The following is a 144,179-nucleotide window of genomic DNA, read 5'->3' as shown; positions in this document are numbered from 1 at the left end:
GTTTCATGGTAAATGTAAAGGTCCAGGGGATACAGTAAGCCAGCACTGGTGTATCGGAATCTAATACTGGACTCCCAGGAGTGGCTCAAACCTCAAAATCTTAGAAGATTCTCTCTTCTTGTACCTAAGTCGGCATTGTCCCTTTTGTATTCATTCCCGATGCAATTTCTGTGTATCTTGGTCAATGTGAAGGTCCAAGGGATACAGTGAACCTGCACTGGTGTATCGGATTCTAGTACTGGTCTCCCAAAAGCCGCTCAAACGACAACCTCTTAGAGGATTCACTCTTCTTGTACTTAAGTCGGCATTGTCACTTTTGTATTTGGAACCGATGCAATTTCTGTGTTTCATGGTGAATGTGAAGGTCCAAGGGATACAGTAAAACTGCACTGGTGCATCGGAATTAAATACTGGTTTCCCAGGAGCCGCTCGAATCACAAACTCTTAGAAGATTCACTCTTCTTCTACTTAAGTAGACATTGTCCCTTTTGTATTCAATCCCGATGCAATTTCTGTGTATCTTGGTCAATTCGAAGATCAAGGGATGCAGTAAACCTGCACTGGTGCATCGAAATCTAATCCTGGCCTCCCACGAGCCGCTCAAAACAGAAACACTTAGAAGATTCACTCTTCATTTACTCAAGTCGGCATTGTCCCATTTGTATTCAATCCCGATCCAATATCTGTGTCTCATGGTTAATGTGATGGTCCAAGGGATACAGAAAACCTGCACTGGTTCATCGGAATCTAATACTGGTCACCCAGGAGTAGCTCAAACCACAAACTCTTAGAAGATTCAGTCTTCTTTGACTTAAGTTGGGATTGTCCTTTTTGTATTCAGTCCCGATGCAATTTCTGTGTTTCATGGTGAATGTGAAGGTCCAGGGGATACAGTAAACCAGCATTGGTGTATCGGAACCTAATACTGATCTAACAGGAGCCGCTCAAACCACAAACTCTTAGAAGATTCACTCTTCTTGTACTTAAGTCAGCATTGTCCTTCTTGTATTCAATCCCGAAGCAGATTCTGTGTTTCATGGTCAATGTGATGGTCCAAGGGATACAGTAAACATGCACTGGTGGATGGGAATCCAATACTGGTCACCCAGGAGCCGCTCAAAGCACAAACTCTTAGAAGATTCCCTCCTCCTGTACTTAAGTAGGCATTGTCCCTTTTGTATTCAATCCCGATGCATTTTCTGTGTAACTTGGTCAATGTGAAGGTCAAAGGGATACAGTAAAACGGCACTGGTGTATCGGAATCTAAAACTGGTCTCCCAGGAGCCGCTCAAACCACAATCTCTTTGAAGATTCACTCCTCTTGTACTTAAGCCGTCATTGTCCATTTTGTAGCCAAATACGATGCAATTTTTGTGCTTCATGGTCAATGTGATGGTCCAAGGGATACAGTAAACCTGCACTGGTGCATCGGAATCTAATGCAGGTCTCTCAGGAGACCCTCAAACCACAAACTCTCGGAAGATTCACACTTCGTGTACTTAATTGGGCATTGTCCATTGTGTATTTAATCCCGGTTCAATTTCGGTGTTTCATGGTCAATGTGAAGGTCCAAGGGATATAGTAAACCTGCACTGGTGCATCGGAATCTAATACTGGTCTCCGAGGAGCCGCTCAAATAAGAAACTCTTAGAAGATTCACTCTTCTTGTACTTAAGTCAGCATTGTAAATTTGTATTCAATTCGATGTAATTTCTGTGTTTCATGGTCAATGCAAAGGTCAAGGGATACAGTAAACCTGCACTGGTGCATCGAAATCTAATACTGGCCTCCCAGGAGCCACTCAAAACACAAATACTTAGAAGATTCACTCTTCTTTTACTTAAGTCGGCATTGTAACTTTTGTATTCAATCCCGATCTAATATCTGTGTCTCCTGGTCAAAGTGATGGTCCATGGGATACAGTAAACCTGCACTGGTGGATCGGAATCTAATACTGGTCACCAAGGAGCCGCTCAAAGCACAAACTCTTAGAAGATTCACTCTTCTTGTACTTAAGTCGGCATTGTCCCTTATGTATCCAATCCCGTTGCGATTTCTGTGTTTCATGGTCAACGGGAAGGTCAAAGGGATACGGTAAACCTGCACTGTTGCACCGAAATCTGATACTGGTCTCCCAGGAGCCGAACAAAGCCACAAAATCTTAGAAGATTCACTCTTCCTGTACTTAAGTTGCCATTGTCTCATTTGTATTCAATCCCAATGCAATTTTTGTGTTTCATGTTCAATGTTTAGGTTCAATGGATAAAGGAAACCTCCACTGGTGCATCGGAATCTGATACAGGTCTCCCAGAAGCCGCTCAATGCACAAACTCTTAGAAGATTCACTCTTCTTGTACTTAAGCCAGCATTGTAAATATGTATTCAACAAGATGTAATTTCAGTTTTTATGGTCAATGCGAAGGTCAAGGGATACAGTAAACCTGCAAAGGTGCATCGGGATCTAATACTGGTATCCCAGGAGTCGCTCAAACCACAAACACTTCGTAGATTCACTCTTCTTGTACATAATTCGGCATTGCCCCTTTTGTATTCAATCCCGATGCAATTTCTCTGTTTCATGGTCAATGTGAAGGTCCAAGGGATACAGTTAACATGCACTGGTGGATGACAATCTAATACTGGTCACCCAGGAGCCGCTCAATGCACAAACTCTTAGAAGATTCACTCCTCTTGTACTTACGCCGGCATTGTCCCTTTTGTATTCAATCCCAATCCAATTTTTGTGTTTCATGGTCAATGTGAAGTTCCAAGGGATACAGTAAACCTGCACTGGTGCATCGGAATCTAATACTGGTCTCTCAGGTGCCGCTCAAAGCACAAACTCTTAGAAGATTCACGCTTCTTGAACTTGAGTAGGCATTGTCCCTTTTGTATTCAATCCCGATGCAATTTCTGTGTATCTTGGTCAATGTGAAGGTCCAAGGGATACAGTAAACCTGCACTGGTGTATGGGAATCTAGTACTGGTCTCCCAAGAGCCGCTCAAACGACAACCTCTTAGAAGATTCACTCTTCTTGTACTTAAGTCGGCATTGTCACTTTTGTATTTGGTACCGATGCAGTTTCTGTGTTTCATGGTGAATGTGAAGGTCAAAGGGATACAGTAAACCGGCACTGGTGTATCGAAATCTAAAACTGGTCTCCCAGGAACCGCTCAAACCACAAACTCCTAGAAGATTCACTCCTCTTGTACTTAAGTCGGCATTGTCCCTTTTGTATTCAATCCCGATGCATTTTCTGTGTAACTTGGTGAATGTGAAGGTCAAACGGATACAGTAAACCTGCACTGGTGCATCGGAATCTAATACTGGTATCCCAGGAGCCGCTAAAACCACAACTTCTTAGAAGATTCACTCTTGTTGTTCCTAAGTCGGCATTCTGCCGTTTGTATTCTATCCCGTTGTGATTTCTGTGTTTCATGGTCAATGGGAAGGTCAAAGGGATACAGCAAACCTGCACTGGTGCATCGGAATCTAATACTGGTATCCCAGGAGCCGCTCAAACCACAACTTCTTAGAAGATTCACTCTTGTTGTTCCTAAGTCGGCATTCTGCCGTTTGTATTCTATCCCGTTGCGATTTCTGTGTTTCATGGTCAATGGGAAGGTCAAAGGGATACAGCAAACCTGCACTGGTGCATCGGAATCTAATACTGGCCTCCCAGGAGCCACTCAAAACACAAACTCTTAGAAGATTCACTCTTCTTTTACTTATGTCGGCATTGTCCCTTTTGTATTCAATACCAATTCAATATCTGTGTCTCATTGTCAATGTGATGGTCCAAGGGATACGGTAAACCAGCACTGGTGCATCAGAATCTAATACTGATCACCCAGGAGATGTTCAAACCACAAACTCTTAGAAGATTCTCTCTTCTTGTACTTAAGTCTTCATTGTCACTTTTGTATTTGGTACCGATGTAATTTCTGTGTTTCATGGTGGATGTGAAGATCGAAGGGATACAGTAAACCTGCACTGATGTATCGGAATCTAAAACTGTTCACCCAGGAGTAGCTCAAACCACAAACTCTTAGAGGATTTACTCCTCTTGTACTTAAGTCGGCAATGTCCCTTATGTATTCAATCCCGTTGCGATTTCTGTGTTTCATGGGCAATGGGAAGGTCAAAGGGATACGGTAAACCTGCACTGCTGCACCGGAATCTAATACTGGTCTAACAGGAGCCGCTCAAATATACAAATTCTTAGAAGATTCACTCTTCCTGTACTTAAGTCGCCATTGTCTCTTTTGTTTTCAATCCAAATCCAATTTTTGTGTTTCATGGTCAATGTGAAGTTCCAAGGGATACAGTAAAGCTGCACTGGTGCATCGGAATCGAATACTGGTCTCTCAGGTGCCGCTCAAAGCACAACTCTTAGAAGATTCACTCTTCTTGTACTTGAGTAGGCATTGTCCCTCTTGTATTCAATCCCGATGCAATTTCTGTGTATCTTGGTCAATGTGAAGGTCCAAGGGATACAGTAAACCTGCACAGGTGTATGGGAATCTAGTACTGGTCTCCCAAGAGCCGCTCAAACGACAACCTCTTAGAAGATTCACTCTTCTTGTACTTAAGTCGGCATTGTCACTTTTGTATTTGGTACCGATGCAATTTCTGTGTTTCATGGTGAATGTGATGGTCAAAGGGATACAGTAAACCGGCACTGGTGTATCGAAATCTAAAACTGGTCTCCCAGAAGCCGCTCAAATCACAAACTGTTAAGAGATTCACTCTCTTCTACTTAGGTAGGCACTGTCCCCTTTGTATTCATTCCCGATGCAATTTCTGTGCATCTTGGTCAATGTGAAGGTCCAAGGGAAACAGTAAACCTGCACTGGTGTATGGGAATCTAGTACTGGTCTCCCAAGAGCCGCTCAAACGACAACCTCTTAGAAGATTCACACTTCTTGTACTTAAGTCGGCATTGTCACTTTTCTATTTGGTACCGATGCAATTTCTGTGTTTCATGGTGAATGTGAAGGTCAAAGGGATACAGTAAACCGGCACTGGTGTATCGAAATCTAAAACTGGTCTCCCAGGAGCCGCTCAAACCACAAACTTCTAGAAGATTCACTCCTCTTGTACTTAAGTCGGCATTGTCCCTTTTGTATTCAATCCCGATGCATTTTCTGTGTAACTTGGTCAATGTGAAGGTCAAAGGGATACAGTAAACCGGCACTGGTGTATTGGAATCGAAAACTGGTCTCCCAGGAGCCGCTCAAAACACAAACTATTAGAAGATTCACTCTTCTTTTATTTAAGTCGGCATTGACCCTTTTGTATTCAATCCCGATCCAATATCTGTGTCTCCTGGTCAATTTGATGGTCCAAGGGGTACAGTAAACCTGCACTGGTGGATCGGAATCTAATATTGGTCACCCAGGAGCCGCTCAAACCAGAAACTCCTAGAAGATTCACTCTCCTTTTACTTAAGTCGGCATTGTCCCTTTGAATTCAATTCCGAAGCAATTTCTCTGTTTCATGGTCAATGTGGTGGTTCAAGGGATACAGTAAACCTGCACTGGTACATTGGAATCTAATACTGGCCTCTCAGGAGCCACTCAAAACACAAACTCTTAGATGATTCACTCTTCTTTTACTTAAGTCGGCATTGTCCCATTTGTATTCAATACCAATACAATATCTGTGTCTCATAGTCAATGTGATGGTCCAAGGGATACAGTAAACCAGTGCTGGTGCATCAGAAGCTAATACTGGTCACCCAGGAGCCGCTCAAACCACAAAATCTTAGAAGATTCACTCTTCTTGTACTTAAGTCTGCATTGTCACTTTTGTATTTGGTACCGATGTAATTTCTGTATTTCATGGTGGATGTGAAGATCGAAGGGATACAGTAAATCCGCACTGCTGCATCGGAATCTAATACTGGTATCCCAGGAGCCGCTCAAACCACAACTTCTTAGAAGATTCACTCTTGTTGTTCCTAAGTCGGCATTCTGCCGTTTGTATTCTATCCCGTTGCAATTTCTGTGCATCTTGGTCAATGTGAAGGTCCAAGGGATACAGTAAATCTGCTCTGGTGCATCGGAATCTAATACTGGTATCCCAGGAGCCGCTCAAATCACAACCTCTTAGAGGATTCTCTCTTCTTGTACTTAGTTGGCACTATCCCTTTTGTATTCAATCCCGACGCAATTTCTGTTTTTCTTGGTCATAGTGGTGGTTCAAGGGATACATTAAACCTGCACTGATGTATCGGAATCTAATACTGGTCTCCCAAGAGCCGCTCAGACCTCAAACTCTAAGAAGATTCACTCTTCTTGTACTTATGTCGGCATAGTCACTTTTGTATTTGGTACCGATGCAATTTCTGTGTTTCATGGTGAATGTGAAGGTCAAAGGGATACAGCAAACCTGCACTAGTGTATCGGATTCTAAAACTGGTCTCCCAATAGCCGCTCAAACCACAAACTCTTAGAAGATTCACTCCTCTTGTACTAAAGTCGGCATTGTCCATTTTTTATCCAATACCGATACAATTTCTGTGTTTCATGGTCAATGTGAAGGTCGAAGGGATACAGTAAACCAGCACTGGTGCATGGGAATCTAATTCTGGTCTCCCAGGAGCTGCTCAAAGCACAAACTCTTAGAAGATTCACTCTTCTTGTACTTACGTCGGCATTGTCCCTCTTGTATTCAATCTCGTTGCGATTTCTGTGTTTCATGGTCAATGGGAAGGTCAAAGTGATACGGTAAACCTGCACTGCTGCACCGGAATCTAATACTGGTCTCCCAGGAGCCACTCAAACCACAAATTCTTAGAAGATTCACTCTTCCTGTACTTAAGTCGCCATTGTCTCTTTTGTATTCAATCCCGATGCAATTTTTGTGCTTCATGGTCAATGTGAAGTTCCAAGGGATACAGTAAACCAGCACTGGTGCACCGGAATCTAATACTGGTCTCTCAGGTGCCGCTCAGAGCACAAACTCCTAGAAGATTCCCTCCTCTTGTACTTAAGCCGGCATTGTCCATTTTGTAGTCAATCCCGATGCAATTTCTGTGTTTCATGGACAATGTGCAGGTCCAAGGGATACAGTAAACCTGCACTGGTGCATCGGAATCTAATACTGGTCTCCGAGGAGCCGCTCAAACCACAAACTCTTGGAAGAATCACTCTTCTTGTATATAAGTCGGCATTGTCAATTGTGTATTTAATCCCGATTCAATTTAGGTGTTTCATGGCCATTGTGGAGGTCCAAGGGATACAGTAAACCTGCACTGGTGCATCGGAATCTAAAACTGGTCTCCGAGGAGCCGCTCAAACCACAAACTCTTAGAAGATTCACTCTTCTTGTACTTAAGTCGGCATTGTGCCGTTCTATCCCATTGCGATTTCTGTGTTTCACGGTCAATGGGAAGGTCAAAGGGATACAACAAACCTGCACTGCAGCATCGGAATTTAACACTGGTCTCCCAGGAGACCCTCAAAGCACAAACGCTTAGAAGATTCACTCTTCTTGTCATTATGTCAGCATTGTCCCATTTGTATTCAATCCCGATGTAATTTTTGTGCTTCATGGTCAATGTGAAGTTCCAAGGGACACAGTAAACCTGCACTGGTGCATCGGAATCTAATACTGGTCTCTCAGGTGCCGCTCAAAGCACAAACTCTTAGAAGATTCCCTCTTCGTGTACTTACGTAGGCATTGTCCATTTTGTATTCAATCCCGATGCAATGTCTGTGTAACATGGTCAATGTGAAGGTCAAAGGGATACAGTAAACTGGCACTGGTGTATCGGAATCTAAAACTGGTCTCCCAGGAGCCACTCAAACCACAAACTCTTAGAAGAATCACTCCTCTTGTACTTAAGCCGGCATTGTCCATTTTGTAGTCAATCCCGATGCAATTCCTGTGTTTCATGGTCAATGTGAAGGTCCAAGGGATACAGTAAACCTGCACTGGTGCATCGGAATCTACTGCTGGTCTCTCAGGAGCCGCTCAAACCACAAACTCTAGGAAGATTCACTCTTCTTGTACTTAAGACCTCATTGTCCATTGTGTATTTAATCCCTATTCAATTTCGGTGTTTCATGGTCAATGTGAAGGTCCAATGGATACAGTAAACCTGCACTGGTGCATCGGAACATAATACTGGTCTCCGAGGAGCCGCTCAAATCACAAACTCATAGAAGATTCACTCTTCTTGTACTTAAGTCAGCATTGTAAATTTGTATTCAATTCGATGTAATTTCTGTGTTTCATGGTCAATGCGAAGGTCAAGGGATACAGTAAACCTGCACTGGTACATTGGAATCTATTACTGGCCTCCCAGGAGCCACTAAAAACACAAACTCTTAGAAGATTCACTCTTCTTTTACTTAAGTCGGCATTGTCCCTTTTGTATTCAATCCCGATACAATATCTGTGTCTCATGGTCAATGTGATGGACTAAGGGATACAGTAAACCTGCACTGGTGCATCGGAATCTAATACTGGTCTCCCAGGAGCCGCTCAAACCCCAAATTCTTAGAGGATTCATTCTTCTTGTACTTAAGTCTTCATTGTCACTTTTGTATAAGGCACCGATGTTATCTCTGTGTTTCATGGTGAATGTGAAGGTCCAAGGGATACAGTAAACCTGCACTGGTACATCGGAATCTGATACTGGTCTCCCAGGAGCCGCTCAAACCACAACTTCTTAGAAGATTCACTCTTGTTGTACTTAAGTCGGCATTGTGCCGTTGGTATTCTATGCCGTTGCGATTTCTGTGTTTCACGGTCATTGGGAAGGTCAAAGGGATACAGCAAACCTGCACCGGTGCATCGGAATATAACATTGGTCTCCCAGGAGCCGCTCAAAGCACAAACTCTTAGAAGATTCACTCTTCTTGTACTTAAGTCAGCATTGTCCCTTTTGTATTCAATCCCGATGCAAATTTTGTGTTTCATCGTCAATGTGAGGGTCCAAGGGATACAGTAAACCAGCACTGGTGTATCGGAATCTAGTACTGGTCTAGCGAGAGCCGCTCAAACCACAAAATCTTAGAAGATTCACTCTTCTTGTACTTAAGTCGGCATTGTCACTTTTGTATTTGGTACCAATGCAATTTCAGTGTTTTATGGTGAATGTGAAGGTCAAAGGGATACAGTAAACCGGCACTGGTGTATCGGAATCTAAAACTGGTCTACCAGGAGCCGCTCAAACCACAAACTCTTAGAAGATACACTCTTCTTGTACTTAAGTCGGCATTGTCCGTTTTGCATTCAATCCCGATGCAGTTTCTGTGTTTCATTGTCAATGTAATGTTCCAAGGGATACAGTAAACCTGCACTGGTGCATCGGAATCTAATACTGGTCTCCCAGGAGCCGCTCAAATCACAAACTCTTATAAGATTCACTCTTCTTCTACTTAAGTAGGCATTGTCCTTTTGTATTAAATGTCGATGCAGTTTTTGTGTATCTTGGTCAATGCGAAGATCCAATGGATGCAGCAAACATGCACTGGTGCATCGGAATCTAATAATGGTCTCCCGGGAGCCGTTCAAAGCACAAACCCTTAGAAGATTCACTCTTCTTGTACTGATGTCTGCATTTTCCCTTTTGTATTCAATCCCGAAAACAGTTTTGTGTTCCATGGTCAATGTGAGAATCCAAGGGATACAGTAAAACTGCACTGGTGCATCGGAATCTAATACTGGTCTCCCAGGAGCCGCACAAATCACAAACTCTTAGAAGATTCACTCTTCATCCACTTAAGTAGGCATTGTCTTTTGTATTAAATCCCGATGCAATTTTTGTGTATCTTGGTCAATGTGAAGGTCCAAGGGATACAGTAAACCTGCACTGGTGCATCGGAATCTAATACTGGTCTCCCAGGAGCCGCTCAAAACACAAACTCTTAGATGATTCACTCTTCTTGCACTTACGTCGGCATTGTCCCTTTTGTATTCAATCCCGTTGCGATTTCTGTGTTTCATGGTCAATGGGAAGGTCAAAGGGACACGGTAAACCTGCACTGCTGCACCGGAATCTAATACTAGTCTCGCAGGAGCCGCACAAACCACAAATTCTTAGATGATTCACTCTTCCTGAACTTAGGTCGCCATTGTCACTTTTGTATTCAATCCCGAAGCAATGTCTGTGTAACTTGGTCAATGTGAAGGTCAAAGGGATACAGTCATCTGGCACTGGTGTAACGGAATCTAAAACTGGTCTCCCAGGAGCCGCTGAAACCACAAACTCTTAGAAGATTCACTCCTCTTGTACTTAAGCCGGCATTGTCCATTTTGTAGTCAATCCCAATGCAATTCCTGTGTTTCATGGTCAATGTGAAGGTCCAAGGGATACAGTAAACCTGCACTGGTGCATCGGAATCTACTGCTGGTCTCTCAGGAGCCGCTCAAACCACAAACTCTAGGAAGATTCACTCTTCTTGTACTTAAGTCCTCATTGTCCATTGTGTATTTAATCCCAATTCAATTTCGGTGTTTCATGCTCAATGTGAAGGTCCAAGGGATACTGTAAAACTGCACTGGTGCATCGGAATCTAATACTGGTCTCCGAGGAGCCGCTCAAACCAAAAACTCTTAGAAGATTCACTCTTCTTGTACTTAAGTCAGCATTGTCCCATTTGTATTCAATCCCGATGCAATTTCTGTGTTTCATGGTCAATGTGAGGTTCCAAGGGATACAGTCAACCTGCGCTGTTGCATCGGAATCTAATACTGGTCTCCCAGGAGCCGTTCAAATCACAAACTCTTAGAAGATTCACTCTTATTTTACTTAAGTCGGCATTGTCCCTTTTGTGCTCAATCCCGATCGAATATCTGTGTCTCCTGGTCAATGTGATGGTCCAAGGGATACAGTAAACCTGCACTGGTGGATCGGAATCTAATACTGGTCACCCAGGAGCCGCTCAAACCAGAAACTCCTAGAAGATTTATACTACTTTTACTTAAGTCGGCAATGTCCCTTTTGTATTCAGTCCCGATGCAATATCTGTGTTTCATGGTGAATGTGAATGTCCAGGGGATACAGTAAACCAGCACTGATGTATCGGAATCTAATACCGGTCTCCCAGGAGTGGCTCAAACCACAAACTCTCAGAGGATTCTCTCTTCTTGTACCTAAGTCGGCATTGTCCGTTTTGTATTCAATCCCGAAGCAATTTCTGTGTTTCATGGTCAATGTGGTGGTTCAAGGGATACAGTAAACCTGCACTGGTACATTGGAATCTAATACTGGCCTCCCAGGAGCCACTCAAAACACAAACTCTTAGAAGATTCACTCTTCTTTAACTTAAGTCGGCATTGTCCCTTTTGTATTCAATCCCGATACAATATCTGTGTCTCATGGTCAATGTGATGGTCCAAGGGATACAGTAAACCAGCACTGGTGCATCGGAATCTAATACTGGTCTCCCAGGAGCCGCTCAAACCCCAAATTCTTAGAGGATTCATTCTTCTTGTACTTAAGTCTTCATTCTCACTTGTGTATGTGGTACCGATGTTATCTCTGTGTTTCATGGTGAATGTGAAGGTCCAAGGGATACAGTAAGCCTGCACTGGTGCATCGGAATCTGATACTGGTCTCCCAGGAGCCGCTCAAACCACAACTTCTTAGAAGATTCACTCTTGTTGTACTAAAGTCGGCACTGTGCCGTTGGTATTCTATGCCGTTGCGATTTCTGTGTTTCACGGTCAATGGGAAGGTCGAAGGGATACAGCAAACCTGCACTGGTGCATCGGAATGTAACACTGGCCTCCCAGGAGCCGCTCAAAGCACAAACTCTTAGAAGATTCACTCTTCTTCTACTTAAGTCAGCATTGTCCCTTTTGTATTCAATCCCGATGCAAATTTTGTGTTTCATCGTCAATGTGAGGGTTCAAGGGATACAGTAAACCTGCACTGGTGCATCGGAATCTACTGCTGGTCTCTCAATAGCCGCTCAAACCACAAACTCTAGGAAGATTCACTCTTCTTGTACTTAAGTCAGCATTGTGCCTTTTGTATTCAATCCCGATGCGATTTCTGTGTTTCATGGTCAATGCGAAGATCCAATGGATGCAGCAAACATGCACTGGTGCATCGGAATCTAATAATGGTCTCCCGGGAGCCGTTCAAAGCACAAACCCTTAGAAGATTCACTCTTCTTGTACTTAAGTCTGCATTTTCCCTTTTGTATTCAATCCCGAAAACATTTTTGTGTTTTATGGTCAATGTGAGGATCGAAGGAATACACTAAACCTGCACTGAAGCACCGGAATTTAATACTGGTTTCCCAGGTGCCGCCAAAACGACAAACTCTTAGAAGATTAACCCTCGTTGTACTTAAAACGGCGTTGTGTCTTTTGTATTTATTCCTGATGCGATTATCTGTGTTTCATGGTCAATGTGAAGGTCCAAGTGATACAGTAAAGCTGCACTGGTACATCGGAATCTAATACTGGTCTCCCAGGAGAAACTCAAACCACAAACTCTTTGAAATTTCACTCTTCTTGTTCTTAAGTCAGCATTGTAAATTTGTATTCAATTCGATGTATTTTCTGTGTTTCATGGTCAATTCGAAGGTCAAGGGATACAGTAAACCCGCATTGGTGCATCGAAATCTAATGCTGGTCTCCCAGGAGCCACTCAAAACACAAACTCTTAGAAGATTCACTCTTATTTTACTTAAGTCGGCATTGTCCTTTTTGTATTCAATCCCGATCCAATATCTGTGTCTCCTGGTCAATGTGATGGTCCAAGGGATACAGTAAACCAGCACTGGCGCATCGGAATCTAATACTGGTCTCCCAGGAGCCGCTCAAACCCCAAATTCTTAGAGGATTCATTCTTCTTGTACTTAAGTCTTCATTGTCACTTTTGTATGTGGTACCGATGTTATCTCTGTGTTTCATGGTGAATGTGAAGGTCCAAGGGATGCAGTAAACCTGCACTGGTGCATCGGAATCTGATACTGGTCTCCCAGGAGCCGCTCAAACCACAACTTCTTAGAAGATTCACTCTTGTTGTACTTACGTCGGCATTGTGCCGTTGGTATTCTATGCCGTTGCGATTTCTGTGTTTCACGGTCAATTGGAAGGTCAAAGGGATACAGCAAACCTGCACTGGTGAATCGCAATGTAACACTGGACTCTCAGGAGCCGCTCAAAGCACAAACTATTAGAAGATTAACTCTTCTTGTACTTAAGTCAAAATTGTCCCTTTTGTATTCAATCCCGATGCAAATTTTGTGTTTCATCGTCAATGTGAGGGTCCAAGGGATACAGTAAACCAGCACTGGTGTATCGGAATCTAGTACTGGTCTAGCGAGAGCCGCTCAAACGACAAACACTTAGAAGATTCACTCTTCTTGTACTTAAGTCGGCATTGTCACTTTTGTATTTGGTACCAATGCAATTTCTATGTTTCATGGTCAATGTGAAGGTCGAAGGGATACAGTAAACCTGCACTGGTGCATCAGAATCTTATACTGGTCTCCCAGGAGCACCTGAAACCACAAACTCTTAGAAGATTCACTCCTCATGTACTTAAGTCGCCATTGTCCATTTTGTATTCAATCCCGATGCAATTTCTGTATTTCATGGTCAATGTCAATGTCCAAGTGATACAGTAAACCTGCACTGTTGCATCAGAATCTAATACCGGTCTCGGAGGAGTCGCTCAAAGCACAAACTCTTAGAAGATTCTTTCTTTTTGTACTTAAGTCGGCATTGTGCATTTTGTATTCAATACCGAAACAATTTCTGTGTTTCATGGTCAATGTAAAGGTCCAAGGGATACAGTACATCGTCACTGGGGAATCGGAATCTTATACTGGGCTCCCAGGAGCCGTTCAAAGCACAAACTCTTAGAAGGTTCACTCTTCTTGTACTTAAGTCGGCATTGTCCCTTTTGTATTCAATACCGAAACAATTTCTGTGTTTCATGGTCAATGTGAGGTTCCATGGGATACAGTAAATTCTGCACTGTTGCATCGGAATCTAATACTGGTCTCCCAGGAGCCGCTCAACAGACAAACCCTTAGAAGATTCACTCTTCTTGTACTTCAGTCGGCAATGTGCTTTTTCTATTCTTTCCCGTTGTGATTTCTGTGTTTCATGTTCAATGTGAAGGTCCAAGGGATACAGTAAACCTGCACTGGTGCATCGGAATCTAATACTGCTCTCCCAGGAGCCGCTCAAATCACAAACTCTTCGAAGATTCACTCTTCTTCTACTTAAGTAGGCATTGTCCTTTTGTATTAAATCCCGACGCAATTTTTGTGTATCTTGGTCAATGTGAAGGTCCAAGGGATACAGTAAACCGGCACTGGTGCATCGGAATCTAATACTGGTCTCCGAGGAGCCGCTCAAACCACAAACTCTTAGAAGTTTCCCTCTTCTTGTACTTAGGTCAGCATTGTCCCATTTGTGTTCAATCCCTTTGCAATTTCTGTGTTTCATGGTCAATGTGAGGGTCCAAGGGATACAGTCAACCTGCACTCGTGCATCGGAATCTAATACTGGTCTCCCAGGAACCGTTCAAATCACAATCTCTTAGATGATTCACTCTTCTTGTACTTAAGTCGGCATTGTCCCTTTTGTATTCAGTCCCGATGTAATTTCCGTGATTCATCGTGAATGTGATGGTCCAGGGGATACAGTGAACCAGCACTCGTGTATCGGAATTTAATACTGGTCTCCCAGGACCCGTTCAAACCACAAACTCATAGATGACTCACTCATCTTGTACTTAAGTCGGCATTGTGCCTTTTGTATTCCATCCCGTTGCGATATCTGTGTTACATGGAGAATGAGAAGGTGCAAGGGATACAGTAGTCCTGCACTGGTGCATCGAATCTAATACTGGTCTCCCAGGATCCGCTCAAACCACAAACTCTAAGAAAATTCACTCTTCCTGTACTTAATTCGGCATTGTCCTTTTCAATTCAATCCCGATGCAATTTCTGTGTTTCGTGGTCAATGTGAAGATCCGAGGGATACAGTAAACCTGCACTGAAGCATCAGAATTTAATACTGGTTTCCCAGGTGCCGCTAAAACGACAAACTCTTAGAAGATTAACCCTCCTTGTACTTAAAACGACGTTGTGTCCTTTGTATTTACTCCTGATGCGATTATCTGTGTTTCATGGTCAATGTGAAGGTCTAAGTGATACAGTAAACGAGCACTGGTGCATCGGAATCTAATACTGGTCTCCCAGGACCCGCACAAACCACAAACTCTTAGAAGATTCACTCTTCTTGTACTTAAGTCGGCATTGTCCCTATTGTATTCAATCCCGATGCAATTTCTGTGTTTCATGGTCAATGTGAAGGTCCAAGAGATACAGTAAATTCAGCACTGGTGCGTCGGAATCTAATACTGGTCTCCCAGGAGCCGCTCAATCCACAAACTCTTAGAAGATTCACTCATCGCTTACTTCAGTCGGCTGTGTGTCTTTTGTATTCCACCGTGATGCGATTTCTGTGGTTCATGGTCAATGTGGAGGTCCAAGGAATACAGCAAACGTGCACTGGTGCATCGGAATCTAATACTGGTCTCCCAGGAGCCGCTCAAAGCACAAACTCTTAGAAGATTCTTTCCTCTTGTACTTAAGTCGGCATTGTGCCCTTTGTAATCAATCCCGATGCAATTTCTGTGTTTCATGGTTAATGTGACGGTCCAAGGGATATAGTAAACCTGCACTGGTGCATTGGAATCTAATACTGGTCTCCCAGGAGAAGCTCAAACCGCAACCTCTTTGAAAATTCACTCTTCTTGTACTTAAGTCGGCATTGTCCCTTTTGAATAATATCAAGATGCAATTTCTGTGTTTCATGGTCAATCTGAAGGTCCTAGGGATACAGTAAACCTGCTCTGGTGCATCGGAATGTTATACTGGTCGCCCAGGAGCTGCTCAGAGCACAATATCTTTGAAGATTCATTCTTCATGTCCTTAGGTCGGCATTGTCCCATTTTCATTCAATCCTAAAGCAATGTCTGTGTTTCATGGTCAATGTGAAGGTTCAAGGGACACAGTAAACCTGCACTGGGGAATCGGAATCTACTACTGGTCTCCCAGGAACCGCTCTAACCACAAACTCTTTGAAGATTCACTCTTCTTGTACTTAAGTCGGCATTGTCATTTTTGTATTATGTCCCGATGCAAATTCTGTGTTCCCTGGTGAATGTGAAGGTCCAAGGGATTCAGTAAACCTGCACTGGTGCGTCGCAATCTAATACTGGTCTCCCAAAAGCCGCTCAAACCACAAACTCTTAGAAGGCTCCTTCTTCTTGTACTTAAGTCAGCGTTGTGCCTTTTCTATTCAATCCCGATACATATTCTGAGTTTCATGCTCAATATGAAGGTACAAGGGATACAGTAGACCTGCACTGGGGCATCGGAATCTAATACTGGTGTCCCAGGAGCCGCTCAAAATTCATGCTCTTAGAAAATTCACTCTTCTTGTACTTCAGTCGACAGTGTGCCTTTTGTATTCCTTCCCGCTGCGATATCTATGTTTCATGGTCAATGTGAAGGTCCAAGGGATACAGTAAACGTGCAATGGTGCATCGGAATCTATTACTGGTCTCCCAGGAGCCGCTCAAAATACAAACTCTCAGAGGATTCACTGTTCTTGTACTTAAGCCGTCATTCTCCCTTTTGTATTCAATCCTGATGTAATGTGGGTGCTTCGTTGTCAATGTGAAGGTCTAAGGGATACAGTAATCCTGCACTGGTGCATCGGAATCTAATTCTGGTCTCCCTGGAGCCACACAAACGACATACTCATAGAATATTCACTTTTCCTGTGCTTAAGTCGGCATTGTCCATTGTGTATTAAATCCCGATGTAAATTCTGTGTTTCCTGGTGAATGTGAAGGTCCAAGGGATACAGTAAACCTGCACTGGTGCATCGGAATCTAATACTGGTCTCCCAGGAGCCGCTAAAACCACAAACTTTTAGATGATTCACTCATCTTGTACTTATTTCGGCATTGTCCCATTTGTATTCAAACCCGATGACATTTCTGTGTTTCATGGTCAATGTGAGGGTCCAAGGGATACAGTAAACCTGCACTGGTCCATCGGCATCAGATACTGGTCTCCCAGGAGCCGCACAAAAAACAAACTCTTAGAAGATTCACTCTTCTAGTACTTACGTCGGCATTGTGCCTTTTGTATTCAATCACGATGCGATTTCTGCTTTCCATGGTCACTGTGGAGGTCCAATTGATACGGTAAACCTGCACTGGCGCATCGGAATCTAATACTGGTCTCCCAAGAGCCGCTCAAAGCACAAACTTTTATAAGATTCACTCTTCATGTACTTAAGTCGGCATTGTGAATTTTGTATTCTACCCATTGCGATTCCTGTGTTTCATGGTCAATGTGAAGGTCCAAGCGATACAGTAAACCTGCACTAGTGCATCGGAATCTAATACTGGTCTCCCAGGAGCCGCTCTAAATACAAACTCTTTGAAAATTCACTCTTCTTGTACTTAAGTCGGCATTGTCACTTTTGTATTCAATCCCGATGCAATTTCCTTGTTTCAAGGTCAAGTAAAGGTCCAAAAGATGCAGCAAACCTCCACTGTTGCATGGGAATCTAATACTGGTCTCCCAGGAGCTGCTCAAAGCACAAACTCTTAGAACTTTCACTCTTCTTGTCCTTAAGTCGGCATTGTGCCTTTTGCATTCAATCCCAATGCGATATCTGTGTTTCATGGTCAATGCGAAGATCCAGGGATACAGTGAACCTGCACTGGTGCATCGGAATCTAATACTGGTCTCCCAGGAGCCCCTCAAACCACAAACTCTTAGAAGACTCTTACTTCTTGTACTTAAGTCGGCGTTGTGCCCTTTGTATTCAATCCCGATGCAGTTTCTGTGTTTCACGGTCAATGTGAAGAACCAAGTGATTCAGTAAATTCTGCACTGGTGCATCGGAATCTAATACTGGTCTCCCAGGAGAAGCTCAATCCACAATCTCTCAGAAGTTTCACTCTTCTTGTCCTTAAGTCGGCATTGCGCCTTTTGCATTCAATCCCAATGCGGTTTCTGTCTTTCATGGTATTTTCGAAGATCCAAGGGATACAGTAAACCTGCACTGTTGCATCGGAATCTAATACTGGTCTCCCAGGACCCGCTCAAACCACTATCTCTTAGAAGATTTTTTCTTCTTGTACTTAAGTCTGTGTTGTGCCTTTTGTATTCAATCCCGATGCAGTTTCTGTGTTTCACGGTCAATGTGAAGGTCCAAGGGATACAGTATACGTGCACTGGTGCATCGGAATCTAATACTGGTCTCCCAGGAGCTGCTCAAACAACAAACTCTTTGAAGATTCACTCTTCTTGTACTTCAGTCGGCATTGTCCATTTTGTATTATATCCAGATGCAAATTCAGAGTTTCATATTCAATGTGAAGGCCCAAGGAATACAGCAAACCTGCACTGGTGCATCGGAAGCTAATACTGGTCTCCCAGGAGCCGCTCAAAATACAAACCCTTAGAAAATTCGCTGTTCTTGTACTTAGGTCGGCATGGTCCCTTTTGTATTCAATCCCGATGCAATTTCTTTGTTCCATGGTCAATGTGAAGATCCAAGGGATGCAGTTAACCTGCACTGTTGCATCGGAATCTAATACTGGTCTCCCAGGAGCCGCTCAAAGCACAAACTCTTAGAAGTTTCACTCTTCTTGTCCTTAAGTCGGCATTGCGCCTTTTTCATTCAATCCCAATGCGATTTCTGTGTTTCATGGTATTTGCGAAGATCCAAGGGATACAGTAAACCTGCATTGGTGCATGGAAATCTAGTACTGGTGTCGCGGGAGCTGTTGAGAGCACAAATCCTTAGAAGATTCACTCTTCTTGTCCTTAAGTCGGCATTGTGCCTTTTGTATTCAATCCCAATGCGATTTCTGTGTTTGATGGTCAATGTGAGGGTCCAAGGGATGCAGTAAATTCTGCACTGGTGCAACAGAATCTAATACAGGTCTCCCAGGAGCCGCTCAACAGATAAACTCTTAGAAGATTCACTCTTCTTGTAGTTCAGTCGGCATTGTGACTTTTGTATTCTAACCTGTTTCGATTTCTGTGTTTCATGGTCAGTGTGAAGGTCCAAGGGTTACAGTAAAGCTGCACTGGTGCATCGCAATCTAATACTGGTCTCCTAGGAGCCGCTCAAACCACAAACTCTAAGAAAACTCTTTCTTCTTGTACTTAAGTATGCGTTGTGCCTTTTGTATTCAATTTTGATGCAAGATCTGTGTTTCACGGTCAATGTGAAGGTCCAAGGGATACAGTATACCTGCACTGGTGAATCGGAATCTAATACTGGTCTCTCAGGAGTCGCTCAAAGCGAAAACTCTTTGAAGATTCACTCTTTTTGTACGTAAGTAGGCTTTGTCCTTTTTGGATCCAATCCCTATGCTATTTCTGTGTTTCCTGGTGAATGTGAAGGTCCAAGGGATACAGTAAACCAGCACTGGTGCAACGGAATCTTATACTGGTCTCCCAGGGGCTGCTAAAATCATATACTTTTAGATGATTCACTCATCTTGTACTTTTGTCGGCATTGTCCCTTTTGAATTCAAACCCGATGTAATTTCGGTGCTTCATGGTCAATGTGAAGGTGCAAGGGCTACTTTGAACCTGCAGTGGTGCATCGGAATCTAATACTGGTCACCCTGGAGCCGCTCCAACGACAAACTCCTAGAAAATTCACTCTTCTTGTACTTAAGTCGGCATTGTCCATTTTATATTCAATCCCGATGCAATTTCTGTGTTTCGTGGTCAATGTGAAGAACCAAGTGATTCAGTAAATTCTGCACTGGTGCATCGGAATCTAATACTGGTCTCCCAGGAGCCGCTCAATGCACAAACTCGTAAAAGTTTCACTCTTCTTGTCCTTAAGTCGGCATTGCGCCTTTTGCATTCAATCCCAATGCGGTTTCTGTCTTTCATGGTATTTTCGAAGATCCAAGGGATACAGTAAACCTGCACTGTTGCATCTGAATCTAATACAGGTCTCCCAGGAGCCGCTCAACAGACAATCTCTTAGAAGATTCACTCTTCTTGTAGTTCAGTCGGCATTGTGACTTTTGTATTCTAACCCGTTGCGATTTCTGTGTTTCACAGTCAGTGTGAAGGTCCAAGGGTTACAGTAAAGCTGCACTGGTGCATCGCAATCTAATACTGGTCTCCTAGGAGCCGCTCAAACCACCAACCCTTAGAAAAATCTTTCTTCTTGTACTTAAGTATGCGTTGTGCCTTTTTTATTCAATTTTGATGCAAGTTCTGTGTTTCACGGTCAATGTGAAGGTCCAAGGGATACAGTATACCTTCACTGGTGAATCGGAATCTTATGCTGGTCTCCCAGGAGCCACTCAAAATACAAACACTTAGAAAATGCGCTCTTCTTGTACTTAAGTCGGCATTGTCCCTTTTGTAGTCAATCCCGGTGCAATTTCTTTGTTTCATGGTCAATGTGAAGGTCCAAGGGATACAGTAAACCAGCACTGGTGGAACGGAATCTTATACTGGTCTCCCAAGAGCCGCTAGAACCATAAACTTTTCGATGATTCACTCATCTTGTTTTTATGTCGGCATTGTCCCTTTTGAATACAAACCCGAAGCAATTTCTGTGACTCATGGTCAATGTGAAGGTCCAACGGGTACAGTAAACTGGCACTGGTGCATCGGATCCTAATACTGGTCTCCCAGGAGACGCTCAAACCACAAACTCTTAGAAGATTCACTCTTCTTGTACTTAAGTAGGCATTGTGCATTTTATATTAAACCCCGATGCGATATCTGTGTTTCATTGTCACTGTGAAGGTCCAATTGATACAGTAAACCTGCACTGGTGCACCGGAATCTAATACTGGTCTCCCGGGAGCTGCTCAAGGCACAAAATTCTAGAAAATTCACTCTTCTTGAACTTCAGTCTGCATTGTGCCTTTTGTATTCCATCCCGATGCAATTTCTGTGTTTCATTGTCAATGTTAAGGTCCAGGGGTACAGTAAACCTGCACTGGTCCATCGGAATCTAATACTGGTCTCCCAGGAGCCGCTCAAACCACAAACTCTTGGCAGATTCACTCTTCTAGTACTTAAGTCGGCATTGTGCCTTTTGTATTCAATCGCGATGAGATTTCTGTTTTCCATGGTCAATGTGGAGGTCCAATTGATACAGAAAACCTGCACTGGTGCATCGGAATCTAATACTGGTCTCCCAGAAGCCGCTCAAACAACAAACTCGTATAAGATTCACTCTTCTTGTACTTAAGTCGGCATTGTGAATTTTGTATTCTATCCCATTGCGATTCCTGTGTATCAAGGTCAATGTGAAGGTCCAAGGGATACAGTAAACCGGCACTGGTGCATCGGAATCTAATACTGTTCTCCCAGGAGCTGCTCAAACCACAAACTCTTAGAAGATTCAATCTTCTTGTACTTAAGTCGGCATTGTGAATTTTATATTAAACCCTGATGCGATATCTGTGTTTCATTGCCACTGTGATGGTCCTATTGATACAATAATCATGCACTGGTGCATCGGAATCTAATACTGTTCTCCCAGGAGCCGCTAAAACCACAAACTCTTAGAAGATTCACTCTTCTAGTACTTCAGTCGGCATTGTGCCTTTTGTATTCAATCGCGATGCAATTTTTGTTTTCCATGGTCAATGTCGAGGTCCAATTGATACAGTATACCTGCACTGGTACAACGGAATCTAATACTGGTCTCCCAGAAGCCGCTCATAGCACAAACTCTTATAAGATTCACTCAACTTGTACTTAAGTCGGCATAGTGAATTTTGTATTCGATCCCATTGCGATTCCTGTGTTTCATGGTCAATGTGAAGTTCCAAGGGATTCAGTAATTCTGCACTGGTGCATCGGAATCTAATACTGGTCATCTAGGAGCCGCTCAACGCACAAACTCTTAGAAGATTCACTCTTCTTGTATTTAACTCGGCATTGTGCCTTTTGTATTCAATCCCGAAGCAGTTTCTGTGTTTCATGGTTAATGTTAGGGTCCAAGGGATACAGTAAACCAGCACTGGTGCATCGGAATCCATTACTGGTCTCCCAGGAGCCGCTCAAAGCACAAATTCTTTGAAGATTCACTCTTCTTGTACTTAAGTCGGCATTGTCCCTTCTGTATTACATCCCGATGCAATTTCTGGGTTTCATGGTCAATGTCAAGGTCGAAGGGTTACAGTAAACCTGCACTGCTGCATCGGAATTTAATACTGGCCTCCCAGGATCCGCTCAAATCACAAACTCTTAGAAGACTCTTTCTTCTTGCACTTAGGTCGGCGTTGTGCCTTTTGTATTCTATCCCGTTGCGATTTCTGTATTTCATGGTCAATGTGAAGGTCCAAGGGATACAGTAAACCTGCACTGGTGCATCGGAATCTAATACTGGTCTCCCAGGGGCCATTCAAAATACATACTCTTAGAAAATTACCTCTTCTTGTACTTAAGTCGGCATTGTCCCGTTTGCATTCAATCCCAATGCGATTTCTGTGTTTCATGGTCAATGCGGAGATCCAAGGGATACAGTAAACCTACACTGGTGCATCGGAATCTAATACTGGTCTCCTAGGAGCCGCTCAAACTACAAACTCTTAGATGCTTCACTGTTCTTGTACTTAAGCCGTCATTGTCCCTTTTGTATTAAATCCCGATGTAATTTCGGTACCTTATGGTCAATGTGAAGGTCCAATGGATACAGGAAACCTGCACTGGTGCATTGGAATCTAATACTGGCCTCCCAGGAGCCGCTGAAACGACAAACTCATAGAATGTTCACTTTTCTTGTACTTATGTCGGCATTGTCCATTTTGAATTCAATCCCGATGCAATTTCTATGTTTCATGTTCAATGTGAAGGTCCAAGGGATACAGTAAACCTGTACTGGTGCATCGGAATCTAATACTGGTCTCCCAGGAGCCGCTTAAAGCACAAACTCTTAGAAGATTCATTCATCTTGTACTTATGTCGGCATTGTCCCTTTTGTATTCAAACCCGATGCGATTTCTTTGTTTCATGGTCAATGTGAAGGTCCAAGGAATGCAGTAAACCTGCACTGTGGCATCGGAATCTTAAACTGGTCTCCCAGGAGCCGCTCAAAGCACAAAATCTGAGAAGTTTCACTCTTCTTGTCCTTAAGTCGGCATTGTGCCATTTGCATTCAATCCCAATGCGATTTCTGTGCGTCATGGTCAATGGGAAGGTCCAAGGGATACAGTAAACCAGCACTGGTGCATCGGAATCTGATACTGGTCTCCCAGGAGCCGCTAAAACCACGAACTCTTAGAAGATTCACTCTTCTAGTACTTAAGTCGGCATTGTGCCTTTTGTATTCAATCGCGATGCGATTTCTGTTTTCCATGGTCAATGTGAAAGTCCAAGGGATACAGTATATCGTCACTGGGGAATCGGAATCTTATACTGGTCTCCCAGGAGCTGTTCAAAGCACAAACTCTTAGAAGGTTCACTCTTCTTGTGCTTAAGTCGGCATTGTCCCTTTTGTATTCAATCCCGATGCAATTTCTGTGTTTCATGGTCAATGTGAGGTTCCAAGGGATACAGTAAATTTTGCACTGGTGCATCGGAATCTAATACTGCTCTCCCAGGAGCAGCTCAACAGACAAACCCTTAGAAGATTCACTCTTCTTGTACTTCAGTCGGCATTGTGCTTTTTGTATTCTATCCCATTGCGATTCCTGTGTTTCATGGTCAATGTGAAGGTCCAAGGGATACAGTAAGCCTGCACTGGTGCATCGGAATCTAATACTGGTATCCCAGGAGCCGCTCAAATCACAAACTCTCAGACAATTCACTCTTCTTTTACTTAAGTCGGCATTGTGCCTTTTGTATTCAATCCCGATGGAATTTCGGAGTTCCATGGTTAAATAGAAGGTCCAAGGAATACTTAAAATCTGTACTGGTGCATCGGAATCTATTACTGGTCTCCCAAGAGCCGCTCAAAGCCCGAAGTCTTAGAAGATTCACTCTTCTTGTATTCAAGTCGGCACTGTGCCGTTTGAACTATTCCCGATGCAATTTCTGTGTTTCATGGACAATGTGAAGTTCCAAGGGATTGAGTAAACCTGCACTGGTGCATCGGAATCTAATACTGGTCACCCAGGAGCCACTCAACGCACAAACTCTTAGAAGATTCACTCTTCTTGTATTTAACTCGGCATTGTGCCTTTTGTATTCAATCCGATGCTATTTCTGTGTTTCATGGTTAATGTTAGGGTCCAAGGGATATAGTAAACCAGCACTGGTGCATCGGAATCTAATACTGGTCTCCCAGGAGCCGCTCACAGCACAAATTCTTTGAAGATTCACTCTTCTTGTACTTAAGTTGGCATTGTCCCATTTGTATTACATCCCGATGCGATTTCTGTGTTTCATGGTCAATGTGAAGGACCAAGGGATACAGTAAATTCTGCACTGGTGCATCGGAATCTAATACTGGTCTCCCAGGAGCCGCTCATTGCACAAACTCCTAGAAGGTTCAGTCTTCTTGTACTTAAGTCGGCATTGTGCCTTTTGGATTGAATCTCAATGCAATTTCTGAGATTCATAGTCAATGTGAAGGTCCCAGGGATACAGTAAACCTGCACTGGTGCACCGGAATCTAATACTGGTCTCCTAGGAGTCGCTCAAACTACAAACTCTCAGATGATTCACTGTTCTTGTACTTAAGCCGTCATTGTCCCTTTTGTATTTAATCCCGATGTAATTTCGGTGCTTCATGGTCAATGTGAAGGTCCAATAGATACAGTAAACCTGCACTGGTGCATCGGAGTCTAATACTGGCCTCCCAGGAGCCGCTCAAACGACAAACTCCTAGAATGTTCACTTTTCATGTACTTAGGTCGGCATTGTCCATTTTGTATTCAATCCCGATGCAATATCTGTTTTTCATGGTCAATGTGAAGGTCCAAGGGAAACAGTAAAACTGCACTGGTGCATCAGAATCTAATACTGGTCTCCCGGGAGCCATTCAAAGCACAAGCCCTTAGAAGATTCACTTTTATTGTCCTTAAGTCGGCATTGTGCCTTTTGTACTCAATCCCGATGCGATTTCTGCGTTTCATGGTCAATGTGAAGGACCAAGTGATTCAGTAAATTCTGCACTGGTTCATCTGAATCTAATACTGGTCTCCCAGGAGCCGCTCAATGCACAAACTCCTAGAAGATTCAGTCTTCTTGTACTTAAGTCGGCATTGTGCTTATTGGATTCAATCCCAATGAAATTTCTCAGTTTCATGGTCAATGTGAAGGTCCAATGGATGCAGTAAACCTGCACTGTAGCTTCGGAATCTTATACTGGTCTCCCAGGAGCCGCTCAAAGCACAAACTCTTAGAAGTTTCACTCTTCTTGTCCTTAAGTCGGCATTGTGATTTTTGCATTCAATCCCAATGCGATTTCTGTGTTTCATGGTCAATGTGAAGGACCAAGTGATTCAGTAAATTCTGCACTGGTTCATCGGAATCTAATACTGGTCTCCCAGGAGCCGCTCAATGCACAAACTCCTAGAAGATTCAGTCTTCTTGTACTTAAGTCGGCATTGTTTCTTTTATTTATTTATTTATTGATTTATTTAACCTGGCAAGATTAGGGCCATCAGGCCCTCTCTTGCATCTAACCAGGCATTCTACTTATTTTACATTCATATGTTTTAGTAGGCATGTTAAACTACATCTAGTACAAAAAGTGAAATAAACAATTTGAAAGGTACACCTGGAAAAATACATAGATATAGAGTTTATATTCTTAGGTCACAAGTACTGTTATAATTAGACGTTATTGAAGAGACAGATTTTAGATAGGAGTGCCGGCAGCACGGAGTATGAGGGAGACTCATGGTGAAGGGAGGAGAAGAATAGAGACATGATGAAACGTAATTAAGGAAATATAAAGGAAAAGAAGATTGCGTGGCTAATAGAGAAAGATGAAGAGGAAGGCATCTCAGGAGCAAGATAGGAGACGCTAGCTTTGCTATTTGACAGATGAGGGGATTGTCCTTGTACATTAATTTTGTGGAGAACTTTGTGAGGATGATAGTAGGAAATGCTTCAACTTCTCCTTAAAAGCAGCAGGAGATCGAATTTTGCGCAAGGTAAGGGGCAGTTTGTTCCATAGGCGGACAGCGGCAACTGAGAAGGAGTTTGCAAAAGTTTTTGTTTTGTGAGTGGGCACAGTTAGGATACCAAATAAGAGTGACCTCGTGTTTCGATTATGATGACATGACAGGTTTTTAATCTCTGAAGCAAGGTACTGGGGTGCTTGCGCGATGAGCTGGCGTTTCAAGTCCTGTGGAAATATGTTCCGAAACTTTTTGAGAGCATAGAGACAAGCAGACGTCTTTCGGCACACTGCGACTGTATTCTCCGCCCAGTTGAGATGCTCATCCAAAGTTACACCCAAGTTCTTCACTGTTTTCTGATATGGTATTGGAGTACCGTCGAGCAGAATAGGAGGTAGCCGTTCGCGGAAATCTGAACTTATTAATTTCTGATGGGCTATTAAGATTACTTGCGTCTTTTTTGCATTTAGTTTAAGCCCCAGGTTTTTCGCCCATCTCACTACTGAAGACAGATCATCATTCATCTGAGCGATTGCAGTGTTTACATCTTCAGGTCTGACGCTTAGGTAGAGCTGGAGGTCGTCGGCATAGAAATGATATTTACAGGAGGACAGAACCGACGAAATATCGTTGACATATAAAGAAAACAAAAGTGGTCCTAAGACTGATCCTTGTGGCACTCCCGAGGAAACATGTTTCCAGGAAGATTTTTCATTTACGCAGACAACACATTGCTGTCTGTCTTTTAAGTAGCTTTCAAACCATCTCATTGCACTATCAGAGAAATTAAGCTGTTGCATTTTTCTGAGCAATATGTCAAAGTTTACAGTGTCAAAAGCTTTGCTGAAGTCCAGTAGCGTCAATATTGTTGCCTTTCGATTGTCGATGGCATATTTCAGGTCATCAGTTACTTTAATTAGAGCAGTGTTTGTGCTGTGATGTTTACGGAAACCGGATTGAAATTTGTCATAGAGGCTGAATTCATGCAAGTGTTCAGTGATTTGGTCATGAACAATATATTCAAGTGCTTTGGAAACAGCAGGCAGTATGCTAATTGGTCGGTAATCACTAGGCAGTTGCGGGTTTTCGATCTTAGGGATGGGTCGAATTAGGCTTCTTTTCCACGCAGTAGGATATATTAGGAAAAATTAAATATGTCAGTTAAGACAGGTACTAAGATATCGGCAACATTCTTAATCATGGTTATACCGATACTGTCGTTGTCTATTGCATCAGAAGAGATTCTCATTATTGCTTTTCTTGCCGTATTTGTTGTTACATGTTTTAGATGGAAGGTATCGTTGTTAGTTATCCTGTTTGGGGATTCTTGTGGACGGTAATTATCAGCTGTGCTGGTATTCAGAGGTGCAGAGAAGAATTCACTTAATTCGTTAGCAGACACATGAAAAGTAGTTTCCGATTTTGCCTTTCCGACCCCCAAGCTACGGAGATTCTTCCATAGAGCCGTGGGCGTCAGATCGCTGCATACAAGGGAGCGAGCGTGCCTGATTTTAGCATTGCGAATGCATTGTTTCACTCTGTTCCGTAGCTTTCTATATTCTTCGAAACGCTCGGGTTTCGGATCTGCCTTGAAACGCCTGTGGGCAGCATCCCTATTAGTCATCATTTGACGTAATTCAGCTGTCAGCCATGGAGCAGGAGATTTTCTTACACGGATTGTGCGCACAGGTGCATGTTTGTCATAGAGGGCAGTGAGTTTATCACCAAGGTCATTAATTTTGCCGTCGATTGTGGGTTTTCTGATTATTTGATGCCATAGGATTTCTGAGCAATCGGCTGTTAGAGCGTCAAGGTCAATACGTTTCATGTTCCTACAAGTTATGTAACGCGATTTGATCCTTGGGGGCTGCACAGAGTAGGCCAGGAATATTACATCATGTGCTGAGAGGCCAGGGGCCGATGTTTGACCAACATCTCTTACTTTGTCAGTCTGTTTCGTTGCGATTACGTCTATAAGAGTATGACTGTGCGCCGTATGGTGTGTAGGTTGTAATGGAAGAATGTTCATGCTATTGCAACTAAACAGTCTTCTTAGGTTTATTGCGGAGGGAGTGTCTCTTAGCAGGTCTATGTTCAAGTCACCCATTACGATGACATGTTCGTATTGACACTGAAGTGAATGTAATTCCGACTGGAAAGAACTCATTGAGCTTATTTTTGGCGGCTTGTACACGACGCCAGTCAAGAATTTCCGACTTTGTATATTTATTTCAATGAACATGAATTCAGCCTCTTTTTCTTCAGCAGGATTTGACGTACATAAGACTTTTGCTTTGAGATCTGTTCGTATGTACGCGCCGACCCCGCCACCTCGCTTTTTTGATCTGTCTGCCCTAAGAAATGTGTACCCTGGGAGATGAAAAGATGCAGAGGATATGTGTGGTTTCAACCACGTTTCGGATAAGAGGATTACGTGGTAGTTTAGTTGGTTGAAGAGGAGGCTAAGTTCTTCATAATGCGCAGGTAAAGACTGGACGTTGCAAGCTGCTAAAAGCTCTGACGCGTTCCGCCGAGCAGCCTGGAGTAGGGTGGCAGACTGGTTTGTCCCTTTGTTAGGCACTACCTGCCGCGAGGGGCACTGGCCGCTGCTTCCGCCAAGTGACATACCACAGGGGTGACCGAGATTTTGCACGCCCTGTTTGTGACACCGCGAGTGCCGAAAGAAAGGCGCCTGCTAAAGATTTCCTGAGGTTGCGGGAGTATAGAAAATGGATTAGTGGTATTCTGTGCAAGGAGAATATGACCAAAATAGTGACGGCTGTGTGTCACTGTGTATCCTCTGTCGTACGAGGAGAAATGTAATTAGCTTATTTGAAACAGCTTAGGGTGGAAATAAGGGAGAAGGGAGTGATTTACGAGGCCGATGCTGCCAGCAGAGAGAAGTAAGCTTAGTAATTAATAGATTATCGTAGGAAGCTAGAATTAAATTGAAATTTACTAAAGTGATACTGGTAGTGATTATCGTAGGAAGCTACAATTAGATTGAAATTTGCTAAAGTGATACTGATAGTGATTTTTGTTATGAACAATTTAAACCGAAGAGATGGGTGATTAATGAACTAAAGGAGAGACTAATAATTGCAATAGAACTATTTCAGAATGGAAGAGAATAAACTGAGAAAATGAAAAAAGAATTAGCAGTAACCAAAATTAAGTAATGGTTAGAGCTACAGACACAAAAAAATAGTGAAAAGTTAATACAGTTACAAAAACAATTAGTTGAAGGTACAAATATGGGTATAATTAAAAAATTAATACAATTACAAGACTACATCTGAGTATTGGGGCTGTTACGATTGCAAATGGTGTTAAGTTTGCACTTTTGGCTCGAGTAGCTTCACTTAATACTATTCAGTTCTGTCATGTTTGTGACTGTCTTCTTTCCAGCTGCTGTCTTAATGATTACTCTGCCATCCTGAGTCCACACATTCTGAAGACCGAAATGGGATATGGCACTGTTTAAAATCTTTAGCCGTTCATGTGTCAGAACTTCCCTTATTGTAAGCCCTGTCCTTGCTAACTTCTTCTTCTGGGTAAAGATCTCTGCCCTTTTTCGGTACGAAACAAATTTAATTATTATTGGACGAGGTTTGGTGGCACCTGGTAATTTTCGTACCACCCGATGGCTCCTGTCAATGTCTGCCTTGGTCACTTCAACGCCTAATTTTTCACGTGCAACTTGTATAAGCAGGTTGTCCATGTCTTCTTCCTTATTTTCTACTACTCCAAACAGTCGTAGACTATTTCGCCTTTGGTACTGTTCTAGTTCGTCAGTTGCGGCAGATAGTTTGACTTCCAACTCTCGTGCCTTTTTCTCGTATTCAGACACAGACTTTTTTAGTGCTGTAATTTCGGCAGTATTGGCCTCAACAGTTTCACGCATTTTGGCCAATACTGCTACCGTTACAGTATCTGATATAGAGCCTGCTATCAGATCGAGATTGTTTTTATCGCTATTGGATTCAATGCCAATGCAATTTCTCAGTTTCATGGTCAATGTGAAGGTCCCAGGGATAAAGTAAACCTGCACTGGTGCGACGGAATCTAATACTGGTCTCCCAGGAGCCGCTCAAACTACAAACTCCTAGAGGATTCACTGTTCTTGTACTTAAGCCGTCATTGTCGATTTTGTATTCAAACCCCATGCAATTTCTGTGTTTCATGGTCAATGTGAAGGTCCAAGGGATACAGTAAACCGGCACTGGTGCATCGGAATCTAATACTGGCCTCCCAGGAGCCGCTCAAACGACAAACTCCTAGAATGTTCACTTTTCCTGTGCTTCAGTCGGCATTGTCCTCTTTGTAGTCAATCCTGATGCAAATTCTGTGTTTCCTGGTGAATGTGAAGGTCCAAGTGATACAGTAAACCTGCACTGGTGCATCGCAATCTAATACTGGTCTCCCAGGAGCCGCTAAAACCACAAACTCTCAGAAGATTCATTCATCTTTAACTTATGTTGGCATTGTCCCTTTTGTATTCAAACCCGATGCAATTTCTGTGTTTCATGGTCAATGTGAAGGTCCAAGGGATACAGTAAACTGGCACTGGTGCATCGGAATCTTATACCTGTCTCCCAGAATCCGCTCAAACCACAAACTCTTAGATGACTCACTCTTCTTGTACTTAAATCGGCATTGTGCCTTTTATATTAAACCCTGATGCAATATCTGTGTTTCAATGTCCCTGTAAAGGTTCAATTGATACAGTAAACCTGCACTGGTGCATCGGAATCTAATACTGGTCTCCCAGGAGCCGCTCAACGCACAAACTCTTAGAAGATTCACTCTTCTTATATTTAACTCGGCATTGTGCCTTTTGTATTCAATCCCGATGGCATTTCTGTTTTTCATGGTTAATGTTAGCGTCCAAGGGATACAGTAAACCAGCACTGGTGCATCGGAATCTAATACTGGTCTCCCACAAGCCGCTCAAACAACAAACTCTTTGAAGATTCACTCTTCTTGTACTTAAGTCGGCATTGTCCTTTTTGTATTACATCCTGATGCGATTTCTATGTTTCATGGTCAATGTGAAGGTCGAAGGGATACAGTAAACCTGCACTGGTGCATCAGAATCTTATACTGGTCTCCCAGGAGCACCTGAAACCACAAACTCTTAGAAGATTCACTCCTCATGTACTTAAGTCGCCATTGTCCCTTTTGTATTCAATCCCGATGCAATTTCTGTATTTCATGGTCAATGTCAATGTCCAAGGGATACAGTAAACCTGCACTGTTGCATCAGAATCTAATACCGGTCTCGGAGGAGCCGCTCAAAGCACAAACTCTTAGAAGATTCTTTCTTTTTGTACTTAAGTCGGCATTGTGCATTTTGTATTCAATACCGAAACAATTTCTGTGTTTCATGGTCAATGTAAAGGTCCAAGGGATACAGTACATCGTCACTGGGGAATCGGAATCTTATACTGGGCTCCCAGGAGCCGTTCAAAGCACAAACTCTTAGAAGGTTCACTCTTCTTGTACTTAAGTCGGCATTGTCCCTTTTGTATTCAATACCGAAACAATTTCTGTGTTTCATGGTCAATGTGAGGTTCCATGGGATACAGTAAATTCTGCACTGTTGCATCGGAATCTAATACTGGTCTCCCAGGAGCCGCTCAACAGACAAACCCTTAGAAGATTCACTCTTCTTGTACTTCAGTCGGCAATGTGCTTTTTCTATTCTTTCCCGTTGCGATTTCTGTGTTTCATGTTCAATGTGAAGGTCCAAGGGATACAGTTTTCCTGCACTGGTGCATCGGAATCTAATACTGGTCTCCCAGGAGCCGCTCAAACCACAAACTCTTAGAAGATTCTTTCTTTTTGTACTTAAGTCGGCATTGTGCATTTTGTATTCACCCCAATGCAATTTCCGTGTTTCATGGTCAATGTGAGGGTCCACGGGATTCACTAAACCTGCACTGGTGCATCGGAATCTAATACTGGACCCCAGGAGCCGCTCAAAGCACAAACTCTTAGAAGATTAACTCTCATTGTACTTAAGTCGGCATTGTGCAGTTTGTTTTCAATACCAACGAAATTTCTGTGTTTCATGGTCAATGTGAAGGTCCAAGGGATTCAATAAACCTGCACTGGTGCATCGGAATCTAATACTGGTCTCCCAGCAGCCGCTCAAAGCACAAACTCGTAGAGGATTCACTCTTCTTGTACGTAAGTCATCATTGTGCCTTTTGTGTTTAATCCTGATGTAATATCTGTGTCTCATGGCCAAAGTGAAAGTCCAAGGGATTTACTTAATCTGCACTGGTGCATCGGAATCCAACACTGGTCTCCCAGGAGCCGCTCAAAATACAAACTCTTACACGATTCACTCATCTTGAACTAAAGTTGGCATTCTACCTTTTGTATTCAATCGCGATGCAATTTCTGTGTTTCATTGTCAGTGTGAAGGCCCAAGCGATACAGTTAACCTAAACTGGTGCATTGGAATCTAATACTGGTCTCCCAGGAGCCGCTCAAAGCACAAACTCTTAGAAGATTCACTCTTCTTGAACTTAAGTCGTCATAGTGCCTTTTGTATTCATCCCCAATGCAATTTCCGTGTTTCACGGTCACTGTAAAAGTCCAAGGGATACAGTAATCCTGCACTGGTGCATTGGAATACAATTCTGGTCTGCCAGGAGCAGGTCAGAACACAAACCTTTAGAAGATTCACTTTTCTTGTACTTAAGTCGGCATTGTGACTTTTGTATTCAATCCCAATGAAATTTCTGTGCTTCATGGTCAATGTGAAAGTCCAAGAGATGCAGTAAACCTGCACTAGTGCATCGGAATCTAATACTGGTCTGCCAGGAGCAGCTCAAAACACAAACTCTTAGAAGATTCACTCTTCTTGTACTTAAGTCGGCTTTGTGCCATTTGTATTCAATCCCGATGCATTTTCTGTGTCTCATGGTCAATGTGAAGGTCCAAGGTTTACAGTAAACCTGCACTGGTGCATCGGAATCTAATACTTAACCCCCAGGTGCCGCTCAAAGCACAAACTCTTAGGAGATTCACTCTTCTTGTATTGAAGTCGGCATTGTGCCTTTTGTATTCAATCGCGATGCAGTTTGTGTGTTTCAAGGTCAATGTGAAGGTCCAAGGGATACAGTAAAGCTGGAATAGTGCATTGGAATCTAATATTGGTCTCCCAGGAACCGCTCAAAGCACAAACTTGTAGAGGATTCACTCTTCTTGAAATTAAGTTGCCATTCTGTGTTTTGTATTCAATCCCGAAGCAATTTCTGTGTTTCATGGTCAAAGTTAAGGTCCAAGGGATTCAGTAAAACTGCACTGGTATATCAGAATCTAAAACTGGTCTCCCAGGAGCCGCTCAAAGCACAAATTCTTAGAAGATTCACTCTTCTTGTACTTAAATAGGCATTGTGCCTTTTGTATTCAATCCCGATGTAATTTCTGTGGCTCATGGTCAATGTGAAGGTCCAAGGGATTCAGTAAACCTGCACTGGTGCATGGGAATCTAATACAGGTCTCCCAGTTGCCACTCAAAGAACAAACTCTTGGAAGATTCACACTTCTTGTACTTAAGTCGGCATTGTGCCTTATGTATTCAATCCATATGCAATTTCTGTGTATCATGGTCAATGCGAAAGTAAAAGGGATACAGTAAACCAGCACTGGTGCATGGGAATCTAATACAGGTCTCTCAGGTGCCACTCAAAGAACAAACACTTGGAAGATTCACACTTCTTGTACTTAAGTCGGCATTGTGCCTTACGTATTCAATCCAGATGCAATTTCTGTGTTTATGGTCAATGCGAAAGTCGAAGGGATACAGTAAACCAGCACTGGTGCATCGGAATGTAATACTGGTCTCCCAGGAGCCGCTCTAAGCACAAACTCTTAGGAGATTCATTCCTCTTGTACTTAAGTCGGCGTTCTGTGTTTTGTATTCAATCCTGATGCAATTTCTGTGTTTCATGGTCAATCTTAAGGTCCACGGGACACAGTAAAATTCCACTGGTGCATCGGAATCCGATACTGGTCTCCCAGGAGCCGCACAAATCTCAAATTCCTAGTTGATTCACTCTTCTTGTACCTAGGTCGGCATTGTGCCTTTTGTATTCAATCCAGATGCATTTTCTGTGTTTGATGGTCAATGTGACGGTCCAAGAGATACAGTAAATCTGCACTGGTGTATCGGAATCTAATACTGGTCTCCCAGGTGCCGCTCAAAGCAGAAACTTTTAGAAGTTTCACTCTTCTTGTACTTAAATCGGCATTGTGCATTTTGTTTTCAATCCCGATGCTTTTTCTGTGTTTCATGGTCAATGTGAAAGTCTAAGGGATACAGAAAATCTGCACTGGTGCATTGGAATCTAATACTGATTTCCAAGGAGCCGCTCAAAGCACAAACTCTTAGAAGATTCACTATTCTTGTATTTAAGTCAGCAGTGTGCCTTTTGTATCAATAACGATCCAATTTCTGTGTTTCTTGGTCAATGTGAAGGTCCAAGCGATACAGTAAACCTGCACTGGTGCATCGGAATCTAATACTGGTCTAACAGGAGCCGCTCAAAGCACAAACACTTAGAAGATTCACTCTTCTTGTACTTAAGTCGGCATTGATCCAATTGTATTCAATCCCGATTCAATTTCTCTGTTTCATGGTTAATGTGAAGGTCCAACAAATGCTTTAAACCGGCACTTGTGGATGGGAATTTAATTCTGGTCTCCCAGGAGCAGCTCAAAACACAAATCCTTAGAAGATTAAAACTTCTTGTACTTAAGTCGGGATTGTGCCTTTTGTATTCAATCCCGATGCATTTTCAGTGTTTCATGGTCAATGTGAAGGTCCAAGGTATACAGTAACATGCACTGGTGCATCGTAATCTAATACTGGTCTCTCAGGAGACGCTCAAAGCACAATCTTTAGAAGATTCAATCTTCTTGCACTTAAGTCGGCTTTGTGCCTTTTGTATTCAATCACGATGCAGTTACTGTGACTCATGGTGAATGTGTAGGTCCAAGGGATTCAGTTAACCAGCACTGGTGCTTCGGAATCTAATACTGATCTCCCAGGAGCCGCTCAAAGCACAAACTCTTAGAAGGTTAACTCTTCTTGTACTTAGGTCGACATTAAGCGTTTTGTATTCAATCCCGATGCAACTTCTGTGTTTCGCGGTCAATATGAATGTCCAAGGGATACAGTAAAACTGCACTGGTGCAGCGGAATCTAATACTGATCTCCCAGGAGCCGCTCAAAGCACAAACTCGTCGAAGATTCACTCTTCTTGTACATATGTCAGCATTGTGCCTTTTGTATTAAATTGCAATGCCATTTGTGTGTTTCATGGTCAATGTGAAGGTCCAAGGGATACAGTAAAGCTTGAATAGTGCTCGGAATCTAATACTGGTCTCCCAGGAGCCGCTCAAAGCACAAACTCTTAGAAGATTCACTCCACTTGTACTTAAGTCGGCATTTTGCCTTTTGTAATCTCTCCCGATGCAATTTCTTTGCTTCATGGTCAATGTGAAGGTCCAAGGGATTCAGTAAACCTGCACTGGTGCATCGGAATCTCATACCACTCTCCCAGGAGGCGCTCAAACCACAAACTCATTGAAGATTCACTCTTCTTGTACTTAAGTCGTCTTTGTGCCTTTTGTATTCAATCCCAATGCAATTTCTGTGTTTCACAGTCACTGTGAAAGTCCAAGGGATGCAGTAATCCTGCACTGGTGCATTTGTTTCTAATACTGGTCTGATAGGAGCAGCTCAAAACACAAACTCTTAGAAGATTCACTCTTCTTGTACTTAAGTGGGCATTGTGCCTTTTGTATTCAATCCCGATGCATTATTTTGTGTTTCATGGTCAATGTGAAGTTCCAAGGTATACAGTATAACTGCACTGGCGCATCGAAAGCTAATACTTTACCCATCAGGAGTCGCTCAAAGCACAAACTCTTAGAATGTTCACTCTTCTTGTACATAAGTCGCCATAGAGACGATTGTAGTCAATCACGATGCAATTTCAGAGTTCAAGGTCAATGTGAACGTCCAAGGGATTCGGCAAACCCGCACTGGTGCATCGGAATCTAATACTGGTCTCCCAGGAGCTGCACAAAGCAGACACTCTTAGAAGATTCACTCTTCTTGTACTTACGTCGTCTTTGTGCCTTTTGTATTCATTCCCGATGCAATTTCTGTGTTTCATGGTCAATGTGAAGGTCCAAGGGATACAGTAAAGCTGGAATATTCCATCGGAATATAATACTGGTCTCCTAGGAGCCGCTCAAAGCACAAATTCTTAGAAGATTCACTCTTCTTGTACTTAAGTCGGCATTGTGCCTTTTGTATTCAATCCCCATGCAATTTCTGTGCTTCATGGTCAATGTGAAAGTCCAAGGGTTACTGTAAACCTTCACTGGTGCATCGGAATCTAATACTGGTCTGCCAGGAGCCGCTCAAATCACGAACACTTAGCAGATTCACTATTGTTGTACTTAAGTCGGCATTGTGCCTTTTGTATTCAATCCCGATGCAACTTCTGTGCTTAATGGTCAATGTTAAGGTCCAAGGGATGAAGTAAACCTACACTTGTGCATCGGAATTTAATTCTGGTCCCCTAGGAGACGCTCAAAGCACAAACTCATCGAGGATTCACTCTTCTTGTACTTAAGTCGTCATTGTGCCTTTTGTATTCAATCCCGATGCATTTTCTGTGTTTCATGGTCAATGTGAATGTCCAAGGTTTACAGTAAACCAGCAATGGTGCATTGGAATCTAATACTTAACCCCCAGGAGCTGGTCAAAGCACCAACTCTTAGAAGATTCACTCTTCTTGTACTTAAGTTGGCATTGTGCCTTTTGTATTCTATCACGATGAATTTTTGTGTTTCATGATCAATGTGAAGGTCCAAGGGATACAGTAAACCGGGACTGGTGCATCAGAATCTAATACTGGTCTCCCAGGAGCCGCTCGAAGTACAAACTCTTAGAACATTCCCTCTTCATGTACTTAAGTTGGCATTGAGCCTTTGTATTCAATCCTAATGCTATTCCTGTGTTTCATGGTCAATGTGGGGTCCAAGGGATTCAGTAAACCTGCACTGGTGCATCAGATTCCAATACTGGTCTCCCAGGAGCCGCTCAAAACACAAACTCTTAGAAGATTCACTCTTCTTCTACTTAAGTCGGCATTGTGACTTTTGTATACAATCCCGATGCAATTTCTGTGTTTCACGATCAATATGAAAGTCCAAGGGATACAGTAAACATGCACTGGTGCAGCAGAATCTAATACTGGTCTCCCTGGAACTACTCAAAGCACAAACTCCTAGAAGATTCACTCCTCTTGTACTTATGTCGGCATTGTGCCTTTTGTATTCATTCCCGATGCAATTTCTGTGTCTCATGGTCAATGTGAAGTTCCAAGGGAATCAGCAAACCTGCACTGGTGCAACGGAATCTAATACTGGTCTCCCAAAAGCCGCTCAAAGCCCAAAGTCTTAGAAGATTGACTCTTCTTGTACTAAAGCTGGCATAGTGCCTATTTAATTAATCCCGATCCAATTTCTGCGTTTCATGGTCAATGTGAAGGTACAAGTGATACAGTAAACCTGCACTGGTGCGTTGGAATCTAATACTGGTCTCCCAGGAGCCGCTCAAAGCACAAATACTTAGAAGATTCACTATTCTTGTACTTAAGTCGGCATTGTGCCTTTTGTATTCGATCCCGATGCAATTTCTGTGCAACATTGTCAAAGCGAAGGTGAAAGGGATACAGTAAACCTGCATTGGTGCATCGGAATCTAATACAGGTCTCCCAAGATCCACTGAAAGCAAAAACTCTAAGAAGATTCACTCTTCTTGTACTTAAGTCGGCATTGTGCATTTTGTATTTAATCCCGATGCAATTTCTGTGTCTCATGGTCAATGTGAAGGTCCTAGGGAGACAGTAAACCCGCATTGGTGCATCAGAATCTGATACTGGTCTCCCAGCTGCCGCTCAAAGCACAAACTCTTAGAAGATTCACTCTTCTTGTACTTAAGTCGGCATTCTGTCTCTTGTATTCGATCCCAATGCAATTTGTGTGCTTCATGGTCAATGTGAAGGTCCAAGGGATTCAGTAAAGCTGCACTGGTGCATGGGAATCTAATACCGGTCTCCCAGTAGCCACTCAAACCGCAAACACTTAGAAGATTAATACTTCTTGTACTTAAGTCGGCATTGTGCATTTTGTATTCAATCCCGATGCAGTTTCTGTGTCTCATGGTCAATGTGAAGGTCCAAGGGAACCAGTAAACCTGCACTGGTGCATCGGAATCTAATACTGGTCTCCCAGGAGCCGCTCAAAACACAAACTCTTAGAAGATTCACTCTTCTTGCCCTTAAGTCGGAATTGTGCCATTTGTATTCAATCGCGTTGCCATTTGCTAAGTTTCATGGTCAATGTGAGGGTTAAAGGGATACAGTTAACCTGATCTGGTGCATCGGAATCTAATACTGGTCTACCAGTTGACGCTCAAAGCACAAACTCTTAGACGATTCACTCTTCTTGTACTTAAGTCGGCATTGTGGCATTTGTATTCAATCCCGATGCAATTTCTGTGGTTCATGGTCAATGTGAAGGTACAACGGATACAGTAAACCTGCACTGGTGCATCGAAATCTAATACTGGTCTCCCAGGAGCCGCTGAAAGCACAAACCCTTAGAAGATTCTCTCTTCTTGTACTTAAGTTGACATTGTGTGTTTTGAATTCAATCACGATGCAATCTCTGTGTTTCACGGTCAATGTCCTGCAAAGTAGTGTTCCTCGGCCCGCACAATATAGAGAACATCCTTGTCCGCCCCTAATCCTGTGAGTGACCCAGGTGCAAGACCTGTTCCACAAATCCCCCCACCACCTCCTACAGCAGTCCAGTCGCAGGCATCTCCCACCATATAAAAGGCACGATCATGTGCAAAAGCAACCTGTTAAAAATCAGTAATGCTGCAATTACCATACAATTTTCCATGTAGGGATGACAAGTAACCAACTGTTCACTCGCAGTAATGTCTAGCACCAAACTGTGGCAAACCAGAGACTTGACATTCCAGTTGCCAAGAGGCTGTACACCACTTCAACAACTGCTTCACTAGACATACCATTTGGATATTCCCTTCCAGTGCAAGTTTTTCTGAACTATGCAGGTGGAAATTGTCTGTCCTGCACATCTAATGCCATCCACCTGACCTAAACCTCTGCTAATTTTTACCCCACTGTATCACTTTACCTTTCCCCTTCTCTCTTCTGTACCCACCAATCTTTTCCCATTCAGACCATGTACTGTCTTCTCCAACCACTCTGCCCCCCCCCCCCCACCTTCAGCTACTGCACGTGTGTACATTTGGGTGTTTGTGTGGTTTCCAAACTAAACCATGTGCATTTTAGATATGTTAGATCCATATACTTTACCTGAAACTAATTCTCTGAGGTACTGAGACTACTGCTTCCTGGCTCAGGGTTTCTACTTTCAGCTAACACAGAAGTATTGTCTACAAACAAATGTGTATGGGACAGGATATTTACCAGTGAATCATTCACACTGGACACCAAAAAGACTGTTGTGGGGCATGTAGACAACCCCAGAGATGGTGCACCAAGGCAGTGTGACTGCAGGAGCAGACAGCAAAAACTCTACACAAAAGATGGTCCAGCACTTCTCAGAGCTTACAGTCAAAAATTATCAGGCAAGGTGTCCATATTATGCAAATTAACGTAGGATTAACAAGTGACAAATGCAGTTACCAAAGCAAATTAGATGATGAGCATGCCATCAGTACTAAAGCTCTATAGGAAATGCATTTAGGTGATAATTCAGCAGCTACATGCAAGATTACGCAATATAAAGCAATATCAATACTCCTCTCAATTGTTAGGTGCTACCACAATAAATGAAAAAAGAAACAGCTCTTGGATTATGCTGGCTTAAGCTGTCAGAAAATTAGTGATGTAGAAGTAATTAGGATAAAACCCAAAGGCCTGGTTATTACATCAGTCCACAAATCACCTAACAGAAAGTGTCTGACACTAGTCTTACACACAGCAACTAGACAGTATGTATATGTTTAAGATTTTAATTCCAAAACACAACCCGGAGATACATAAATAGAGACAAAAATAGAGAACCATTGTTCGAATGGATCAACACACAAGAAATTATCTAAGTTTGATGCCAAGGAATTTAAAACGTTTTGGGCAGGCAGATGGAAACTGATACAAAACCTGACCCATCCATCTTTTCCACTGATGAGAACGAATTACCACTGAATCACTCAGTAGTAGTACTGAAACATTTTTCAAGGAGTGTACATTGGTTCACAAAAGTTATCATTGGTGCTGAAATATCAGTTACAAAATACATTGATAAACCCTCATGGAAATTTGAAAAAGCTAACTCAATACAATACACCCAGGAAGTGGAGAGCAACCCACACTGGACACCTCAAAAGGCAGAACATTGAGAATTATTGTAGATGTAGCTACATGGAATATCTGAAGGGAAGTAACAAAATAATGTGTACTAGGATGGGACAAACCTACCCAAGTCCTCTACAAAGGATACCAAGTGTCTAAATAATGTTTTGATAACATTTTGTATTTAAAAATATGTGTGTGTATAAATTATTCATGTTGATGTAAATTTGACAATGTAAGAAATGGTCATGCTTAGGAACAATGTAAGAAATAGGTGTTATGTAAAAGCCAGTGTGCTTTTGTTTGAAACGAAAATGGCTGTCGCGAGTGGAAAAGGTGCGAAAGGCGAATTGGCGTGCTACCTTGAGCAAGTTCGGGAAGTAAGTCACACAGTCTGAAGGCAGCAGTGATTGAGGTAACTCCTTTGTGGAGCAGAAGCTTTGCCTGCAAATTTTCATAAAAATGCCTCGGTTGAAGACTGCAAACAGCTTACAGCATAGCTGCGAGTTGTTGAGCTGCTGTATGTAAAACTGAATGAAGCCAAGAAGAGAAATTGAGCCCATACAGCAAGAAACTTGCAGGCCGTAGTGTGGGTAGTGTAGCTGTCATAACTGTTCGCCACACCCAAGCCTACAGCCACCAGATAAGATTTTTTTCTATTTTTACCTTTGTAGGGCATGAACCATTAATTTAAACTGTGTTTTAATAATCATTCTTGAACTTTACGGAAACTGACTCACCCTGTTATTTCATCCTAATCATACATCTGTATAGGGTTCCTTCCTGGTGTTTGATTGATCCGAGTGTCCTGTTTTACAGACTTATGAAGTGCCAAGTTAATATAAAGAGGAACCGTTTAAATTGCTTTAGTGTAAATAATAAAAATGTTTTCTTAACTATTGCAAAGTGTTATGCTTTGCTTACATAAAATTCAATCAGAGTGAAGCCAAGTTACTAGAACCTGTTAGATGGCTATACAGAATTAGTTCAAAGAATAATAGCTTTTGAAAGTAAATTCCACCAAGAAAGAGGTTTTCGTTAAGTGAAATGTTCAGTTAAAAAGTGTGTGCTTTAGTGTCTAAGTATTTAAGTTTCTTGATTATGGAAAGTGCTTTTCTAAAGGTTGTCCCCCCCACCCCGGCTAAATTTTTTTACCTTCCTTGAAGTTATCTACTGGACTTTTTCTTTTTTAAAAACATAATGTTTAAAGATGTAGCCCAAAATTGTTTAAGTGGGGTAATTTATTTGAAGAGCCAAACTAAACAGTAGCAAGAAAGTAGGCAAAATTCACATTTCTGCTACTCCAATACTTCACTATTTCATTGCCAGGATAGGTTGGTGAGCATTAAGTACATGTTTTAAACCACTAAATGAACTTGGAAATGAGTTGTCCTAGCTTCAGTATATTATTATTCATACTGTGTTCCTATCTAGCCACTGGATAAGATCTTAGGAAAAGAAGTGAATAGTCCAATTTATTTGTCCATTAGACGCAACACACGGTAAATCCTGTAAGAAGGATAACTCTATTGATTATCTTTTCCTATAAACAGGACTACCCTTCCATAGTATATTTTATTTGTAAACTAAACTAAATTTTAGTAAGAGGGTTATACGTGGCAACATAGAGACAGGGTTTCTGTTATTTACATAAAAGCATACTAATATCATAATGGTAGTGTTATAAGGTCCTATTAATGTGTGGTCATGACATTTGTTAAATGTCTCACCACATTCCTATTGAAACTATTTACTCTTCTTGTAAATAACACCTATGACAATTTTATACAAATGTCCACTAAGACTTTGCTCGTCAACTTTCATTTAGGTAACAGCAATCTTTTAGATGTATTTAAATCAGTACTGTTAAGAAATACTGACTAGCTTTATTTTCAAGAATCTCAAGTTTAAGTTATACATACTGTTATCCTCCAATAAGAATCATTGGCCGATTCTTCATCTTTGACAGGTTCATCATGCCTGCAATGCAAAACATTATCTTTTGTATTAACAGATGAAATCCAACTTTTTTAATTTAATAAATGCTTATACAAACATAAAGTTTCTTCAAAAAATGTATTTCTGACAACTTCCTGTCACAGATAATTTTCACTGAATGTTGCAACCCAGTTATATTGCTGATGAGAAGCAAATGTTGATCTTTTCCCTCTCTTCCTTCACCATCTCCTGTTTTATTCACCTTGACATATTTCTACCAAAAAGACTACCCCAATGGACCCACTGCTTATATTTAACACACAGTAAATTCAGTGCAAATATTTCCTTAAAACAGGATGTGCAGTGACGAGCTTGAATTAATCAGAAAAATATAAACAGATACTATCCGTTCCACAGCTCTTACAAAATACTTGCATTAAGTAATCATCAAAGCTACTTTTTGTACAGCAAGAGGACTAACAGTCAAAATGGTGCTACATGCTACAGGCAGTGCAATACAATTTATTTTACTCATTGCTACAGCAATAAATGTACTTATAAAAATATTCAGACTTAGACTATAATCAAATACAGAGAGAGAAAATATTCTAACTAAAGAGATATAGCAGCCATTGGCAGAAACAAATAAAAAAACTGATACTAATCTTAGCTTTGAGGACCAAAAGTTTCTTCATCTGGAAAACGTAAAAAGAGAAATGAGACTGTTCAAGAATTAAGGATGAAAATTCAGGATCTTGAGTCAAGGAAGATGGACATGATGAAATTCAGTTGCGAAAGAGCAGCAGATGACGTAATTTTAAATGCTGAGAAATAAGATCTCTTCAAGAGGAGCCACCAAAAGGTCAAATAAGTGAAGAACAAGCTGAAAATACCAGTAAATGGGCTAAAATGGCGGCAAATAGATAAAGGAAACAGAAAGAAAGTGCTGAAGAACAGGCAACTAAACAACAACAACAACAATAATAATAACAGCACATTGTAGCAATATATAATAGCAGTCCCACAACATCTGGAGGAAGATTTTCCACTAACAGAGCAATAAATTCATGAAGCCATCAAATCTTCCAAAACTTCAAAGCAACAAATGAAGACTCCACTACAGCAAAATTATTGAAATAATCAGAACACACAAATGATCCACAACTGCTGTTTGAGAACATTTGGAAAGCTGAAGAGATTATGGAAAGCATTAATCCACAGCTATGAAAAAAAGGGGACACACAAAATGTCAACAATTGCAGAGATGCCTCACTTCTGCCAGTGGTATACAAAATATTATCAAAAATTCTCTGGACAGAGTTGTAGAAACTTTAGACAAAAAACTGGGAGAATCTCAAGGAGCTCTAGAAAGGGAAGACCCTGCACAGAGCAGATGTTTATTAGAAATTCGATAATCCTCCACAGACTGCTAATCACCAAACCTATAATAGTATCATGTATTGGTTTCAAGAAAACATTTGATTTGGTAGGCAGAGAAATTATAGGTAAAATCATCAAAGAATTTTGTGTTAAAGCAAACATAATCCTCAAAACACTAGCAAATAGGATGACTGAAGCTAATTTTATGGGAGAAGTATCTCAACCATTTGAAATAAAAACTGGTGTTAGACAAGGGGACAGTTTATCACCTTTACTGTAACACTGCATTCTAGAAAAAATAGAAAGTATCTGGAATTTGGAGAAAAAAAAATCACAAAATTGAACCAATAATTTTAGGATGAATAACAAATGGAATTAAGGTAAACTGTCTGGCTTCTGCAGATGATTCCGATATACTTTCAAAAAATCTGACAGACAGTAATTGAAAGAAATCTTTTGGAAGAAATAGCAAAGAGAGCTGGTCCCAAAATTTCAGCCCAGAAAACAACATTGATGACAATTTCAAACAATGCATCAACATTCTTAGAAAACCAAAAATGTAAAATAGCATTAGGAAGTAAATTTAAATATATTGGACAAACTGTACAACAAAATGGACTAGAAGAATTAACAGTAGATGCAAGAGTCAACCAACTGGACAGAGCAAATCGTTTGACAAAGGATATTTACAACAAGAAATGTACAACTAAAAAAACAAAACTAAAACACTATCCCACAGTGGTATGACCAGGATGTTTATATGGATGAGGATGCCTAATGATGAGCTATAAGCTGGTCAGAACAGAGGATCCTCAAAGGAGCATTATTAGAAAATAATGGTTGCAATACAAGCTACAGATGGCTGGAAAATGAGAAGTAATGAGGAGATCTACAAAAATTTTGAGAAAATATCAGAAGTAATGGCTAAAAGAAGATTGATCTTTTTTTAGAGACCTCTACTGAATGAGTAGTTCTGGAAGAAGGAATCAATGATAGCATGGATTACAGAAATAAGAAAGAAACAACATCAAACAATCAGAAATAATAGAAAGAAACCTTTTTACAGATAAAATACTGAATTTAAAAGGATCATCACCTCTCCAAGATCAAAATTAATTTCATCCCTCTCAATAAGACCGTGAAAACCGGAAATAAAATTCATAAATATGATATTGCGAAGCTCAAAATCAGTCAAAACGTATTGGAACAATGCCACCAGTAACTGACAGTTGAATCCCATAAATGGGCAGACATTGCCTCCATGATCCAACACGCAGCTAACACTACAATCCTGACAGCTAAACAGAGGAATCATACATGGTGGAATGACGTTTGTGGTGAGCTGCTGGCCCAAACAGCAAGTGCATGGAAAAAGTGGAACTCTACCAGGAGACCTGATGATTTTGATGTATTCCATGAAGTTCGAAAATATGCAGCCAGAACTCTACGAAGGGCTGAGCAACTGCATGAGAAACAGCAGTTAGAACAGATCGATCAGTGTTTCCAGATAAACAAAGTCAGAGACTTCTATCAGACGTTCAAATCAAATTTGAAAGGATACCAAGCCCATAGTTTTTGTATTAGAGACGAAAATTGAAAGCTCAGTGTTGTGTACATAGTTCCGCATATTCAGCGCGTACACAAATTTCCCACTAGAGTGCGCCCCGCTAAGCACAACAGCGCAGGCGCAGCGCTCGTCCATCTCCGCACTATGAGATGGCGCTGCCATAGAGACGGACCAAATTCTGCTTCCGCCGATCCGCGTATTAATATGTAACGCAGCCAATGAGATTGCTGCTAACATAGAACATTTTCTCCTCGCGCATCACACTCGCGCAGTGATACATGAACTTGAGAGGTATTATAACGAGTGTAAAGATCTTTGATCAGTCAGTCTGCATTAGTCTGCACCAGTCTGTACCAGTCTGCATTAGTCTGTACCAGTCTGCATTAGTCTGTACCAGTCTGTCGAGTTCTACAATTGTCTGTACCAGTCCATAGTCAAGATTCAGTCTGCGCCTAATAAGATTACCATATTCCTGTACATAGCCATGAAGATTAATGTATAGACACTTTTGTCAAGTATCTGAGATATATGTGAGATTAAGATTAACATACCAATCCCAAAGAACTTCAGATTGTCAATTGTAAATAGCATCCAGAACCAAGTTAAGTAATTTTTATATTTCTTATTATTTTAATAAATGTGTGTGAAAATTAATCAAGGTCTGTTTAAAGTTGGTCACCGTCAATCTGCTACTCTAAGCGTGCAAGTGGCATTTCTATCATCTGACCTAATGGCAGAAGATAAACACACCATGATAAGACCACGAGACATATTGCTGACACTCGCTTACTTCGTTAGAGCAACAAGTCAAATAATCTGATGGTGTGTGTACTGAAGGTCTTACAGTACGCACACCTCACTCGGCCTGACCAACAAAGAAAACTGCAAGATCATGTCTCGTTACTTTGAAAACCTGCTTAATTGTGATGAACCGAAAGAAAGATTCCCTGTATGTGCCCCAATCCACAAACTACCCCTCATCTCCATCTAGTAAAGAGGAGACCAAAGAGATCATCAACAACCTTAAGAATAATAAGGCAGCTGGAGAGGATTCAATAGTGGTGGAACTACTAGAGCTGGCAAATAATGAAACTCTAGATATACTAGTCCAACTTTTTGAGGAGATCTGGAGAGCTGGGATGATACCAACTGAATGGCAGTCAGCTTTAATCCATCGTCTACACAAAAAAAGTGATAAATAGAATGTCAATAAGTATAGGGGTACCTCATTAGTATCTGTTCCATATAAGATTCTCTCCAAAGTGATACAGAATAGAATAGAAGATCATTGTAACCAACTGATTGGGGACTATCAAGCTGGTTTCCGAAAGGGCGATTCTTGCGCAGAACAGATCTTTAGCCTGAAGAACATCATAAGGTCCAAAAAACTGGAAGAAATAACTATGTGGTCATGTTTGTTGATTTTCAAAAAGTATATGACTCCATCGACCGACAGGCATTAATGAATATTTTGGAAAAGTTTCGGATGTATAATACATCAAGAAAGCTGATCAAACAAACTCTTACTAACACAGTGTCAAAAATTAAATTAATGGGTGAGGTATCTGAACCCTTTACAATCAGAATGGACATAAGACGAGGAGATGGACTATCCCTCTCCTTTTCAATTGTGTCTTGGAAAACGTCATTCGAGAGTGGAGAAAGTTATTAGCCCAAGAAGAAACAAATGAAGAGTGGTTCAGACTTGGTCCTACGAACAAAGGGGTGTGCATTGACTGCTTAGATTTTGCGGCTGACCTGGCCATTTTTGCTAACAACATAGAGTCAGCAGTCAACAAGATAAATAGGCTGTCAGAAATTGCTGAAAAAAGTTAGACTCCAGATCTCTATTCAAAAGACAAAATATATGACGAACATCTGTAACGGACCTGAATGGATGATAACCAACCTGGAAAAAAATCAGATGAGTTAAGAATTTAAGGTATCTCGGTGAAGTCATCCACCAGGAGAATGGATTAAAAGAAGAAGCAATTGTCGGGATGAGGAAGTTAGACCAAGCATACCAACTGACAAAGAATACTTTTAACAAAAAGTCTATGAGTATATGGGCCAAGTTCCAACATTATAATACAGTTGTAAAACCTGAGGGCTTATAAGCATCCAAAACTTTGACCACGAATAGACAAGGTCAAGCTGAGCGGCTGGAAAAGTGTGAGTGTAGGATATTAAGGAAAATCCTAAGGTAATATATGGGTCGATGGACAATGGTGAATGAGAGCAAATGAGGACTCGTGCAGCAAGACAGAACCTATCACAGCATCCATTACGAAGAAATGATTGTTATTTTATGGTCATCTCATGAAAATGGATGGTGATCAACTAACAAAAAGAATACGGACTTTCATCCTATCTAAGAAAACGAGGCTGAGATGGTTCAAAGAATGTAAAAAAGATCTTAAGCAGATTGGTATCTCAGAGAGAAATTCCTGAAAGGAACAAATTTAGAAGATTGGTGACCAACTACCAAGGTTTTAACATGGCATCAACATCCGAAAGACAGCGAGGACCATTATCTGAAGGGCATAAAAAGGCACTTCTTGGAGGGGCTCAGAAGATACTGGCAGGAAGTCAAAGCTGGAGCAAGAACAAGACCTGGACACTAGAGTGAAGTCGGTTGTTACCACGCAGTCCGTAGAGACTCACCTCGATAAAAAAAAAATAAAATAAAAATAAAAGGCTTTCGATGCAGAAGAAATATGGGATTGAGAACAACACGAATAGAATAAAGGGGGAAAACATGAGGAGGAGATGAACGAGTACTGGAAAAACAGGAGACGACAAGAAAAGAAGAAGAAGTGAAGTTATTACATGACGAGAGATGGTGATTGGATTTGATTTGATTCAGTTTTCGTTACATACACCGAAAAAATGAGATGATTCTCGAGGGTGTGGAACATGTCAGAATGTATAACACAAAACATTTTAATATAATGAATACTACCTGTTGTGGCATAACGAGCTAGTTACGCCACACTGAGAAGGGAGCCGAAAGGCACGCGTACACACACGCCGACTGGCGTCAAGTCTGGAACAAGATACATTATGACTGCTATCAAGAAAATACGTAGCTTTGGAATATACTTAACTCTATTCTTTGTTGGTTTACACGTTCTTCTTGAGACATTTATACGATAACTCCCAAACTAGGTAAGGCTAATGGCGCCTTGCTAGGTCGTAGCCATGGACTTAGCAGAAGGCTATTCTAACTATCTCTCGGCAAATGAGAGGAAAGGCTTCATCCGTATAGTCGCTAGCAATGTCGTCCGTACAACTGGGGCGAGTGCTCGTCCGTATCTCGAGACCTGCCTTGTGGTGGCGCTAGGTCTGCGATCACACAGTGGCGACACGTGGGTCCGACATGTACTAAATGGACCGCAGCCGATTTAAGCTACCACCTAGCAAGTGTGGAGTCTGGCGGTGACACCACATTCCTCCCCCGCAAATCGGCGAACGATCGTGTGATAAGGCTTCCGCCCGCCGTGGGGAGGACCCCATGTTGACGTATTCGATGAAGTGGGGAGCCTAACAACAGGCGAGGCTGTGCCACCAGCACCCGGCCATTCGGTCCGAGGGGAGCTAGGAAACGCCTGAAAACCTAGTCCAGGGTGCACGTCAACATGCGGTGTATGCGCCCGTAAAGAGACAGGAGGGGCCGAAGGGTCGACCTCCATTGCGTCGGGGTACCCAACGCGCGAAGACGCCATGTGGTTCGGAGCGGGCAATAGTTCCATGGCGGACAACAGCTGGTCACGGGAAGCGATCGGCGGCGCGTGACCCAGGGAGGCGCTTGGCGGCTGCAGCGAAGCGTCCACTGCGGGCGGCGCCGGCGGGAGAACAGGCGGCGGCGGCGGCGGTGACTGCGGCGGCACGTCGCCATGGGGCAAAATGGAAGGCATCGTCGGTAACACCTGGAAATGAGGCGAGCCAGTAGATGGGTCCCCAGGGCGCTGACCGGACGGCACCGTCGCTGAAAGCAGACGGGGAGTGGCAGAACCCGTGCGATGACAGAGGCGCAGCTGATTGAGATGCCGACGCACCTCACCAGAAGCCCCCAAAACCAAATACATCGCGCGGCTGAGGCAGCGAAGAATGCACCCTGCGAGCCAACGCCGTGAACCGCGATAGTTGCGATAGTCTGGAGCAAAAGCAGGAGTCTGCCGCTGCACAGGAACCTGATGCGGTGGATGCAGCAAAGACATCAAGGTTCGATGAGGACGCCCGTGGAGCAACTCAGCCGGCGAGCGACCATCTCGGGGCTGAGAGCGATACGAGGACAAAAAGAGCAACAACGCGTCCTCCCGAGAATGCGACTCTTTCAACTTCAACATCTGTGACTTGAAAGTCCGGACCAATCGTTCAGCGGCACCGTTTGACTGAGGTGAAAACGGCGCGGATGTCAGATGTTGAATACCATTGGCCTGGCAGAATGACTGAAATTCTGCGGACATGAATTGTGGGCCATTGTCGGAAACAATAGTCTACGGAAGACCTTCAATGCAAAAGATAGCAGACAACGCTTGGATGGTGGCAGTTGACGTTGTGGAAGACATCTGGACAACAAAAGGAAAATTACTGAAGGCATCGACCAGAACCAACCATCGAGCATTCCAGAATGGACCAGCAAAATCAATGTGCAAGCGTTGCCAAGGGGAAGTGGCTTTTGGCCATGCAAAGGCTTTCCGCGGCGGCGCGGATTGTTGTTCGGCACACGTCATGCAAGAAGAACACATATTCGTAATCGCAGCATCGATTCCGAACCAAGTACAGTGCTGACGAGCAAGTTGTTTCGTTCGCACTATAGCCCAATGTCCTTGGTGAAGAAGCCGTAAAACAGAGGACTGTAACGAACGTGGGACCACGACTCTGGACTGATCATTATCAGAACGCAACAACAAAACACCACGTCGAACAAAAAGTCTCTCCCTGTGAGCAAAAAATCGGCGAACCAACGGATCCTCGATCCGAGACTTTGACAAGGGCCATTGCGTAGCAACAAAACGCAAAATGGTAGCAAGGACAGGGTCAGCAGCTGTGGCGGTAGCTACACGACGAAAATCAATCGGAAACGATTCGACCACTTCATCGGTTTCCGAATCAATGAACAGGCAAGCAAGTTCGGAAGAATCGAATGCTTTATCCTCAACAACAGGCAAACGGGACAACGCATCGGCGTTTCCGTGCTTAGCAGTGGACCAATACAAGATATCGTAGTGGTACTGCGAGAGGAAAATAGACCAGCGAATGAATTTCTGTGCTGTACGTGGAGGTACAGGCTTGGTCGGATGAAAAAGCGATGTCAAAGGTTTGTGGCCTGTGATGATGGTAAAGTGACGACCATACAAGAAATCATGGAACTTAGTAACACCAAACACGAGAGCCAAAGCTTCTTTCTCTATCTGGGAATAATTTCTTTGCGCAGACGAGAGCAATTTGGACGCAAAGGCAATAGGGCGATCATGCGAGCCAACTTTGTGCGCAAGCACAGCACCGATCCCGAAATCCGATGCATCTACCATCAACAAAAGGGGTTTCTGGGGATCGAATGGCGTAAGGCAAGTAGTTGAAAGCAACGCCGATTTCAACTGGCGAAAGGCGCGTTCGCATTCCGTCGTCCAGACGAACGGAACACCTATACGGCGTAAGCGATGAAGCGGAGCTGAAAGAGAAAAGGCATTGCGCTCATGCACCCACACCTTGTGATTCTAATTCAGTTAATGTTCTTGCGACCTTATCACGCAATGCGTGGGGAACATTGCGCGCTCTGAAAAATTTCGGTTGCGCGTTTACTTTCAGTTCCAAATGTGCTTCATAGTTTTTAGCGCAACCTAAGCCCGGTGCAAAAATGTCTGCAAATTCGTCACACAGACGAGAAACACTGTCTGAAGGCACAGTTTGATTCACTGATAGGACCTTATTTACGATAGACATGTTAAACAACTGAAATAAATCGAAACCAAACAAGTTCACTGCAGAAGAAGAACGAAGAACGTAAAATGACACAAGTTTTGTTTGTCCCTTGTATGTCGCATGAAGAGTGCACTGTCCTAACACAGGGATGAGCTGTCCTGAATAACTTTTTAGCGTAACATTTGCGGCACGCAACGGAGGTGTGCCCAGTTGTTTGTACGTGTCGTGATTGAGCAATGAAACTGCAGCTCCGGTATCGAGCTGGAATGGTATGACCTTGCCATTAAAGTCCAAATTTACAAAAAATTTATTGTCCTGCTGACGACAAGAGCGACTGTCTCGTGCAATTTGAACTGATACAGGTACAGCATCACTTGCTAATTGACGTGATTTCCGGCGACGTCGACGCACACTTTGTGTGGGACGAACACCGTCACTGTTAGAGAAATTGGCACTGGACGAAGCGGAATTAACTACATGAATGTCCATGGGCGAAGATCCACGATCCTGAGTGTTCTTGGTTCGATTCCGGTGCGAAGCAAAGGGCCTGGAATGATTGTGATTGTCTGATCTGAGCTTTTTCTGGCAAACACTTTGAACATGTCCTTTCCTACTGCAGAAAAAGCAAATAGCTTGGCGTGGCGGGCAATGTTCACGCGAATGTCGAGTAGCACACCGCGGGCATGATTTCACTGCATTTGTGGGCTGGCGCGGCACACCTGGTTTAGAGCGCGGCGGCAGCTGCGTCGAAGTGCGCGAGGGCAGGTTACCGGGCCGCGCAGCTCGCCCGGCAGGCCGGTTAATGTTACACACGGCTGGCGAAGTTACAAAAGATTCCTGAGCACAGTCAAGTGTGTCTTGTCTATCCAATATGTCTATCACTTGTAGAAGGGAGGGATTAACTAGTTTCAAAATTTGCTCCCTTATGCGAACATCAGAAACGTTCTGTGCAATTGCATCACGTACCATTGTATCTGAATAAGAAAGGCCACAGTCACAGTGAAAGGCACAGTCCCTAGTAAGTCCTTGCAATGTTGCTACCCACTTCCTATTAGTTTGACCGGCCGTACGTTTTGCACGAAAGAAAGTATACCTTTTTGCAACGACATTGACTGTTTCCTTGAAATAGGTATCTAAAGCAGACAAAATTTCTTCGTAGGACAGAGTTGCTACGTCGCGTCGGGGAAACAATTTCACTATCACACGGTAGGTGGACACACCGACACAAGAAAGCAAAAACGGCTGCCGCTCATTACCTTGAATTCTGTAGGCGGCTAGATGAAAACCAAACTGTCGGGACCATTCTGGCCACGATTCGTGCGCTGAATCGTAGTGCCTAAAAGGCGGTGCAACTGCGAGTTGTGGCTGCGGTAGCGGTGAAGCGGCAGCTGCCGCATCGGTTTGAATGGCACGTTGACCCTGGACGAGCTGTCCAAGGGCATCCAATAACGCCTGTGTCTGCTGATTCTGCAAGCGATAAAATTTGGACAGTACATCTGGCGAAGCCATGACACAAGTAAATGTAAGCAATCAGAAAGAACACTTCTCTCGTCGCCAATCTGTTGTGGCGTAACAAGCTTGCTACGCCACACTGGGAAGGGAGCCGAAAGGCACGCGTACACACTCGCCGACTGGCGTCAAGTCTGGAACAAGATACGTTATGACTGCTATCAAGAAAATACGTAGCTTTGGAATATACTTAACTTTATTCTTTGTTGGTTTACACGTTCTTCTTGAGACATTTATACGATAACTCTCAAACTAGGTAAGGCTAATGGCGCCTTGCTAGGTCGTAGCCATGGACTTAGCAGAAGGCTATTCTAACTATCTCTCGGCAAATGAGAGAAAAGGCTTCGTCCGTATAGTCGCTAGCAATGTCGTCCGTACAACTGGGGCGAGTGCTCGTCCGTATCTCGAGACCTGCCTTGTGGTGTCGCTAGGTCTGCGATCACACAGTGGCGACACGCGGGTCCGACATGTACTAAATGGACCGCGGCCAATTTAAGCTACCACCTAGCAAGTGTGGTGTCTGGCGGTGACACCACACTACCCTGATCATTTGTCACGAGATTGTCAAAATAGGTGAATACAATACAGTAAACTGGAAAAGCTAATATTTACAGAATTAATACACTGTCAGAATGAAACATTGTTATGCACTATTAATAAATTTAGCATACACAAAATACCTAATATTGACTGTTGCAACCAAGTGCTGTCAAAACTTAAATTTAACATATTTTTACTTACGCTGGCCTAACAGTCTCTGTTAGGATATTCATCTATAGAGTAGAAGGCATTGCCTATCAAAATGTCATTCAAACTCTGTTTAAACTGTGCTTTATCTGAACCCAAGTTTTTAATGGTTGCTGGTAATTTATTGAAAATGTGTGTTCCTGAATATTGGACCCCCTTTTGGACCAACATAAGTGATTTTAGGTCTTTATGTAGATTGTTCTTATTCCTAGTATTGATAATATGTATTGAGCTATTTGTTGGAAATATAGATATATAACTTGCAACAAATTTCATTAAGGGGTAAGTATACTGAGAAGCAATGGTTGGAATTCAAAGTTCCTCGAATAGGTTCTACACGATGTTCTTCAAAGACTGGTCCCAGATACTCCATTGCACCATTCACCGAACCTGATAATCCCGAGCCATCAGTAACAAAAATTAAGTCTTGCTTAAGAGATTTACAACACTACATGCACTTGTTACCAAAGTCTCGTTTACTTTTAGAGCTATCTGTTCCACTTCCTTTTTGGTCCCACTTCTCTCTGTCTTCACTATATCCCATACAGTTCTTATTTTGTTGCCCGATACAATTATCTTTTTCTTTTAATAAAGCTACTTCGATTTCTGGATTACTTGATTCAATATTTTGCAGTATTCTTTGTAATGCATTACAATTCTAATATCAGAAATGTTCCTAGATAGTAGATACAGTCTCCTTTTTGCCCCACGTGATATCTTTATTCCTTGTGTAATCCATGGTTTATCTTTTGACTTCTGTGTGATTTGAGTTACCTTTAGGGGAAAACAATTTTCAAAAGAGGAGGTAACTTTATTAATAAATGCTTTGTATTTTCCATTTGAGTCAGGTAAACATCTCTACAGTTCATGTCTTTGAGCAATTTCGTCAATTCCTCAATTTCTGGCTTATTTATTATCCTCCTGTACTCAGATTTAATATTTTTTTTTCCTGACAAGTTTCAACATTTAACACAAGGTGCTGCACGTCGTGATCAGATAGTCCATTTACTATTGGTTTTGTGATATGACTTTTTTCCCCTAGATTTGTTCATAAAGATATTATCAATAGCAGTCTCAGAGCATTTACATATCCTAGCTGCAAAGTTCACAGTAGGAACTAAATTGAATGATAGTGTTAAAAACACCAGCAACCACTATTTCCTCTTCCTTTTTTTTTTTACACAAGCTATTCCTTTCGCTTTGTGAAATGAAGCACTGCCTAGTTCCAAAACACAGGACTACTATGACAAGGTGAAATGTTCTCAGAGTGCTACATGTATGATAGTAAATGTAATCCGCACTATAGTTCTTTTCTGAGTAGTTATGCTGTGTGTGTTTCATTCAATCAGATGAAATGAAATAAAATCATCAATTTATTTATTTTGGCTCTTTATCACCAAGATACATTCAATGTTGGTTGAGGTTTATCTTTTGAATTCACTCCAGTGTAGATTGTCAAAATTTTATCAGTTGTCAAAGTACTTGTAACACAGTTTCCGAATTTACTGCCATCCAGGAAAGTCTCCCACTCAAATTATTCTCAGAGACTGAGAGCTGGCTGAAACCCAGAGTAGAAAGCTCTGACATATTTATGATTAATGGAATATATATCGGAAAGGCAGGTTAGACACTGTAGGAGAGGGAGTGTCCATTGTCTCTATTGAGGTCAAAGCTGATTGTGACAGTGAGGTTATCTGGTTGCGTATAACAAGTCTATGTGAAATCACGTTAATTAATGGATGTTTTAATAGGCCACCCAGTTCTGCTATGACAGTTTTGGAGCCATTCAAAGAAAGTCTACAGACAGTAGCACGTAAATACCTAGATCATGCAATGCTAGTTGGAGGTTAATTTAGCCTACTGAGTATAGATGGTAGCCTATGGCTTCATTGCAGGGGGTGCAGTCAATCTTGTGAAGCACTTTTGAATGTGGTTTTCGAAAATTGTCTTGAGCACCTAGTTTGGCACGCCACATGCAATGGAAATATCTTAGACCTTGTAGTTACAAACAGCCCAGATATCATCAATGACTTCAGCATAGAGATGGGGATTAATAATCATGATAACATCATAACAACTAACATTACAAAAATTAATAAATCAGTCAAGAAGGCTAGGAAAATGTTCATGCCAGAAAGAGCAGATAAGCAGATGTTAGCATCTCACTTAGACAGAACTGACATCACTTAGTTCCATTAAGATGGACGTAGAGAGATTATGGTCAAAGCTTAAATAGATCGAGAATTGCACTCTCAACAAGTCTGTACCTAGTAAACGAATTAAGGATGCAAAAGAGCCACTGTGGTTTAACAATGAAATTCGGAAAATACTGAGGAAGGAAAAGCTACTGCACTCTTGGTTCAAAAGAGAATGCCAAATGGCAACAAGGAAAGGTTACTACCACTGTCATACCTCAGCAAAAGATCTGGCTGAGAAGCAGGGGAAATTATTGTCCTATGTAAAATCACTAAGTGAGTCAAAGTTTTCCATCAAGTCACTTGACCAGTCTGGTGTGGCAGTAGGACATAGTTTTAAATTTTGCATTTAAGAAATCATTCATGCAAGAGAATCATATAAACATACCGTCATTTGACAATAGCACAAAGACACCTAACAACAATCACCACAAGAGGCCAGCACTAGCACAAGTTGTTCACATGATATTCGTTGGACTGTTGCCTGTAAACACGTACCATGTCAGTGCTCTTGGAAGAGAGCTGTGGCAGTGACACGGCTCTGTTGTTGTTCCTGTGTAGTGATCTGCAAAGACGGGATGGTACAGGGGGGGGGGGGGGGGGGGGGGGGGGAGGGGTCGAGATTCAAGCAGTGATTAAATACTTCATAAAGAAAGGTATGAAAGCGAAGGACATTCATGCCGATTTCCAGAATACACCAGGGGACTCTGCTCCTTTGTCTTCAACTGTTGCCAAGTGGATAAATGAATTTAAATTTGGTCAGGAGAGCTTAGATGATGATCAACCATGAATAGGTCAGCCAAGATGTGTCACTACTCTAGAAATCATTGCAAAAGTCCGCATAATGATCAAGGAGGATCACCAATTTAGAGGGCATGAAATTGCTCATGCTTGCCAGATGTCATCTGAAAGGTATTCACAAGATGGGTCAAAAACGCATGAGAATGGACATATCACAACAATGTTTGGTCTGTTTTAGGAGAAACAAACAAGATCTTTTGTGCTGCTTTGTGACCACGAAGAAACTTTGGTTTACTACTATACCCCAGAAACAAAGCAACAGTCAAAGCCATGGAAACATGCTGAATCTCCGCCGCCAAACTCCTTCAGCGGGGAAGGACATAGCATCAGTGTTCTGGGATGCGCCACCAAATTCCTTCAGCAGGGAAGATCATGGCATCAGTGTTCTGGGATGAGAAGAGGATTCTGTTTGTACATTGTCTCCCCACTGGGCAAACAATTACTGGAGAATACTATGCTAACCTTCTGGACAAATTACAACAAAAGATATGCGAAAAAGGCCAGGTTTAATAAGGAAGAAAGTCATCTAGCATCAAGCCAATGCACGCTCGCACGCATGTGTTATCGCCATGGTAAAATTACACAAACTAAGGTATGAATTGTTGCCACACGTGCCTCTTCCCTAAACTGAAAATTTTTCTTTGTGGATGAAGATTCACTTAAATGAAGAATTGGTAGCCTGAGTTGACAACTATTTTGTAGGCCTGGAGGAAAATCATTGTCGAGATGGGATCAAGGTACTGGAACACTGTTGGACCAAGTGAATTAATCTACAAGCAGGGTACATTGGAAAACAAAAAAGTTTCAGTGACATAAGTATTTTTTTTCTATTCTGTTTCAAGAACTTTTCAAACCACCCTCGTAAGCATCCCTGACACCTGAAATAATTAAAAACAAATAAGTCGCCAGTTGCAGATGGAATCTCAATTTGGTTTTACAAAGAGTGCTATGTGGCACTGGACCCTTACTTAGCTTGTATTTATTGTGAATCTCTCACCCAGCAGAAAGACCTAAGCAACTGGGGAAAAAAATACAGAGGCGTCTCCTGTATACACGAAGGGCGAAAGAACAGACCCACGAAATTGCAGACCAATACCCGTAACATCAGTTTGCTGCAGGATTCTTGAACATATTCTGGGTTTGAATCTAATCAGTTTCATAGAGACCAATAAGTTTATGTCCACAAATCAGTACAAAGCATCGCTCATGGGCAACTCAGCATGCTCTTTTGTCATACGACGTCTGTTCAAAAAATTCCAGAACTTTGTCCACAAAATTTTCTATGCTTATCTTTTAGTTACTATGGATTGTCTCCTTCGAAATACTCTCCTCCACAATTGATACACTGCTCCCAATAACATTTCCACTTCCAGGAGCAGTCTTGACACACCTCTTGCTGGGTCGCATAAAGTGCCGTCTGCGAATTTTCTTTTATCTCATCTACCATTGCAAAACTTCATCCTTTTCAACTTTGGAAATAAAAAGAAGTCTGCAGGGGTCATACTATTCTCGCAAGGAACATCTCATTCTCATTTGTGAGATCCAAAAAGTTTTTTAGGTCTTGACTCATGAGCCGTGGAATGAACTTGGCGGCAACACAATGCATTCCAAGATGCTGTGTCATTTCATAACATGATCCAATTGAAGTGTTACATTCTTCTACAATCTCTCAGACAGTGAATCTTCAACTGCCACACACAATTTCTTTGACGTTCCTGACACAAGCGTCATCAGGGGACATCTAAGAGCGTCCTGAACAAGGATCATTTTTGACTTTTGTAAAGCCATTTTAAAAAGTGTGAATAATACATAACACCGAGTATGGCTTAAGTACTCATCGCTATAGGCTCCCAGCATCATTTGGTGTGTCTCTGTAAAGGTTTTCTTGAGTTTCACACAAAATTTAATGCAGATGCATTGCTCCTCTAACTTTGCCATCACAAAATTCACAAACCCAGATTCCATATTTCTTGATTTCCGAGAAGCATTTGACATAGTGCCTCACTGCAGACTTTTAACAAAGGTACAAGCACATGGAATAGGTTCCCAGACATTTGAGTGGCTCAAAGACTTCTGAAATAATAGAACCCACTATATTATCCCGACGGTGAGTGTCCATCAGTGACTAGGGTATCATTAGGATCGTTCCAGGGATGTGTGATAGGAGCGCTATTACTCATATTTTCTATGTACATAACTGATCTGATGGACAAAGTGGACAGTAATCTGTGGTTGTATGCTGATGATGTTGTGGTGTATGGAAGGTGTCATTGTTGAGTGATTTAGGAGGATAAAAGATGACTTGGACAAAGTTCCCAGTTGGTGCGATAAATGACAGCTAACCCTAAATGTAGAAAAATATAAGGTACTGCAAATGAGTTGGAAAAACAAATCCATAATGCCAGAATGTCATGAATGAAGAAGTCATATTGTTTCAATATCTGGACATAACTTTGCAATGTGATATGAAATGGAACAAACTTGTGAGGGTCATGGTAGGGAAGGTGAATAATCATCTTTCGTTTGTTGGGTGGATTTTACTAGTGTGGCTCAGTTGTGATGGACGTCACATATAGGGTGCTAGTGTGATCTCTTCTTGAGTACAGTTTGAGTGTCTGGGATCCGCAAGGGGTCGAATTAAAGCAGACATTGAGGTAATTCAGAGGCAGGATACTAGATTTGTTAACAGTAGGTTGAAACAACAACATACAAGTATTATGGAGATGTTTCTGGAACTCAAATGGGAATCCCTGGAGGGATTTTGAGGAGCACTGTGCTGACTGGAGAACAATTCTGCTTGCACCAACATACATTACGCATAAGGACCACGAAGATAAGAGATGACAAATTAGGACTCATAGAGAGGCATATAGACACTCACTTTTTCCCCACTCGATTGGCAGATGGAACGGGAAAGGAACTGACTACAGTCGAATTAAAATTACTTGATAGTTGGCACTTCAAACGCCAATAAGAGTTGTCAGCGTCACACTTGAACTGTCTGCTGTTGCCAAACTCCACCAAAATTGGCCAGTCACTTCCAATTCCTGGTTCAGCATTCTTTCTTGATGTATTTGTATCCCGAATTATGAGCCTGACACATTTATTATATATTTCATGACATGCGATAACTACACCAAAAACAACACACATTAACAATGCTAATGAAAGACACACATTTCATTCATAGCACTAACCAAACACTACCGAATAACTCAGCACAAGGTGTAATTCAGTATCATACTTATAGTTATCATATTTACAGAGATCATCTTACATTAAATAAGCTTTTCACTACACTGCGTGAAACTGAAATTTTTAAGGTTGCAATTCATAGTTGGAACTGGGTCACTACATTCACATATATAAATACTTCATGCAGTGCTGTGGCATAGCACAATGGTTGGTAGATTAATTTAATGTGTAGCATGTCGTAGGTTTGAATCTCATCAATGTAGCAAAATTTTTATTTCTAAATCTAACCAAATGAGTGTGATTATTATTTTCATTCAATTATTTGGTTTAAATGTATTTTTTTTATTTTTAATACTTTGCTGCATCATTTTTCATCATTGTTTTGACTGTTCTATTAGGTCTTATTTTTCGTCCTGTCATTATTTCTTCATTTGGAATCTGCCTCAGTCATCCATAATCCACGACTAAGGGCCCACACGGACTGTTCACTGGTTTCTAACATGGCAGCATGTGCAGCTAGTGTAAGGATAGTTACAGGTAACAAATGACACGGAGAAATTTCAATTTGCTTTCAGCCCTGAAATTGAGTTTTTGTTGTCTTGAGTTTACCCTTAAGGGTTAGCTTTAATCGCCATGAACAAAGCGATAATGATATTAGTACTGCTGCAGACTGTTGACCACAATTTTCTCAGCTGGGTTAGTACACAAGTTTACAGTCAGGGATACAAAACGGGTTGTCTGCCCCACTTCAGTCACTGGTCACTTTAAATCAATAGTCGACAGAGTATCCAACATTTCTGACATACTTTGCACCAGCCACTAGAAAAATTGCTCTGTGTTAAACATTTAACATAATTTGTGAAGTGAGCCGCTTGTTTGTTGTCACCTGTAACCAAACGGTAGCTGGTAGCCAATGTGGCAGCATTGTTGCAGCAAGTCATTGATGTCAACTATCAAGTAATTTTATTCAGACTATTGTAGTGAGACAGGGTACCTTCTGCCATGCACCATATGGTGGCTAGCGGAGTATGTATGTAGATGTGGAATCAGTCTTTCCTTCTCATCCCATCTGGAAAGTCTCCCCTGATCTGCAGTTCTGGGTAACTTTCTCAAAATCTACCCTTTTTCCTAGACCTATCCTTCACCCCTCTTCCTTCCACTTCCACCCTTCTGCCTGAAGAATGAGCTACTGGCTCTGAAAGCTCGCCTAATTATAATCTTCTCTTATGTGAGTGTTCTGCCGCCACTTAGCGAGTAGATTGTTTATCTATCCAATTCAATTATCATGTAATCAAAAGCTGCATTTAACACACCAAGTCTCTTTTACCAATCATTTTTAATATGTCCTACAGAATGTACTGTCTATCCTGTCCTTTTTTGAGATTACTGTTTTGCTGTACTTTTCTACAGGCATCATCTTACTTATTAGGAGACAGTTCATTCATGTTGTTGTTGCTGCGGTCTTCAGTCCTGAGACTGGTTTGATGCAGCTCTCCATGCTACTCTATCCTGTGCAAGCTTCTTCATCTCCCAGTACCTCCTGCAACCTACATCCTTCTGAATCTGCTTAGTGTATTCATCTCTTGGTCTCCCTCTACGATTTTTACCCTCCACGCTGCCCTCCAATGCTAAATTTGTGATCCCTTGACGCCTCAAAACATGTCCTACCAACCGATCTCTTCTTCTAGTCAAGTTGTAGAGCTGCATGTCCTCGGGAAAAATTATGGCTGTAGTTTCCCCTTGCTTTCAGCCGTTCGCAGTACCAGCACAGCAAGGCCGTTGTGGTTAATGTTACAAGGCCAGATCAGTCAATCATCCAGACTGTTGCCCCTGCAACTACTGAAAAGGCTGCTGCCCCTCTTCAGGAACCACATGTTTGTCTGGCCTCTCAACAGATACCCCTCCGTTGTGGTTGCACCTACGGTACGGCCATCTGTATCGCTGAGGCACGCAAGCCTCCCCACCAACGGCAAGGTCCATGGTTCATGGGGGGAGTTCCTTCATAGTCAACAGTTAAGGAATGGGTGGCTGAATTCATATGTGGCATATGTCTGTAAGATGACTCATGAACAACTTCCTAGAATTACAATCAAATATGAAAATGCTGAGAAAGAACACAGTGTGATATTGCAAGATCAGTAATTAAAAAGATGTGCAAAACAGTTGATGCCGTGGCTGTACCAGAAAGTGAGTGGCATGTCTGTTGAAGCCTGACTACAACCTAATGTGAAAAACAATTTGGGATAATCTGACACACAACTGATTCTATGCACCAATCTGTTCCCGTGGATGAGAGATGACCGAAATGAAACAGCAGTTGCACAAAAATAGCCAAGGTGACTTCATCGGAGAGAAAGAGTGGTCATTGTTTTCTAGGATGCAAAAGGGATTTGTATTTTAGATTAGCTTGCAAGACTGAAACAATACCGCACAAATACTATGCAAGTATTCTGACTCAACTGGATGAAAAAATATGGAGCCAAGACCAAGGGGGAAAAAAAAGTTTATCGTCAGTGAAATGCATATGGTCACAAAGGCACTTTCACAATAGGAAAACTGGGAGTTTCAAGTGTGAAGTCTTCAAATATCTATTCCATTCTCCAATTTTTTCACATTCTGACTTTAGCTTCTTCTTCTTTTCTTTTTGTATGAATGATTCACTTAAGACTACATGTGTCACAGCTCAAAACCATTTTGTGAGTCAACAACTGGATATGTTTTCACTGCTCTGTCTCTTGTAACTCCGTTGGACATGGAGGTAGCAAATGAGGATGTAGGATGTCCATGACATACTGCTGTGCTGTCAGAGTGACCTGAAGTCATATCTGATGCTGCCCCACATGCCCTCTCCCTATGTCGTTGTCATACTCACTGACAACTGTCATCGCGGGTCTTGCAGAATGTGACTCACTGCTGATCACATGACAGGTGCAGGTGTGAAAGGGTTACAATGTGCTCGGCGTACATTACAGCGATTCTCCCATGGGCTCGTCAGACACGGTCAACCGGAAGCTTGCTGACAAGCACGCCGCCCTTACGTTCCCAAGCAGTCCAACATGGGGCCACTACCACATCTGAATGTCTCACAAATCTGCATATTGCATAATTCAATCAGCCTGGCAAATGGAGACACACAATTAGGCCCCTTCAAATTTTGTTACGTGCTGATAATGCTGACTCACAGAAGTACAGGGCATCTGTGTCCTTCACAGGGATCACTCAACATCTTACACTCTTCACATCTCTTATTGCTCCTACCATTCATGGTAACAATCCGAGACGCAAACAAAGCTAATGCAATCTGGTGGCCTTTGTATCCATTTCAGAGAGTTGCGACTCTCATAATTTACCACTGGTATGCACACTCGTGAAACTATGTTGCTTCAGGGAGCTTCCCTTTTTTTTCTTCAAGCAGTTTAGTTCTTTGAATCCATTTTTCTTGTAGCTCAGAATAATTATTTTATTGTGTAGCAAACTTACAGACTAGCATTCTGGCCTGAGCTGTCAGAGTTGGCGGTCATGTGTGTGTGAGGTGTGCTTGCTTGTGTGAATGAATGGTGTGTATTTCTATTTCTTTTTCTGATGAAGGTTGTGGCCAAAAGCTTATGTGTAAGTGTCTTAACTGTGCCTGTCTGCATTTTAACGTGCCATCTTTATGGTAATTAGCACTCTATCTTTTCCTACACTGCTGATATTCCAACCTGGAGTTTCCATTGTTTGAACTTATGGTCTACTGTTTTATGTTGCAGTGCACTTCTACAAGTGTAATACACAAATGTTGCCTTAGGAAAGAGTCACAATAACATCCATGTCTACCGTTTGCTATTTTTTACGAAATAGCATGTCACACTCGAAATTTAACTTAGCCAATGAAATAAGTTTGAAGATTTATTGTGTGTAAAAGACACTATGGCCCACTGTGTGGGAAATGTGGGAAGTTCTGCGCGGAGACGGAGTTATCCACAGACGTGGTAAGTCTGGGGAGCTATACGGGTGTTTAAACATCGCCACCTGCTGGGATGAGGGGCCACTTACTCTGAGGTGGCACTGTGCCAGCAACGAGCTCTACCCATTGATTAGCACCACAGATGACAATGAGCAACCAGCTGCTTCTCTGTGCAGAGATATAAAATTTATTGATTTTGGACGTCGGGTGACAATCTGTCACATGGAGAACAATGTTTACTCTGGCAATTTTAACACTAATCTAGTGTTCTGCAACATATTAATGTGAAATGTTGTCTATGATGTCAAAGAGTGTAAGTTAAACTGATATCTGAGAATTTGTTGTTTTTGTGGCACTATCTGGAAAAAGACCTCTCTTGCAGCTCCAAGCATAAATGTCAAGTGAAGAAGAATAATTAGCACAGCACACTGGAACCGAGTAGGGATCCGGTTTACTGCTCGGCCACTAAATTAGCATATTGTGAGTACACCAGAATAGACGCTGTACACACTTGCATATACTACATACACAAGTACAAGCATCGATCAAGCTACTGTGAAACTGCACTCTGTGTGACTCATCACTACATCAGAATACTGTAAATGTGGTGATTCCAATTTCTTAAGGTCTCTTCCTGTTTGTTTTCATCAGTTGGATCTTATTTTTCAAGTATGTGGGAATCCAATGAGCTGCCTGTTTGGATACATTCTTTCTGTATGTCCCACAAGTTGGATTCTTTGGAGACACATTGTAACAAGAGTTTTTAGGAATTTGCCTGGAGATTTCACGCTGGGTTCTGTGTGATGTGTTCCATCTTTTATTCTTCGACCTAAGATTTTTACTACAATTTTACATTCTTCTAATTCAGTTTGCTGTTTTCATGTCTTGTGTTGGACAAAGAGTCTATCTCATGCATAAAGAAATTCTAATTTGATCACTGTTGCACAATGTTAGATTTTAGAGTTCCAGGAAAAATACTTTTAGTTAACTGAGAGACTGTTTGTATTTTCTGAAGTCTGGATTCTATGGCCTTCTTTTCATTATGATGTTCAGTGGTCTTTTTCACCTAATTATTTAAACTCTTTAACACCAAATACTATGTCGTTGCCTATATAAGTTCAACTAGTGCCATTTTGGTATCAGCCAAGAATTTTTTCTCCAGATGAAATTAGTAGTCCAATTTTCCTAGCTTGCTCCCTTAATATTTCAAATTGCTTTAGCACATCAGTGATGTTTTTGTCAATTAGTATTATGTCATCGGTATAGGTTACACAATATAATTCTATCTTTAAGTTTATGTTCTAGTCAGTGTAATAGTGCACCTGCTCTTCTCCATTACCTTACAATTTTCTTAGGGGCATAGTTGAATAGCAATGTGATATGCCATCCCATTTTCATATTCTTATGTCTGTCTTAAATTACACTGCTTGAAAGAAAGTGAGACACTCAGAAGGTGGGGAGAAAACAAATTGAAACATAGCGAATTTAGAGGGTATGTGATGTTATTTCAGTGATAACAAAACAGAGTCAAATTTACACAGAACTTATCAGTTTGAGCCCACTTATCAATACAGCAATGCACCCTGTCTGCCCTGGACAGTGCGGGAGGATGTCGTAAAGCTGCTGCATACCCTCCTGAGAAAGGTGATCCACAACTGTTGTAACTGGACATTGCAATCATGGATACAGGCAGTGGGATGGAGTTGACGTCCATGTTGGTCCCATAATGTTCTATCGGGGACAGATATGGGGATTTTGCTGGCCACAGGAGTATATCAACATCACGCAGACAATTTAAAGAGACACATACTACATGTGGACCAGCACTGGCCTGTTGAAAAATAGCACCACAATACTATTACACACTGCTGTACCATCAGAGTTCCCTTGGCCATTACAAGCCGTGACTTGAAGTCATACCCAATGGCTCCCCACACCATGGGACTCCTTTGTGACCCCCCCCCCCCAAAATGTGGAAGAATGGGACCTCTCCCCATCTCCCCGGGTCACTGTCAAACTTCTCCACGATAGTCATTTGGAGCAGTGCAGGACTGGGACTCATTAGTGAACATAATGTGACACCATTCATTAGCAGTCTGTACTTCTCGATCATGGCACCACTTCACATGCAGTCATTTGCTTGGGTGTTAATGGCAGCCTATGCGCAGGACGGCAATTGCATAGTCTGGCTGCTCCTAGCTGTATGACACAGCATGTTGCAAGGAGTCTATTACAGTGAACTCCTGTTTATCCGAAATGATCGGGACGGTGGCCGGTTCCGATAACAAAAATTTCAGATAAATCAAAGTCCCCCTGTTTTCACATGTGAACACTCCAAATTGCGTCAATATTGTGAAATACAATCGTAAAACGTGCATAGGGTATGTAAAACGTTACTGATACGGTTGCAAATAACCCTGCACTTTTTTACTGAAAAATTGTGTTGACATGTTAAAAAGGCACCAAACTATGATTGAAAACTCGAAGTTTTTAAATGCTGTATAACAAAGCTCGTTTATTTTGCATTCTTACAGAAAAAAATCTCCCTTATTTGGCAGCAGGAAAAAACAGGAGTTTTAATTTTATTACCTGCTCTTTTGAATAAAAAATAAACTACTGAACAAAATTATGAAACAAACCTAGAGATTACTCAAAGGAACGAAAAGTCTGTCTAGAGGAACTTTCAAGAAATTTAAAAAAATAACTTTTTAAGTTATGGACATAGAAGTTCTAGGATGATTCATTACAGTTTATTTTTTTGTAACGAATTCACAAATGTCTTTTTTTTTGTTTTTTTGCTTGAGAAACTATTGCTGCAACAATACATCTCCAACGTTGAAATCAAACTATTTCAGGATAAATCGTCTCCTCCTGTTGGCTGATGTACTCCAGGACAGTTTGGATCACTTCGTAACAGAGTGTGTGAGGAATATTTTTCTCTGATTCATCATCAGAAACATAGTCTTCTAACGCTTTATGATCGGTCACAATTTGGACGATTTCATCCTCAGTCACATGAAAAAATGCCATTTTCCATCCACTCTTCAATGTCTTCGAAGTGTGTGTCTTTACAACCAGCTTCTCCAGTAAATTCACCAAAATTATGTCAGCTTGAGTTTCGGTGTTGCCTCCTCCTTCCCACCACTTAGGTTACCTTACGATCTAAGAGTTTTTTCCAAGACCTAACAAGAGGAACTGGAGGAATTAGATTCCAAGCTTCAGCAATCAATGAATGACACTTAAAACATCGATTTTTTTAAGAGCTTCCACAAAATCATCTGCAGCATCAATCACACCTATTAAGTATTCCAGCATCTTGCATCTGTAATGTTTTTCCATCGCCTCAAGAATACCTTGGTCCATCGGTTGACATAGAGATGTGACATTTTGTGGGAGAAATACAACTTTGATATCCCCATCTTGCAGATCACCTGGGTGATAAGGTGCACTGTGCACAAGAAGTAGCGCTTTTCAAGGAAGTTCATTTCCTTCCATGTAATTTACTACAGCTGGAACAAACTCTGCCTGGAACCACTCTCTGAAGATGGCACTGTTCATACATGCCTTAAGACTGATTCGTGTACCTCAGTGGCAAAGCTGGTTGGTTGGTGTCTAAATGCTCTTGGTGTTTTGGATTTGCCAATTAAAGTAAGACACAGTTTATGATTGCCAGTGGCATTACTGCAAGTGAGGACAGTAAATCTTTCTTTGATTTTCTTGTATCCGGAAGCCATTTCTTCTTCTTTAGAGGCAAGGGTTTTCGTTGGCAGCATTTTGTAATTCAACTCAGTTTCACCACATTTGTAAAGTTGATTGCCAGTATAACCTCCTCTGTCAATGATTGTGTGCAGTCTCTTCTTAAAATCAGCGTAGCAGCTTCATCCCCAGATAATGATTTGGCACTGATGGCAATTTCATGAATGCCATGCCGCTTCTTGAAACGATCCTGCCAGCCACTACTTCCGAGGAATTCTTGCTTCTTTTCTTCAATCAGCTCATCAGCTCATTTTGACAAAGTAGAGGACCTGAAACTCTTTTTCCAACAAGATCACATTCGTTTTATGTTTCGTGGCCGTAGTCACGTTCAGTGTTCTTTTTACAGACACTCGACTGAATCCTTTATGGTTTTTGGCCCCTTTTATCTCTGGACACTTTAAGGCACATAGTGGGAGCACAAAACCTCAAACCAGAAACACACAGATGCACAACTTGACAACACTCGAGATGCACTAGACAAACTTTTGATTTTTGAAACCAGGCTGTGGCAGCCATCAAATGAAAGCATTCGATACATTTATGCCATTTCCTCTGTTCTACCCAAGCCCACGTGGCACCACAACAGGGTGTTGTACGTTCACTGTTAAACACTCAGCTTTGATGTACCGACAACAAGTGGAAAGTGTTAGGCGGCGCACTCTAATTGTCGGTTTCGACAGGGCTACGTTGCACTGCATAGAACAATACTGTATGTACTGCACTTCCAAGGAGTTCCAATAGATGGCAGTGGCATGAAACCATGCAATACGAATAAGAAACACACTAGAGCTTCAACCAACACACGCACGAATTGACGATACTTGGACTTTTGACATGCACCAGTGCACTGATTAGCAGTAGATTGCCAAAAAACACCAGCAAATGCTTGGCTCCAGGTGCACGCAAATTGAAACTTGTCAAGTGTCAATCTAGCTAGCCAAAAGTGTAGCTGCACGAGAGTTTACTGTACTTGTTCTCAGATGGCAGTCACAGACGTGAACAGATTACAATGTACTCAGTACACTACACAGTGATGCTCCCTTGTAGTGGTCTGATGTAGTCAACTGGAAGATTGATGATGAGTATGCCCTTACTTTCCAACATCAGGCCACTGTCAGATCCAAATACTCCAAAAATACAGATGTTGCAAGGTTTAACCAGGTGACCAAATGGACATCCACAATGAGGTTTCTTTCAAACTCTCATCAGATAATGCTGTCTCACACCAATATGCAGCACCTTCATATCCTCCAGAGTGATGATTCAACATCTGACGCTATTCACATACCTTATATACCACACGATGCTTGCTAAACAGCAATAAAAACAAAGAACACTAATGAATAATGAAGGAAAAGACAGACTGTTACTTACCATAAAGAAGATACCTTAGGCTGCAGATGGGAAGAATTAAAAGACACTTACATAAAGCTTTCAGCCACAGCCTTCATCAGTAAGTAGTAATCTGTCTTTTCCAACATTGTTGATATTCCTACTGGAGTTTCCATTGTTTCAAGGACACTGATGCTTTTCTGTGAGTGTTTCCTTTATGATGTTTTCTGCATTTTAGCTTTTTTTTAAAAAAAGAAAAAAAAAGAAAGGAAGAAAGAAAAAAAAAAAAAGATTTGTTGCTGGAAAACTTATGAAGTCCAATAAAGGAGTTACAACAGCCATATATGGTTATCTGGGGGACCTTGCAGAACCAAATTCTAGGGCTGAAATATACTGTTGACCAATGGGCATTAATCAGAATGAATACTACATAAAAAATTAAATCCAAGTTTACACAAAAAACACAGGTTCTATCACTGTTGCTTTTCGTTCTATTTTGCTCTTATGTTTGCTATGACTTGTTCAGCAGAAATTTTCTTTCTATCTATAGAGTTACATTTGCTGTAATGTATCTTACCTCCATGTTGTTTCTTCTTTCTTCTCACTGCTGCCCCAATCATGGCAAGCAAGTCATCCTCACTGCATTTGCTTTGTATTGCATCTCTGAAACAACAGTTAAAACACCCGTTAAACAGTACCAGGCAATTACCACACAGTGAAATGTTGGTACACTAAAAAGGAAGAAAAACTTTTCAGAAATCTTCAACAGTAATCTTGTAGTCTGCAGTAGGCAACAGCAGGATAACAAACCCACTGGACAAGAATGGGAAAGTCATGATAGAAGTTACTTTTATTTTTATAAATAAACAGGTATCTTACACAAATGCTCAAGAGTATACATAGGATCTCGGGCTGAAGAGGTGGTGCAGAAACTGACATTAGTTTTGTTGAAGAGGGAGTAGTGGAACACAGCACAATTTCTTGCAAAATGAAGCCAAATTTATTGATAAACTGTTAATTAATTGCCAAGCTCACTAATGTGACCATTTTACAACAGGTACTTACTGCTTGGAGTATATGTGACTTTTCAGGCTTGCCTGATAGATCTGTTGCAAAAACACTTTGGGTTCCCCACCAGATAACATTATGCAAGTCCCTCCCTCAATATTTCAGTGACGCAACGTTTTGGCATCTTCAGGTGGTGGTGATTTCCACCATCACTGCTGCAAGATGCAACTGGCAATTTCCACATGACAGCTTTGAAATTTATCATGTGGATGACTATGACCATCATATTTAGAATTCAGAGGATTTCATAGAATACCTGAAGATGCTTAAACTAGAACTTTCAGATCTTTTAGTTAGCTCAAATGTTATATCATTACTTACAAAAGTGCCCTACAGCCCTCATTAGAGGTTATTAGCAGCAAGTTTGAGAAAGAAATTGTGGTGCTGTTTAAACATGTGCATACCTCATCCTATTTCTTATGTAACACCAACTACTTTGATCAAGTGGACAGTGTTCCCATGGGAGATCCTCTATTTCCCTTAGTAAATATCCAACATTCCTCCTTCTGGCAGAATGCTGAAGAGACATTTGTGGTGTGGCCCACATAATACAGACACTACCTATGTCCCTGCAGCATTTGCACTCGGTCCATCTGAATATTCAGTTCACTGTGGAAGTACAAAAAGACAGCAGCTTACCATTCCTGGATGTCACAGTTAGAAGAAAACTGACACAACACTGGGGCATAGTCTCTACTGCAAACTGATACACGCAGAGTTATATTTGCGGTCCAAAAGCTGCCATCACCCTGCACAATGTGGTAGTGTCTTACACTCCCTGGCACATAGAGCACACGTGATCTCAGATACCAACAGTCTGCCTGGTGAACTGTAACACCTAAGAACAGTGTTCCAGCAGAATGTTTATTCTTGTAAACAGATTTGCAATGTGTTCTGAGCAAAGCAAGTTCAGTGTAGGGATGTAAATGAAGATACTTAGACAAGCACTGCAAATGGCTTTCCTACCATATTTCAGTGGCATGTTTTCAAAAATAGAAAGAATCACTAAGAGAAACAGAATCAAGTGTGTTTTTCGTCTACCAGCAAAACTAAGGAATTGTTTGTGTTCAGTTAAAGACAATCTTGACCTTAGAAAACACAGATCATATATAAGATCTGATGCCATTATGGGAAATCTTATATAGGGCAGACACCTCACATTGTGCAAGAACACTGTGTTCAACAGCGCTGACAAAAATGCCACCCAGTAAATTAGTGGTAGCAGAGCACTGCCTGAATACAGGGCACCACACGTTTCCCAAGAGGACTGAAATTTTATCCTCAGCATCATCACTCTAGGATTGTGTTTTTAAGAATGAGGCATGTATCCATACGGTGGGCAATCTTACCAACAGGAATATGGAATTTTGACTAAGCACTGCCCAGAATCCAGCACTGACTGCCATGAAATTAAAACAGTAGAAACCAGATCCTCCGATGTATGACCTGATGCAGCATCTTGCAGAGGGTTAATTCAGCTTTTAACCACATGAGTGTCCAGAAGTGCAGTCATTGCCCACAACACATAAGCAGAAGGCTACTATGAATGGCATTTCCATCCAACTGGGAGTGCCTGTCCACACATTCGTACTCCTGCTTCTAGCCTGACAAATTTCAATTCTGCTGTGCAAATATCACCAGTCACATCTTGCAGCAGTGATGACAGGACCCACCACTACCTGAAGATGACGAACAGTTGAGTTGGTGAAATATTGTGAGGCTTGCACAAAGTTATTCAGTGGCAAATCTGAGAAGATTTGTATACATTATTTTGCTGTGACGCAGGTAATATGCAGCAAAATGTGATAATTTTCTGCATTTGCCTTTCTGTACATTTCAAAATACCCCAAAAATTGGTGAGAAACACTGAACATATGACATAACCAGATGACATACCCCACAGCATGTGCAGCAGTCGGGGTTGAGTGTAAAGGAATGATTGAGCAGTGCAATACTTTCATTTGAGCAAACAGAGCAAATTTCGAAAACATTTTGTAAATATGATCTGTTGTAAATGTAGATGTTACAAAATTATTGTCCCTGCTGTAATCAAGCAAAAGCAGTTCTGATTTTGTGTTTTTTGCTTCTGTCCTCTTTTTGTTTACAGACATTAGTTAGTAAAGAAAACATAGGTCATTTAATGGCAATTATGCTATTCTGAAGTTTATACTCATCTACTTTTTATGCAATACGGTAGGTTTTCATTGTACTGTACTTTGCAAGAAATCAAGGAAACTGCAAGATCGATAAATAAAATAATAAACTTCAATATAAATACATAATTGTTTAACACAATGAAAAAATACTGCCTGCCAGATGCAAGACTCAAATCCTGAACGCCATCACTAAAGTCGCACATGTGTGTCCGTAGCCACAATGATATGAATACTTGACTTGGGTTGGGATGATCAAGTGTGACAGACCGAGAGGCTCTACCACTGCAAGCATGGCAAGGTACATCATCTGGTGACATTTATCATTCACTTTTGACACATTTCCCAAAATTTGTATCGTATCTAACATTTGTGATCCCATGTGTCTCGTATTAAATTACTTGTCTCAGGGTCATCTACAGTGCTTTGGAGGTTTTTAAATGTTAATACGCATCACCCTGTCTGTGTGTGTGTGTGTGTGTGTGTGTGTGTGTGTGTGTGTGTGTGTGTGTGTGTTTATATATATGAAAGAAATACTAACAAAGAGATAGAGGGCCTGGCCAGTACTTACCTCAGCTCAGTACAGCCGATACATACACAAAACAGAACAGAAAATTGACGTATCCTAGCTTTCGGAACTTCGTTCCTTCATCAGGGAGGAGAGAGGGGAAAAAAGGGGAAGAAGGGAAAGTGGATTCAGTTATTCACAACCCAGGTTATGAAGCAACAGGGGAAAGGTAAACAGGGAGGGTAGCAAAGATGGAGGCATGGATGTCAGAGGGAAGCCAAAGATATTCTACTGTAATTACTGTGCCAGCTTCAAACCAAGGAGGATGAATACAGAAGTAAAGAGGTACATAGTATAAAGATAAATGCAACTATGTAGGATGAAAAGATGCATGAATGGCTAAAGAGGAAAGGGAAAGAGGAGAAGCCTAAAGAGTAAATGGGAGTGACGTTGGTTAACATAGGTTCAGTCCAGGGGGATGGCGGGATGAAAGGATGTGTTGGAGTGTAAGTTCCCATCTCCGCAGTTCCGAGGTACTGGTGTTGGGTGGGAGAAGCCAAATGGCACATATGGTGTAGCAGGTTCCTAGGTCCCTAGAATTATGCTGGAGGGCATGCTCCGCTACTGGGTATTGGACATCTCCTAGGCGGACAGTTCGTCTGTGCCCATTCATGCGCTCAGCCAGTTTAGTTGTTGTCATACCAATGTAAAAGGCTGTGCAGTGCAGGCATGTCAGCTGATAAATGACGTGTTGTCTCACATGTGGCCCTGCCTTGAGTTGTGTATGTTTTACCAGTAGCGGGGCTGGAGTAGTTGGTTGTGGGGGGATGCATGGGGCAGGTTTTGCATCGGGGTCGGTTACAGGGGTAGGAACCGCTGGGTAGAGAAGGTGGTCTGGGAATATTTTAGGGTTTGACAAGGATGATACGGAGGTTAGGGGGGCGGCAAAAGGCAACTCTGGGTGGTGTGGGGAGAATATTGTCAAGGGATGATCTCATTTCAGGGCTTGACTTGAGAAAGTCATATCCCTGGTGGAGTAATTAGTTGATGTATTCAAGGCCAGGATAATATTGGGTGACAAGGGGGATGCTTTTGTGTGGTCTGGGGGTAGTAACATTGTTGTTGGGTGGGGAGGAATGTATTGCTTGGGAGATCTGTTTGTGGGCAAGGTCTGCAGGATAGTTGTGGGAGAGGAAAGCATTGATATATAATATAATACAGGGAAACATTCCAAATGGGAAAAATATATCTAAAAACAAAGATGATGTAACTTACCAAACGAAAGCGTTGGTATGTTGATAGACACACAAACAAACACACACACAAAATTCAAGCTTTTGCAACCCACAGTTGCTTCATCAGGAAAGAAGGAAGGAGAGGGAAAGACGAAAGGATGTGGGTTTTAAGGGAGAGGGTAAGGAGTCATTCCAATCCTGGAAGTGGAAAGACTTACCTTAGGGGGGAAAAAGGACAGGTATACACTCGCGCGCACACACACACACACACACACACACACACACACACACACACACACACACCCACACACACATATATCCATCTGCACATATACAGACACAAGCAGGGTATATGTGTGGATGGATGTGTCTGTGTGTGTGTGTGTGTGTGTGTGTGTGTGTGTGGCATACTGATCTGAACTATGCAGCCTTCAAATGGAAGTTTTTTGATCACTCCTTATTTTGCTCCCTGCCACCTTGGCAATATGTACCGCAAATCATCAGACAGACGACCTTCCTGCATGCTTCGTGTTGTGTCTAGACAAGACAGCCTAGACACAATGAGAGGAAGCCGAAAGGCACACTCTAAGTTAAAAAAGGAGGGCGTGAGGTCTGAAACAGGATACGTAATGAATGCTATAAAGAAAAGTACGTAGCTTCTGGAATACTTAACTTTAGTCCATCCTTTTGGTACATCTGGAGATTGTGGTGATACAAGTGAGACTCTTTAGATACATGCAATGTTACTAATGGCGCCTTGCTAGGTCGTAGCCATTGACTTAGCTGAAGGCTATTCTAACTATCGGCTTGGCTAATGTGCAATGCTTGGTCCATGTCGTCGCTAGCAAAGTCGTCCATACCACTGGGGTGAGTGCTAGTCCGTATCTCGAGACCTGCCTTGATTTGGCGCTCGGTCTGCAATCACACAGTGGCAACACGCGGGTCCGACATGTACTAATGGACCGCGGCCGATTTAAAGCTACCACCTAGCAAGTGTGGTGTCTGGCGGTGACACCACATTCTTCCCCCGCAAATCGGCGAACGGTTGTGTTATAAGGCTTCCGCCCGCCGTGGGGAGAACCCCATGTTGACGTATGCGATGAGGTGGGGAGTCTAACAACAGGCGAGGCTGTGCCACCCGCACCCGGCCATTCAGTCCAAGGGGAGCTAGGAAACACCTGAAAACCTAGTCCAGGGTGCACGTCAACATGCGGTGTATGCGCCCGTAAAGAGACAGGAGGGGCCGAAGGGTCGACCTCCATTGCGTCGGGGTACCCGGCGCGCGAAGACGCCATGTGGTCCGGAGCGAGCAAGAGTTCCATGGCGGAGGACAGCTGGTCACGGGAAGCGATCGGTGGCATGTGACCCAGGGAGGCGCTTGGCGGCTGCAGCGAAGCATCCACTGCGGGCGGCGCCGGCGCCGGCGGCGGAGGCGGCAGCGGCGCGTCGCCATGGGGCAAAATGGAAGGCATCATCGGTAACACCTGGGGATGAGGCGAGCCAGTAGATGGGTCCCCAGGGCGCTGACCGGACGGCACCGTCACTGAAAGCAGACGGGGAGCGGCACAACCCGTGCTACGACAGAGGCGCAGCTGATTGAGATGCCGACGCACCTCACCAGAGGCCCCCAAAACCACATACATCGCGCGGCCGAGGCAGCGAAGAATGCGCCCTGCGAGCCAACGCCATGAACCTCGATAGTTGCGATAAAATACGTCATCGGCTGGAGCAAAAGCAGAAGTCTGCCGCTGCACAGGAACCTGATGTGGCGGGTGCAGCAAAGACATCAAGGTTCGATGAGGACGACCGTGGAGCAACTCAGCCGGCGAGCGACCATCTCGGGACTGAGAGCGATACGAAGACAAAAAGAGCAACAACGCGTCCTCCCGAGAATGCGACTCTTTCAACTTCAACATCTGTGACTTGAAAGTCCGGACCAATCGTTCAGCGGCACCGTTTGACTGAGGTGAAAACGGCGTGGATGTCAGATGTTGAATACCATTGGCCTGGCAGAAAGACTGAAATTCTGCGGACATGAATTGTGGGCCATTGTCGGAAACAATAGTCTGCGGAAGACCTTCAATGCAAAAGATAGCAGACAACGCTTGGATGGTGGCAGTTGACATTGTGGAAGACATCCGGACAACAAAAGGAAAATTACTGAAGGCATCTACCAGAACAAACCACCGAGCATTCCAGAATGTACAAGCAAAATCGATGTGCAAGCGTTGCCAAGGGGAAGTGGCTTTTGGGCATGCAAAGACTTTCCGCGGCGGTGCGGATTGTTGTTCGGCACACGCCATGCAAGAAGAACACATATTCGTAATCGCAGCATTGATTCCGAACCAAGTACAGTGCTGACGAGCAAGTTGTTTCGTTCGCACTATACCTCAATGTCCTTGGTGAAGAAGCCGTAAAACAGAGGACTGTAACGAACGTGGGACCACGACTCTGGACTGATCATTATCAGAACGCAACAACAAAACACCACGTCGTACAAAAAGTCTCTCCTTGTGAGCAAAAAATCGGCGAACCAACGGATCCTCGATCCGAGACTTTGACAAAGGCCATTGCGTAGCAACAAAACGCAAAACGGTAGCAAGGACCAGGTCAGCAGTTGTGGCTGTAGCTACACGACGAAAATCAATCGGAAACGAGTCGACCACGTCATCGGTTTCCGAATCAATGAACATGCAAGCAAGTTCGGAAGAATCGAATGCTCTATCCTCAGCAACAGGCAAATGGGACAATGCATCGGCGTTTCCGTGCTTAGCAGTGGACCGATACAAGATATCGTAGCAGTACTGCGAGAGGAAATAGACCAGCGAATGAATTTCTGCGCTGTACGCGGAGGTACAGGCTTGTTCGGATGAAAAAGCAACGTCAAAGGTTTGTGGTCTGTGATGATGATAAAGTGACGACCATACAAGAAATCATGGAACTTAGTAACACCAAACACGAGAGCCAAAGCTTCTTTCTCTATCTGGGAATAATTTCTTTGCGCAGACGAGAGCAATTTGGGCGCAAAGGCAATATGGCGATTATGCGACCCATCTTTGTGCGCAAGCACAGCACCGATCCCGAAATCCGATGCATCTACCATCAACAAAAGGGGTTTCTGGGGATTGAATGGCGTAAGGCAAGTATTAGAAAGCAACGCCGATTTCAACTGGCGAAAGGCGCGTTCGCATTCCGTCGTCCAGACGAACGGAACACCCTTATGGCGTAAGCTATGAAGCGGAGCTGAAATGGAAGAGGCATTGCGCAGAAAGCGATGATAATAGTTAATTTTACCCAACACATTCTGTACTTGCTTCAAATTCTGCGGCGAAGGCAAGTCTTGTATGGCACGGAGGTGCTCTGGACTCAGATGTATGCCTTGGGCATTGATGACATGTCCCAGGTATGGTAAGTCACGAGCAAAAAACACACATTTGTCCTTCTGCAACCGAAGACCATTTTGTCGCAATACCTGAAATAATGTTCGTAGGTGTGCTAAATGCTCGTCTGCTGTCTTTCCGGAGATCACAATATCGTCCAGATAGTTCGCAGCAGTAGGGACCGACGCACAAACAGTTTGTAAATATTGCTGAAACAATGCAGGGGCGGATGCACACCCGAATGGCAGTCTTTTGAATCGGTACAAACCAAGATGCGTGTTAGCCACCAAGACGCGCTGGGATTCTTCGTCCACTGGTATTTGCAAGTACGCATCTGCGAGGTCCAACTTTGAAAAATATTTACCCAGGCACAGTTTGTCAAAAAGATCTTCCAGGCGGGGTGATGGAAAAGTTGCAATCACTAGTTGTGGATTCACAGTGGCCTTGAAGTCCACACAAAGTCTCAGTTTTCCGGAAGGTTTGGGCAAAATTACTAATGGTGAGGCCCAGAGAGAAGCCTGCACACGTTCAATTACACCTTGTGATTCTAAATCGTGTAATGTTCTTGTGACCTCATCATGCAATGCGTGAGGAACATTGCGCGCTCTGAAAAATTTCAGTTGCCCGTTGACTTTCAGTTCCAAATGTGCTTCATAGTTTTTAGTGCAACCTAAGCCCGGTGCAAAAATGTCTGCAAATTCTTCACACAGGCGAGAAACACTGTCTGAAGGCACAGTCTGATTCACTGATATGACCTGATTTACTATAGACATGTTAAACAACTGAAATAAATCGAAACCAAACAAGTTCACTGCAGTAGAAGAACGAAGAACGTAAAATGACACGAGTTTTGTATGTCCCTTGTATGTTGCAAGAAGGCTGCACTGTCCTAACACAGGGATATTCTGACCTGAATAACTATTTAACTTAACATTTGCGGCACGCATCGGAGGCTTGCCCAGTTGTTTGTACGTGTCGTGATTGAGCAATGAAACTGCAGCTCTGGTATCAAGCTGGAATGGCATGACCATTCCATTAAAGTCCAAATCTACAAAAAGTTTATTGTCCTGCTGACGACAAGAGTGACTGTCTCGTGCAATTTGAACTGATACAGGTACAGCATCACTTGCTAATTTACGTGATTTCCGGCGACGTCGACGCACACTTTGTGTGGGACGAACACTGTCACTGTTTGAGAAAGTGGCACTGGACGGGGTGGAATTCACTACATGAATGTCCATGGGCGAAGGTCCACGAGCCTGAGTGTCCTTGGTTTGATTCCGGCGCGAAGCAAAAGGCCTGGAATGGTTGTGATTGTCTGAGCTGAGCTTTTTCTGGCAAACACTTTTAACATGTCCTTTCTTATTACAGAAAAAGCAAATAGCTTGGCGTGACAGGCAATTTTCACGCGAATGTCTAGTAGCACACCGCGGGCATGATTTCACTGCAGTTGTATGCTGTCGCAGCACACCTGGTTTAGAGCGTAGCGGCAGCTGCGTGGACGTGCGCGAGGGCAGTTTACCGGGCCGTGCAGCGCGCCCGGCGGGCCAGTTGATGTTACACACGGCTGGCGAAGTTGCAAATGATTCCTGAGCAAAGTCAACCGTGTCTTGTCTATCTAATATGTCTATCACTTGCTGAAGGGAGGGATTAACTAGTTTCAAAATCTGTTCCAGTATACGAACATCAGAAACATTCTGTGCAATTTCATCACGGACCATTGTATCTGAATAAGGGAGTCCACATTCACACTCAAAAGCACAATCCCTTGTAAGGCCTTGCAACGTTGCAACCCACTCCCTATTAGTTTGACCGGCCGTACGTTTTGTACGAAAGAACGTATACCTTTTTGCAACTACATTAACTGTTTCCTTGAAATAGGCATCTAAAGCAGACAAAAGTTCTTCGTAGGACAGAGTTGCTACGTCGCGTCGGGGAAATAATTTCACTATCACACGGTACGTTTGCACCCCTACACACGCCAATAAATGAGGCTGCCACTCGTTACCTTGAATTCTGTAGGCGGCGAGATGAAATCCAAACTGGCGTGACCACTCCGTCCATGTTTCCTTAGCTGGGTCAAACGGCCTAAAAGGAGGTGCATCTGCGAGTTGTGGCTGCGGTAGTGGTAGAGCGGCGGCTGCCGCATCGTTGTGCAGTGCACGTTGACCCTGGACGAGCTGTCCAAGGGCATACAATAACACCTGCGTCTGCTAATTCTGCAAGCGATAAAATTCGGACAGTACATCTGGCGAAGCCATGACACAAGTAAATGTAAGCAATTAGAAAGAACAAGACCCTTTCCGTTGACTCATCGCCAAAAATTGTTGTGTCTAGACAAGACAGCCTAGACACAATGAGAGGAAGCCGAAAGGCACGCGCTAAGTTAAAAAAGGAGGGCGTGAGGTCTGAAACAGGATACGTAATGAATGCTTGTGTGTTGTGCCTGGTGCAACTTTGTTTTCTTTATGGTAAATAGTGATCTATCTTTCCCTGCACACACACAGAGAAAAAAAAACTGCCAAGTCCAGCAGCTAGGGGCAAGCTGCTGGAGTTGGCAGTCATATGTGTGTGACATGTGCTTGCCTGTGTGTATGAATGTGTGTGTTTCTCTGTATCTCTTTTGCTGATGAAGGCTGTGGCCGAAAGCTTTGGGTAAGTGCCTTTTGAATTGTGCCTGTCTACAATGTAACATGTCTCCTTTACAGTAAGCAACAATCTATGTTTTTCTATATTTTTCATTTACACAGATGTAATTAACAAATCAGAGTCTATTTATTCCAGAGAAGTGACAGTTTGTTCATGACAGTTCAGCACAAATCTTATTTTTTATATACAACAAGGCTACCTATAAATTATTCTGTGTGCCAGTGTTCATGCTGACTATAGGGATTCACACTGATCATGTGTAATTTGACACCTGGTCCTGTAAACTTACTTCTGCTCAACGTGAAAAATTCTCCAATTCATATTTTGTAATTAACCTTAACATATCAAATAATGCACCCTTCGATATAACTGCTTATTGTCCACTTCCCATCACTCTATTCCCAATGTCAACCAAGCTGACCTCTACTTCTAATCCAAAAACCATGGTTGACTCAATGTTTGCTATTGCAAGCTATTGCTATTGCAACACAAAAGTGCCAGAGGCACCAGTAATGATATACAATTAAGAATACTAGAAAGTAAGGCACACCGGTTAGTACATGCTAAGACAAACACTACAAGTGTCTAAGACACTGCGCTCTCACACAACAAGTATGAGGTCTGAATACATTCCATTTATGATACACTAAACTGTTTCATTGACAGTGGCAATATACATACTCTCTCCCCAATAAACAGAATAGTTGTAACTCAATTGTTCACAAGTGTATATTATGACTCTTGCCACAGCTATGCAGTCAGTATGCCACAGGCGTGCCATAGAAAGGGATCAGGTTCAATTCCTTGTAGAGCCGGGAAATTCTGCTCGGTGGACAGACTGGAATAGGGTACACTCTGCTTGTAGTTTCAGCTGAGGAGATACTCAAGTGAGAAGTAGTGTCTTCAACTTCTGGAAGTTAATAACAGCCTGGAGAGTTGTATACTGACCCCCTAACTCTCCATAGATTTATAGTAGAGGACATCTCTCGAAGAGCATTGCGTGGTCTTCTGGGCCCAATGCAGAGTTCCTTTATCAGTGTATATTGTAAATCACCACTCGTACACACTCATCAGCACAGTACCATATTGTCTCTTCATGTGGCACATTTTTATTCCCTTGTTTCCAGATCAACATTTTTCCTCTTCTTCTTCTTCTTCTTCTTCACGTGGCAAATTTTTATTCCCTTGTTTCCAGATCAACATTTTTCTTCTTCTTCTTCTTCTTCTTTTTTTTTTTTTTTACTTGTACCACACATATTCCACACGGTTTATGCTCAAGCCTTCAATGATACTGCCCATCCTTCTCTAGTGTGCGAGTTGTCCCTGCTTTCCTGCGTGTTTGTTGGTTTAAACACCCTTGTTTCCAAAGAGAGTGACAGCTTAGATACAGTCTTGTCAACATTTTGTATTTTTATTTAGCAATTATTGTTTGAGCCTTATAGGCGAATGTCACAAGATATTGTCAACCACTGCATTCACTAGATTGGAATGGGGTTCATGGTAACTTATCAATTCATTTTTTAAGTTGCTGTTATCTTTTTCATCCTATCTTGGACTAGCTTTTCCATACTCCCACTCTATTTTACGTAGTCAAACAGTTATCTGCCCTTGCAAACTTGCTCCTTTACTACCAAGTTAACTAATACTGGGCAGCCTAACAGAAGTTCCAATATCCAGTCTTTCACCACAATTCACCTACACACACTTTTCACTCACTGATTTTCTTTTTTCAATGTCATAAATATTTTGCTTTCACAGACTGCTGTGCTTTGAACATAAAATTGTAGGAACATCTGCCTCACATGTCAGTTTTTTTTTTTTATTAAAGAATATGTTCCTTGCTTATTCCTATTTGCTTCTGATACATTTCCATTCTCACTTTTATTTTGTTTTGATCCATTTCTTTTTTCTTTGATAGACAAGTCAAACAACAATGGCAATATGTTGCAGCCCCCTGTGTTTCACCCTACTTACTACGAACTTACTTTTCTTAGCTTCCAATTTTATTAGTCATTTGGTTTTTAAGATACTTAAATTAATTGTTTGACCCCGTATTTTTATATCTTATTTTACCTTGGGTTGATAAAGAATTTCTGGTATGCTCACAAAGAGAGAGCTGATTCTTCCCACCCCCCACCCCCCTTACCTTGTCCTGAAACAAACTTATCGCCAAGTATCTTGCAGTTTTTTTTCCTATTATTAATCTCTTAGCCTAGTCATCAATTTAAAAGTGTCAGTTGTTGGTCCCATTGTCTAATAATTTGTACATTTATACACATGAAGTTCCAATTTTTATTTGGAACACATAGACTCTGATAATCATGAATCACAGTTCAAATAGCTCTGGGCACTATGGGACTTAACATCTGAGCCAAGGCAGGATTCAAACTTGCGACCGTAGCAGTCGCGCAGTTCTGGACTGAAGCGCCTAGAACTGCTCGGAAACGGTGGCTGGCGAATCATAGTTACCATCACATGGACAGAAATACTGTGTTAACTTTATTACAACCTAGGGACATAGCTAAAAATGTCTTTACATAATTTCCAGTCCTGATTACTTTCCTTTAATTTAATCTCACAAATAGGTTAGTGTAACATGATGTTGACAGAGGCAAATTATATATATTCACAAATTATTTAGCTAGAGGTATCTGGTTTGTATGTCTGGGAGGGAGGAGGGTGCAAGCTGAAAACTTCAAGAAAAGATTACTCATTTCATACCTGCTGGATTTAACTGCAGTTTATCTCTTCCATATACCAACCACATACCTAATGTGCATGGCAAACAGTTTGAAAGTATTATTCTATACTCAGCATTTGGAACTATCAGTTCCTTCATGAGAGAGGAAAGAGGGATAAGTTTCTGAAGGTCTCAAAGGTCACTCGGACTCCATGACTAATGTGAGGACAAGAGGAACGAATGTGTCTATAAGAAGTTTTGGAATTTCACCTCCTGAAGGTAAAATACTGATCAGTCTGTCAGTCTTCTAGTAATTTTATGGTTTCCTCGCATGAATTTTCACTTAGACATGATTATTCTATGTTTCATCACTCACCTGAGAGATATCTCTGAATTCCCAAAGAGACACACCTTCAAATTGCCATCAGCTGTTATCCGTAAACGGTTGCACGTGCGACAGAAGTGTTCACTCATTGAGGTAATAAATCCCACACGTCCCTTGAAGCCCGGGACATGGTATGCCTGCAAAAAGAAATTGTAAGAAAATAGCTACTGATGTTGTGAAAATACTATAAATGTGTTGCTCACCAAGTGGAGGAAGGAGAAAATGTGCATTAAGGGGAGTTTGAACGCCATATCCTGACAATGTTAAATTTAGTGACTTAACTTCCCTGTACTTCAGGAACAACTGTAGCCATTGACAAGAAACTTTTACAAGACATTAAACTATATGTTCTGAGTCTTACAATAATTGCATTTCAGCCACTGCTTTTGGAAATACAATTTTTTAATTACACAGTTAAAATTTTGTGTACTTTTTTGTATGTTATTCTAAATAATTTTATTTATACATAACATTATGTTTATCTTTTAGTTCAGAAGACTCAGGATACGTATGTCATTACTCCCTGAAAATTTGAATTCGCTACTTGAAGTAGTTTCTGAGATTTAGGGAAAAATGCAAGAGAAAATGTAAATTTTCAGGAAGAGTTTTTAAAGTTTTAATAGACTTAACTCAATATATGCTTAACATTTTATTTTTAGTCACTCAGAAGCACCCTGCACCATACTGTATATCATCCTCTTGATCTTTTTTAAGTTTTTTTTTTGTTTTCTTCTTTCTGGACTCCGTAGTGGCCAACTGTGCTGCATACTCTGCTTTACCAGTGCAAACTTTGTCCATCTATTCAAATTCTCTGATGCAGTTTGCTCCAGAATTAATTCCCATATGTTGTAGCACTTTCACGCTTCCAATGTTGCCATCATTAAAAGCAATAACAGCATGACTGACCCCCACTTTAGTGTCTTCATTACAAGAAAAACATTTTTTGGTCTACATCTAAATCTACATCCATACTCCTCAAGCCACCTGACGGTGTAGGGTACCTTGAGTACCTCTATTGGTTCTCCCTTCTATTCCAGTCTCGTATTGTTCATAGAAAGAAGGATTGTCGGTATGCCTCTGTGCGGGCTCTAATCTCTCTCATTTTATCCTCATGGTCTCTTCGTGAGATATACGTAGGAGGGAGCAATATACTGCTTGACTCCTCAGTGAAGGTATCTTCTCGAAACTTCAACAAAAGCCCATACCGAGCTACTGAGCGTCTCTCCCCCAGAGTCTTCCACTGGAGTTTATCTAACATCTCCGTAATGCTTTCATGATTACTAAATGATCCTATAACGAAGCATGCTGCTCTCTGTTGGATCTTCTCTATCTCTTCTATCAACCCTATCTGGTACGGATCCCACACTGCTGAGTAGTATTCAAACAGTGGGGGAACAAGTGTACTGTAACCTAATTCCTTTGTTTTCAGATTGCATTTCCTTAGGATTCTTCCAATGAATCTCAGTCTGGCATCTGATTTACCGACGATCAACTTTATATGATCATTCCATTTTAAATCACACTTAATGCATACTCTCAGATAATTTATGGAATTAACTGCTTCCAATTGCTGACCTGCTATATTGTAGCTAAATGATATGGGATCTTTCTTTCTATGTATTCGCAGCACATTACACTTGTCTACATTGAGATTCAATTGCCATTCCCTGCACCATGCATCAATTCGCTGCAGATCATCCTGCATTTCAGTACAATTTTCCATTGTTGCAACCTCTCGATATACCACAACATCATCCGCAAAAAGCCTCAGTGAACTTCTGATGTCATTCACAAGGTCATTTATGTATATTGTGAATAGCAACGGTCCTACGACACTCCCCTGCAGCACTCCTGAAATCACTCTTACTTCGGAAGACTTCTCCCCATTGAGAATGACAGGCTGCGTTCTGTTATCTATCAACTCTTCAATACAATCACATAATTGGTCTGATAGTCCATATGCTCTTACTTTGTTCATTAAACGATTGCGGGGAACTGTATCAAACGCCTTGCGGAAGTCAAGAAACACAGCATCTACCTGGGAACTCGTGTCTATGGCCCTCTGAGTCTCGTGGACGAATAGCGCGAGCTGGGTTTCACACGATCGTATTTTTCGAAACCCATGCTGATTCCTACGGAGTAGATTTCTAGTTTACAGAAAAGTCATAATACTCGAACATAATACATGTTCTAAAATTCTACAACTGATCGACGTTAGAAATATAGGTCTGTAGTTCTGCACATCTGTTCGACGTCCCTTCTTGAAAATGGGGATGACCTGTGCCCTTTTCCAATTCTTTGGAACGCTATGCTCTTGTAGAGACCTACGGTACAGTGCTGCAAGAAGGGGGGCAAGTTCCTTCGCATACTATGTGTAAAATTGAACTGGTATCCCATCAGGTCAGCGGCCTTTCCTCTTTTGAGTGATTTTAATTGTTTCTCTATCCCTCTGTCATCTATTTCAATATCTACCATTTTGTCATCTGTGCGACAATCTAGAGAAGGAACTACAGTACAATCTTCCTCTGTGAAACAGTTTTGGAAAAAGACATTTAGTATTTCGGCCTTTAGTCCATCATCCTCTGCTTCAGTACCTTTTTGGTCACAGAGTGTCTGGACATTTTGTTCTGATCCACCTACCACTTTGACATAAGAGCAAAATTTCTTAGGATTTTCTGCCAAGTCAGTACATAGAACTTTACTTTCGAATTCATTTAACGCCTCTCGCATGGCCCTCCTCACATTACATTTCGCTTCCCGTAATTTTTGTTTGTCTGCAAGGTGTTGGCTATGTTTATGTTTGCTGCGAAGTTCCCTTTGCTTCCGCAGCAGTTTTCTAACTCGGTTGTTGTACCACGCTGGCTCTTTTCCATCTCTTACGATATTGCTTGGCACATACTCATCTAACGCATATTGTACAATGGTTTTGAACTTTGTCCACTGATCCTCAACACTATCTGTACTTGAAACAAAACTTTTGTGTTGAGCTGTTAGGTACTCTGAAATCTGATTTTTGTCACTTTTGCTAACCAGAAAAATCTTCGTACCTTTTTTTAATATTTCTATTTACAGCTGAAATCATCGATGCAGTAACCGCTTTATGATCGCTGATTCCCTGTTCTGCGTTAACTGTTTCAAATAGTTCAGGTCTGTTTGTCACTAGAAGGTCTAATATGTTATCGCCATAAGTCAGTTCTCTGTTTAACTGCTCAAGGTAGTTTTCAGATAAAGCTCTTAAAAAATTTCACTGGATTCTTTGTCCCTGCCACCCGTTATGAAAGTTTGAGTCTCCCAGTCTATATCCAGCAAATTAAAATCTCCACCCAGAACTATAACATGGTGGGCAAATCTACTCGAAATATTTTCCAAATTATCCTTCAGGTGCTCAGCCACAACAGCTGCTGAGCCAGGGGTCCTATAGAGACATCCAATTACCATGTCTGAGCCTGCTTTAACCGTGACCTTCACCCAAATTATTTCACATTTCGGATCTCTGTCAATTTCCTTCGATACTATTGCACTTCTTATCGCTTTAAACATGCCTCCCCCTTCACTGTCCAGACTGTCTCTGTGGTATACATTCCCATCTGAGTTTAGAATTTCATTACTGTTTACATCTGGTTTCAGCCTACTTTCTGTCCCTAGCACTATGTGGGCATTGTGACCGTTTATTAATGAGAGCAGTTCTGGGACCTTTCTATAGACGCTCCTGCAGTTTACTATTAGCACATTAATATTGTTATTCCCTGTTGCATTTTGTCTACTCCTACCTTGCCGCATCTCAGGAGGTGTCTTGTCGGGCCTAGGGAGGGAATTCTCTAACCTAACAAACCCACATGTGCACTCCACACATACTCCGCTACCCTTGTAGCCGCTTCCTGCATGTAGTGCACGCGTGACCTATTCAGGGGGACCCTACATTTCTCCACCCGATAGCGGAGGTCGAGAAATTTGCACCCCAAATCTCCGCAGAATCGCCTGAGCCCCTGGTTTAAGCCTTCCACTCGGCTCCAAACCAGAGGACCACTATCGGTTCTGGGAACGATACTACAAATAGCTAGCTCAGATTCCACCCCACGAGGCTTTCCGCCTTCACCAACTCCGCTAACCGCCTGTACGAACTAAAGATGACCTCTGAACCCAGACGGCAGGAGTCATTGGTGCCGACATGAGCAACAATTTGCAGTCGGGTGCACCCAGTGCTCTCTATCACTGCCAGCACGGCCTCCTCCACATCTCGGATGAGACCCCCGGCAAGCAGACAGAGTGAACACTGACCTTCTTCCCTGACCTTTCCGCTATTTCCCTAAGGGGCTCCATCACCCGCCAAACGTTGGAGCTCCCAATAACTAATATACCCCTCCCCCCATGTGCCTGCTCGGACCTTGCTGAAGGAGTGGCCACATGTCCACTCACAGGCAGAACGGGCGATGCCACACAGCCAGCCTCCACACTGACCCTCCACCTCATGCGCCGCGAATGCCGCTGAACCCACCATTCCCCTTGGGAAGAGGGTGGCCCAACCGCGCCCGGTACCCGCAAAGATGTCTTGAAAGCAGGGTCAGTGGGTGAAGCATGTAACACCTGGGGTGTACCATGCAACGCACCAGACTCCCCACTGCCGCTACACTCTGAGGCAGCAGCCTGAAGACGGCTAACCGCGGATTCAACACATTCAGCTGTTCGCGAACAGTGGCCAGCTCCTCCTGTGTCCGTACACAGCAGTCACACATCCTATCCATCCTGAGAAATCAATTTACTGTAGAGAGTTAATCAACTTATAACTAGACTGCTAATTCACTAAAGGCGGCTGATAGTTGACTAAACTGTGGTTACTAGACACTTCCTGTAGAAAACAATGAAAATAGCACTACCTGTCTCTGGACTGTATTGAAAACAAACACTAGCACTACTGGCACTATGGCTGACTAAACGGACTCTCTCTGACTGTATTCAAAACAAACACGAAATCTATGGAACACTATTACTAGCACCCAACAATTAAAGCTTCCTAAAAGCAAAAACACACGGAAAAAGAAGTGACAAGTAAGAAAAATAGAGTTAATACTTAAATTAGCATAGCTCGCTGCACAGCAGACGTGACGCAGACGGCAGTTACGACGACACTGACACTATAAGATTATTGAACAACTCATTGGGATTTTGAGTCTGACAATGCAGACACTTCTTCAATAATTCAGGATTGCCAGGTCTCTGTAAACAGGTTTTATGATATCCACAACTGCTGCTGGGATAGAATATTTATGGCTGTATGACCTGTTTGAGTACTGGGCATTGTGGTAATTGCACCATGAACCAGATCTAGGAGGGCAAATATGGTGTACTGGTTTATCATCAGCTGACAGTCTCTGGAAGAAGGTAGCCTATACTGCCTGCTTCATTTTCAACAAATCCTCAGTATTATTTCCAATGGCAACCTCATAATACTGTTGTAGTTCATCAATCATTTTCTCTGTCAGCCTGCTTCTTATGGTCTTACCACCTGAAAGTTTCTTGTCTCTCAAACTTTGTTTCAACTTCCTCAATCTGGTACCCATCCTCTTCTGGACATGACCAACACATTCCAGTTCTGTGATAAGCTTCTCACCATAAGGCTGAGTGGCTACTACACTGTTATATGCATTTGAGTCTGCATAACCTAAGAACTTAGTGTAACACACTCCCCTTTAGTTTACAGATCGATTATAAATTTCAACAGCTGCACAGGCCTCCGTACGACTAGTTGTCCTTCATAATTTCTGTCACAGATATGCCCTTCCTCATTCGCTGATTTATACTTATAACAATGTTTGGTTAAAATCTGGAAATCTATTAGCTTTCCAGTATCCACACTGGTCACTGTAGCAACAGAATTCTTAGAACTGCAGCTGCGCTTCTACTAAGTGCCCCAAAAGCTACTGATATGTCAATCATACCATCGTTTATTTCAGCAGCTTCATTTGCAGCACCCTTAATTGACTCACATGCAGTGGATTTCACAGCAGCTCCAATAAATCCTGCATACTTGTCCATTTTACAAAGTGGGCGTGGCATATACATCACGACACACATTGTTTCTGCTGCAGTGTGTCCTTTGCCAATAGCTCTCAATCCATAAAACCACCTAACATTTATTTCAAAATAATTATCTTTACACTTATCAGAATTCCAAAATGAATGAGTATATTTACAACTGGCAGAATTAATGATAAGTTTCCTGGCTAGTCCATTTGATACCTCAATGTCTTCATGTAAACTAACTGGCCCTCCACATACATACAGCACACACATTCACATAACACCCCTGTTAGGATGCGTAAATGTATCAGAATATAACCTAACCTACCGTTTACATGAGTTTTGTTTTGAGATAACTGTGTTATCACTATGTTTCATTTTAATCTTCGAAGCACTAATGGGTGTTTCTCTAGATACTCATGAGTTTGCCAGTATTTCATTGTCTGCAACTTCACACACCACATGCTGAACACAATGTTTCTCTTTATTCAAATATTTATTACCATGAAACCCACATTTCTTAAAAACACTTCATTTTGGAGTCATACTTTTTGAGAGATTTACCAGTCTATTCGTCACTTTTCCTCGGAAAAACGTTAGCACTTCGATATACAAAACATGTTTATACTATGAAAAGATACGATACTATTTTTGACAGTGCTACCAATACAAACACATAATTTAACCTTTATAACACAGCAATCCACAGCTTTCTACAGGGTAGTCCATTGATAGTACCCGGGCCAAATATCTCACGAAATAAGCATGAAATGAAAAAACTACAAAGAACGAAATTCGTCTAGCTTGAAGGGAGAAACCAGATGGCGCTATGGTTGGCCTGCTAGATGGCACTGCCATAGGTCAAACTCATATCAACTGCATTTTTTAAAAATAGGAACCCCCATTTTTTATTACATATTCATGTAGTACGTAAAGAAATGTGAATGTTTTAGCTGGACCACTTTTTCACTTTGTAAAATGGTTCAAATGGCTCTGAGCACTATGGCACTTAACTTCTGAGGTCATCAGTCCCCTAGAACTTAGAACTACTTAAACCTAACTAACCTAAGGACATCACACACATCCATGCCCAAGGCAGGATTCGAACCTGCGACTGTAGCGGTCGCGCGTTTCCAGACTGTAGCGCCTAGCACCGCTCGGCCACTCCGGCCAGCTGCTGTAATAGTCACAAACATATAAGTATGTGGTATCACATAACATTCCGCCAGTGCGAATGGTATTTGCTTCGTGATACATTACCCGTGTAAAAATGGACCATTTACCAATTGCGGAAAAGGTCGATATCGTGTTGATGTATGGCTATTGTGATCAAAATGCCCAAGGGGCGTGTGCTATGTATGCTGCTCGGTATCCTGGACGACATCATTGAAGTGTCCGGACCATTCGCCGGATAGTTACATTATTTAAGGAAACAGGAAGTGTCCAGCCACATGTGAAACATCAACCACGACCTGCACGACCTGCAACAAATGATGATGCCCTAGTAGGTGTTTTAGCTGCTGGGGCAGCTAATCCACACATCAGTAGCAGACAAATTGCGCGAGAATTGGGAATCTCAAAAACGTCGGTGTTGAGAATGCTACATCAACATCGATTGCACCCATACCATATTTCTATGCACCAGGAATTGCATGGCGATGACTTTGAATGTCATGTACAGTTCTGCCACTGGGCACAAGAGAAATTACGGGACGATGAAAGATTTTTTGCATGCGTTCTAATTAGCGATGAAGCATCATTCACCAACAGGGGTAACCTAAACCGCCATAATATGCACTATTGGGCAACGGAAAATCTACGATGGCAGCGACAAGTGGAACAGCAGCGACCTTGGCAGGTTAATGTATGGTGTGGCATTAAGGGAGGAAGGTTAATTGGCCCCCATTTTATCCATGGCAATCTAAATGGTGCAATGTATGCTGATTTCCTGCGTAATGTTCTACCAATGTTACTACTAGATGTTTCACTGCATGACAGAATGGCGATATACTTCCAACATGACGGATGTCCGGCACATAGTTTGCGTGCGGTTGAAGCAGTATTGAATAGCACATTTCATGACAGGCGGATTGGTCGTCAAAGCACCATACCATGGCCCGCACGTTCACCGGATCTGACGTCCCCGGATTTCTTTCTGTGGGGAAAGTTGAAGGATATTTGCTATCGTGATCCACCGACAATGCCTGACAACATGCGTCAGTACATTGTCAATGCATGTGCGAACATTATGGAAGGCGAACTACTCACTGTTGAGAGGAATGTCATTACACGTATTGCCAAAGGCATTGAGGTTGACAGACATCATTTTGAGCATTTATTGCATTAATGTGGTATTCACAGGTAATCACGCCATAACAGCATGCGTTCTCAGAAATGATAAGTTCACAAAGGTACATGTATCACATTGGAACAACAGAAATAAAATGTTCAAATGTACCTATGTTCTTTATTTTAATTTAAAAAACCTACCTGTTACCAACTGTTCGTCTAAAATTATGAGACATATGTTTGTGACTATTACAGCGCCATCTATCACAAAGCGAAAAAAGTGGTCCAACTAAAACATTCATATTTCTTTACGTATTACACGAATATGTAATAAAAATGGGGTTCCTATTTTAAAAAACAGAGTTGATATCAGTTTGAGCTATGGCAGCGCCTTATAGCAGGCCAACCATTGCGCCAGCTGGTTTCCCCCTTCGAGCTAGACAAATTTCGTTCTTTGTAGTTTTTTTGTTTGACACTTATTTCGTGAGATATTTGGCCTGGTCATGATCAATGGGCTACCCTGTATATAAAAAATTACCTATTTTATTAGGTCTTGAAGTAATGCATGTAAAAATTTTAACATTTTCAACTGGTGTAGATTATATTTTAGAAAATAAAATAAAATACTTCCCACGCAAGTTTATAAGTAATATACATATCATTTTATTTGGAAAATTGCAAATTTTATAATCAGATAAAAGCCCGAAAAAGTGAAAAAGAATGTTTTCCCCTTCTAACTCCCTTTAAAGTTATGGAAATGTGCAAGCTTTTGGAGCCAGTGGCTTCTTCTTCTGGCAGAAACAATGAAGGGGAAGGAAAAGGGAAGAAAGAAAAGGATTGTCAAGGTTTAGGAAATGGTTAGAGTTGCAGAAAAGCTGCAGAGAAACCCAGGCCAGGACAGACTTACTGAATGGGATGAGAAATATGTAACTAAACCAGTCTATCTCTCATACCACCAGCAGATGTGAAGTATTCTTGTGATTGGTAGTAAGTCATAAACATTAAATTATTTTCAATGTATGTTCATATGTAATACTGCACGTACCTTTGAGGTATCATTGGGCCCATTGAGAAGAGGATCAAAATCAGGCCACTGCTTTCTAATTATTTGGAGCATTTCACTAAATGAGACCATCTTCCCATCATTCCATTTGTTGCCGCTGGAAGGCATGTACTCAATAAATCTTACATCAAAATTTTTCTCTTTTGTTAACGCCACAAAACTGCACACTTCATCTTCATTAAAACCTCGCATTACAACACAATTTATCTGTGGAAGAAAGACACCATTAAAAACTTGGTATCAGATAAAGCATGGTTTAAACAGAGTTTGAAAGACTTTTTGATAGGCAACTCATCCTACTCTATAGATGAATATCTTAACAGTGGCTGTTAGGCCAGCTTAAATAAGACTGTCTGTTAGATTTCAGTTCTGAGAGCACTTTGTCATAACAGTCAAGATTATGTACTTTTTGTTTGATAAATTTATTAATAGTGCATAACAATTTTTCAGTTTGACAGTGTATCAATTCTAAACATATTAGCTGTTCCAGTTTGTATTGCATTCACCTAGTTTGACAATCTCCTGACAAATGATCAGGGTATTCAAATGTTTTATATTTTTTATGTTATACTTTCTGGCATGTTACTCACCCATGAGAATCATATCATGTTTTGAGTCTTGGAACAAAAGCTGAATCTAATCTAATCTAACCTACAAAATAATGGTTCTACAAGTCTGCTGTTATATTTGTATACCTCACTGATTCTGTAAAATTAATCTTTTTCTCTCTTTTTAGAGAATGTGGGAATTTATCTTAGCATGCCAAGCTGTTAACCTTCTTAACAATTTACGAAAATTAAGCTACATACATCTCCAATCTTTTTCCCCACTCCAACGCACACATCTTTTGCTGAAGGTATTATTTTAACTATCACATTAAATTAAGAAGCTTTCTTGAAACTGTGCTGCCATTTGTGAAACAAAGTTAAAAGTGTTCTCAAGATAAAAGGTCTTCACAAAAGGAGCATTTAGTATCTGTGCAGGTGGTAACACTGACAGCCTTCATATAAACAAGCCCAAATGGTAGAACATCCTGCTTTACACATACACGCAATGGCAGAAAAAAGGAAAAGAGCACACCTTTCATTCAAGCATTGAATATATAAACTGATGAGACAAAACACTATGACTTCCTGTTTGATAATGTGTTTGTCCACTGTTGGAACACAATACAGCAGTGATTTTGTGTGGGACAAGTTCAACAAATTTCAGGTATGTTCCCAGCATTATGTGAGGTATGTTCCCAGCATTATGCAGCACCGCATGTCTAAGCACAGGTCATGTAATTCCCATAAATTGGAGATCAGTGGTTTCTGGGTGCAGAACTGGTATCTGATAGCATCACAGATGTATTCCATCAGATTCAGAAGGGGTGAATTTGATTCTGGCCTCGTGACACTGAAAGTCATATTGTTGAAACATGTCACCTTCATTAGGGACAGGGTGCGGACAGTGCACAATAATGTTCACACAGAACAAATCTGTTATGGAGCCTTCAGTTACTACCACAGGACCCACAGAAGACCAGGTGAATGTCCTCCATATCATAATATTGCTCCCACTGGCCTAAGTCTGTAGCAAAGTGCACCCTTCAAGCACCAATTCACTCAGTTGACAGTGTATGTGCACAAAACCGTCAAGCAGGTGTAATGCGAAACACGAATGATTCAACCAGATGACACATTTCTATTGATTCACTGCCCAATCTCAATGCTCCTGAGCCACAGAAATTGTAATTCAACAGTGTTGTCAACATGGGAACATACAGGGGTTGTCTGCAGCAGATCCCTATGTTTAACAATGTGCAATGAATGGTGTGCTCTGAAATACTCGAGCTTCCACCAGCACTGTGTCATCAGACCTGCCACAGAAATTAGCTTCCTCAACCGAATGTCATCTTTTTCAAAGGAACCATCCCAGAATTTGTCTTAAATCATTTAGGGAAATCAAGGAAAACCCAAATATTGGTGGCCCGATGGGACTCGGGTCCGTTGTCCTCTCGAAGGCAAGTCCACTGCCTGACCACTGTGGTGGCATGACCTAGTCTTAATTAAGCCAGAAAATCTTGGGAAATGCTGACAGATTTAAGATATAACAATTTAAAACAATCCTTTCATGAATTTCACTACAATTTTCTGCTCTTTTGAAAAACAATTTCTTTTGACTGTTTTGATGTTGTTTAGTATGTTTAAATAATGATGGCAGTCTCTATAAAAGGGCAGTTCGGCTTTTAAGTTTAGTTATACTGTTTTAAACTACATCCTTCATCTATTTGTCCACCCAGAAGTGCTATAGGATATAACTTGAAGACTATGGTGAGGTGGTGGGGGACAGTCATGTGTTGAGGAGGAGGTGCTGCCAGAAATGAAGTGTGTGCGGTGACGTTATTGACACTGCATACAGGGAGAATAAAAATACTCTATTCCATATTCATTCACGATCTACGTCTGGCCCCCATATGGTTTTACTTTTCTCCAATAAGAAAAAAGAAATTGTCAGTAACTGTCTCTATAAGGTCTTAAAAGGAAACAAACAATAGAAAATCTAGGCTGGAATAATGACCATATTATAAAAAAGATACATTGCTATTCACTGTATACAGGAAATATTAGGTCACAGACAAGCACAACAAAAAGACTACTATACACGTAAGCTTTCGATCAGAAAGTCTTCTTCCTAAGTGGACAAAACACACACACACACACACACACACACACACACACACACATGACCGTTCTTTCTCCCATGATGCGCAGTTGCTCCCAGTCTGGCCCTAGCAGCCAGAGACAGTGGTCATGTATGTGTGATCTGCATTTGCGCGTGTGTGTGTGTGTGTGTGTGTGTGTGTGTGTGTGTGTGTGTGTGTGTGTGGGAATGGGGGGGGGGGGGGTTTGCACCAAAAGCTTACGTGTTTAATAGGTGGTGTTTCCCCCCCCCCCCCCCCCTCCCCTGCTTGCAACACAACATCTACACTATACAGTGAGTGCCAATCTATCCTTTTCATAATACTGTTGTTACCACCTTGCCAAGAGGCATATTGTGGAGTAATCCGAAGGGCTCTACTAATTTGTACAAGAGGAAGGAGAGCACAATCTCAATGTAAGTTTTTAGAAAACTGGTATGTGCATTACTTCTGCAAACCTTTCAGAAAGGACACGGTATGCACTTCATTCAGCAAGATGAGTAATAAACAATATTAGCAATACTGCATCAAACTTGTTCACTTTCATCTTTGGATTAAACATTCGATTTCAGAGAGTACAGAATTTGGCAGAATCAAATTTTGGGGATATGTGGAACTGGGACATGGCATATTTTTTACCCATTCAACAAACTAAGCACTGCTGATTGCTACTTTTATTGTGTCTGCTGCTGCAATGCATATAAGAAACTGTAAGTGCAGCATCTATGATGGAATAAAATGTTATACAAATGAAACAAACAGGTACAGTGAAATAGAGTAGTATGGCTCATCATTTCGGTCTCACAGATTAGCAGGTGTTGACTTGAAAGATAATACTTAAGAAGTTGAATCCAAAGGAGAGGATGTACCGTATTTACTCAAATCTAAGCCGCATTTTTTCCGGTTTTTGTAATCCAAAAAACCGCCTGCGGCTTAGAATCGAGTGCAAAGCAAGTGGAAGTTCTGAAAAATGTCAGTAGGTGCTGCCACAACTAACTTTTGCCGTCGAATATGTGTAATGCTACACAGGCATGCCTCGTAGGCACAAAGATAAATACTGGCGCTAAAACCTCTGCGTCAGTAAATAAATTAAAAAAAAAAGGTGGAAGACGATTTTCATACATTATCCAATGAAGTAAATATAAATTCCGTATTGTTCATCTTCGAATGTAGCAGAACTTCAATGTATTACGAAAATCCGACAGGCAAGACTGTTTCGGATGTTTGTCAATATGGCCAACTCTACGTTCTGAATTTTTTCCTACCTGTGAGAAGAGATGGTTGCTTATAGGAACCTGATGAAATGTGAATCACATGCAGTATTGTCTTCATCATAAGAGTAATACGAATATAAACATGTTGCCACGTATTCTTTCGTGTTTGCTGCTATCTTATTTAAATCCTGTCTGCCTAATAAACTACGAAACTAGAGTGAGACAACAGCAAATGCGGAAGAATATACGTATCGTGTCATGTTTATATTCATATTATTCTTATGCCTAATAGTGATACAGTCAGAAATGAAGCACGGCAACTGACTAGATTTTTAAATCTAAGATGACTCTAATTTCTGTGCAGAATTTGATGTACTAAAGAAGCAGCCGCAAAGATTTTCAAATGGAGATAAATTTTCGCCTAACTCTCGTTCAGAACATGTTCTATCATACGCAGTCTATTATTTGGTTCTTGTTGATCATTATCAAAGAAAGCAGCAGTGTAAGTAACAACAAATAGTAGTCTTTTGCCATTGTTTCGCTAATGAGACGATTTCTCTCTCTTTTTTTTTTTTTTTTTTTAATTGTAGGCAGTGGTAGCGTGCATAAAAGCAAGCCATGCCGCGAGCGACGACAGGCTGCAAACACGCACTATCAGAATGCGACAAACAATGCATGACACAGTACAGTAATGTATTTTCAGCTTAGAGTGACATAAACGCCTATAACAAGGAAAACGGCACTTATCAGATCAAAGAAAAATAAGCAATTGATTCAAACCAGACGAAGCACGTGAAAAAGGAAGGGTACCAGTATAAATACGGACGGAGCGCCTGATGCATAGCAAAGGCTACCTGGTAAAGCTTAAGTGCTTAGCTTACGACTCGAACCAAACTACTGTAGCTGTATCGTCATTCATTCAACCTAATTTGTGTCTCATATTACAATGGACCGACTTTGTTTCGATTTGGAGGTGCGGCCTAAAACTTTTCTCTCCCCTTGAACTTTGAGTCTCAAATTTCAGGTGCGGCTTAGATTCGGGAATTTTTTTTTCCTTCCTTTATTTCGAGTCTCATTTTTCAGGTTTGAGTGCGGGTTAGATTTGAGTAAATACGGTAGGTGGTATTTCAACTAATTCTGACTATGAAATAAAACAAAGTACAGCAGGGAGCTCTGACGAATCAAAGGGCAGCGATGAAGATTCTGATGAATAGTAAAGTATGAGTTAAGAAATAAGATGCTACTGAGACCGTAAATTTTTGTTGTGTTGATGAATCTGTTAACAAACATATTCAAAAATGCACTGAAACATTGGCACATGTAGTGTTGGGAGGTGATAAACTGTCAATACTGTTAGAGGAGCTACGTATTTCTTGCTGTTCTACTCCTACATGACACTGTATCTGAAGGTATAGAATGAATCTTCACTGGCTAGAGAAATGGGTAACACAATTTTACAAGTCTCTGCTGTCATGTAATCTCTTCAGGGAAATCATGACTGTACTAAGATTCGGTTTGTGGTTGACAAGGTCAGAATCATTAAGAAATGCAAGGCAGCTACCATGTCAGTCCTAGAAGAGAGAGACGTAGCAAACTGTCAAAGCATGTACATTCCCGGTCCATATGTTTGTGGTGATGTACTAACCAAGTAATACTGAAGTGTGATCCAAGTCGCACAAATATGGCTTTAATAATAACCTCCGAACAATATGCCTCTAAGGACTCAACAAGACACAGAACACTGATGTGCACATTACAAACTAGAATCACACAGAGAGACAGTCAGCACTGTTCCACACCTATATATGTGCGAGTCGCCAGCAGATGGCACGGCAGGGACCGCGCCACATGCTTGGCTCCCAGAGACGGCCTCCAGCAGCCAGCCTGCTATGATCAGTGGGTGACCAATTTAAAGACGCATGTACGGCAACACCACTCTCAGTGCATTCACACTGACACGTACTAGTAGCACGATACAGCAGTGATGAGCAGTAGTACCCCTCCTGTCTTGCGCGCCTTTTATCTGGCTCTACAATTTACTTTCCTAGACACAGACAAATGCCTGATCCTCCTAATTCAATTTGCTCTGCAGACTATTTAAAATTCACAAAGAAAAAGGAGCCACAATTGCACTTTGTGTGCCAGTTACTTTCCAATACATTGGCACCAGCTGATCTTATTTAAGAATACTCAACTTTCATAGCCATACTTACAGCACATCCTTTGCTTCCTGGCCTAAATCCAAGTTAACTACCAGCCCCCCTGCCCCCCCCCCCCCACACACACACACACCCCTCCCCCACCCCTCCCCCCCACCCCTCTCCCCCCTTCCCAATCAGCTAGTTGTGTGCTGTTATCTCACGTCACACCCTAGTCTATGAGTGCCCAGCTGTCTGTCGCCTGACCCCTCTACTTGCACCCCTAGCTAGCCCACAGATGGCTCCCCACTCTCCCACGAGCCACTAAATGTTTCCCTCCAAACCCCTCCCATCTCTCTCCATCCCTCACATTGCCTCAACCCACCCCATCCTACCCCACTCTAAAGCCCCACCTCACTCCAGAACACTCACCATGGGCCAGTAAAGAGCTGGCAGTTGAGCGACCACAACATAAGGAGACATGCATGCGCATGTGAGTGTGTGTGTGTGTGTGTGTGTGTGTGTGCGTGAGCGCATGTTTTCCCTACAGCTAGAAAAAGAAAGTGCATTCTGGAACCTCGCCAAGCAACGTACCTTTTAGTTTGGAAGGTAGAAGACGAGGTACTGGTGGAAGTAAAGCTGTGAGGACGGGTCGTGAGTCGTGCATGGATAGCTCAGATGGTAGAGCACTTGCCCACAAAAGGCAAAGGTCCCAAGTTTGACTCTTAGTCCGGCACACACTTTTAATCTGCCAGGAAGTTTCATATCAGTGCACACTCCACTGCACAGTGAAAATCTCATTCTACATACCTTTTGTTTGTGTGCCTATCGATGAGACAGTGCTTCTGCCTTTTGGTGAGCCATCTGCTTTATTCCTAAATAATTCGTAATTTTCAACAGAAACTTTCCGTACGTTATTATTGCATCCTACATTACAATATGCAATTTCCACAATATGTGGTCATCTGTGAATATAATGGGGGTAACAACTGTAGGAGACAAAAAACTGACTGCAGTAAGCAAGTTCAAGTTATCGTATGCTGCAGTAGTTACGCAGAGGTGAAGAGGGTCACACAGGATAGGCTAGCATGGGCAACTCAATGAAACCAATCTTCAGATGGAAGATCACAACAATAAAAACATTTGATTCAGCATACACAAGACTCCAAACAGCGTACACAACCTGTATGCTCAGAAACACAGAAAATCATATTGGTTCCATCAGCAGGAAACTTCAGCCCGTAATTGTTATGGAACACTGCGGCGATTTTGTTCATTAATAAAACCCAAAACTGGGGAGTAATAAGAGAGTATTGTTGTAACTTCTTATCAACCTGGTTACCAAAATACATATTAAGAAGACTGGTAAATTGTTATTTTAAAGGGGTCACTCCAAAGCGCCACGAAAGTATTTGAGCAATGTATAAAATTATAGAATCGGTGCACAATATTGAAAGCCTATCTACATTATCTATATCTGCATGACTAGTCTGTAATTCACAATTAAATGCTGGCAGAGGGTTCAGAGAACCACCCTCAACCTATTTATCTACCATTACACTCCCCTACAGCATTTGAGGAAAAACAAACACTTCAATATTTCCGTACAAGCTCTCATTTCTCTTATTTTATTACAATGACCATTTCTCCCTATGTAAGAGGGCTCTAACAAAATATTTTCACATTCGGAGGAGAAAGTTGATGATTGAAATTTTAAGAACCTGCTCCAGCAAAATGCTTTTCCTTTGATGACTGCCACCCCAATTCACATGTGATATCTGTGGCATGCACTTTTCTGTTTCCCAATAATACAAAATGAGCTGCCTTTCTATGAACTTTTAAATGATGTCCTCTGTCAGTCCTATCTGGTAAGGATCTCACACCATGCAGAATACTCCAAAAGAGGACAGACAAGTATAGTTGTAGATAGTCTCTTTAGTAATCCTAATCTTCTAAATGTTTTACTATTAAATCACAGTCTTTTGTTTGCTTTCCCACCGCATTATCTATGTGAGCATTCCAATTTAAGTTATTTGTAAATGTAATTCCTAAGTATTCAGTAGACTTCACAGCCTTTAGATCTGCGTGAATTATAATGTAATCAAAATTTAGTAGATGCCTTTTACTACTCATGCGGATGACATAAAAAATTTTTTTATTTAAGGTCAGTTACCACTTTTTGCATCATATGGATAGGTAGCCTAAATCATTTTGCAGTTCGTTTTGATCATCTGATCGCTTTACAAGACAGTAAATGATTTGCAAGACTAAATGATAGCATCATCTAATAGGACTGCTCAGATTCTCTCTTAAATTGTTAATGTAGATCGGCAACAGCAGGTGGTCTATAACACTTCCTTGAGGAATGTCAGATATCACTTCTGTTTTACTTGACAATTTTCCATCAATTACTATGAACTGTGACCTTTCTGACAGGAAACCACACATCCAGTTGCACAACTGAGACAATACACCATAGGCACACAATATTATTACAAATGCTTGTGAGGAACTGTTTCAAAAAGTCTTCTGGAAATCTACAAATATGGAATCAATTTGAGAGCCCCAGTCGACAGCACTTATTACTTTGTGTGACTAAAGAGCTAGCTGTGTTTTAAAAGGTCAATATTTCTGAATCTATCTTGGCTATTTATCAATGAATCATTATCTTTGAGATAATTCATAATATTCAAACACAATATATGTTCCAAAATCTAATGCAAATCAACATTTGTGATATGAGTCTGTTATTTAGTAGATTACTCCTCTTTCCTTTCTTGAGCATTGGTGTGACCTGAGCAACTTTTCAGTCTCTAGGTATGGATCTTTATCAAATGAGCGACTATATATGATTTCTAATGGAGCTATTGTATCAACATTCTCTGAAAGAAACATAAATGCTTTATGACACTGAGGAGAGCTACTACTAAGTTACTCACAGTTGCAGTTGTTCTTGATTTGAATACTGCAATAATAACTTTGTTGTCTTTGGTGAAGAAATTTCAGAAATCCGTGTTTAGTAACACGTTTAGTAGCACTGCCATCAGTAACATTACCACAGCTATTGCGCAGTGAAGGTATTGGTTGTGTCTTGCCATTGGTGTACTACACATGCAACCAGAACCTCTTTGGATTTTCTTCCAGATTTCAAAACGAAGTTTCACTATGGGAACTATTAAAGACATCTTGCACTGAAACCCACTCTAAGTTTCGAGCTTCAGTAAAACATCGCTAATCTCGAAGATTTTACATTCTTTTAAATTTTGACATGCTTGTTTTCACTGCTTCTGCAGCTGAGTTTTGACATATTTTGTGCACCACCATTTTAATTTATTTGGTATCCTTTCAATTTATTTGGTATATATCTCTTAATTGATGTCGATACTATTTCTCTGAATTTAAACCATCTCTGGTCTACACTTACATAGTCAGACTTGAAGGAGTAGAGACTTAGTAGAGACCGTCTCCTTGGAAGGCATCAACTTAATTTTTATCTGCTTTCTGATTAAATGCCCTATTGTGTAGGGCTAAAAATTAATAGAGATAAGGCAAACAGAATGTGCAAAGTAAGTGGAAATTACTCGTCTCTTCCCCGATTACAGTGCAATAGAAGATACTACAAGATGTTGACAGATTGCCATATCTCGGTAGCTTTATATGTAATAATGAGGTCACAGATGCAGAAATCACCAGCAGAACTGGAAAATCAGTCCATATGGCAATTAGGTCTGTAATATGTCAACAAAGCTTTGACTGTACTCCTTTATTGTTTATATGTGTGAGTCTTGGAAAATGTCAGTAAAATCAGCACACAGTCTCCATATTTTTCACCAACAATGCTAGAGATGAATTCTGAAGATGTCAACCCAACCAAGTTACAAATGATGAAGTGCTGAGAATACGAGGTCTACACAGCCTGCACAAAATTATTGTTGAAAGAAGACTGAAGATTGCAGGTTATGTTCTACGCATGTAAGGTGGAAGAATCCCAAAATCAACACTGTTGTGGAAATCAATGGACAGATACAGATGTACAGGAAGACCTTTTAACACCTGGAACTTTTGCAATGAATCTTCAATCCATGGACACAAACTTGAAGGAAGGTGAGAACTTGGCAGCTGATCAAGTGAACTAGTGGAAACCAGTTCCTTGTATGGTACACAGCAAATCTGAGTAAGTTAGTAAGTAAGTAAGTAAGTAAAGTAAGTACAACTGGGGATTTTGCAAAACTGTTGCATGATCGATATTATTGTCTAGATTTGACACTGTTGGACTTCTACCTTTTCCTTGATGTGTATTCTTCAAATTGTGAGTTTTATGAGAAAGCTGATAGGTACTTACCAATCAACCTTCCCTCACACGAACTGACATTGTCTCTTTATAAATTCTACTCTGCTAACAATTATCTACTGAGAATCCTCGACTAGGTCTCCGCAGCTCAAATGAGCCAGTTTCTTTTAAATTTCTGTCTTTGGCTATAATTGTCTTCCAAGTATGGTGACACAACATCCTGTCATGAAACATTTGCCTTTACACTTGTTTTCTTTTCTGGACACTGCCTTTTTCTGCACTGTGCACCAAATACACTATGTGAGTAACGCCCAATCTCCAACAACCAATCGTGAACTGTAAACAGTTGTACACTCTACCAGGGCACATAACAAACAATTAACATTTGTGTTTTAGTGTTCTAAGCTGTGAGGTCATCAGCGGACAAATAATTTAGTACCTATTCCTGGACAGCCGGAGTGGCTGTGCGGTTCTAGGCGCTACAGTCTGGAACCGAGTGACCGCTACGTTCGCAGGTTCGAATCCTGCCTCGGGCATGGATGTGTGTGATGTCCTTAGGTTAGTTAGGTTTAATTAGTTCTAAGTTCTAGGTGACTGATGACCTCAGAAGTTAAGTCGCATAGTGCTCAGAGCCATTTGAACCTATTCCTGACGTGCAGTTGTTTGGAACAACGACTGACATGATCCAAAATATTACTTTCTTTTATTATAGCTTCACTTTTATTTTGTCTAATGATTGCTAATTTCAGTATCAAACTCCATCATCAAGCCACTATATGATCAGAAAGCATAGTGTATCGTTAAAATATTGTTTAATAAACAGATTACCATTATATCATCATTCCTTAAAGTAATGTCCAAAGTGGAAGGACAGATGATTAATTTTGAGTATATACAAAAGTCAGAGTACTGAACCGGATATGGAAGAAGGAAAACCAGAAAGGCAGTGAGAGACGGGTGCCTTCTATCACCTTACTTCCTTAATATGTTCATCAAGGAAGTAATAACAACAACAAAGAAAAGATGACAAGAATCAAAAGGTAATTTCTGGAATACTGCAAGGAAATGTGATAGGACCATTACATTTACAATGTATATAAATGATCCAGTAGAAAGTGTCAGAGGCTCCTTAATATTGTTCACAGGTACTACACTTGTCCATAAGAAAGTAGCAACAACCGAAGACAGTATCAATTTGCACAATGACCTGCAGAGGATTGGTGAATGATGCAGGCTCTGGCAGTTGACACTGCACATAAATAAATGTAACACACACACACACACACACACACACACACACACACACAGGAAAAGAAATCCAATACTGTACAACTACACTATTAATGACAAATTGCTGGAAACAGAATCTACCATAAAATATCTAGAAGCAACTATCCAGAGCAACCTTAAAGTGGGATGACCACATAAAACAGCAATAGAAAAGCAGATGCCAGACTAAGATTCACAGGAAGAATCTTAAGTGAATGTAAATTACCCCCATGTCCTTACCCAGTAGGACTGACAGAAGAGAGAAAGAAGATCCAATGAAGTGCGGAGTGTTTTGTCACAGGATCATTTAGTCACTGTGAGATCATTACAGAGATGCTCAGCAACTCCAGTGGTAGATGCCATAAGAGAGCAGTTGTGCATCACGGAAAGATTTACTACCCAAATTTCGAGAGAGTAGTTTCCGAGAAGAGTCTGACAACATAATAGTTTCTCTCACATACAATTAACGAAATGATCACGAGAAGAAAATTTGAGAAGTTAGAGATAATACAGAAGCGTACTGACAGTCATTCTTCCCAAGCACTGTTCACAAGTGGAACAAGGCAGAGGGGATCAGTTGGTGGCATGAGACGTACCCCCTGCCACACACAGTTAAGTGGTTTTTGGAGCATGATGTCGATATGGAAACTTAATTGCATGCATATACACTGCAGATTGACGACATCGCAATAGTAAATCAGAGTAGGAACTAAATAAAATGTTTCAGGCCTTAAATCAAGAAATGGTAAAACTAAAGCTAAAAATGAATACAAAGAAGACAAAAGTTATGGCTACAGACAAGAAAGGAGGTGGAGGTAGGACTGACACAAGAACAGGCAATGAGCAACTCAAGAAAGGAACTGAAATTCGCTATCTCAGTAGCATTTTGCAAGAAAACAATCAATATTTCAAGGCATTCAAGAAAAGAATAGCACAGGTGAAGAGTTCCTTCCAAAATAAGAAGAAGCTGCAACTGAATAAACATATCAGCTTCCACATTAACAAAATATTTGTAAAGACCTTTGTGTGGAGTGTTCTGACACACAGATGCAAAATCTGTACATTAGAAAAGCCAAAGGAAGCTCACCTCAAACCTGCTGAAATGTGGTTCTGGAGGAGAAGATCAAGAACTAGCTGCATTGACAGAAAAATTAAAGGAAATAGGAGAGAAGAAAGAACCACTGAAAGTTATAGGGCAGAGCAAAGCAAAATACACTGGACACTTAACTGGAGATGATAATCTTTTAAAAAACATTTCTGAAGGCAAGATCATACGTAAGAAAACAAGGGGATGACTGAGAACATCCTACTTAAACAATACGATCAATGAATGGGATTTTCTTCACACATGGAGATGAAGACAACTGCTGAAGAGAGGAAGCTGTGGCTGCAGAGACAAGGTTTAACCTTTTGGAAGAGTAAGGACAAACTAATACAAAATATGATTCTGCATGGCAGCTACATATGGAATAAATGACAACTTCTTGTGTGCATTCATCAAGTCACTTACCCCAGTAGGTGTCTTATCTACTAAAAGTAAAGGTCACTGTTGTGCTTTCAATAGATGTGAACTGCACCCTGAAAGTGGTATGTCTAGTTTGCAGTTGTACAGAAGCTTTTTATTTTGCAAAATGGTTCAAATGGCTCTAAGCACTATGGGACTTAACATCTGAGGTCATCAGTCCCCCAGACTTAGAACTACTCAAACCTAACTAACCTAAGGACATCCCTGCCTGAGGCAGGATTCGAACCCGCGACCGTAGCAGCAGCACGGTTCCGGACTGAAGTGCCTAGAACCGCTCGGCCACAGTGGTCAGCTTTTATTTTGCAAAGAAATTTTTGATAATAAGATGCACTGATGCTGGTACTCGCTACTGAAACCAGTAGTACTTAGACACAACAAAACTGTGACTACAGAATTAAGAATAATTTTTCCAAACAATCGAGTATTTTTTTCAAAACAACACCACAATAGAGGAAACTTATTTTAAACTAAAGACACAAAAGAAAAAAAGAGAAACTGTAAAGATCTTGAGTCTCATAAGACTCTCTTTGGAGGAAAATATAAGTTATTTAATTGGTAAACTTGCAAGGTATACTTTTTTATGTTGTATAAACTACAAAACTGTTAGCATCGTCAGCTAAAATTTACTTCTTCTGTCTTAATATACCTTCCTTCACTTACAGCTGCAGTGTGGAGACAGCGGTGAGGGTGGGAGTGGGGATGGGGGCGAGGGTGAGGGCGTACTGCTTTAAAATGGTGATTCTTGTATTGATATTCTTAACAACAGATTTATATCTTTTGTTTATGAAAGTCTGCATGCAGTGACAGCTGCACTAGTAATACCTTCACAGGGTCGTATTCAAGTTGCAAGGCAATATCTATGCCAGCCATGACACACTCCCAGCCTTTCCTCCTCGTGATCTGGTTGTAGCGTTGGGACTGCAGGGTGTCTAAGCTGATGTTCAGACCGTCAAGCCCTGCCCTCTGCAAGGCAACCAGCTGTCTTGTCAATATGAGGCCATCGGTTGTCATTAAGACACTTTCGAGATCTTTCATTTCCTTCAAGGCACCTGTGAAACAGCAAATTATTCTAAAGAAACTGAAACAAATAATTTGTAACATTGCTGCTGCATATGAAACAAAACTCCAGTTGATAAATTGAAAATACAAATTCCTTAAAAGTTAACTGTACATTTGCCCTAATACAAAGAGATAAGAAGGGTTAATAAACTGAATTGAAGAATGCAAGTTAAGATAGCAATGAAAAAATAATTAGAGGCATAAGATCACCTACTGCAACAGGGAAATGGGAATCAATATGAACCATTACCCAGCTACTGTCAACTGATTCCATGTCTCCATGCACACTGTATAAACCACTGTGGGTTTGTCCGACAAAGTACATTGTTGTACCACACATTACGGTTTTTCCCCATTCAATGCTCATGTGGAGTGTGGGAAGAATGATTCTTTAAATGGTTCTGTGCATGCTGTAATTAATCTTGCCTTCATGGTCCCTATAGGATGATACATATGTGGTTATTGTATAATCCCTAAATACCTCGCTTAATACAGGTTCCTGAAATTTCATAAGTTGGGTTTTGTCATATATTTGGCGTCAATCTTCACTTGTCTGGCATTTCTAATTTTTAGTAGCTTCTTGATGCTCTCCCATGCATCAAATAAATCTATGATCAATCATGCTACACTATTTTGTATACATTCAATGTCTGCCATTAGCCTTATTTGTTATGGATCATACTTAAGCAATATTCTAGAATGGGCCACACAAGTATTTTGTAAGCAATGTCCTCTATAGACTGATTGCATTTTCCAGTATCTTACCAACGAATTGAAGTCTGCATTCTGCTTTGCCTACAAGTGAGTCTATGTCACCATTTCATTTCATCCAGATATTTGTATGAGTTGACCAATTAAAACTGTGATTATTTGATAATGTAGTCATACAATACTGTCTTTTATTTGTTTTGTGATGTGCTCCAATTTACATTTCTGAAAACTTAAACTCAGTTGCCTATCTTTGGACCAATTTGAAATGTTATGATCTGACTCAAATTTGTGCAGATCTTTTTCAGGCAATAATTCATTATAGACAACTCTATCATCCAGGAAAAGTATGAGGTTCCTTATAATATCATCTTCCAGAACATTAAGGTACAACATTAATGTAATGGTATAAATTACTATAACTGTATAAATAAGTTTATAAGTGTGTAAAATACATTGAACTCTTTGTTACAACAAAACATTGTACTGGTATACTCAGCAAGATGTTAAATCAGCAGATAGCTACATTTTATGTTCAACATTTTGTGTACAGCATATATGCTGGAAAGGATTTATACACAAATTAAATAAATCTGAAGAAATGGTAGTGTGTCTCTGGAAAAAACAATCCATAAAAACTCATACAGCCCAATTTGCTATTATGTCACTGTTACTGAAATATAATACAAAGTAACTGAATTCGATGAACATTCTCAGAGCGCAATATGCCTCAGAGTGAAATGCACAGTAATGTCAACATTATTTTTCAAGGCTATGTTTGTGAAAATGGATGACAGCAAACCACACATTTTGTTCTCAATCTGCGGAAGCATTATGCACTCTAAAACACTGTACTGCTGTTCTACATAAAAGCTGTCTCATTGCCAACATCTTTCCCCTGCTGGGTGTTCTACACTTCTCATCACTGATTCAACACGTTGTAAGATATTTTATGCTGTATGACACCACAGTCCAATCTGGTAAGGATAGCATAAAAATAATATATGAATTTCAGTATTGAAACTGGAACAGCAGAACAGCTCTCATCACACTGGATATCAAATCGAGGTTGGATTACAGCCACGGGTACATTATTTCATGCTACTCAACTGTATGTCATATGTCAGAGTTCATCAACTGTAGTGGTTGGCGACTGGTGGCTGGCGACTGGTGGTATACCCATCTCTTGGCATCCTGTGAACAGACGTTCTCCACAGGTGACAGATTTGAAGAAAATGCTGGATATGGCAACAGTGGAACACTCTCTGTATCGAGGTAGCTCAGTACAGCTCAGGTGATGTGTAGTCTTGCATTATCTTGTTAAAAGATAACATCACGGAGCCCTTGAAAATAGGGCACAGTGATAGGCCTTAACAAAACACAAATGCAATGGCTGCTGTCCAATTTACTGGCTATGTGAACCAGAGGTTGTGACATGTATCCAGTTGCACCCCATACCATCACATCACATGCTGGACCCGCATGAGAATGACAGGTACAATCTGGCCAGGTCTGTTGGCATCAGAGCCTCCACACACAAGTACATCAATTGTGACGATGTTGCAGAACCGAGACTCATCTGATACGATGACACAGTGCCATTCCTGTGTCTGGCATTGTTGTTAGTTGCACCACTGTCAGTTCACCTCTCTCTAGAGCTGCATTAAGGGCTTGACAGTCTGTGCTGCTCCAGATGCCATCACATTGTCTGTGTGGATACTTGTCTCACTGTATACAAGCCCACTTCCTGACTAAATGTACACAACTTCACTACAGGATCACGTACGCATGAGCGAACACTTGTCTGCCCTCTCAGGTGCTAGTTGGGTGGCACTACTGAGGCCCTGCAAGGCATTTAGCATGGCCCTCCTGAACCTACCAATTCTATGTTTGCACAAAATGAGATTCTGAGCAATGCAAGCAGCAATATAGTGAAACAATAAACCAGAGTCTCAGCAGACCATGAGCCTGCCACTGCCAAATCTGGAATGCTGATAAACATTTCTCCTTCTTCCATTATGCTTAACACGGTCTTTGTGTAAACAACCAACACTGAAATAGAATTTCTGAATGAGAAACCTGCTCCATAAGCTTTTCTTGCATACAGAATATGCATGGGAGTGCTGAAAAGTAATGCCTCTGAATTTTTTATTCTGTTCTCAATATCGGTCGAGGTATGACACGTCACGCATATTACTTGGTCAACTTTCCCAGTTCACTGACTCGTGGCACACCCCCCTCCAGCAAACAGATGGAGTCGCAATAGGCAGCCCACTCTGACCAGAGATTGTGAATATGTTTACGGTGCACTTCGAGGAAGAGGCCCTGATGTCATCCAAATGGAAATCCATCTTCTTCTTCTTCTTCTTCTTCTTCTTCTTCAGTTATGTGGACAACACACTTGTCATCTGGCCTCATGGAAGAGACAAACTTCTTGACTTCTTTGTACATCTGAACTCCACACGCCACAAAATCAAATTCACTATGGAGACCAAAGAAGAAGGAAGACTACCATTCCTGCACATCATAGTCAGGAGAATAACGGACAGCACCCTGTGCCACAGCGTGTATCTGACTCTATAAAACACATAAACTCAGTTCTCCCTATGGCACTGTGAATAATTTCAATAACAAAAAGTGTGATGAATGTTGCAGCGTACATTTAATTTCCACTTTGGCTTTGCATTCAAGATCAGTCTTACCCGAGAGTGCAACATTACATCTTTGGTTAATTTAATTATATGTTCATTAGATTTTGGTTATAAGGCACGTTTTGCTGCCTAATGTTTCATCTCCAAATGCTGGAAACAATCCATGGAGGAAGAGGAGTATGTAAGACATTGGGGGACCAGGTTGGAAGAATCTGTGAATTTCAATACTCTGTAGAAGAGCTCAATCATTTGAAAATAACTTTCAGACCTTGTGGCTATTCTAACAGATATACATAAGGCACTACATTCTAAAATATTTGCATCTTTCACTGAAAAACAAGCAACTAGAGGAAAAGTTCTCTTGCCATTTGTAAAAACAGTCGCAGATCGCGACCTCCGAGTGCTATGAAGTGAAGGTATTGACGCAGTGCTTAAACCAAACTGAAGACCACAACAGCAGCCATACTCAAGTAAATTGCTATGCAGTAGTTTCAGTGAATTTGACAATGATGTGGCTGCTTTCATGATGGCCCAGTCATATTGTGGGGTAGGGAATGCCAGTCACAGGGCTGGAATTGTACGTGACAGATGGATTTTTGGCAAAGCCTTGTATCAATACCTCCTTAATTATTGAGCTGAAAAACTGTAAAAAAACATTCATACAGTAAAATCCTTCCCCCCATGAACCATGGACCTTGCCGTTGGTGGGGAGGCTTGCGTGCCTCAGCGATACAGATAGCTGTACCGTAGGTTCAACCACAAACGGGGGGGGGGAAGGGTATCTGTTGAGAGGCCAGACAAACGTGTGGTTCCAGAAGAGGGGCAGCAGCCTTTTCAGTTGTTGCAGGGGCAACAGTCTGGATGATTGACTGATCTGGCCTTGTAACAATAACCAAAACGGCCTTGCTGTGCTGGTACTGCAAACGGCTGAAAGCAAGGGGAAACTACGGCCGTAATTTTTCCCGAGGGCATGCAGCTTTTACTGTATTATTAAATGATGATGGCGTCCTCTTGGGTAAAATATTCCGGAGGTAAAATAGTCCCCCATTCGGATCTCCGGGCGGGGACTACTCAAGAGGATGTCGTTATCAGGAGAAAGAAAACTGACGTTCTACGGATCGGAGCGTGGAATGTCAGATCCCTTAATCGAGCAGGTAGGTTAGAAAATTTAAAAAGGGAAATGGATAGGTTAAAGTTAGATATATTGGGAATTAGTGAAGTTCGGTGGCAGGAGGAACAAGACTTCTGGTCAGGTGACTACAGGGTTATAAACACAAAATCAAATAGGGGTAATGCAGGAGTAGGTTTAATAATGAATAGGAAAATAGGAATGCGGGTAAGCTACTACAAACAGCATAGTGAACGCATTATTGTGGCCAAGATAGACACAAAGCCCATGCCTACTACAGTAGTACAAGTTTATATGCCAACTAGCTCTGCAGATGACGAAGAAACTGAAGAAATGTATGATGAAATAAAAGAATTTATTCAGATAGTGAAGGGAGACGAAAATTTAATAGTCATGGGTGACTGGAATTCGAGTGTAGGAAAAGGGAGAGAAGGAAACGTAGTAGGTGAATATGGATTGGGGCTAAGAAATGAAAGAGGAAGCCACCTGGTAGAATTTTGCACAGAGCACAACTTAATCATGGCTAACACTTGGTTTAAGAATCATGATAGAAGGTTGTATACATGGAAGAACCCTGGAGATACTAAAAGGTATCAGATAGATTATATAATGGTAAGACAGAGATTTAGGAACCAGGTTTTAAATTGTAAGACATTTCCAGGGGCAGATGTGGACTCTGACCACAATCTATTGGTTATGACCTGTAGATTAAAACTGAAGAAACTGCAAAAAGGTGGGAATTTAAGGAGATGGGACCTGAATAAACTGAAAGAACCAGAGGTTGTACAGAGTTTCAGGGAGAGCATAAGGGAACAATTGACAGGAATTGGGGAAAGAAATACAGTAGAAGAAGAATGGGTAGCTTTGAGGGATGAAGTAGCGAAGGCAGCAGAGGATCAAGTAGGTAAAAAGACGAGGGCTAGTAGAAATCCTTGGGTAACAGAAGAAATATTGAATTCAATTGATGAAAGGAGAAAATATAAAAATGCAGTAAATGAAGCAGGCAAAAAGGAGTACAAACGTCTCAAAAATGAGATAAACAGGAAGTGCAAAATGGCTAAGCAGCGATGGCTAGAGGACAAATGTAAGGATGTAGAGGCTTATCTCACTAGGGGTAAGATAGATACTTCCTACAGGAAAATTAAAGAGACCTTTGGAGATAAGAGAACCACTTGTATGAACATCAAGAGCTCAGATGGAAACCCAGTTCTAAGCAAAGAAGGGAAAGCAGAAAGGTGGAAGGAGTATATAGAGGGTCTATACAAGGGCGATACACTTGAGGACAATATTATGGAAATGGAAGAGGATGTAGATGAAGATGAAATGGGAGATACGATACTGCGTGAAGAGTTTGACAGAGCACTGAAAGACCTGAGTCGAAACAAGGCCCCCGGAGTAGACAACATTCCATTGGAACTACTGACGGCCTTGGGAGAGCCAGTCCTGACAAAACTCTACCGACTGGTGAGCAAGATGTATGAAACAGGCGAAATACCTTCAGACTTCAAGAAGAATATAATAATTCCAATCCCAAAGAAAGCAGGTGTTGACAGATGTGAAAATTACCGAACAATCAGTTTAATAAGTCACAGCTGCAAAATACTAACACGAATTCTTTACAGACGAATGGAAAAACTAGTAGAAGCCGACCTTGGGGAAGATCAGTTTGGATTCTGTAGAAATACAGGAACACGTGAGGCAATACTGACCTTACGACTTACCTTAGAAGAAAGATTAAGGAAAGGCAAACCTATGTTTCTAGCATTTGTAGACTTAGAGAAAGCTTTTGACAATGTTGACTGGAATACTCTCTTTCAAATTCTAAAGGTGGCAGGGGTAAAATACAGGGAGAGAAAGGCTATTTACAATTTGTACAGAAACCAGATGGCAGTTATAAGAGTCGAGGGACAAGAAAGGGAAGCAGTGGTTGGGAAGGGAGTAAGACAGGGTTGTAGCCTCTCCCCGATGTTATTCAATCTGTATATTGAACAAGCAGTAAAGGAAACAAAAGAAAGATTCGGAGTAGGTTTTAAAATCCATGGAGAAGAAATAAAAATGTTGAGGTTCGCCGATGACATTGTAATTCTGTCAGAGACAGCAAAGGACTTGGAAGAGCAGTTGAACGGAATGGATGGTGTCTTGAAGGGAGGATATAAGATGAACATCAACAAAAGCAAAACGAGGATAATGGAATGTAGTCGAATTAAGTCGGGTGATGTTGAGGGTATTAGATTAGGAAATGAGACACTTGAAGTAGTAAAGGAGTTTTGCTATTTGGGGAGCAAAATAACTGATGATGGTCGAAGTAGAGAGGATATCAAATGTAGACTGGCAATGGCAAGGAAAGCGTTTCTGAAGAAGAAAAATTTGTTAACATCGAGTATAGATTTAAGTGTCAGGAAGTCATTTCTGAAAGTATTTGTATGGAGTGTAGCCATGTATGGAAGTGAAACATGGACGGTAAATAGTTTGGACAAGAAGAGAATAGAAGTTTTCGAAATGTGGTGCTACAGAAGAATGCTGAAGATTAGATGGGTAGATCACATAACTAATGAGGAAGTATTGAATAGGATTGGGGAGAAGAGAAGTTTGTGGCACAACTTGACCAGAAGAAGGGATCGGTTGGTAGGACATGTTCTGAGACATCAAGGGATCACCAATTTAGTATTGGAGGGCAGCGTGGAGGGTAAAAATCGTAGGGGGAGACCAAGAGGTGAATACACTAAGCAGTAATGGCTGGTAAGATGGCGGCTAGTGTAAAAATTCGTTGTGCGTATCCGAGAAAAAGTGTGAATTTTGCCGTGAAAAAGAAAAATTGTGACAGTTGTAAGGATGAAATTACAAAGCTCAGCGAACGGGTGTCTAGTTTACAATTTATTATCAGTTCCTTGAAGATGGATATCAAGAAACTTAAAGAAGAAAAAAGTGAACGGAACATGAAAAACTCGCGCCATGAAAGCACGAATATGTCGGAGAATTGGACGGAAGTGAATTACAAAAGACGCAAACAGATAATACAAGATACAGAAAACGGCGAAAGAAACATAAATATAGTGAACGAAAATTACTTTCAAGCTCTTTCGACTACGGATTGTGAAAGTGAAGTTAACAATGCGAGTGTACCATGGGGAAAATCAAACGACTTTGTGGATAAGGTAAAACATAGAATATTTCAGCAGCAGTTAAGTAAAAGATCATATGCGAAAGTGCTCACGAAAAATCTTCCACCGCTAAGCTGCTCTACTGAGACAATATCGACATGTGTTAGCAAGAAAGACATAATAAATAGTGCCAAACAAGACTTCGCTTACTGCAAAGATAGGCAGAAAACAGGCAATCTCGGAACAGCAAGTACCGGTAAAATTGAACTGTATGCCGACAGCCAAGGACGAAATACAGCCGCTGAATTTCGGCGTACAAGTAGTCAGAATTTTAGTTTTAACTGTACAATAAAACCAGGAGCAAAATTCAGTGCTGCTACGTCAATGAGTCAAGAAAAAATTTCCTCATTGAGCAAAAAGGACTTTTCCATCTTCCTGGCGGGATCAAATGATATAGCTAGGAACGAAAAAAACGATCTCTTAATCTCGCTAAAAAGAAAACTGTATGAGCTGAGAGGAACAAATGTTATTGTTTTTTCAGTGCCACACCGTTACGACTTGATAGAATGGTCTTGTGTAAATAAAGAAATTGAAACTGCAAATAAAGAGATGCAAAATATTTGCAAGCGGTTTGAAAATGTAACATTTGTGAACATCAGCAACTTAGGGAAAAGATTTCACACAACACATGGTTCCCATCTAAATGTACTGGGAAAAAACGTAATAGTAACCAAAATTTTAGAACTGGTAAATAAAATCTCAAATGTGCAGTGTGATGATAGAAAAGTCATACCTCTCATGGACAGGAAGTGTGTGTATCCTGTAGAATCCAATGTGAAATCTGCTATCAGTGAAGCTACACCTCTCCAAGACAAATGTGAAATTTTATTAATGCAAGTGAACACTCCAAATGTTAATAATTCACAGAAAGGCACAGCAGTTATGGAACAACAAACACCAGAAATAAGTGAAACAGCAGCAGCACCATCATTATCAGCAGAAGCAGCAGCAGTAACAGAACCAACAACGACTGGAGCAGCAACACAGCAATGCTTAAGGAGGAGCCAAAGGAAAAATACATCTGTGTCATTCAGTGATAATTTTTTATGGTTTCAAGCCAAGAAGAAAATAAAAATGTGAAAAACCAGCCTGCTAACTCACAGATAAGTCACAACAACATCCTATTTTTAAACATTCAGGGTCTTGAAAATAAAGTTGAAATTCTGGATGAGTCATTGCCACAGAATAAGTATTCTTTCTTATGTATATCAGAACATTGGCTTAAACCAGAACAAAGACAATACTATGTACCAGAAGGTTATAAATATGGAAACAGTTTTTGCAGATCTCAGTACCGTAATGGTGGTACTGTTATCTATGTTTCAAATGAAATAGAGTGTAGAGAACTAGATCTTGGTTGGGCATGTGTAGAGAAACACTTTGAAATTACCGGGATCATATGTGATATAACGAAACTTATCATAGTATGTATCTACCATTCCCCTGACTCAGATGATAAAACTTTTTTAGATAATTTAGACAGTGTACTCTGCTACATAACGAAATGGAAACAGTATGTAACTGTAATTGGGGGAGACTTTAATTCAAGCTTTGATGTAACATGTAACAAACCCAGTGTAAATAAGTTACTGAATATGCTGAGGCAGCACAACTTCCATCATGTAAATTCAGAACCAACAAGACTACAAGCGTGCTTGGATAATGCTTTTGTCAACTGTGCTCGTGATATGTACTCCACCAAGGTAAAGGAGTTTGTTTTCTCAGACCACTCCATGTTAACAGTAAAGTTAAGACATTTTATAAAAGGAGATGAGAGCAAGGCTGGACAAAAGTTAACAAAATCTAATACCTTAATATTAACAAAACACAATCTCATAAAACTAGCACACCAGTTGAGCATAACAAACTGGGACAAATTATTTCAAAACTGTGATTCCAGTGCCCAAACAGTTTATGAAACATTCCACAATTACTTAACAGGTATTTTAAAAGCCCATCTTGTTCAAAAGAAATACCATAAAACAAGAAAAGGTAAATTTTGGTACACCAAAGAACTGGAGAATCTAAAAAATAAGCTACTGCTGTTGAAGCGCCTTGCCAAAGTAAACAATTCTAATGAAATTAAGGATCTTGAAAAAATCACTAAGAAACTGTATAAGAAAGAGTTGCAATTAGCGAAACTAAGATACAACAAAAATTTCATAAAAAATAGTAAAAACCAATGCAAAACAGCCTGGTCAGTAATTAATACTGTTAAAGGTGAAGTCAGAAACTTCGACAAGACAGTCCCAATACCAGCAGATACATTCAATAAATATTTTGTAAGCTGTGCTGATGATATCAAAAAGCTGATCAGTAAACCCAATGTAACATATATAGATTATCTGAAGAGAGCAAACCTAAATCATAATAGGGCCGGATCATCATTGAAACACTTCAGAGAGGTATGCCAACATGAAGTTCTTAAAATAGTCAAAGAAATGAAAAATTCATACAGTACAGATATTTTTAATATGTCAAACAATCTATTTAAAGAAATCATACATTACATTGCAGCACCATTAACGTATTCTATAAACCTGTGTCTCATAGAAGGGTTTTTTCCTGATCCTCTCAAACTATCCAAGGTAACTCCAGTCTTTAAGAAGGGTGTCAAATCAGATCCTGCAAACTACAGACCAATTTCACTAATTCCAGTAATAGGAAAAGTCTTTGAAGGCATAATATATAAGCAGATGTATGAGTACCTAGAACTAAATGGTATGTTAAGTGCATCACAGTTTGGTTACAGAAAAGGAAGGTCAGCTATACATGCCCTAGAGCTCTTAGTCAGAGACATTCTAGCAGCATTTGAGGACCATGCGCACGCACAGGTAACCTTATGTGATCTGAGCAAAGCTTTTGACTGTGTTGACCACTCACTTCTGCTCTCTAAACTTGAGTACTATGGAATATGTGATAAAAGTTTAAAACTCATCAAATCATACCTCAATAAAAGGAACCAGGTGGTGAGTTCAGGAAGTCATCTGTCAAACATACTCGAGGTTCAACATGGAGTGCCACAGGGATCTAAATTGGGACCACTTCTTTTCCTTGTACACATAAATGACTTACCAGGAAATATAGATGTAAAGACATATATGTATGCAGATGACACAACTTTTCTATCTGTAAACCATGTACTTGATAACCTTGTAAGTGATATGAAATTGGCAAAAGAAAATGCAACATCATGGTTTAATGCCAATGGTCTGCTATTAAATGAGGAAAAGACCCAGAATATGTGGTTCAGTCTATCAAAGTCTACAAAAATAGAAAAACAAAAGGCAAAGTTTTTAGGTATTGTACTTGACAACAGTCTAACATGGAACTCTCATGTTGATCACATAGTGGTTAGGTTGTCAAGAGTTATATATTTGTTGAAGAGACTGATGTGTTGTGTGACATTTGAGTACGTAAGGACAGCGTACTTTGCCTTTTTTCAATCTGTTTTAAGGTATGGGTTAGTACTCTGGGGAAACAGCAGAAAAATAAATGAAATTATGGTGATCCAGAAGAAAGCAATCAGAGTAATGGCTAAGGTAGATAATAGAACACATTGTAAACCATTGTTCACTAAATATAGAATTTTAACAGTAATTAATTTATATATTCTTGACAGTGTTAACTACATACTTGCTGAACTACCTAATTTAAGTGTAACAAATGAAAGACATGGCTACTATACAAGAACGTGTACTTCTCTGCTGTTGCCACAAAATAGATTAGCCAAAACTAACAATAGTCATAAGTATATGGCAATTAAAATATATAACAAATTGTCTAAAAATGGGTCAATCAAGCCTGACAAATTATTTAAAGACAATGTTCATAACTTCTTGTTAACCAATCCATTCTATTCATTAGAAGAATTTTTAGAAATGCCTAATATCAACTTAAATGTGTAAAAAATTTTTTTTTGTAAAATTAATAAGTTAAGTGAACTGACGAAGTCTATTGCATGTAACAATGCTGAATGACTAATAAAGAATCTGAATCTGAATCAGATTCAGAAGGATGTAGGTTGCAGTAGGTACTGGGAGATGAAGAAGCTTGCACAGGATAGAGTAGCATGGAGAGCTGCATCAAATCAGACTCAGGACTGAAGACCAGAACAACACACAGTAAAATCACACAAAAAAATTTCCTATTTCTGCAGGTATTGTGCCTTCTGTTTCTTTTTCATTACAAAAACATATTGATTCAAGTTTATAAAGTCACAACTATGTCACTGTGATTTGTGTAACACACATTCTGGGACATGTTCCAGGAATGTCATGAAACAGACAGCTTTAAATACTTACTCTAGCTCATCTTTCAACACTTGCATGCCAACAACAACACCATCTATCCAATCTGTTTTTATTTCTCTTTCATGTAAAGATTTCTCCACAAAAGATATCATGTGCCATGTAGGCAGTGCAAGAGGAAATTCCACACTCACATTTGGGCAATCAAGTGGATTCTGTGTCTTGTCAGAACCAAGTACAATCAACCTAATTTCATCTTTACCACTGGAAAATATCTGGAAACATATTAAATGGTAAAAATAAGTTTTGTTTATAACAAGTTGTATACCAATAAAAACATCACACACAGATACTCTTTATAAAATTATTTAATTGGATAGATAAAAAATCTACTCACCAAGCAGTGGCAGAACACACACATAAATGACTGTTGTGATAGGCAAGTGTTTGGAGCCAGTGACTCCTTCTTCAGGCTGAAGGGTTGCAGGGGAAGCAAGAAGAGTGAAGGAAAAGGACTTGGAGAGGTCTACGAAAAGGGGTAGATTTTGGGAAAGTTACCCAGAACCGTGGGTCATGGGTGACTTACCGTACAGGATGAGAAGGAAAGACTAATTGTTGGGGACTGCATCGGGCAAGATTCGGAAACCTGAGAGCTTAAAGGTGGAAGACAGGGTAATATGCAAGACAGAGATTACTTCTAAAACTATACATGAGTTAATAAGAGTGAGAAGCTAAGCATATTGTATACAACAGCTGTGGGAGGGGACAGTGAAAATAGACGGGAAAGACAATGAAAGATGTAGAAAGCTAAAACGGAATGAAGCAAAGAGAAATTACAGTGAAGAAAAGCTGAGACAGGAGAAATTAACGTAAATTAAGGTGAGGTGGGTGGTGAGAACCACGGACACGTTGTAGTGCTAGTTCCCACCTGCGGAGTTCTGAGAAACTGGTGTCTGGCGGAAGAATACAGGTGGCATGTGTCGTGAAACAAGTGTCGAGGTCACATATGCCATGTTGTAGTGCATGCTCTGCAACAGGATATTGTGAGTTTCCAGTATATACACTATGCCTATGCCCATTTATCCTAACTGATATTTTGGTGGTAGTCATGCAGATGTAGAAAGCTGAACAGTGTTTACATAATAGCTGCTATATGACATGTGTCGTTTCTATTTTTCGCCTGATCCACAGTTCCGGGTGACTTTCCCAAAACCTACACCTTTTCCTGGAACTCTCCAGGCCTTTTCCTTTACCCTTCTTCCTTCCCCTTCAATGCTTCTGTCTGGAGGAGGCACTGGCTCCGAAAGCTTGCCAATCACAACAGTCTTTTATGGGTATGTTCTGCTGCCGCTTGGTGAGTAGATTTTTTATCTATTCAATTAAATAATTTTATCAATAATTTATTGTTTTTGTTGTTATAGTTACTCTTTATAACCTACTTAAAATACATCACGTACCCTCCTCTCCACAATTCATCGAACACATAGTTTTGCCTTTTGTAAAAAATCACTGTGTTTCTGTATAACATACTTGGAGTCAAAGTGTCCAACATCTATTACAATCATAAGTAGAAGAAAGAAAGTCATTGTATTTATTGGCAGTATTATGCAATCAAATATTTTGAAAGAGTTCCAGTGGTATAAATTTACAAAATCTTACAAATAAATATATACGTTTATTCTTTAAATCAATTCTTAGCAATAACATAATAGTATAAATTGCAGAATCAATATAGCCAATTTTAATGTAATGACTGCAATACAAATACAAAATAACAGCGGTAAGTTATAACAAATGAGAGAGAGAGAGAAAGAGAGAGAGAGGCATTTAGACAATGTTTCATTACAGTGTGAAACTTATTAGAATTAAAATGAAGCCATAGTGAATTATTACATTCCAAAAATAATAATTATTGTGCTCTTTCACCCCAAAATAATACATTCATTAGGTAATATATACCTTTAATTTCAGAAATTTTAACAACAGCTCTGGACTTCAGTGCCTCGATGAATCTATTACATGTGTCAATGAATGAGGGTTGATAACACTGCTTTAGTTCAAATGGCTCTGAGCACTATGGGACTTAACTTCTGTGGTCATCAGTCCCCTAGAACTTAGAACTACTTAAACCTAACTAACCTAAGGACATCACACACATCCATGCCCGAGGCAGGATTCGAACCTGCGACCGTAGCAGTCCCGCGGTTCCGGACTGCGCGCCTAGAACCACTAGACCACCGCGGCCGGCTACACTGCTTTAGTCATTCAATTGTTCCTCATGTGATATTCGCAATGTTCTTAATAACTTCTTATGTAAAGTTCTATCATGAAAAAGATAATCTACGTAAGTTTTAAAAGTCGCGAATCTTTAAACAACAACTTGAAAATGGGTATATCAGTATTTTGTATACATTCTAGCATTGCTAGATTTACTTTTAAATTTTAAAGTATATGAGCAGATTGAGCGACTTTCCATCCAGAAAATTTGCTGTTGGCAAGACCTCACTACAAAGAAAAATGGTCTTTCCGGAGCCAAATGCTAAAAAATTCATAAATACCAGCATTGTAAGTGATACAAACAGGTATTAAGCAACGGGCATAAATATCGTTCTGCTTGACGAGAAAAAAAGTAGGTAGATGGAAGAGTAAATTGGGTGCAAGGATTGAACATAAACTCACCCAAATTGCAAAGGATTTTTTTTTAAAAAAAAAGAGGGTTTCTGCTCAAGAATAGAGAACTGCCCCCCCCCCCCCCCCCCTTTTCTTTTATAGGCTTGCTTTCACTTTTCAGATGAGACCATGTCCCCCATATGTGAAGAAAATAGCCAATATGTAAAGAGAATTACAGATAAAGAGTTTTCTAGAATGAGATTTTCACTCTGCAGCATAGTGTGCACTGTTATGAAGCTCCCTGGCAGATTAAAACTGTGTGCTGGACCAAGACTCAAACTTGGTGATCGTAACCCCAGACCTGTGTTGCCATTTTCAGAGGTAGATCTCGTATCTGGAAAGAGGAAATGACAGTTAGGGTACTATGGGCGAGCAGCTGCCATCAATTTTTGATGGTGCAGAACCCACAATAGTGGAACTGCTGCCTAGTCCAAAGGCACCTGTTACCAGTCTTACCCCACAATAGTGTATCGAATCCAGACTTAATGTCGAAGCTAATAAAAAGTCATATGAGAGATTCCTGTAATCTAGGTGTGACTGCACCAATGCTGCATACAGCCATATCAAAGTAGAGTGGACCACACCGCGGTCGGTGTCGCTGAGGCATAGAAGAGCATTCAGGTGCGACCTACATGTCTGCTTCAGTTGAGAAAGACGGGAAAGCCATGTCAACTAGGCATCAAAGACCGGTCCTAAAAAACACAATGACAGAAATGCATAACGTAAGACATGGCAGCCAAAAAATGGATGCTATGAGTGAAACCGCAGGATTGTGCTTGGTGTATTGCTCCCTGCATTCTGCCTCCAGCAATAGCCGTCGTGGATGAACAGAAAAGATGGGGACACCATATGTCATGCAGCTGCCGCCAGATCATTGATAGCCACAAAAAGGAAAGCGACACTCAAAACAGAACCTTGTGCAAGCCCCTTCTCCTGCAGGGGGGATGCTACAGGAGGCACCAACCTGTACCCAAAAAGTGTGACATGGAAGAAAGTTCTGGATAAAAATCAGGAGTGGGCCATGGAGGCCCCACTCCTTTAAGGTGGCAAGGACGTTATGGCACCATGTGGTATCATAAGATATACACGCAGATCAATGAAAACTGCAACAAGGAACTGATGCTGAGCAAAAGCTGTTCAAATAGCACACTTCAAGTGGACTAAATTATCTTCAGTAGAGCGCCCTTGGCGAAAAGCACCCTGGATCAAAGCCAAAAGATCCGGGGATTCAAGGACACAATACAGCCTTCGACTAACCATATGTTCAAGTAACTTGCAGGACACTGAGTAAACAATCTGGACGACAGCTGTCCGTTTGAAGAGGCAATTTATCTGATTTCAAAATTGGAATAACGGCATTTTCTCGCTACTGGGAAGAGAATTCTGCATTGCACCAGGGATGATTAAAGAAAGGCCACGTACACTGACGGAAAAATTTGCAACACCAAAAAATAATTAATGTAGAGTAATGAAATACCAGGAATATATTTGTTGAGACAACATATGTAAAGTGATTAACATTGCAGGATCAGAGATCAATGTGAGTGTGAGATAAACCACTGCAAATGTAAATGTAAATGCTGGTACGCTGTTGTACACGTGTCATGTGTCAGTTTGTGGGATGGAGTTCCATGCCTGTTGCTCTTGGTTGGCCAATATAAGGACAGTTAATGATGTTTGTGGATGGGTTGAAGCTGTCATCAGATGATGTCCAATATGTGCTCAATTGGAGGTAGAGCTGGTTATCAAGCAAGCCAAGGCAACATGTTGACACACTATAGCATGTTGGCTTACAACAGCAGTATGTGAGCAAGTGTTATCCTGTAGGAAAACACCTCCTGGAATGCTGTTTGTGAATGGCAGCACAACAGGTGAAATAACCAGACGGACATTCAAATTTGCAGTCAGCGTTCGTGGGATTCATAAGGACAGTTTTGTCAGTGGAAAAGTGAAAGCCATTGTCGATGCTCCAGGAGTAAAGACAATCAAGACATTGCTGAAGATGCCACTAAGTGAGACAGGTTCATAGAGAACTGCAATAGAAGGCAAAATCGTCAAAAAAAAAGGGAGCCGGAGATGCCCAGTGGGAGACAGGCCATTATAGGGTTAATGGCGATAGCAAAGAGAATGACACTCAGAATGGAACCCTGAGACACAACATTTTCCTGGATAAAGGTGTCCGACAAGGCAGACCCTTCATGCACCTCGAAAACTCGGTCTTTTAAAAATGTCTGAAGGAAACAGTGTAGGTGGCCACGGAAGCCCCACATGTGAAGAGTATGGAGGGTACTAGCTCTCTAGCAGGTGTCATAGGCCTTCTCCAAATCGAAAAACACGGCGACAGTCTGGGATTTCTGCAGAAAACCATTCATGACATGGGTGGGCAAAATAATGAGATGGTCAACTGCAGAATGCCATGTTGAAAGCCACACCGTGCATTCATCAAAAATTGTGAGACTCGAGCCACCATATCATCCGGGCATGAATCATATTTCCCATCACCTTGCGAACACACTGGTAAGAGAGATGGAGTGGTAGCTAGAAGGAAGAGTGTGTGTGTGTGTGTGTGTGTGTGTGTGTGTGTGTGTGTTTGTGTTTGTATGTGTGTCAGAGAGAGAGAGAGAGAGAGAGAGAGAGAGAGAGACACAGAGAGAGAGAGAGAGAGAGAGAGAGAGAGAGAGCTAATTTCGGCAAGAGCTGGATTTCCATCAATAAACTGAGTTGAAGTCTGCTGTTGTGGTCTTCATCCAACTACTGCTTTGGTGCAGCTTACCAGCCTATTCCAGCCTTTGTAAGCCTCTTCACCTCTGCATAGTATTTTAACCTAAATCCACTTAGAATGGTGGACCACCATTCAGAGAATAACTTTTTAACAATACAGTTTGACTTCTGTAAAGGCTTCTATACTGAGAATCCAACAAAATATCTCACAAATTCAGTTCCAGTAGAATTAAATAGTGGAAATTATCCCCTCTGTCATCTTTCCAAAGCCTTTGACTGTTTAGATTAAATAATTTTGTGAGGGGAAGCTAAAATAGTATGGCATTAAAAGTCTTCCCCTTGCATGGATTGAGTTGTACTTTATCTACAGAAAATGGAAGGTCACATTAACAAATGATAAGACAGGAATAAGATTAAACTCAAAAAGGGAGAACATAGAATATGGTGTGGCACACAGTGTTTGCTGCCAAGTCCACAAAAATGATTTACTTGGGGCACTGGAGGGCTTTGGAAAAACTCTAACGTTTTGCACTGTCACAAACTTATTGATGCAAGATCTAAACTCATCCATACCAGAAACATCCAGGAGAATAACAGAACAGGCTTGTACTGATCCACAGGTACCAGCTTAATGCCTAAAAACTTGTATTGTGCAGTTCTAAAGAAATAAAAGCGACTTACAGATATGAATATCAAAAGTAGGGATAAATGGGCAATTAGGCTCCCGTGTTCTAAGTTACTGGGTATGCAGATACCAATCACGTGTGAGACCAGCATGTGGGTCAGTTAACTGAGAAGCTCAGTTCCGCCCATTTTGTGCTTAGAAATCTCTTACTGTATAAAACTGGACAAAGGACTGCTAACACACTTTCACTCAGTTTACTCATATGGCATAATCTTCTGAGGTACTTCAGCTAAGCGGAAAAAAATATTTATTCTACATCTTGAAAAAGCTTCTTCAGGGACCCATGGATTCTCACACTTACATGCCTATAGAAGTTATATTCCCTAATGGTATTTGTGATTAATAACAAGAGTTAGTTTAAGATGAACTCAGCAATTCAAAACTGCAATACTAGAAGCAAAAATAATTTCCATATATGAAAACCTAAAATCAGGGTTGCCACAAGTTTCTCCAAGTGAAATTCCCTGATATTTCTCTGATTCCACAGACACATTTTAGAATTTTTCCCCGACATATTTTGAGGTCTCAAGGGGAAGTAAAGACATAAGTCGACAAAAGAATGTATGTGCTTTGTATTTCTCACCCATTTTGTTTTAGGGTGCAAAAACAACTAGGGTCATATGTGTCCATGCCAAAACTGTGAAACACAAAGATGAAGAGAGGAGTTAAAAACGATTACATGTCAACGTTTAATGACAGAAGAGAGGACAGCTATAAACAGGGACGTGGAGAAAGGTCTACGAAGTACGCAATAGGGAAATGGAGGCCCAGAACTAAAAATTTAATGGCCTTCACCATATTGCTACAACTGATAAAAAGTAAAACACGGTCGACAGCCCACGCATTGTTCACTAAAACGGCCAATAACTCAGATGGCAAACCCAAACGGGAACGTAAACGGTAAAAAAATAAGGGCAATCCGTCAGGAAACGGCAGACACTTAAAAGTTGGGTGCAATGTGCACAAAGTAGTGGGGGAGCACCACTTAACAAATGGTGATGGCTAAAAAGGCAGTGCCCAATATGCAACCTAGTTAAAATGACCTCCTCGCCGCAGGAGGACCGAGAGGAGGTTGTTCAAGCCACTGGGAGAGGCTTAATAACCAAGAGCTTATTCCTATGAATGGAGGACCAGTGGCGATGCCAAAGTGACACCACCTCCTGACAGAAAGCTACAAGAGATCATCAGGGGGAATGCAAGAATTATTGGGCTGAAGTACGAGGAATGCAGCTTTGGCAGCAGTGTCAGCAACCTCTTGCACCGATATGACCTGGAACCCACATAAACATCACAGTGGCTCCATAAGAAGTGAGCAAGTGGAAGCTTTCCTGGAACTGGTGCATTAAGGGATGGACAGTCTACAGTGCACAGAGGCTTTGAAGGGTGCCGAGAGAGTCTGAGCAGTGACACAGTTGAAAGGAGTATGTCACCAGATGTACTCCATGATCTGATACAGGGTGAAGAGCTCTGCTGTAAATACTGAGCAATGTGCCAGAAGTCAGTACCAAAAAATGTTGGTTGACATTGAAGGCACACCCGACACCATGGTCAGTCAAAGAGCCATCAGTGTACATAAAGATACTATTGCGAAATTCCATGCATAGGTCGTGAAACTGAATGCAATAGAGCGAGCCTCGTGCAGTGTCTTCAGAAAGTGAATGAAGGTCAAGGTGAAGATGGGCTGCCGCACGAAGCCAAGATGGTGAAGGGTTCACACCCATCGAAAATGCTGCAGGGAGCATGAAGTGGGAGGACCAAGATAGTTTTGTATCAAGCAGGAGCCTCAGGAATTTTGTAGTTTCAATGAATGGAAGAGCAACAGGCCCAAGATGTAAAAATGGTGGGAGAAACCAGCTGTGCTGCCAGAAATTCATACAAATGTTTTTGTCAGTAGAAAAACGAAAGCCACTGTCAATGCTCCGTGAGTAAAGACGATCGAGACATTGCTGAGGACACCACTCAATGAGACAGGTTCATGAAGAGCAGCAGTAGATAGCAAAATTGTCAACAAAAAGAGAGCCGGAGATGCCCAGCAGGGGACAGGCCATTGTAGGGTTAATGGCGACAGCAAAGATGACGACACTCAGGACAGAACCCTGAGGTACACCATTTTCTTTGATAAAGGTGTCCGAGGAGGCAGACCTCACACGTACTTCGAAAACTCGTCTTTTAAAAGTTCCTCAAGGAGATGGGGCAGTTGGCCCCATGTGTAGAGAGTACAAACGATACTAGTCCTCCAACAAATGTCGTAGGATTTCTCCAAATTGAAAAACACAGCCAGTCTGGGATTACCTCATAAAAACCATTCATGACATGGGTATAGAAAGTGGGTGATAGCCAGAAGGAAGTTGTTTGTCCTTACCGGGCTTAGGTGTGGGTATGACAGTGGCTTCACGACAGTGGCTGGAAAACATGCCCTCTGCCCAGGTCCGGTTGTATGTATTAAGGAAAAAGTGCTTGCCCACAAGAGAAAGGTGCTGCAACATTTGAAAGTTAACAGTGTCAGGTCCAGGGTGGAGGATTGAGATGAAGTGAGAGCGTGATCTAGCTTCCTCATAGTAAAGGCAGCACAGTAACACTCACGATTCTGAGAAGAGAAGGGTATTGCCCGAGTCTTCTCTGCTCATTTCCAATAGAGGTAGGCAGGACGATAGTGGGAGGAACTCAAAATTTATGCAAAATGGCGACCCAAGGTGTTGGAGATAACAAAAGGGTACACGATGATATTGTCTGCTACTGTCAGGCCGAAAATTGGGGAATGGATCTTGCTCCCAGAGAACCGTCGGAGGTTGGTGCACACGATGGAAGAGGGGGGTGAAACTGTTAAAAGAACTAGTGAATGAAGTTCAGCTACCTTTTTGATTATCCCGAAGAATGCGAATTGCATTGCAGCAGGCTTCAGTCCACCAAAGGACTGGGACACAGCATGGTAAAGAGGAAGTGTGAGGAATGGAATGTTCTGCGACGGTAAGGATAATGTTTGTAAGAAATTCCACCTGGTCATGACAACTGCAGAAATCGTGTTCTTTGAAGGTCGCCAGGGAGGAGTAAAGTCTCCAGTCAGCCTTAGTGAGCTGCCATTTCGATGTGCAGGGAGGTGGGGTAGGAGTCAGCAAATGGATAGCACATAGGAAATGGTCGCTCGAGTAGGTGTCAGAAAGAATGGACCGTTCAAGATGATGTGCAGGACGGGCAGTGAAGAAGGAAAGGTCCAAATGGGAATAGGTGTGTGACGAGTCTGAAAGCAACATGGGTGCTTCTGTGTTAAAGAAGAAAAGGTTAAGTTGATTAAGAATGGCAGCGAAGAGGGCACCTCTCGGATAGGTTCTGGAAGAGCCCCAAATGGGATGGTGTGCATTAAAGTCCCCAAGCAGCAGAAATCGGCAAGGAAGCTGTCCAATAAGCTGGAGGAAGTCGAACCTGGTGACATCGAATGACGGTGGGATGTAAATGGTAGAAAGGGAAAAGCTCAAGTGAGGAAGGAAAAGACAAACTGCAACAGCTTGATGACTGGTAGTCAGGGAGATGGATGGGTTGACTATGAATGTCATCCCATATGAGCAGCATGACTCCCCCATGAGACAGAATGCCAACCTCGAACAGAAGGTCAAAACAGACCAGGAAGGAATGCGAAAGCACAAAGCAGTCGTGAGGATGCAATTTTGTTTCCTGAAGGCAGAGTACAAGTAGAAGCTGCGATTCTAAAAGCAGTCATAAATCCTCTTTGTTGGATCAAAGGCTGCAAAAGTTCCATTGGAGGACAGTCACAATGAGGACAATACGAAGGGGTGTCACCTCAGCAGCTGCCGAGTGCCAGTCTGCAAAAACTCGCTGCTACAGGGCACAGAGGCAAGAGGATCCTGCTCCATGAGGTCCTACAGAAGTGTCGGCTTTGTTCTGCTGTCAACATGAGGAATCCAGGGCACAAGAAAGGTTAGTGGGGCACACTGGCGACATGGAGGCCGGCCAGGAGAAGGTATCACATGGCGACACCATCAAAGAGGATCTTTGGGTCAGCGAAAGAGAAGACCATTTGCCTTTGTTGGACTTTTTCGAGCCTTTCCAGTTGGCAGAGGGAGACTCATGTGTTGATTGGCTGGAGGGATGTAGCAAGTCTTCAAGGGAGTCTTCCTTCTGTCCTTTCCGGCCTGCCGGTTGTGTAGCTGGTGAGTTGCACAAATTCTCTGAGAATCAACACTAATGAGGATAGTAGCAACTCACGCTAAAGATGATTGCTGTGCCACATCCAGGCATGTAAAAAAGGCAATAACATTCTCACAACTAAACTTCCGCCATACCCTTTGTCAGAAAACAAGAGCACACAGATATTCAGACAGTCACCGAGACACAACTCATGTATACGTGATCACCACCTCTGGCTGCTGCGTCAACAATCTCTGAGAATCAGATTCAAATAACCACTCCTCCTGCCACTCTGTCTCTCGTCGATAGCTGCTAGGCTAGTGGCAAGAAGTGGTGGCGGTACTGACTGCAATTCGATGGGAGTGGTATAAAGGGGAGAAGCAGTAAGAATAAGGGAGTAGGGAAGTTACGCACGTACTCAGCTGCACCCAGCCAGTGATGAGACGACATCTCAGTAAACAAACCATTTCATCTACTGAGACAAAAACAAGATTTTTCCAGTGCTCTTTTCAAATTTCCCTAATACATTTGAAATTCCCTGATTTCCAGAACATGTGGCAACCCTGGAAATACACATGATTGATGTGCCACAATAATATTTATTTCATATTAATAACCATCTAAGCTGTATTATTACACATTTATTGTGTTATGACCAGATTTGTTCACTGAACATATTCAGGTGGCCTACATGTGTAAAGTCATGACACAAATGGGCAATTTGAAGATGTTCAATCAGTGAAACAAACTGCAACATGATAAATATGTAATAACACATATAATCATTAATATTGGTCTCAGCTGTGGTGCTCAGCATGATCAAAGTCATTTATTTTACAGTTCGTTATGAATCAGATTTTGGCTTTTTAGGACATCATCAGAAATTGTCTGAGGATGACACAGAATGCCAAAAGCTGGTTTATAACAGACTATAAAACAAATACTATTGTGGAAAATCAATGATGTGAATTTAAGCATTAATATATCTATTTTCCCTCAAGTACCAATGGCATATTTCCATGTAGACTGTGCACCTCTCCATACGGTTCAGGTTACAGCTTTATATTCTGCTACAAAAGTGTAACAGTATGACAAGAGATGGACAGGCAAACAAAAATCCCCAAATCCTTAAAAATGAAGTAAAAAAATACCCCATGTGACAAGGTGTCCATAATTTATAAGAATATCTGGGCTCCAGAAGGTAAATTCTGCCTACTAATACTATTATATAGATCCTGACTTTACCCATATATAGAGAGCTGACAGTAGTCTGTGTCCCATTACATGAATGTTTTGTTTGAAGTATTATATAAAAATAGCAGCTAAATAGTATAGGACGAGCAGTGGATATTTTCAAAATCGCTGTTTTACCGCTGACATAACAAATCTACAAGTAATTTCATAATTATCAATTCGAGCAGAGAAGCACTAGCCATAATTTGTTGTTAGCATATTTTACAGACATAGGCAGCAGGGGATTACCAAAAGTTCTTGTTCTCTTATTTGCTTTAACCCATGGCATCTTCAAGTTGGTGACACTCCTATTTCAAGCATTTTCAATATGGAGACCACGAAATCTATCACTACACCCATGAACAAACATAAACAGGCCCTAACAAGTGGAATATTTAACACCAGAAATAAAGTGAAACTAATGGGGGAACCACTCGAAGTAGGGGTTTTCGGCAGTGTCAATCACCACACACAACAATAAGGATCATGACACCATTCCAAAATAAATATCAAACCAAAAATTATGCACACAAAATCCTCAACAAACCCTCAACAATCATCCCACCCCAAAACTGCGAATAACAGCTATTGGTATCATACATTTTGCTTGAACTAAACAGCTCCAATGAAGACAGTGATACTAGAAACCCACACATACATTGAAACTTTCACTTGGTCAATACGGCTCAAACATAGCCAGAGATACCATGAAACCAGACACAAAAACCTGGTACTGCAAATTTCACTTGACCTATATAGCTCAACAAATGTGCACAATACTACCAACTGCCACAAATCAACAACACCAGACCACACTCCATAAAACCCACCGATATAAGCAAATAAATACCCCCAAAAAATAATACCAAATTAATCAAACATAAATTACCTCAATGAACCGTAAACAAATCCACTACATTCTTACAAAAAGGAAAAAGGTCTTACCAACCACAGTTTCCCCCCCTCCACTCTCTCTCTCTCTCTCTCTCTCTCTCTCTCTCTCTCTCTCTCACACACACACACACACACACACACACACACACACACCCCTAAGCACCACTTACCAAACAACTGATGCCCATCCCATACATACATACATACACACACACATCAAAAAACGTTTTGCATCTCCTCGGTTCCTGAACCTGTGCCGAAATTTGCAATAGAGATCAACATTGTTTCCGCCCTTTCTATTGATCATGAAAACCACACAGTGCATGTTGTACCACCATACAGCGAGACTCTCAGAAGTGTTGGTCCAGACTGCTGTACACACGGGTACCTCTGATACCCAGTAGCACATCCTCTTGGACTGATGCATGCCTGTGTTCGTCATGCCACACTATCCACAAGTTCATCAAGGCACTATCAGTCCAGATTGTCCCACTCCTCAATGGCGATTTGGCGTAGATCTCTCAGAGTGGTTGGCAAATCACATTGCCCATAAACAGCCCTTTTCAATCTATCCCAGGCATGTCCGATAGGGTTCATGTCTGGAGAACATGCTGGCCACTCTAGTCGAGTGATGTCATTATCTTGAAGGAAGTCATTCACAAGATGTGCTAATGGGGATGCGAAATGTCATCCACGAAGACGAATGCCTCGCCAATATGTTGCCAATACGACTGCACTATTGGTTGGAGGATGGCATTCGTAAAACTTTGAACATAGCTGCTAAGGTTCAGTGCCCGTGTCAAAATTATATTAGAACAAATAAGCCCTCGGTCACAAATATTAAGTCAAAATTGACCAGGTTTCGACGCTACTATGAGCGTCGTCTTCAGAATTAGACTAACTGTTCTAAAACATATTAGGTATATAATACATTAATATAATTAAAGTTTGTACTGCATCTTTCCAGTCAGTACAAACTTTAATTTTATTAATGTATTATATACCTAATATGTTTTAGAACAGTTAGTCTAATTCTGAAGACGACGCTCATAGTAGCATCGAAACCTGGTCAATTTTGACTTAATATTTGTGACCGAGGGCTTATTTGTTCTAATATAAGGATGGTATTCACTTATAGCACAGCTGTCATGGTGCCTACCATGACCAACAACAGTGTGCATCAGCCCCCCATAATCCCACCCAAAACAGCAGGGAACCTCCACCTTGCTTCACTCATTTGACAGTGTGTCTAAGAGTTCAACGTGACCGGGTTGCCTCCAAACACATCTCTGACAATCGTCGGAAGGCATATGTGACACTCATTGGTGCAGAGAACATGATGCCAATCCTGAGCAGTCCAATACAGCTTGTTACTGGGTTCATCTGTACCGTGCTGCACTTTGTTGCAGTTGCAAAGATGGACCTCGCCATGGATGTGTGGAGTGAAACTGCACATAATGCAGCCTATTGCACACAGTTTGAGTCGTAACGTGACATCCGGTAGCTGCACGAAAAGCATTATTCGACACAGTGGCATTGCTGTCAGGGTTCCTCAGAGCCATAATCCGTTGGTAGCAGTCACCCACTGCAGTAGTAGCCCTCGGGTGGCCTGAGCAAGGTATGTCACCGACAGTTCCTGTCTCTCTGTATCTCCACCATGTCCGAACAACATTGCCACGGTTCACTCCACGATGCCTGGACACTACCCTTGCTGAGAGCTCTTCTTGGCACAAAGTAATAATGCAGATGCAATCGAACTGCAGTATTGATCATCTAGACATTGTTGAACTACAGACAACATGCCCTGGATTCCTCATGTCGACAGCAGAAGAAAGCCGACACTTCTGTAGGACCTCATGGAGCAGGATCCTCTTGCCTCTGTGCCCTGTAGCAGCGAGTTTTTGCAGACTGGCACTCGGCAGCTGCCGAGGTGGCACCCCTTCGTATTGTCCTAATGGTGACTGTCCTCCAATGGAACTTTTGCAGCCTTTGATCCAACAAAGAGGATTTATGACTGCTTTTAGAATCGCAGCTTCTACTTGTACTCTGCCTTCAGGAAACAAAATTGCATCCTCACGGCTTCTTTGAGCTTTCGCATTTCTTCCTGGTCTGTTTTGACCTTCCGCTCGAGGTTGGCATTCTGTCTCATGGGGGAGTCATGTTGCTCATATGGGATGACATTCATAGTCAACCCATCCATCTCCCTGACTACCTGTCATCAAGCTGTTGCAGTTTGTCTTTTCCTTCCTCACTTGTGCTTTTCCCTTTCTACCATTTACATCCCTCCGTCATTCGATGTCACCAGGTTCGACTTCCTCCAGCTTATTGGACAGCTTCCTTGCCGATTTCTGCTGCTTGGGGACTTTAATGCACACCATCCCATTTGGGGCTCTTCCAGAACCTATCCGAGAGGTGCCCTCTTCGCTGCCATTCTTAATCAACTTAACCTTTTCTTCTTTAACACAGAAGCACCCATGTTGCTTTCAGACTCGTCACACACCTATTCCCATTTGGACCTTTCCTTCTTCACTGCCCGTCCTGCGCATCATCTTGAACGGTCCGTTCTTTCTGACACCTACACGAGCGACCGTTTCCTGTGTGCTATCCATTTGCTGACTCCTACCCCACCTCCCTGCACATCGAAATGGCAGCTCACTAAGGCTGACTGGAGACTTTACTCCTCCCTGGCGACCTTCAACGAACACGATTTCCGCAGTTGTCATGACCAGGTGGAATTTCTTACAAACATTATCCTTACCGTCGCAGAACATTCCATTCCTCACACTTCCTCTTTACCATGCTGTGTCCCAGTCCTTTGGTGGACTGAAGCCTGCTGCAATGCAATTCGCATTCTTCAGGATAACCAAAAAGGTAGCTGAACTTCATTCACTAGTTCTTTTAACAGTTTCACCCCCCTCTTCCATCGTGTGCACCAACCTCCGACGGTTCTCTGGGAGCAAGATCCATTCCCCAATTTTTGGCCTGACAGTAGCAGACAATATCATCGTGTACCCTATTGCTATCTCCAACACCTTGGGTCGCCATTTTGCAGAAATTTTGAGCTCCTCCCACTATCATCCTGCCTACCTCTATTGGAAATGAGCAGAGAAGACTTGGGCAATACCCTTCTCTTTTCAGAATCGTGAGTGTTACTGTGCTGCCTTTACTATTAGGAAGCTAGATCACGCTCCAACTTCATCTCAATCCTCCACCCTGGACCAGACACTGTTAACTTTCAAATGTTGCAGCACCTTTCTCTTGTGGGCAAGCACTTTTTCCTTAATACATACAACCGGACCTGGGCAGAGGGCATGTTTTCCAGCCACTGTCGTGAAGCCACTGTCATACCCACACCTAAGCCCGGTAAGGACAAACAACTTCCCTCTGGTCATCACCCACTTTGTTTACCCATGTCATGAATGGTTTTCTGTGGAAATCCAAGACTGGCTGTGTTTTTCAATTTGGAGAAAGCCTACGACATTTGTTGTAGGAATAGTATCGTTTGTACTCTCTACACATGGGGCCAACTGCCCCATCTCCTTGACGAACTTTTAAAAGATGAGTTTTTGAAGTACGTATGGGGTCTGCATCCTTGGACACCTTTATCCAGGAAAAGGGTGTACCTCAGGGTTCTGTCCTGAGTGTCGTCATCTTTGCTGTCGCCATTAACCCTACAATGGCCTGTCTCCTGCCGGGTATCTCTGGCTCTCTTTTTGTTGACAATTTTGCTATCTACTGCTGCTCTTCATGAACCTGTCTCATTGAGTGGTGTCTTCAGCAATGTCTCGATCGTCTTCACTCACGGAGCATCGACAGTGGCTTTCGTTTTTCTACTGACAAAAACATTTGTATGAACTTCTGGCAGCACAGCTGGTTTCTCCCACCATTTTTACATCTTGGGCCTGTAGCTCTTCCATTCATTGAAACTACAAAATTCCTGAGGTTCCTGCTTTATACAAAACTATCTTGGTCCTCCCACTTCATGCTCCCTGCAGCATTTTCGATGGGTGTGAACCCTTCACCATCTTGACTTCGTGTGGCAGCCCATCTTCACCTTGACCTTCATTCACTTTCTAAAGACACTGCACCAGGCTCGCTCTATTGCATTCAGTTTCACGACCTATGCATGGAATTTCGCAATAGTATCTTTGTGTACACTGATGGCTCTTGGACTGACCATGGTGTCGGGTGTGCCTTCAACGTCACCCATCATTTTTGGTACTGACTTCCGGCACATTGCTCAGTATTTACAGCAGAGCTCTTCACCCTGTATCAGATCATTTGAGAACATCTGGTGACATACTCTTTTCAACTGTGTCACTGCTCAGACTCTCTCGGCACCCTTCTAAGCCTCTGCGCTGTAGACTGTCCATCCCTTAGTGCACCGGTTCCAGGAAAGCTTCCACTTGCTCACTTTTTATGGAGCCACTGTGATGTTTATGTGGGTTCCAGGTCATATCGGTGCAAGAGGTTGCTGACACTGCTGCCAAAGCTGCATTCCTCGTACTTCAGCCCAATAATTCTTGCATTCCCTCTGAAGATCTCTTGTTGATTTCTGTCAGGAGGTGGTGTCACTTTGGCTTCGCCACTGGTCCTCCATTCATAGGAATAAGCTCTGGGTTATTAAGCCTCTCCGAGTGGCTTGGACAACCTCCTCTCAGTCCTCCTGCAGCGAGGAGGTCATTTTAACTAGGTTGCATATTGGGCACTGCCTTTTTAGCCATCACCACTTGTTAAGTGGTGCTCCCCCACTACTTTGTGCACATTGCACCCAACTTTTAACTGTCTGCCGTTTCCTGACGGGTTTCCCTTTTTTTATACCGTTTACGTTCCCGTTTGGGTTTGCCATCTGAGTTATTGGCCGTTTTAGTGAACAATGCGTGGGCTGTCGACCGTGTTTTACTTTTTATCAGTTGTAGCAATATGGTGAAGGCCATTTAATTTTTAGTTCTGGGCCCCCATTTCCCTATTGCGTACTTCATAGACCTTTCTCCATATCCCTGTTTGTAGCTGTCCTCTCTTCTGTCATTAAACGTTGACATGTAATCATTTTTAACTCCTCTCTTCATCTTTGTGTTTCACAGTTTTGGCATGGACACATATGACCCTAGTTGTTTTTCCACCCTAAAACAAAATGGGTGAGAAATACAAAGCACTTACATCTTTTGTCGACTTATGTCTTTACCTTCCCTTGAGACCTCAAAATTTGTCACGGAAAAATTCTAAAACGTGTCTGTGGAATCAGAGAAATATCAGGGAATTTCACTTGGAGAAACTTGTGGCAACCCTGATTTTAGGTTTTCATATATGGAAATTATTTTTGCTTCTAGTATTGCAGTTCTGAATTGCTGAGTTCATCTTAAACTAACTCTTGTTATTAATCACAAATACCGTTAGGGAACATAACTTCTACAGGCATGTAAGTGTGAGAATCCATGGGTCCCTGAAGAAGCTTTTTCAAGATGTAGAATAAATATTTTTTTCCGCTTAGCTGAAGTACCTCAGAAGATTATGCCATATGAGTAAACTGAGTGAAAGTGTGTTAGCAGTCCTTTGTCCAGTTTGATACAGTAAGAGATTTCTAAGCACAAAATGGGCGGAACTGAGCTTCTCGGTTAACTGACCCACATGCTGATCTCACACGTGATTGGTATCTGCATACCCAGGAACTTAGAACACGGGAGCCTAATTGCCCATTTATCCCTACTTTTGATATTTGTATCTGTAAGTCGCTTTTATTTCTTTAGAACTGCACAATACAAGTTTTTAGGCATTAAGCTGGTACCTGTGGATCAGTACAAGCCTGTTCTGTTATTCTCCTGGATGTTTCTGGTATGGATGAGTTTAGATCTTGCATCAATAAGTTTGTGACAGTGCAAAACATTAGAGTTTTTCCAAAGCCCTCCAGTGCCCCAAGTAAATCATTTTTGTGGACTTGGCAGCAAACACTGTGTGCCACACCATATTTTATGTTCTCCCTTTTTGAGTTTAATCTTATTCCTGTCTTATCATTTGTTAATGCGACCTTCCACTTTCTGTAGTAAAGTACAACTCAATCCATGCAAGGGGAAGACTTTTAATGCCATACTATTTTAGTGTCCCCTCTCAGAATTTTTTAATCTAAACAGTCAAGGCTTTGGCAAGATGACAGAGGGGATAATTTCCACTATTTAATTCTACTGGAATTGAATTTGTGAGACATTATGTTGGATTCTCAGTATAGAAGCCTTTACAGAAGTCAAACTGTGTTGTTAAAAAGTTATTCTCTGAATGGTGGTCCACCATTCTAAGTGGATTTAGGTTGAAATACTATGCAGAGGTGAAGAGGCTTACAAAGGCTGGAATAGGCTGGTAAGCTGCACCAAAGCAGTAGTTGGATGAAGACCACAACAGCAGACTTCAACTCAGTTTATTGATGGAAATCCAGCTCTTGCCGAAATTAGCTCTCTCTCTCTCTCTCTCTCTCTCTCTCTCTCTCTGTGTCTCTCTCTCTCTCTCTCTCTCTCTCTCTCTCTCTGACACACATACAAACACAAACACACACACACACACACACACACACACACACACACTCTTCCTTCTAGCTACCACTCCATCTCTCTTACCAGTGTGTTCGCAAGGTGATGGGACATATGATTCATGCCCGGATGATATGGTGGCTCGAGTCTCACAATTTTTGATAAATGCACAGTGTGGCTTTCAACACGGCATTCTGCAGTTGACCGTTTCATTATTTTGCCCACCCATGTCATGAATGGTTTTCTGCAGAAAGCCCAGACTGTCGCCGTGTTTTTCGATTTGGAGAAGGCCTATGACACCTGCTAGAGAGCTAGTACCCTCCATACTCTTCACATGTGTGTCTTCCGTGGCTACCTACCCTGTTTCCTTCAGACATTTTTGCCTGTACATTAATGGGTGTGGATGCGTTCAGTGGAGGCAAGTGTGTCGTGTATGATTTTTCTCAGTAAATATGTCCTACTGACTTTGCAGTATATCTCCAATGTTCTGGATGCATCAAATGAAGTTTAAAAGACAGCTAACTGCTGCTGCTGGTATGCCTCTTCATGTAAATGTCAGAGTTACTATTATTATTCAATACAGAAAGGAAGATTACCAGCTTAGCAATTTGCTGAAAATGAGTTCAATAAAGGGAATATTACAATTAACATCCTATTAACGACAAATTAATTAGAGATGGGAAGCAGCCCCAGATTGGAGAAGGAAATTGGACGGATAGCTGACTCCATAAAAATTAATACATTTCATACTGTGCTCGAGCACAGGCAATAAAAAACAGTGAGCAAACATGATGCGTGTACTTGTTGCCTCAGGGTCTCCTGCGAAACTGAGGTCCTTGAGTAAGCTACATCACACTGCTTCGTTGTGTGCTTGTTGTCAAGCCAGTTTATGAATTACACATCCCTCTTCATTTTTATATAACTTTGTTTTGAATGCACTGTACAAGAATATTGAATACCTTGAAAATTATCGAGTTCAGCCATTCATTCACATGTAATATTCCAACAGCTCCATCACCGATGAGAGCCTTCAGGGGTGTAAAACGAGTAAGTGAGAAGTGCCACTGAACTACTAACAACCATTTTCATCTACTACTAATCTGCTCACATTAATCATTATTCAAGGGGATCAGTTCTACATCATTTTATTTTTATAAATATACAGAGAAGCAACTACTTGAAAAAAGCCAATGCTCTGCTACTTTAACTGCTCTGCCACTATTTTGATTTAATACTTCATGCTAAATGGGCATTTAATTTTACACAGGACACTGTCATCTAAACTTATTCTGATAAATTCATATACTTCCTTCCTGTGCAATGTCCTTTATGCTGTCAATGCCACGTTGGGACCAGTACAGTAGTTTCTGTTCCGTGGAGAACCAACCGTACCTGCACATAGGTTATTATTATGATGGAATCACCACTTCAAAAGGCATTCCAAAGCTGCTGCCAGCTTCCCTCTGTGGAGTAAACCATCTACCATTCCTGTCTGCTCCTAGAGAATATGTTGCATGGCTAAATATGGTTTTCTGTTAGAAAGTGTTTGTGCGTTGTGTATCTGAGGTGGGACAGGTAGGTAAATTCACATATCCAGGTAAATTATTGGTGGACTGGCTAATAAAACATTTTTTACTTTAAATTTGAATATTTGGGGATTTCCAGATTGCTCCTAATTTCGGCTGGGAGATGTTAAAAGGATGTTGCACCTGAATATAAAACAGTTTTCTTAACCCTAAGCTCTTTACGGGTGTCAGTCCTATTGAGGAGGGGTACTCCTGGGCTGTGCACCTGAGTTTCTCCTGGGCCACCTGCAGCATCTGTACTTGTAACATGCCAAGGTCATTATACGAGTGGTCAATATATGAAGATTGCTGTTCCACCCACAGTTGTGCCTTCAGGTGGTCAGTACAGTAGATGTAATATCTTGGGAAGAGTAGTTGTTTGTGTGACTGGAGTTAAGCTTTGTTCATGAGAGCATTCCAGATTCCCTTCTCCTCCATAAATGCAGCTAGCTCTGCCCTTTTGTTGCCAATCCCATCTGCATTCCAGAATAGCATCTGAGTCAAAGTACTGTTGTTTGTGTTTTGTGGTGTATTATCTATGGAAGAGTGTGGGCGGTGTGGTGATAGCAGTTTGTATAGCAGCCATGCAATGGCTGGGTGTAGCCGTCATGAGTTTGTGCATGCGTTATGATGAAGAGCCTCAAGAGGATCTTAAGCCACGTGAGTGGGGAATAGTGTCTCCACTATGCCTCTGATTGTGGTGAGAATGTTTGTTATGTCAGCCAAAGTGTTGGCGGTGGTGTTGGTGGCTGGTGGTCCTTATGTTGGTGTACTGGATGGGCTGGCTTGTGTGTTATTCATGGTTCGTATTTCATCTGGGGTCACCTGTGTTATTGCTGCGGTGAGGGGGGCAAGAGTGTGAGTTACGGTTACATTGTTCCTTTTAATGTGTTCCTATGTTTGTCTGGTCTGTTGTTGGTGTATTTGTTGTGGTGTGATAGTGTCCCCTCTTTTGTTTTTTGGGTACCTCTGTTTCATTTCGTGTGTTTGTGGTTGCCCTTGTTTGGGTGTGTCTTCTGTGATATCACGAGTGTCACAATCTGGCCTAGACAGAGTTGACTTGGTGTTGTCTGGGACCGGCAGTGTTGTCATCAGTACAGGGGCAGTTTCTAGCATTGCAGGTGTGGGTTGTGGTTCTGTTGTTGTGGGAGTGTGCCATGAGTTTGTGGAGCTCTGTGCATCCTCAGTTCATCCACTTCCACTGACAATGCCAGTAAAAGAGATTCCACACCTTACTGGTTGGGGGGTGGGGAGTGTCTTGGAGCAGTTCTGGTTACCACTTGTCTGTCTTTGGCACTTTTGCACCTTAGAGCTTCTTTGTATGCTGCACACCATCTGTAGTTTGCACATGGACCCCTCCACATTTGGTACATTTGATAGTTGTACCAAGTTTAAAGTGTCGTGCTACATGGTTACCAGTGCATTTGCAGCACTGTGTGCCAGTTCACATCGGGTGCCGCACGGCCAATCTGCTGGCAGTGGTGGCACTGTTGGGGGACACACGGAGTTGTGTATATTTCTACTACGACCATGTGAAGCAGGAGCATCTGTGTCAGAAAGTTGCATGAGTAAGCTGTGTCGTCCAAATCCACTAAATAGTTTGGCTGCAGTCTGTGTGTCACGAATCCCAGAATTCATCTCATGCTCTCACAGTCCCAGCTGAGAGCTGTGATTATACCATGAAGAATGTCATTGAGGGTTGTGGTGTCAACTCCTTTCACGATGTACATTCGAGTTTTCCCCCCTTGGGTGTTATATTTATGATACTCAATTCCCCCAGCTTTCATGATTTTCAGGAGATTTGTGCAATCTGTTTTGTTGCATACATACAGTGATGCATGGTCCCTTGTGAGTTTTGTGTTTGGTATATTGTGGGGAGTGACATTCTACAAATGTCTTGTTTAGCTTGCCGAGGCAAGTGTAATTGTGTATTATGACCAGTGAGAAGCCAGTCGGTGTAGTGTTCTGCGTAGCGGCTGGGGTAGTGTTGTGTAGTTGAGGTGCTGCAGAATTGTTTGTATGGTCCCTCATATTACCGATGCTCGGAACTGGTGTTGGTAAAAGCACGCTGCATTTGCCGTGTGAGTCAGTAGGCTCAGTTGTTCGTGTATGTTGCTGCTGATTGCATTTTGGACCCACCAGCTTCCAAGGTCCATCTTTGTTCCACGGAGCTCTCACTTCCAGCTCGAGGACTACTGCGGTGATATTGAGGGCCTCTCTAGTATATTCACTGGTGGTGTGACTGGTGTTGGTGTTGCTGTTGCCGTTGTGTTGCTTCCACCCGTCAGTTGGACAATGAGCTCATGCTGTCTCCGAGCCATTGCTTCTTGATTTGTGGCAGCAAAGTCCAGATTTAGCTGGTTCATCACTTACTGATAGGTGGCAAAGCAAGACAGAAACGTCGAAGGGAACAGATGGCACTCCTGCCTCTTGTGCTGCAGTCTTGCTACGGGTCGTCGGGTGGGATCTGCTCGGTAGATCTGCCGTCTCCCAGACATAAGGATACTTTTAAGGATAGAATGTGGATATGAGACAATTTTACTTTTTCGTCTGAAAAGACAATTTTGCTTTTTTAGTGTACATATAGAAGAGGGGAGTCCTTATGACTCACTTGTGCAAGATGCAATGCACAGTGCAAGAGAGCACGGGTGGAAGACAGCAGCCAGTACTGGACAGTGTTGTCCAATGTGAACGTGCCCCGGACACTGAAATACCCTATTAAAGAATGGGAGAGTCACCCTGGGGAAGTTCCAACCACAGTTGCAGGAACTTTGAGCCAGAACTCTTGGCCACCTAGCACTGTCAAGTGTGTAGCAGCGTGTGCTTGTTAGTGACACTGCAAAGAGTGTCCTGTGGCATCTACGCCAGTTTTAGCGTATGTGTAACACAAATTTCCTCTCGCTCGCAGCTACTGCAGGTACAGGGGGAAGGCAGCTGCTCAGCTGCGACTCACCCATAGTACTGCCGTGGTTTTCCTTGGTGGGAGGACTGGAACGAGGTGCACCAAGCCTTGTGATGCCCATTGAGAAACTGTTGGAGTGAGGCGTAGTGACTCTGAGGTCAAGAAAGCTGGCAGTGACCAAAACAGGGTGTGCTGACGCCCCCCCCCCCCCCCCCCTCACTGCTTTCAGTGATGCCATTGCAGAGGATTACACTGTGGTTGGTCATCTGGTTTTGATGTGGGCCAGAACATGAAGCTTTCCTTTGCTTTTTTTTTTGCTAAATTGACTCTTACTTCTGGACACAAACACCTATACAGAGCAAATGTATTGGTATCCAGGGTTTGGTTATTTGGGTGGGGGGGAGTGACGGTTTGTTATTGTTTCCACCCCCCCTCGCCCAGCTTTCCTCAAAAATGCAACTCGCTAGCAACCTCGCTGTTAGCATACGACAGACATCTACAATTTTAATAACAATAATAAACACACAAAAATATATTAAATTATTCAATATAATAGTAACAATACAAATAGGTGGATCAAAGAAGGAAGAAAACATAGAACAAACAAAAGAACTTCAGAAAGTGTACAAACTGACATGGACACACTATAATAAAAGAAACATTTCAGTACAAGGCAAACACATGCACTACAATACAGTTATAGTATCAGAAGCACTCTTCGCATCAGAAATGACCACAATCTGAGGACCAGACACCACAAAACAGAAAGAATACAATGCAAAATCCTCAGAAAATTTTTTGGAGCAGTGCACAGAGATGGTATATGGATGAAGAGATCAACCAGAGAATTATATGAACACAGAGGCAGACTCAGTCACAATCAGAAAACACCGACTAACATTCTGTGGACACATACACACAATGAATAGCGACAGATTCACAAAGGGATTTAGGATGTAGTAAATGCCTTAATCAAAAAAAACCAGTTGGTTTCATGAAATAGAAGAAGGCTAAAACGAGCAGGAATCAGAATGGAAATGATGAATGAAAGAGACAAATTCAGAAACAAAATTATGAACATAAAACTTGAAGTAAAGGGAAGGAAGAAAGCAGAGAAAATATGTACATATCAAAGGAAACAAGAACACAGTCAAAGAATTAAAAGATTTTGGGAAGAGAAAAGGGAGGAGGAAAGAAGGAAAAAGCTGAACAATTACGTAACAACAAAGTTGAACTCTGTCAAAGTGTGTGCTCACCATCATTATTTCAATAAACATTATGACTGAACAGAGGTCTGCAAACACATGTGAATGAGGGGAATACTGTTTCTATCAGTGATTTCCAACTGTGTTCGGGAAGTCATTCTTTCTGTTGTTGTTGTATCGGATCTGTTGTTGACAGCTGGTATGTTCAACCCAGTGCTGTGCAGCTTTACCCGGCTGGAATGTTGTCAATCAGACCAAAAGCATGTCCTTGTGGGCAGACCCTAGCACGAGCAACTGAAAAGTGTCCTTTATTAAACGTAGCTTGTCATTGCTGGAAGAACTTGGCATTTTGTACACACTTCTGTTTCCACGCTACCTCCTTCTCCAAAAGTTATATGTGCATTTGGAAATTGGTGAATTAAAAAATATAAAGACATCGTGTCATTCTGCCACATCTGTCTGTAGTGTGCATTTTGGAGTGCGTGTACGATACAAGGCATTTAGGTATGGTGAGGTTACTTAGCCATTAGTGTTCACAATGGCTGGCATAAAGGAAACATGACAAGTATTACATTAGAAAGCAACAGCGATAGCTTTCCGACCGCATAAATTCTACTAGGCAGAGTCAGAAGCAGACACAGTGGCCTGTGCCAGATACGAGGGTTGGAAGTGGCTGAAATGTGAGTCGTGGGACAGAGAGAAAGAGAGAGAGAGAGAGAGAGAGAGAGAGAGAGAGAACACACAGACAGCACCATAAAGCATTCCTTATCTCTTTCTGCACAGAATGCACCACACTGCTGCCTTCTTAAGTGCACCCCAGTATAATATGTTGTTTGGGAAGTGGGTGGTAGTTATCACCATTGCCACGACCTCCCCTTGTATCCACTCCTGCAAGATTGTGAAATCTACAGCCACTGAGGAGATTTATGCGAGATGTTCCTATCAACTTTGTGTAATATTCATGTTGCACACTTCTGCAGACAAAACAGATTTTCGACCTTAGCTTAGGAAAGAAAAGAATCATCACAGATCATTAAGGTTCAAAGAACTTGTCTTGAACACTGTAAGGGATCCGTGATCCCACAAACATAGATGCTAGTATCTGACGCCCAGGTCGATAGCAGACAGGAGTCGATTGTCAAGCGCTGCAGTAGGCAGTGAGACTAGTGCTGAGTGCACAGTAGTATGGTAGAGTGTCGAGTGAGAAGTAGTGCGGGAATGACGGGCAAGAATGGTGGTTGAGTGAGTTGTAAACGGCAAAACTCACTGGAGTATGACGAGTGAGCATGTCCCCCTGATCGTCGTGGGG

The 144,179-nt window shown here is 41.7% G+C and overlaps 1 protein-coding gene across 1 annotated transcript; it reads right to left on the bottom strand.

Annotated features, from left to right (window-relative positions):
• Positions 1 to 42,458: 42,458 nt before the first annotated feature.
• Positions 42,459 to 137,575, bottom strand: LOC126460181 (molybdenum cofactor biosynthesis protein 1-like). The gene is made up of 7 exons (XM_050095906.1): positions 137,558 to 137,575; positions 118,389 to 118,609; positions 106,199 to 106,454; positions 92,239 to 92,463; positions 82,878 to 83,023; positions 69,406 to 69,491; positions 42,459 to 42,514 (listed from the first exon to the last, which is right to left on the bottom strand). Exons 1-7 carry the CDS (start codon positions 137,573 to 137,575, stop codon positions 42,459 to 42,461), a joined length of 1,008 nt encoding a protein of 335 aa, XP_049951863.1.
• Between the last annotated feature and the right edge of the window lie 6,604 nt (positions 137,576 to 144,179).

The sequence above is a fragment of the Schistocerca serialis genome, chromosome 1 (assembly GCF_023864345.2).
Source record: "Schistocerca serialis cubense isolate TAMUIC-IGC-003099 chromosome 1, iqSchSeri2.2, whole genome shotgun sequence".
NCBI lineage: Eukaryota > Metazoa > Arthropoda > Insecta > Orthoptera > Acrididae > Schistocerca > Schistocerca serialis.
The sequence above is the reverse complement of the archived record's forward strand: the minus strand, read 5'-3'. Positions and strand labels throughout refer to the sequence as shown.

Bases quoted from the DNA above. Each gene is read 5' to 3' on its own strand.
- LOC126460181 (XM_050095906.1), bottom strand. The intron at 106,455-118,388 runs GTAAGTATTTAA...TATTTGTTTCAG, and splicing joins GTGTTGAAAGATGAGCTAGA to TTTCTTTAGAATAATTTGCT. The intron at 69,492-82,877 runs GTGAGTGATGAA...CTGTTGTTTCAG, and splicing joins AATTCAGAGATATCTCTCAG to AGATGCAATACAAAGCAAAT.